The sequence below is a fragment of the Acipenser ruthenus genome, chromosome 5, assembly GCF_902713425.1.
Source record: "Acipenser ruthenus chromosome 5, fAciRut3.2 maternal haplotype, whole genome shotgun sequence".
Lineage (NCBI taxonomy): Eukaryota > Metazoa > Chordata > Actinopteri > Acipenseriformes > Acipenseridae > Acipenser > Acipenser ruthenus.
This window is the reverse complement of record NC_081193.1, coordinates 86,514,874-86,634,280: the sequence shown is the minus strand read 5'-3', so window position 1 is coordinate 86,634,280 and position 119,407 is coordinate 86,514,874. Positions and strand designations below refer to the sequence as shown.

Sequence of the window (119,407 nt, the reverse complement as noted above, 5' to 3'; positions counted from 1 at the left end):
GGGGCCTTCATGAGAGCCTCCAGTACAATATCAAGGCTCCATTCAGGGAGAACAGTCCTCCTAGGTGGGCGTAATCGGCGAGCGCCTTTAAGAAATCTGGTAGCCAAAAAATGCGCACCTGGAGATACCGAATCTACGGGGTCATGGCATGCAGAAATAGCCGCTAAATACACCTTCAAAGTGGAAGGTGACCTACCAGCATCAAGCAGTTTTTGCAGAAACTGTAAGATAACTGGCATAGGTCAAGAGATTGGGTCATGGCTTCTAGCCAGACACCAAGCTTGAAAATACTTCCACTTGTAGGTGTACAACAACCTAGTGGTGTCTGCCCTGCATTCTGCAAGGTACCCACAACCTCATCTGAACCAGCAGTCCCTTTCAGGGGCCAGACCCATAGCTGGAACCTGCCCGGTTCCGGGTGCCAAAGAGTGCCTCTCCCCTGACTGAGGAGATCCATGCAAAGTGGGATCTCCCAGGGCTGGCCGTGTAACAGCTGGCACAGGGTCGAGAACCAGATTCTCCTGGGCCACGTGGGGGCAACTAGATGAACTGATGCCTCCTCTAACCGGAACTTTTCGAGAAAGGCCGGGAGCAGTGGTATAGACGGGAAAGCATACAAAAACGCTTTGGGCCATTCGTGCGCTAGGGCGTTGACGCCAAATGGACTGCCTAAGCGGTGGAGGGAGTATCACAGGGGGCAGTGTGTCGTCTCCACCGAGGCGAAGAGATTGACCTGCGCCCTCCCAAATCGTTCCCAAATGCACTCCACTACCTGAGGTTGGAGTCGCCACTCTGACAGAAGGGGACCCTCCCTTGAGAGGAGGTCCACTGCCCAGTTCATCGCTCCGGGAATGTGCGTCGCCCACAGGGACAGCAAGTTCCTCTGAGCCCACATCAAAAGCCTGAAAGCAATGTGATGCAACCCTGGGGACCGTAGGCCAACCTGGTGGTTGACATATGCCACCACTGTTGTGTTGTCCATCCGGACCAACACATGTGTACCTCTTAGCACTGGGAGGAAATGGCAGAGAGCAAGGGAGAGATACTTCCTGTGCTCTGGACGAATGGGAACGTGAAAGTATGCGTCCTGTAAGTCTACGGTGGTGAATCAGTCGCCCGGCCGGACTGACTGGAGAATGTGACGATGAGTCAGCATCTGGGACCTCCTTTCTTTTAAGAACCCATTGACAAGCCTCAGGTCTAGGATGGGGCGAAAGCTGGCAACAATTTTTGGGCACCAGAAAATACCTCGAGTAGTACCCCTCTCCTTGGGAGGTGGGGTCTACGAGATGAATGTCTCACTTGCACAGCAAGGCGGCCACTTCCTTCTGAAGTACCGAGGCCTGGAGATGGTCTGTCATGAAAGTATTCGTGATTCCTCGAAAGGGAGGAGGTCCCAAGTGGAACTGGAGCGTATAACTGTTGTGCACAGTGGTGAGCACCCAGGTGTCAGGGGTGCAAGCACGCCAGTAATGCAGCTGGTGTGCCGAAAAGGGGGTCTGAAGTACACTCGTCATGTCTGCCAGGCAAGTTACCTGTGCCTCCGCTGTATACGCCCGCTTGAGATGCGTTTCCGTCACCCTGCACTGTGGGTTCGGGCATGCTGGGTCTCTGGCCAATCCACCCTTAACCAGGGCTTCGATGGTGGAGTCTACCGGGGGGAACCCCGCTAGGCCCAGCTTTCCCATGTTAACCAGTAACAGCACATTCACTGGAGTGCAGGGTAAGTGATGTGTCTGTGGTTTCACTCCTGACACATAAGGGTGTCATTTGCTATAGGGCAGGGGAGGCAGTAACCCCCCCCCCACCCCGTTATAACTTTTTTCATGATTTCTGTACTATTTACACTAAATAACTGTCTGTTAAAGGATATATTTTCTAACACTTCAGTACCAGTAGCTTACTTGCTATCAGCAACGTATTGTACGTTTCTTTGCTAAGCTCAGATCGCTCATTTCATACACCTGCATATAGAATTTTGATAAACAAACCAGTGTTTTTATTTAGTAGATTATATGGGAGGCTAAAGAAAAGGGCTTCTAACCAGGTCCCCGGTTCAAATCCCACCTCAGCCACTGACTCACTGTGTGACCCTGAGCAAGTCACTTAACCTCCTTGTGCTCCGTCTTTCGGGTGAGACGTAATTGTAAGTGACTCTGCAGCTGATGCATAGTTCACATACCCTAATCTCTGTAAATCGCTTGGATAAAGGCGTCTGCTAAATAAACAAATAATAATAATAATAATAATAATAATAATAATAATAATAATAATAATAATAATAATAACGGCTAAACGTTTTGCATCACACCCTATAGAATTCATAATGTTACGTAAACATATTGAATTAGATATCGCTTTTTAATTTTCCAAAAATTGAAAAATGTGACATGTCGAAATCTAACTGTGACATTTCAAAATAGACTTTTGCGATATCATTTTTTTGTGGCTATGTCTGCATCCTAATATTCTAGTAGGTGATGCAAAACGTTTGGCCGTATATGTAAATTATTTTTGAGTACATAGCGGTGTGGTACTGACAACTACTGTACTGTACCATTCAGTTTTTCTACAATATTGTAAGAAGTCAGTCGCTTAGTGCATACCGCTCCAGTGTGCCCGGGTGCGTATTAGAGGTATCCGATGGAAATGCCCAGCGGTGCCGCGCCGAGCGTGGCTGTTCCGAACTTACCCGACAAGTAAAAACTAAATACAGACTGGTGTTGACAAATTTGCCAGATGAAAGCGAGGCACTACCCCCTTTTATTTTAGTTTATTCGTTATTATCTGTGTAAACATGTTATTTAAAACTTTGCTACATATTTCTACTTTGGACATTCACAGAATTGTGGTGCTTATTTATGTTCATTGGTTTATATTTGATACAAAGTGTCATTCTTTGTGGAAAGCAGGTGAAATGTATCAAACTTAACTCGAGGTTGTAAGTATGTATCACACCTGGTGAGATGTATTCAGATGGATGCTCTAAAATAAAGAGTTAAACTGCATTGTTACCCGGCTCTTTTCGTAAAGCCCATGGAATACATGACTTTATTTTCAATGATCTGAAATCAGAGTAGTCTCTAATGTTCCATAGCTGCTACTGTAAAACGATTTAAAAATGATGTTGTACCTCCAGTTGTTTAATGTAGTAGTAGTTACAGTATGGAACTGACATTTTTACTTAACTGCGATATCGGAAGCTGGCCGCAGAGCAATTCTGTTAGCGTTAAAGCCTTTACCCACTAAAAGTTTCAGAGAAAAACGACGACCGTAATGTTACACACTTTATTACTATAAAATGAGACTTAGTGGAACGACATTTCTGAGTTTGTTGTAAACCAATGCCGTGTTTTAAAAATACTTGCATTGCACAGTTTGTATAATTTATTTGATAGAATAAGGGGAAAAGGGGCAGTTATATGAGTAGCTCTAATTGAGGGATCAGTCCCTTTCAGAAGGGTTATATTGATCTACAAAGATTTAACTGCGTGCATCCCTGAGTTTGCTACACCTACATTTTAAACAATGCTGATCAGCTAGGTCGGGGACAGCTTTTGATTTACATTGTAATTGGGGTCTAGGCCGCTGATACAGTAACCACACACTCTTCAACAGCTGCGTCAGGAACTGAGAAACCAAGCCTGGTCACAGAACTGGAAGTAAAGGTGTGTTTGTCTATTGCACTGGACAGACGGATATGCACATCTCAATGATAGGTGTTACTTCCACTGAGTATCTGTAAAGCGCTAATGTGGTTAAACACTTCAAGGGTTTTCTGATAGCTTATGGTGTACAGGTGTTAGGTAACTGCTATGTCACACTCATCATAGTGCACATCATTTGAATTAAATATAGTTAATGTATTATATGGATTTTTGTTTTTAGCATTGTAAATCAATTTTGCAGCCCTATAACTACAGTGTAAATGTTATTTAGGATCATTATAATTATATGCAGGGTTATTGAGCTGGGTAAACTGTGTTTTCTCAATGCAGTGTATGGGAAGGGTAAAGATCCTAGCTATTTCTCTGCTCAAGGTCCAGCCCTGATGCTGTGAGACTCTTCCCTGGCATGCTGCACAGATTTATTTAACTCTGAACTTGTTTAGCTGTGACCCCAGCAAGCTCCAGCTACCGCCCCCTGGAGGCAAGACTTTTTTTTTTTTTTTTTTTACGTCGCCTCTAAAAGAAACCTGACTGACGAGCTTCCATCCGCAGAACAGCTCGGTATAAATATCATTTCAGAAAGGTGCGCTGTATCACAGATCTCACGCTTTTAGTTACAGAGTATACGGAGAGGTGAGGATATGGTCGTCTGGTCCCTAATATAAAGACTTAGATTGGGTCCCCAGCTCATGTGATAGGGATTGGGATATAATACTAGCAGTGCTCAGTTATTTTCAGGAATCGTCTAGTGTTTTTTTTTTTTTTTTACCACAATAGCAGATTAGCAGCTGGGCTTCAGCGAATTACAATACAATAATTGCACCTGGGGGTTCTGGAATTTCATTACCCACTGGAATTAATTGAATGTAATTATGCAGCCCATTGTTTCTTTTTATAATACATGGCATTTACACGATCAGGAAGACTCTTGCATTGAAAAGATATCAAATGGCAGAAGAGGGTTTGAGAAAGCTGAACTTTGTATCTCAGTATGTAATGGATCTCCTTGCGGCTGGTGATACCTGATACTCAGACTTTAGTTGAATGGTAAGATGTCCATCTCGGAACTGTCAGGTTACTGAATAACGCCCTGCCCTTGCATCTCCATATTTATAATGTTCAGGTTTTGAGTGTTGTGCAATTTGTGTTTTTTGTGCATGCAGGACAGTCTGTGTTGTTAGTTCAGTTGTGCAATGCCTCTCTTCTTTCAATGGCTTTTCTTTCCAGCCAAGGATTTTAAATCTCAGCGCTGTCCTCAGCAGGTACCGAAAACTATGAGGTCATTGTTAAATCACATGACCGCTGCAGCATCTGTCAAAAGTGATACCATTACTAAAACATAAGAGTGCCGACCTGCCTAGGATAGACCTGCCCAACCTCAGCTGATTGGTTTGTTATGAGACACTAAGGGCTCATCAACAAAGTTTGCATGAAATGAAAAAAAAATACAAAAAGGAGACTTCTATTTGTAGAAGAATAAGAAGACAAAGAAGGCGGCTTGCTGTGTCGTGTTGTGTGTTCAGAAACTTGGTAAGAGAAAGGTTAAATAGTACAATTATTTGTTAGTTTGTTTGTTTAATGACTGGCAAATGGCTTCACTCATAAAGCCAAGGCCCATTGTGGCTTAAACTGAGAGAAGTTAGATGTGGCATCTGCCATTTCACTCACGCTAGTGCCAGCTCACAGCTCAGCATGGGGCCGTTCTGTTGTGGGATTTCTCACGATGGAAAACCTCTGCCGATTCTATACACAGAGTCAACCCCAACGTGAAATCAAGCACTGAAACCTGTTTTGTGTCTATACATTCAAGTCTTTACAACTAGTATAAGGAATGTTTGCAACATAGTTTCAGTTAGTATCGGTATATCTATTTTTTTTTGTTTGTTTCAGACGGAAAATTTTGACTTGAAAAAAAGGAAATGATCTGCGTCTGTCTTTGCATATCTGACCAGTAGAACTCAGTCACCATGACTTGCAAGTTTCCCAGAGTCACTTGCTATTTTCAGGTGTTGGGTTCACTCTCCTCTCTCCCATCTGTCTCCTCATCACTGACTCCCTCCCTGTGGTCAGTCTGGCCAGCTCTTCACCAGCCATCTCCATGGCAACCTGCCAGCCCTGATGTTCTGAGGGCTTCCACTAGCAATGAGTCTACCTGGCAACGTCTCACTGCGGATCACTGTCAGCCCGCACACATCTCTCCAGAGGCAATCCCTGTAGCAAATGAATCCAGAGGACATACATGGGCAGCAGTGTGGAGTAGTGGTTAGAGCTCTGGACTCTTGACTAGAGGGTCGTGGGTTCAATCCCAGGTGGGGTACACTGCTGCTGTACCCTGGAGCAAGGTACTTTATCTAGATTGCTCCAGTAAAAACCCCACTATATAAATGGGTAATTGAATGTAAAAATAATGTGTATAAAAATAATGTAATTGTATGTAAAAATAATGTGATATCTTGTAACAATTGTAAGTTGCCCTGGATAAGGGCATCTGCTAAGAAATAAATAATAATAATAATAATAATAATAATAATTCTACAGGCAAAACCAGTAGAATTCACCCAAAACAGTCATTTCACCTCAGCTGGTGTCTTCAGGGTGAAAGCACTGGCTGCAAAGTACATCAGCCATTAGGGGAAGCAATTGGTTTGCTTTATAACAGTAAGGTGTTTAAGGAGTGAGGAGAACTGCACTTCCCAGGTAAAATTACTTAGGTAGAGAGGAGACCACCGAAGAGCAAGGCATGGGAGCAAAGGGCATTTTGTAACCATTTGTTTTTTAAATTGTGTTTTTTATAACAAGTGCTAGATACACAAGATAACTACTGTACACAGCAAATAGAAGATACCATTGAAGGAGATACTGTATTCGATAACTCTCAAAACTTTTTTTTTTTTTGGAAAGGAGACACTGGAACTACCGTACTGACTTACTAATCCCAGGGTAGTGTTTCTTTAAAGTGCTGAAAGAATAGGGGAATTGGTCCAAACGCAAAACTGAACCGAAATCGTATACGTTTAATTAATTTTCCCGTACATTTGAGCGAGTGCCTTAGCTTGGAATCGACGCTCCTCCTCCGTCACAAGCTCGTTTGAGTTGGCACTGGGGCTTGTGGAACTGAGACTGATGTTCGGAGGGGGAGGGGGTGCGGGGAGGGAGAGTGAGTAAGTTAACTGTAACAATTGCGTAGCACTGGAATAATACCGTTACCTGAGGCGGGGGGGCTTTTATTTGCGTCGGTGCTGTTGAACGACAGGTGATGGACTGCCGATTGGAACTTTTTTTACAGTCAGTCTTTGTTTAACACACACACACACACATCGGTGCACACGCTGCATTTAGTTTCTCGTCTGTGTGCACTGTCTGTACTGTATTTATGCTCGGGAAAAGGAAGCAAAGCGGCTTCACTGCCAAATTTGGTAACTAGACAGCAGACCTGCCAGTTGCAGTTATTTTGGAAGGGAGCGCAGGCAGAGCGGTCTGGTGGTGTTGATGAGCCGCGGGGGGGAGGATATCGTCTACTTGGTGAAAGTGAGCGGTTAAAATGTTGATTTTGTGCAAATTATGGCAAATGGAACAGGCACAATAATGCTGAAGTGTGTGGTTGTCGGAGACGGCGCTGTGGGCAAAACTTGCCTGCTAATGAGCTATGCGAACGACGCCTTTCCCGAGGAGTACGTACCCACCGTGTTCGATCATTATGCAGGTAAGTAACAAACAGTGCGTTTTATTTAAGAAGCAAAACAAAAACAGTGCACTGCTTCATACATATAGTAACGTTGAAACGTATCCAATTATACAAATTGGATATAAATGTCATCCAATTAGTGTGGAATGTACAAGTATGGGTTGTGAGTCTTGAAATATTATTGATGAAGAAAATTAATATCTGCTTTAATATTTATACCCATTATTACAAAAACACGTTAATTGCGTTAATTATTAAGATAAATCCATATAAAATAGGCGTATTTATATGAAAACATTGTTTGTTTCATCATGTCAAAATAAAAAAAAAAGTTTGTGAGTAAAAAGTTTTCACCAGTTTAGTTTCCAGACCTCTGGGATTTCGTAGCCGTCTTTGTTTGAAATTAACTTGACTCTGGTGATGGCTGTTTAAGTAATCCTTACTGTTCCTGTTTTGCAGTCAGTGTCACAGTTGGAGGAAAGCAGTATCTTTTAGGACTTTATGACACAGCGGGACAGGTACGTCATCGAGTTCTAATTGTCAAGATAATTCCATTCTGTTTTTCTGTACCATGCGAAAGAATAATGAATCCATTTGTAACACTAAAATGTGACAGCAAAATCATATTGGATACCAGTGGAATGTATACACAATGGCTGTTGTAGTGGAATTCAGGTTCATTTTTTGGCCGTTGTTGTGAAGTTTTACCAAGGCTTCTATTATCAGCCTTCAATGTGTTCTGTTTTCATTCATGGATGATTTAGTCCTGAGAGTTTCAGAAGTCTTTGTACAGTGTAATGTAAAGCTGCTTGGAACTCGAGTATATGTTGTTCTACAATGTAACCTTTTAAATGAAATGAATGGATTGCAACCGCAACTGCACTTCTGTCCATCTGAAACTGCTCTCTTTACAATCACCTGACTGTGATGAGTGGAATACCAGGTTCTGAGGTCGCCTGTCACTTTTCAATTTGAGTAGTCCACCGTTTTGTGCTACAGTACCCCAATCCCAGAGCAATGTTGGTATCATAGTCACACTTGCAATGCATACATGCATCTCCTGTTCTGGTACTTACAGTAAGTGCAGGAGTGTGTTTCTGAATGTGTTGCTATTCTCATACTGAAAACTCAAAAAGCAATCTCAGTTTTATTTTAGCTCCAAGAGTGCAGTGCAAACTGCAAACCCTCCCCATAACCAGCCCCAGCCCCAGCCCCAACCACACCCCCAGAACCAGCCCCAGCCTCAACCACACCCCCACCCCCAGCCACAACCACACCCCCAGAACCAGCCTCAACCACACCCCCACCCCCAGCCACAACCACACCCCCACCCCCAGCCACAACCACACCCCCAGAACCAGCCCCAGCCTCAACCACACCCCCAGCCACAACCACACCCCCACCCCCAGCCACAACCACACCCCCAGAACCAGCCCCAGCCTCAACCACACCCCCAGCCACAACCACACCCCCTCCCCCAGCCACACCTCAGTGCAATGTTCCCACTGTTTGCGTCTCTTGCTGTAAAAACTGAGATGTATGCTTCATAACAAATATTTGCCATTTTCCTGTTTATATCTGATTTATGTGAGTTTACATTTTGTTACTGCTGAGTTGAGATTTCCTAAAGACCAGAACATGCTATACAGTATTGTACCACAGCTAAATAATGTCCAGCTTGTTTTCGTTGTCAAAATATGGTCGAACCATGACCGACCGTGAATTTATAAAGGTCAACAGAAGTGGGTTTAAAGTCTGATGTGAAATCTGATGAGCTCATACTAAAGCCTGGAATGGCTTAACCAGCTATGCAATGAAGGGTGGAGATAAGACAAGCCAAAAAACAGCAGCAACATTATACCATTCTTAAAATGTTAAATATACCCTGTCGATTGATAAAGAAGAGGAAGAGAGCAGGGGTTTTGCTTTCATTTGTGTTGGCATTGAGAAGCAGTAAGAGAGACATGAATAAAGAGCGACGCTGAATCTGTCTCGGTAATACAAAGCTTGCATGGTCAGCACTGTATACGCAGTTACACTGATTTAAACCCATCAAACAGTAAAGCCTCAAGCTCTTGAACTGTCCAGAACTGTGGTAGAGAATGTGGGTGGCGTTGCAGCACATTCTGAAAGTGCATTTTTGCAAGGTTCGATGCATACCCTCAGTCTGAAATTCAGAACACGCATCCTCACTTTGTACATTCAGCGCAAGGCCACTGAGATAGACTGGTAGCGATCAATTTACACATTACTAACAGATGATTGGCCAATGCAATTTCTGTCTGTCAAAAGGAAACAAGCCTAACCTGCATAAAGCTCAGTTCACAGTGATGGAATTGTTCACTGCAGCCAAGTAGAAGGCTGCAATATTATTTGTTTTATGATGTATAATAAACTTTAATACTGATGGCAGGAGAAATACAGGACTTTTTAAGCAGTTACTACATGGATCTGAATATGCAAATTCATACACGTAACTAGAAGGGTGTATGACTAACATGACGAGTCACCCCAATCTGCGCTCCCAAACGATATGCTCTAAGATCTATGAATAGCCAAGCTGTGGGTTTTTTGGGGAACACTTTTATTAAAACAAACTGCAGTTGTGTGTGTGTGTGTTCATCTCCCCGCCATTATGAGGGGGTACATTTTCGAATCAATCCAACAATCTGTTTGAAAGTTAGAAGAGCTTTATCAGAAACTAACATCCAGTCGTCCGTGCAAGAAAACATTAAAGCAGTCTGTGAGTGGCAAGCCTGCACACATTCATCTGCAACAGCAGTGAGTCAGCAGCAATCTGCAGATTTCTCATGAACTGGAGTTCAAGGAAATATTGTTGGTTCTGCTTTGTTTTAATGGCTGCTTTTCACAAATGTTAACAAATTATTTTTTTATTTGTATTTATAAACTGACAAAGTTCTGTTGTCTTGAAAATGTGTTGGCAGAAAGTGTGTGTGTGTGAGTGAAGAAGTAACTCACATTAACTACAGTACAGAAACTGTTAAATACAGTCATTACATCACATACATGAGCATTCGGTGTGATGGGAATTCCTTTAGGTATTTAATGGAGGTTTGCATTTAGTTCCGCCAGGCTCTTTTGATGTTACTCCTATCAAATTATCTTGGAAGTCATTTTACATTTTTAGCTGTTATTTCTAGCCTTGTTTATGCTCCGTCATTATTGAGGGTGTCATGCATGGGGGATGGGATGCTGCAGATGTTTTAAACAGCTTTACTTTTTCAAATATTGGAACGCGTGATATTAACAAACAATGGCACTGTCGCAGACATCTTGAACTTTCTTGGCTTCTCTGTGTCTGCTGAGGGAGAGGAGTAGGGGGAGGTTCAGCCTTCTAAGGGATGTGCTGGTTACATGTTTTTAAGTGCATTTGCCAGTGGCAAGGAAGTGCTGTATTCGTTCATATATTTACCCATTCCCCCCCCTCAGATTGCACTGCAGTGTTCATACAGTAAGTGGGGCTGTGCAGACTGAGGAAGGGATCAGGGGGCTGTTGTGCTGTGCAGTAATGCCTTATGACACATTTAATTTAGTTCGCTCAAATAAGCCTGTAATCACACTCCCTGGAATTGCACCAGTTTTAGTTCTTTCATTTGCATGTTGCGTGTCTCTTAGGCTCGGATATTGAACTGCAATGAAAGGGTATTTTCAACCCATTAATAAAGGGGTAGTCCAGCCAGGGAGCATGGGGTTTGTATTTGCAGCAAGCTGTCTATGCTTGAGAGAGAGGGCTCACAATGGAATGTGGAGCTGTTTTGCTACAGGCATTTCAAGCCATCTCGGAGTCTATTTTAAGTTTATTTCAAATGCTTTTAAAATGGTTTTTGGGAACCACTGTCTTAGATTCCAGTTAAGTCATTTCACATCCTTGTTTGAGTTAACCCTTTATGTCATGCATGTCAGCATTTCCTCACTGACTCTCTGTATGATAATAGAGATTTCATTTTCTTAATTTTTACTGTCCACCTTTTCGTTGTGTTTGCAGTGATTCGGTGGTTTTTATGCAATTAAATACATGGTATAGTACTCCAATACAATTCTTTGTATCTGTGTCTGTGTTAAGGGGATTCCACTTGAGTTCTGGAGCTACTCTTCAGTTCTAGTTGCCTTTCATAGATATATGTACTAGAGTTTCCCAATCCTGGTCGTGGGGACACCTGTGTCTGCTGGTTTTCATTCCAACTGAACTCTCAATTACTTAACTAGACTAAACAATAATTTGCTTACTTAGGCCTTTGTAATTGTTTTCAGCTCGTAAACAGTTGCAGAGTTCAAGTTACCTATAAAATGTTATAGCTAACTTGAAATCTGTAACTGTTTAAGAGCTGAAAACAAGTACAAATTAAGCAAATTATCTGTTCAATTAAGCGTTACATTAAGTAATTAAGAGCTCAGTTGAAATGAAATCCAGGAGACACAAGGGGTCCTCAGGACCAGGACTGGGAAACCCTGTACCAGATCAGCCAAAGTGTCTTTGCAGAAGTAAAAGACAGCGCCATCTAGTGATCTGACACTTTGGATCAAATTTGCTTTCTTGAAAATCCACTGTTGTGCACTAGATAGCGCTGCCTCTTATTAATAGAAAGACACTTTGGCTAATCTGGTCGAAGCTTTGGCAAGCAATTAGAATTGAAGAGTAACTCGAGAATGTAAAAAACACCTTACTGAAAGCCCTGTTTGAGTCACTGCAGTCATAAGATCCCCTCCGAATGAGTGCTAACATCATAAACAGAAAAAAATAAGAAAAGAACATTTTATTTGAAGTGACTTACTCTTTAAGGCTGAAGCAAACTGTTTGCAGTAGACCATGAAGCTGTTCTAATCAGTACATCCTCCAGTGCTGATTAGAACAATGATGTCCGTGTCTTTTACTCCTCTTAACTCTGCTTCCAGAGTCTGGCTCCTTGTAATCTGCTGTAAATCCTATTCAAATTATACAAACACAAAGCAACATGTTTTATTGTACAGCTAAACCTAGGGAAGCAGGGAAGTATGTACTCTGCAGTAAACAGGACCTGGGGGTTTGGCTGCACACTGAAACGGGCTGAGTAATGGGGACGATGGTGAGAGGCAGCTGACCTGTAACTTCAAACACGATCATAACACTAAAACTTTCTCAAAGACAAGCTTCTTAAAATGTTGTTTACTATTCCTGAAGATTGAGGTCTGTATATGGGCCAGAAAAGACTTTAGCTTGTGGCAAGTGGCATAAAAGTAAAACAAGCTATTCCACTGTATTTAATGTACTATTTCATGTATTATGCTACTCTCCTGTATTATGCACTTTCCACTGTATTTAATGTATTATGCATTTTTCTTTTCTGTATATCATGCCCACTCGGGCATGTGAAATATACTTTGACCAACCGAAATTTTAACATGCCCACGGACATGTCGGGAAATATAATATTCGAACACTGGAGAGGTATGACAGAGCGTATTAAAAACGCACAGCAAACTATGGTAAATAAAGGAAAAGTGTTGGAATACTGCAGAAATGCTGTGGTACATTTTTCCAAGGGCTTTAGGACAGCACAGTCATGCAGGGCAGTTGAAAGTGAAAGCCCTTGTGATGCCCTCTCTCTGTGGTGGCCCCGTGCCTCTCCTCTGCAGAGCGCTCGTCCCTCTTACGGCTCGTCTGATGCTGCTGCTGTGCTCGATTCCTCCAGGAACACGGTTTAGTGGAAATCTATTTTAGGTTTGCCGGGTAGAAAGCAGATGGTTCTGATTGAGCCCCGGCTAGCAGGATTATAGCTACAAGCATGAAGGCAACATGTGCTCAGTTATTCTGCGCTCACAAACCTTACATTTTACTCCAGTCTAGTGTTGTTTGTGCCTCCATTGTAAGTTTGTGTTGCAGTTCTCTGGCTGCTCCCTCAGTTTATATCGCAGTGCCTGGGCTATTAACTGAAAGAAGACGGATAAAGTGTGACTCACAAGGTCATGTTTTAAACTAGTACAAAGTTTAACCCTATTCAGTCTTAAGGGGGGAAAAAATGTACATCTGCAAGAACTAACTTAGTCGGAGGTGGGTGTGTCTGTGCTAACATTACAAAATTGGGTTTTATAACTTGCAAAAAAGTTATGTAATTAAAATATAATTATCTATGAACAATTTACTATTAAATTCAAATGAAGTGAACATCAGTTCACACTTAACCCTAACACTGTCTTGATCAGGACACTTTAAAATGCCTACCAGTATGTGTAAGTGTTGACTGTACCCCAAATCCATGCCTTATTCACATGAAAACAATATTGTTAGAAAATATGTGAAATCATACATAGCTATATGTTAATATAGCTTATTTTAAAGTGCTACACAGTTTTTTGGGGGGGATTAAAAAAACAAAAACAGAGTCCTTAATAAAACATTCTTCAAAACAGGGCTGAAGTTATGTGAAAAGGGACCATTGTTTTTAAAGTTACCATGGAGATGTGGGGTATACAGTATAACACCCTGTTTAGATCTGGTTAAAATCTCCTTGAACAGCAAAAGCCAGGGTTTAGGCTGGCAGAGTAAAGTTGGCAGAGAAATGTGAAGCATGTGCTAAAGTGCGTTGATGGATTGCTCTGAAATGCATGATTAGTGTTTCATTAATGAGGCTGCATTAATCTGCCAAGCTTTTCTTATCTGTCCGGGTCTCTGGGCACAAAGAGCTCTCATTCAGAAAGGAAAAGGTGACTTTTAAACTCATTAAGACCTCAAGTCTTTTTGGATTTAAAAAGTAAATTAATTATCTATGTATTCCATGCACATTTGGTCTATTTTTTCTTAACCTACAGCATCAGAATTCTGTCTCATGAGACAAAAATAAAATGGTAATATGCTTTTAATATTGCAAGGGCAATGGCAGTGCAAGGTGTGAGAGATAAATCTAGCTATAGTGTTTCTGTCAGCATGCTTTCATGTGTACCGTAAGAAGGTAATCAAAAATGTATCAAATCTTTACTTGGTACAGCAGCTCATGCATGCGTGAAGTAAAATCATACCAGAGGCCACATACAAATCCAGTAACCTAACTGGCTAAACATATCCTTCTATTTGTAGAAAATGTGGTGATCATGTACACCAAATGGACCAGCAAGTGGAGAATAATTAGGAATAAGTGGAAGTTTCAATTTCATACTCCATGAACTATGTATAGAAAGTAAGTGTATGGAGGATAAGTTCAAAGACATGGCTTCGACAGATGTATTATATCAAGCTTTGGCAAGAGAATACTGACAAATTTAAGTGCATTTATGAGACTATTCAAACCCCTCCACATCTCCTCTTCACCCGTGAAGGAGTCCTATACTGAGACGATTCAAACCCCTCCATATCTCCTCTCCACCCCTGAAGGAGTCCTATACTGAGACGATTCAAACCCTTCCATATCTCCTCTCCACCCCTGAAGGAGTCCTATACTGAGACGATTCAAACCCCTCCACATCTCCTCTCCACCCCTGAAGGAGTCCTATACTGAGACGATTCAAACCCCTCCACATCTCCTCTCCACCCCTGAAGGAGTCCTATACTGAGACGATTCAAACCCCTCCACATCTCCTCTCCACCCCTGAAGGAGTCCTATACTGAGACGATTCAAACCCCTCCACATCTCCTCTCCACCCCTGAAGGAGTCCTATACTGAGACGATTCAAACCCCTCCACATCTCCTCTCCACCCCTGAAGGAGTCCTATACTGAGACGATTCAAACCCCTCCATATCTCCTCTCCACCCCTGAAGGAGTCCTATACTGAGACGATTCAAACCCCTCCATATCTCCTCTCCACCCCTGAAGGAGTCCTATACTGAGACGATTCAAACCCCTCCATATCTCCTCTCCACCCCTGAAGGAGTCCTATACTGAGACGATTCAAACCCCTCCATATCTCCTCTCCACCCCTGAAGGAGTCCTATACTGAGACGATTCAAACCCCTCCACATCTCCTCTCCACCCCTGAAGGAGTCCTATACTGAGACGATTCAAACCCCTCCACATCTCCTCTCCACCCCTGAAGGAGTCCTATACTGAGACGATTCAAACCCCTCCACATCTCCTCTCCACCCCTGAAGGAGTCCTATACTGAGACGATTCGAACCCCTCCACATCTCCTCTCCACCCCTGAAGGAGTCCTATACTGAGACGATTCAAACCCCTCCACATCTCCTCTCCACCCCTGAAAGTCCTATACTGAGACGATTCAAACCCCTCCACATCTCCTCTCCACCCCTGAAGGAGTCCTATACTGTGACGATTCAAACCCCTCCATATCTCCTCTCCACCCCTGAAGGAGTCCTATACTGAGACGATTCAAACCCCTCCACATCTCCTCTCCACCCCTGAAGGAGTCCTATACTGAGACGATTCAAACCCCTCCACATCTCCTCTCCACCCCTGAAGGAGTCCTATACTGAGACGATTCAAACCCCTCCACATCTCCTCTCCACCCCTGAAGGAGTCCTATACTGAGACGATTCAAACCCCTCCACATCTCCTCTCCACCCCTGAAGGAGTCCTATACTGAGACGATTCAAACCCCTCCATATCTCCTCTCCACCCCTGAAGGAGTCCTATACTGAGACGATTCAAACCCCTCCATATCTCCTCTCCACCCCTGAAGGAGTCCTATACTGAGACGATTCAAACCCCTCCATATCTCCTCTCCACCCCTGAAGGAGTCCTATACTGAGACGATTCAAACCCCTCCATATCTCCTCTCCACCCCTGAAGGAGTCCTATACTGAGACGATTCAAACCCCTCCACATCTCCTCTCCACCCCTGAAGGAGTCCTATACTGAGACGATTCAAACCCCTCCACATCTCCTCTCCACCCCTGAAGGAGTCCTATACTGAGACGATTCAAACCCCTCCACATCTCCTCTCCACCCCTGAAGGAGTCCTATACTGAGACGATTCGAACCCCTCCACATCTCCTCTCCACCCCTGAAGGAGTCCTATACTGAGACGATTCAAACCCCTCCACATCTCCTCTCCACCCCTGAAAGTCCTATACTGAGACGATTCAAACCCCTCCACATCTCCTCTCCACCCCTGAAGGAGTCCTATACTGTGACGATTCAAACCCCTCCATATCTCCTCTCCACCCCTGAAGGAGTCCTATACTGAGACGATTCAAACCCCTCCACATCTCCTCTCCACCCCTGAAGGAGTCCTATACTGAGACGATTCAAACCCCTCCATATCTCCTCTCCACCCCTGAAGGAGTCCTATACTGAGACGATTCAAACCCCTCCACATCTCCTCTCCACCCCTGAAGGAGTCCTATACTGACGCCTCCCAGCAGAAACGGGTCACTTGGCCGTTACCTTTAAATCTGCTGTTTGATGCTAGTTGACCGCCTTACATAACTCAGTGGAATGGAAGTTTAATATATGTGAGTTTGTGCTTAGAATTCAAATCACTGTAATCTGGTTACGTTTCAATTATGAGTCATTTGAGCCTCAATTATAGATTTTTGATAACCATTGATAATGACAGTGACAGAATTAACTACAACCCAAAGGGACACGTACAGTAAGTGGTCTTAATAGAGTGCTAACCACAGTGTTTCTTTAGCACTGTTGAAGATATATAGACTTGTTGCTTTGATTTGCACATCAGTTTGGAATATGCAGATATCTCAAAGACAACGCTATTGGTGTAAAGTTGCAGCTGCTTCCTGGTTTCTTCATGCGTTCTCGTTGAAACGTCCTCCAATGGTCTAGTGGCAATCAGACCATGTGACCTACAGCAAAGGTACCATGATGCAGCAGTTTATCTTGAGCTCTGTGGTAGAAATATTTGCATGCACTACACAACTGAAAGATTAAATAGGGGGGCAATAATCATATTCAAAAAGCTGCTGTTCCCGGTAATGGAGGAAGACAACATGTTCTTGTATTAAACCATTCATTTGTTCCAGTCCATTTGCTTGGCATTTTCAAATTTCTCGGAGCAAACATGACATGCTTGTTTTCCTGGTTGAAACTAATGGGAATGTCACGGTTCGTTTGTTACCTTTTTGTTTTGCTTTGTGCACGCTGATCTCATCTCTCTAGTTTTACAGAGTGGACCCCACTGCAACACTTGCGTCCGCAGTTAGAATGCATTTTGATTTGTACAGTACTGTATGGCCCTGAACCAGGGTCTCCTGGTAGCAGTAAAGTACAGGTTTCTTTTATTACAAAGAAACAGTTTCAGACACTTTCTCCCAGAACACAATTCATTACAGAGCACGAGACAGAAAGCATTCTCTCCTTACCAGTCCAATTGCACGAAATGTTTAACATGTACTTTGTTAGGCAGACGAGGAATGCATCCCCAAGGTTGCCAGTATGTTTCTGTGGCAACAGCAGTCATTGTTGATGGGGGAAGATGTTTTTATGTATGTGTTAATTAGGGCTGTCAAGCAATTAAAATATATATCTTAGTTAATCTCGGTTTTAATTGCATATTCAATTATTACATCCCATCTAATTTAAATGTGTTGTATTACTGATGCTATTATTATTATTATTATTATTATTATTATTATTATTATTATTATTATTATTATTAACTGTAAATAAAATAGTTTAAAATGCATTTGTTATTTATTTATTTATTTATGTATTTATTTAACCACGAAATGTACCCAGTGAGACCGTCACCAAAATTTACTAGGTGCAATAATTTAGAAATTACAAACACAACCAACACAATAACATGTGCGGTTCAAGCTTGATCAGCAGCACAGAGATCAGAAAACACAATAAATAGGAGATCTATTTTTAGATGTGACTGTGGACTGAAATAAATTAGTTTTTTTTAATACAATTATAAACATGTAGCTACAGTAAGCAGTTCTAGGAAATTAACTGTTAATTGTGAAGAGAACATTAAAAAACGTTGTCATCGTATCCAAAAACTGCAAACTAACAAGAAAAATTGGTAGTCTTTACATACTACGTGCATAACAAACAAAATAAAAGCAGCAACGAGCCCACTCGTTTAATATATATATTGAAACTGGTGGGTTTAATTTGTTGTTGTATTTTGATAAGTGAAGGGGTGTTCAGCACGCAGCAGATTAGATGTACTCATGTTTGATACTGGAACTTTGACAGTAGATAAGTAAGCGTCTTTCTGTCCAGTGGGCCATCAGAACGTTTTTAAAAGAATGAAATAAAATAAACCTCCCATTCATTTTTAGTGCTTTGCTCCATTAAGCAGTTCAGTGACTAACTGTCTATTTAAACAATAACTGCACTCAGACACTCAATCCAATGTTGCCGTGGCCGGGATTGAAGTACGAAAGGCTCAAGACACAGCAATGAGATTAACATGCGTTAAAATAATTAATCTCCCAAAAAATTAACCTGTTAATCACCGAAGTTAACTGTGATTAATTGACAGCCCTAGTATTAATTTATTTATAGTAACATTTGGATACCAGGTAATAAATGTGTTACAATGGAGAAACACCCTGTGCAGTCTGGTTCATTTTAGCCTGCTGATTCATTCATGCATTATGTATTCGCTGCACTGTATCAATAGCTATAAAGCTAAGAGGAAATGTACACAAGTATAAATTATAGATCACAGTCTTGTCCGCATATTCCCAGCATCTTGTGCTGAACCGCAAGTGAACCCCTGTAAGATTGTATATATGCTATAAAAGCATATGACCTTCAAATTAGGGTAACATATCTTGTGAATTGTTATATACAATTTCATGCACGTATATTGGAAGATGTGCTTTCACTGTATGTTCACCACTTTTGTGTGTAAGAACATGAGAACATAAGAACATAAGAAAATTTACAAACGAGGGGAGGCCATTCAGCCCATCTTGCTCGTTTGGTTGTTAGTAGCTTATTGATCCCAGAATCTCATCAAGCAGCTTCTTGAAGGATCCCAGGGCGTCAGCTTCAACAACATTACTGGGGAGTTGGTTCTAGACCCTCACAATTCTCTGTGTAAAAAAGTGCCTCCTATTTTCTGTTCTGAATGCCCCTTTATCTAATCTCCATTTGTGACCCCTGGTCCTTGTTTCTTTCTTCAGGTCAAAAAAGTCCCCTGGGTTGACATTGTCTATACCTTTTAGGATTTTGAATGCTTGAATCAGATCACTGCATAGTTTTCTTTGTTCAAGACTGAATAGATTCAATTATTTTAGCCTGTCTGCATACGACATGCCTTTTAAACCCGGGATAATACTGGTTGCTCTTCTTTGCACTCTTTCTAGAGCAGCAATATCCTTTTTATAACGAGGTGAACAGAACTGAACACAATATTCTAGGTGAGGTCATACTAATGCATTGTAAAGTTTTAACATTGATTTAAATTCAGCACTTCTCACAATATATCCGAGCATCTTGTTGGCCTTTTTTATAGCTTCCCCACATTGTCTAGATGAAGACATTTCTGAGTCAACATAAACTCCTAGGTCTTTTTCATAGATTCCTTCTTCAATTTCAGTATCTCCCATATGATATCTATAATGCACATTTTTATTGCCTGCGTGCAACACTTTTCTCTATTAAATGTAATTTGTCATGTGTCTGCCCAGTTCTGAATGCTGTCTAGATCATTTTGAATGACCTTTGCTGCTGCAACAGTGTTTGCCACTTCTCCTATTTTTGTGTCGTCTGCAAATTTAACAAGTTTGCTTACTATACCAGAATCTAAATCATTAATGTAGATTAGGAATAACAGAGGACCTAATACTGATCCCTGTGGTACACCACTGGTTACCTCGCTCCATTTTGAGGTTTCTCCTCTAATCAGTACACCCTGTTTTCTAAATGTTAACCACTCCCTAATCCATGTGAATGCTTTTCCTTAATATATATATATATATATATATATATATATATATATATATATATATATATATTAAGAAAGCATAAATACCTCCACAAACATTTCACAATCACCTCAGACCACTCGTGAACTCAAGAAGTTCAAGAGCTACAGGAGTTACGATGCTGTTCAGGAAACACTGCAGTTTCAAAACTTTCATCTTGCGATGTTGGTTTGGTTCAAGTAGCTTTTGGGAAACGGCCCCCTGCTTGAAGACAGAGAATACACACGAGAGAGCCTTCCCGGTTTTATACATACTTTAGCATTAACTGTTGGAGAGGTGTGTGGCAGCGTGTTGATTAATCCCACCACTCTGTCTCTCAGGAGGACTATGACCGCCTGAGGCCTCTCTCCTACCCCATGACGGATGTGTTCCTTATCTGCTTCTCGGTGGTGAACCCGGCCTCGTTCCAGAACGTCCGGGAGGAGTGGGTGCCAGAGCTGAAGGAGTACGCGCCCAACGTCCCCTTCCTCTTGATTGGAACTCAGGTAAGGCAGGGAACCATTCTCTGTCATGCAGTAATGCAATAGGATTGAGCTGTCTGGGGAACTGCAAGGGTCCCACATATCTAATGCCAGATAATTGCCTCCCAAGCTTCTTCAAGGCAAAACGTATTACCGAATAACATTAAGCTGTCCAGGTTAGAATTTGTAACCATCTCGGCCCTTTTTGTTAAGTATACTGAACATTTTTTAATTTTTAAATTGCCTGCGCTACCGTCAGCTATAGAGCCCTCGGGTACAGACGTTGAGAATACTGAACGTTCAAAATTTCGGGGGTCCCAAATATTGGTCTCATTATATTTTGTAGGTTTTTGTGGTCTCATGTAAATCAAATAACGCACAAGGTTAAAGAAACGTATCAAGTTCTCTGACGGACGTTGAGAAGGACTTCTTGTGTGTAGTTTAGTGTTCAAAGTGTTAATTTCAAACAGGTGATGACCGGAAAGTCACTGATAATAAAAGACAAGGTTATGGACACTGGGTCTCGGCTCCCAGCTGGCTGCAGTTGCATTAGGCTGAATGTCACTCTGTCAGTGACATGAGATGAGGTTAAAAGCTCTACAACCACAAATGCAGAAGACGCCCAGCCTGAAGATATGTACTGTAGGTCTGCATTTGCTCATTTATAAATGTATGTATTTTTGTTCTACTATTTATAGAGGGTAGCTCGACAGCAATGCAACTTCTCTTTTTATCCCTCAATGTAATTTCAGAGGAATGAAGCAGTAAAGACTAGTTTTGTCACAGCCAGGCCTGTATTATTGACTTGTATTGTAATTCAAACAGAGTTTCGCAGCACCTGCAAAAGACATGAGTAAATAGCTGTGTCTGCATTCTACCCTTCCATGTTTGATCTTTTTTCTTTGCTTTAGATTGACCTCCGTGATGACCCAAAAACAATAGCAAAACTGAACGATATGAAAGAGAAGCCCATAGGTATGGAGCAAGGGCAGAAACTGGCCAAGGAGGTACGTCCAGAATTTTAACTTGACTTGTGTGGAACCCGGCCAGATATCGCTAATTACCAGGTATTCACAGACTCGCCACGACTTTCCATATAATATATATATATAATTAGGACTGCTCCGATTAACAGATTAATTGGACTGATTAATCAACCAAAGAGTTGATCACAGATTAATTTTATTTTACAATTTAAATCGTGCAGAATTTTATTTTTTTATATTAAATAGAAGAGCTGTATTTTTTTCCGCGGCAGTCCAATCCTAAGTGAGCAGAGGCAGGACATAAACAGTTTAACCAATGGGAAAGTCAAAGATCTGCCATGGTTTTGCAGCTATCCATTCATTAGTGAGTAGAGGTGGGACATAAATACGCAAGGGTAAGCGGTGTAAGAATAGCTCAATTTTGCACGATATTACACAATATTCAGAAAAAAATCGTGAGGTTCTTAAACACTTCATTGATTCTGTTGTTTACCTTGGCAAGCAATAACTGGCATTCAGAGGGCACGATGAAGGCACCAGTTCCTCAAATAGAGGTAATTATGTGAAATTACTTGAATTTCTCTGATTTCTGACTACGACAGCATGTTATGCAATCGCTTGTCAATAGCCACAGTATTCTCGGGTACCTCTAACAAGATTCAGAATGAGTAAAAGCAGAAGTATAGGAAGCCAAGTACGTAGCTGTAATGGGAGATTAAACACCTGACAATGGAAACGCAGCTCAGCTGTCTTGTGTTTTCAGATATGTGACTGACAGTGGCCAGAAAGAACTCTTGTTCTATGAAAATGTGTTAAATTTAGTAAAATAAAGGTAATAAAATGCTTTTAAAAAGACCACACACTCATAGGGCTTTTTTTTAAGATTCTATTGATTTTTTTTTTTTTAGACTTACTATGCAGGACAGCTGCTATAAGATTGTTACCTTTATTAAAAATGTGCACGGATTAATCGACTGATTTAATCTACCGATTTAATCAACTAATGCCCATAAATTAACCGATCCAAAAATGTAATCGAGTGCCAGCCCTACAGCTGGCTCTTTGAGCTAATTATATATAATTAGCTCAAAGAGCCAGTATATATATATATATATAATTAGCTCAAAGAGCCAGCTGTAGGGCTGGCACTCGATTACATACAAGATATATAGATAGATATAGATATATATATAAAATTAATGTGTGTGTATATATACACACACTCTCACACATTAAAATGGCCCAAATTTCAATGAAACACCTCTGTCGGGGTCGCACACTCAGGAGGGCTCAATTGTATCCTTAATTCATTTCAGACTTGATGTTCAAGAGAGTAAAAAGCAAGCAGCAATGTTTTACAACATCAGGTGAAAAAACAACATCAGGTGAATCCAATATATAAATCAGTAGATAGAACCAATTAAATAGAATAATAAGTAATTAACTCATTAGTAAAGTATCTCAATTCAACGTAATTGGTCCTGACATGTACTTAAATAGATATGATAGTGTACATATCATTATTCAATCATTAAAACTATGGAAGCATGAAAGAGCCCATGAATTCATAACAGGTCATCAATACATTCTCAAAAGGGACTCAGAGTAAAAAGATCACTGATATTACATATAGTCTATGTTTCAAATTCAGTAAGTGAGAAGTAACAGTTCAAGAGCATTAACAACACAGATTATTACAATAATGTTGCATTTATTATTTATACTTAAAATACTAAAAATAACATTTTATCAGGTCATGTGTAAGGATGTTCATTTTTTCTGTAAATTGGAATTAAGGATACAATTGAACCATCCTGAGTGTGCGAACCACCCAGTCTCTGCAAACAACAAACAAGTGGACTTCGGTTTGTCTTTTACTCAACGTGGTTGATGACTAAACAGAGACTACTTTTTTTTTATATTCTATGCTGTTTTGGGGCAGCATCTATATGAAAGATTTATGAACTTGGGCTGTGCACAAATGACTTTCTCTCTCTCTTTCTGTCTCTCTGTCATCTCATATCATTTCAGCATTTTTATAATCCGGTATGTAAATATATATGAATGGAAGATATTGATATTTATCCCTCTGCATACGCATACAGTACTTTTTCCCTGCCTTTGGGTATGGAAAGTTACCTGCCGTGTAGCCTCTCAACCCCTTCTTTGTGGCAGAGATACTAATAGTTTTAAGAAGTAGAAGAATCTCATGCACAATTTACATGTGTTGGATATTCCTTTACAGTACCTTCCAACATGGAGACTGTAACCTAGAAACATTAACTACACATAAACTAAAGTTTACAGTGTTTTTACGGTTACCTTAAGCTTGGTCTCCATACTTGTTTACTGCAAAGCAGATTGTCTCATCTCCTCTGTTCCACAGCAGGTGTGGTATCCCAGGCAGTAAGGGTTAGTACTGGGCGACTCCCCACTGCATTGCTTCCAAACCCAGCCCTATAGGCTACAAGCAAGCACTTTGGTCGCGGCTCTGCTGCAATTCTAGTTAGTAATATCTAAGTAATATTCTCCTGTGGGGGACCAGCAGCAAATAAAAAAGTCACTGGCAGTATCCTCATCAGTCAGTTTTGATCATGCGAAAGTCAACGGCCCTTGACACGGAGGATCGGATTCTCTGGGTGTTTAATGAGTGCAGGGAGATGTCAAGCTTATTTTTAACCACATGCAGGGTGCTGCTTTGCTATTTGTCCAAACTGTGCCTATTGACCAGGAAGGGAAGTGTTGAATTAATAATCTGACAATCTGTTTTATATTAATTTACAAGGATCTTCCCTTATGTGTGTGTGCACTGCTATTTTTATTTTTTTTCACTAGCATGAAAAATTTGCCAGAAGCATGCAGTCAGAATTTTTAACATTTTTCTTTTTTTTGTTTTAGTTCCACATTTTTAACAGTTGTGTAAGTTCAGGGAGTGATACAAGAAGTTCTCAAAATATCAGTTATGTGCTGACTCAGTCATTAAAAACAACACTTCCACTAAAGTATTTATTAACACAAATAATGTGTGAAGCCGTGTATACTGTATAACTAGCAGTTCTAATCACCAGGCTGTAAGGGCAGGGAGACGACCCCCTCCTCTCCCTATCAAGAACCAGAGGGTGTGGTTAGAGAGCAGCGTGATTGTGGATCGCTGGGAGGTGCTTCTTAACCATAACCCTATTCTGCTCCCTCGCAGGTTGGAGCCTGCTGCTACATGGAGTGCTCAGCTTTAACACAGAAAGGCCTGAAGACTGTTTTCGATGAAGCCATCATCGCTATCCTGACCCCAAAGAAAAACGCTCTGAAAAAGAGACTGGGCTCCACCTGCATAAACTGCTGCTTGATTACGTGAGGAATGAAAAGAAAAAAAACATGAGGAGACTGGATGTGCCAAACAGGGTCTTTGTGGAAGGTCTCCTGTGGTATCAGTGAATGGAGTTGCAGGAATACCAATGCGTTCAGTACAACTTTTACACAAGAATCTGCACAAATATCATTAAAAGCCCAGGAACCCAACACAGACAAAACAACCGAGTAACACGCTAGGTTAATACATACAAAGACATTTATTTCCTCTCCGAGTACACCACAGGCTCTGTTTTTATTCCAGTAAAGCAGACACAAGCACATTATGTATGTGGGCAAGCCATCCGCGTTACTGGAAGTGAAACAGATCCTGTTGACCCGTAGGGACTTGCTTTCAATAATAAAACGGTTTTATCGTCACCAAGACACTGCTACAAATGATATGCTCCAGAATGCTGCGCTGCTTGTAAAACTAAAACAGTAGGTTGTGTTTGGTCCATTGTTGCTACAGTGGAGAGGATGGACTGACGAACACGATTACTCTGCTTCACACTCTTGAAAATCGGACAGCAACATGGCCCAGGCTGCAGGTATCTGGACCCCCAGCATCTCTTAGCAGCCGCCTCCTTGCCTCGTTTACTTGCTTTTATACGTCAGCTGCTTCCTGTGCCAATGTATCCAAATCGGTGCGATGAAGAGTCCGGCCACAAAGCCAAGAGTTGCTCCAAGCGTACAAGAAATAGGCCAGACCTGTGTGAATAGAAGAATAGATATAGATATATTGTGAGATGAGCACAACTTTTTATTTTAGCCTTTAACAAGCTTTCTTGTCTATTATAACCCTCTGTTGCTTTTTTTACCTTAAAGTAATTTTTGATGCTGCCGTCTAGCAACTCCTAATGACACTTTGAATGACTTATGAGTCAACCTGTGATTTTCTACAGCTCTATGAAGCCGTTTCTCCCCCCTCACCTTCCATTTAGAGGCTTGAAAGAGCCACTTGTACATGACGAGACTGTTTATTGCAGCAGTTTCCAAGGGGTAAAAGAGTTGAAATGCTACCTGCCTTCTGAATAAAATGCAACCTGCTTATAAAATGACGACACAGAGTAACCATGGCAACACTAATTGCTATACAGTTTGGTTTTTTATGCACATTTAAATGTAATTATGTTTTTTGGAGTGGTTACACGATTTGAGCTGCACAGATAAATAATCTGACCTTTTGTCTTTTTTCCTAGGAAGTGTACAATTCCTAATAAAAGGCGTATCCTATTTTATTACGTGTTGTGTTTTTTTTCTTTTACTGGAGCTCTACAATGACTAGATAATTCAGAAGGCGTCTGAAACGCTGTTTGTTGCAGCCCCTGGGATCTCTCTTCTTTTAATGCTGCAGTTCAGACACAGGCAAAGGTCACACTACAATAAAGGTCATTCATGTTGTTACTGTCCTTGTTACACAAAAGAGGTCATCAGCCAGTATTTCATTTGCTTTAGCCGTGCTGTAATTGAGTGTAAAAAAAGAAAAGCTCTCACATGCGACTCTCGCACTCTTGTCCTCCAGCTGTACAAAAAAAAAATTAATCAACAAACACAAAAAAACTCCAGCCTTGGAACAACATCATTATCCGATTCAGAAACCTACAAAACAGTCCTGCAAAAAATTAGAGAACCAGAAATGGTTTGTTTATTGCTATTTAATAGATCTCCATCTGTTCATAAGCAAAAACTTGTTTGTCTGGCTTTTGCACTGAAACACAATTGACACAAGCTTCTATTTGCCCCAGGTTACAGAGTGGACTTTAAAGCCCCAGCTATCCGAATAAAGACACATAAAGGCTTTACTCTATAGCCCTGATATTTGCCCAGCTAAGATGCTGTTTAACATTGTAGGAATAGATATAAATTTACTGTAATGTTAAATATTATGCTTATTAGACCTAATTGTATTGATCCTGGCAGTCCTCCTACAACATTATGCTGCCCCGAGGGCTACCCAATTAACCCCAAACAAGACTGAAACCCCCTGCAGCAATACCCAGGTCCTGTTTTGCTTCCCACCCCGAGGTGATTTGTCAAACCTGAAGGCAGAGCATTCAGCAGAAACTCAGATGTCATTTTCCTCTGCCCACTAGAGCCATAAAATGACAGCTCTGTTTGCAGTGCTATAAATGAGTGAAGTGAACAGTGCTCCTTTAAAGCTATGCTCCTGTTGGCACTTTACATGCCTTCATTGTAACATTATTAAAGTGGAAAGTGAAAGACATCATCAAGTGATGCAATTTATCTCTCGCTACAAGCAGGTGTCTTTGTTATCTTATTTCCTCCAAACCCCCCCCCCCCCCCCCCCCAATAAGAAATGAAAACGTCATGCCAAGACTGCACACTGGCTCCCTGCTGAGGCTTGTCTTTGACCCTTCTGTTCAGACGCTGTGTTTTATTGCTCGTTAAGCGCTCATTAAAGTGCAAGGCAACGGAGGAGGGGAGCACAGAGCAGTCTAAACCTCCATAGATCACAATCTGCGCGGTCAGAACCGATCGTACCCTTGTCTTACTGAGTTCAAAGACAGGAACGAGTCATGTGCTAATCAAGGGGCTGTTTTAATTAGTCAGCTTAGGGTATTGTTTTTAAAACCCAAAACGACAGTACTGCACAGTTGCACTGAACAGAAATCCACTTTCTGACAACCTACAGAGAGCTTGGCACAGTTAATCTTTAAAAAAAAAAAAAGTCATTATTTCCTAAAAGCTGACATTAGCGATAGGAGCCAACAGTGTCGCTCTCATTCCCGTTGCACACATAGAAGCTATTGCTTCTTTTACATGTTTGGCTAGTTTAGACAGAAACAGAGCAACACTCAAAACAACACTACAGACTGTATGAACGTTGATTCATATCCATATGTTCTACAACAAACGCATCAGCTTTGCAACTGTCATATACTGCAATTACCTAGAGGTCAGACGTGATGTAATTCAGTTTAAATGGCTGAGTAGAGACCAGTGACAATTCTAAATACATGTCCTGTTATTAGGTGTCCATAAACAAGGCAAGGCACAGGCATTTACGCATTAGTACAACCACTGCTGTATATAAAGTTTTGGAACAAAGGAAAGCAACAATTTGGTCTTACTTGGTCTATTCTTTGTAACTCAGAATGTGTGCTTCAATGTTTTTTTCTTCTTTCTCTCTTCCTCATCTTGAAGTTTTATTAAACTGTAATTGGATCAAATATGAATGCACCAGCAAACTGCATACACAAACCTCTATTGCTATGACTACCCTTCATGTTACTAACTTAATTTGAAACCAATGTCTTCCAATGTACTGAATCTGAATAGAGAAATGATCTCAAACAGCTGCTTGAACAATCAGACAGTGTAGTAATCCCTGATATTGTAACGGGAGGGAGTGGATTTCTTTGATATACTGAGTGCTTTAAGGCAGTCATTTTCTTCCACGGCGTCTGTGCTCATGGACTGATTACTATGTGGCCACGGGGAAGATTGGAAGATTTGGTCACTGACAGTTCCCTAATCTTGTTTTATTTACCCAACATCTACCCGAGGACTTTAAAGCAAACAACATCCAGTGAGATCAGCCCTGTGGTTATGCTATGAAGTGATTTTCTCCGTTGTGGGAGAGAAAAGCCAACTGGTAAATCTGATCATTTCACATGTGCAGCTTGGCAACGGATTGTCTCTTCAATCCCCTGTCCTGCCCGTACAGAGCTGGCTGGCATAGCAGTACATTCAGAGCCAGGCTTGGTATGTGACCCCTGAACACTGCCCAGCCCCTGCCAAGTCCGATCAGTTTACCCCTCACAGCACACAGCGCGTGGCCATGGATACTGAGCGCTGGCCACAGCAGGAGAGTGGTCAGCATACCTGGGATCAATTACAATTCATTACAGCAGAACTGTTTGCTGTTATTACAATTGAAATTACAATTACAATGCTGTTGTGTCCAATTACATTGCTGTTGTGTTCAATTACAATGCTGTTGTGTCCAATTACAATGCTGTTGTGTCCAATTACATTCGCAGTAAGCTGTACAGAGCCCCTGGTAGAAACACAACCCTACGTACCTGCCAGTCAAGATTATTATTTTTATTATTATTTATTTCTTAGCAGACGCCGTTATCCAGGGCGACTTACAATTGTTACAAGATATCACATTATTTTTTACATACAATTACCCATTTATACAGTTGGGTTTTTACTGGAGCAATCTAGGTAAAGTACCTTGCTCAAGGGTACAGCAGCAGTGTCCCCCACCTGGGATTGAACCCACGACCCTCCGGTCAGGACTCCAGAGCCCTAACCACTACTCCACACTGCTGCCTTCCTGTTCAGTTCCTTGATTTCAGCTGTGTGTGTGTGTGTGCGTGTGTGCATGTGCGTGTGCGTTACCTGCCAGGGTCGCTCCCAGTCCAGGGGGATAGGAAATGCTCCCAGCCAGGCTCCAATGACACTGCTGGCTGTGGTGATCTGCAGACTGGTATCCCAGATTGACATTGCCCTGCAATCACAAAGCAATGCAGTTTATTCATAATGAGCACAGGCTTAGGTGTGTTCATAATGAACGCAGGGTTAGAGGTGTGTTCATAATGAACGCAGGGTTAGAGGTGTGCTCACAGTGAGCGCAGGGTAGAGGTGTGTTCATAATGAGCACAGGGTTAGAGGTGTGTTCATAATGAACGCAGGGTTAGAGGTGTGTTTATAATGAGCACAGGGTTAGAGGTGTGCTCACAGTGAGCGCAGGGTTAGAGGTGTGTTCATAATGAGCACAGGGTTAGAGGTGGATTCATAATGAGCACAGGGTTAGAGGTGTGTTCATAATAAACACAGTGCTCTGTTTGTGCCATCTGTGCTATAAGAAAACAAAACAAATAAAAACAAATCTAGTGAGAAACAGCGAAGTTTAGTAAGAAGAAACTGAAGTTCACCTTGCTTGTTGCCTACATTGCACCCTGGAGTAAACCGCTTTGATGGAACAAGGCCATTGTTATTTTTCATCTTACTTTTTGGGACATTTTGTTTTTTAAGGTAAGTGAGAGTGAAACTCAAGATTAAACTCTAAACACTCCAATGAAACATTTGAAAAGGCTTAAGAAATACTAAATCTTATTTAACAAATTAAGACAGCCTTAATAGAAACTTTTATTAAAAAAAAACATTAAGGCATTGCTTTATCAACATAGAAACATACATCCACTGCCATGATTTCAAATAGACAATTAACCCTTTCATGCATATGGAGGCTGATAAAAATAAAAGTCTTCTATAGAAAACAACTGAATCACTCTCAAGACAAAGTGTGCATGCACATGTAGCTTACGCAACATGTACATAAAGATGAATGGACTGGAATCTCCATATTGTGATCCCGGGAATTATACAGCTCTGAGAAACGTAGCCAGAAACGTGACCAGTGTACAGTACAGTGTATGTATATACAAGTGTCAACGGTTTGTGATCAGGTCACACTCATCTCACACTGCAACTTGAAGCTCAGCAAGGAGACTGAGATTGTCATGCTTATTATCCCAGAACCTCAGAGAGGTTCTGCTTCCAGGAGATACTTGGGAATCTGACCTACTTAGGATTGCTCTGGTACAGTACGTTACTATTTTCAGTTTCCTGGGATGTCTCAAAGGTGCTTGAGAAACTCATACTGTACTGTACAGTGCTGCCAAGGGATTTAACTTAAACTAAAACTCAGTCCCAATCAGTGCAATCTTGTGCAGTATTTTTCTGTGCCGTTTCTAAATATTTGAAAGTATCAGGTTTGAGTGATGCCCTTGTTTGTTTTCAGTCTGCAGTGGCACTGTTCTGCAACACTGCAGTCTCCCTGCAGCTGAGAGAGAGGACTCCTGTGCTCATCAGCGTACAGCAACTGCACATAATACAGTGGAGCCAAAGAAGACTGTGAAAGCCAAAGCAAAGCAATACCAAATACGACTTTGCAGTGTTCATAGGTGGTTATGTGGTCACTACTTACTCTAGGGTTAAATCTGAATTAGGACACTTGAAAAACAGCATTGTATGCTGTCATAGGCATAATTAACTACAGCGTATTTAAAATGCATTCCAAAGGGGTACAACTATAAAACATGTTGGTTATGGATAAAACGGTTGTTTGTTTTAACAAAACAGGGATTAAAAATGTCAAACTCGATTATATTCATTGTTTTTAGACAGAAATTACTACATTTAGTATATATATTAGGGCTGTCACTCGATTCAACATTTTCAGAAAATAATTTATGAGCATTAGGTCGGCAGATTAATCCGTGCAGATTTTTAAATAAATGTAACAATCGTATAGTGGCTGTTTGGCAATCATTTAAATCAACTAGGGGTGCATCGATAAAGGTTTTCTTGGCCGATACAGATAGCCGATGATTAGCTACCCATATAGGCCGATACCGATAGGATACTGATATAATAGATGCAGGTAAGCTATTGTAAACTGCTAGAACAAGACATAGGTCCTATATTTAAACTTTTATAATTATAAATGTTAAAAAATGAACAGATATCGTTTACTTGTGTTTTTTTCCCTTATATCGGTGCCATGCCGATAGTCTACTGATTATCGGTGCACCCCTAAAATCAACGCAGATAAACATTCCAGTTCCAAATATGTATGTACATCCATAGCACACTATCAGCAAACCTTGAACAAAACAACAATTACAATTTTTACACAACCTGAACCCCTTTTTATACAAGCTTAAAACCAGTATCCTACCACTTCCGAGGAGAGAGAGAGCGCATTTCAAATCAGCACTTCCCTAAATAGCAGCATGCATTTCACTCTCTATCCAGAATGAACTTTTAATGCATGACTAAATTGTAAAAAAAATTAACCTGTGATCAACTCTTTAGTTGATTGATTGGAACAGCCCTAATATATATATATATATATATATATATATATATATATATATATATATATATATATATATTAATAGAAAAAATCGATTTTTTTTTTTTTTTTATCAATTCCATTCCTCATTACATACAAGGATATAAATACTGGATCATCGATTCAATAATTATATTTTTGTAACGTATACTTCCTAACATTATTTAAGTTTATAAACGAAACTGTACTGAACACCCTACCTTGCGAAAATTTCTGTGGGCGGCACAGAGTACAATTATTACAATATTTGATTGAACAATTATATTTTGTGTGCCCAATTAATCACTTGCTATTTGGAGGCTTAACTAACAGCTGTCAATTAATTGCAGTTAACTTCTGCGATTAACACGTACATTTTTTTCTTACATACATTTTTTTACTGCACGATAAATCGCACTCCTCTGTCTTCCCTCTTAGCATACCGTAATTCATTTCCTGCGGCATCAATACTCTCGAGTGCATGCCAGCATTGAATGAGTGTTGTCATCATTTGAATATAAAATTAGTCACTGAACCGCATTATGTAGCAAAGCACTCAAACTGAAGGATTTGTGAATGTGACATTTAATTTAAAAAAAACTGTGACGGTTCATTGGATAGAAAGAGGGTTACTTGTATCTCCTGTCAAAGTGAGTTCCAATATCACAGAAGTGCATCTAGTCTGCTGTACCACCTGCATGATGAACATGCTTTTACTTCTCAAAATACACTTTCTAGTAGTTCTTATGCTACAGACAACAACAACAAATTAAACCCGTCAGTTTCGACATAGTACTCTTAGAAGGGACAAGGGCCTCACATTGATCAATACTTTTTACAAAGTCAGTCAAGTCAGTTGAATGAAATCCAGCAACAGGAAGCAAACCACAGTTCGCAGGATATCAGTGCCCCTGTCATAGGTGAGAGGAGGACTTTCATAAACACAACTAGTGATGACCCTGATGATCCTTGTGAACCCGGTCAGATGAGCCAGCGTAAGAGAGAAAAGAACCTCAACGGGCACAAGATTGGAGTTAAATGGATAAGAACTTCTGTGAAAACTGCGTGGGACACAGTAAACACGGATCTCTGTTTTGCGTTGGAAAGGTTAGGTGGGACAGTTAAAAAGAAGATGGATAAATTTGGGGATACCATCTACGCATATGGAAGCGAGAGGTTTGGTGTTGAAAAAAGAAAGGAGAAAGTACAAACTATTCCTATAAAGCCTAGACGGCAGTTAGGAGATTGAGCGCTTAGTTAGGGAAAGGAGGCAGCAATGGAGGACAGCAGAACAAAGTTAGAAAGAGGCACTCAATCTATTATAAAGGGTCACAAAAGTTAAGCTTTGCAACATTGCGCAGAGCTGAGCACCTACGGAAACACTGCAAAAAGAAGGAGCGTGCGAGAACTAACTTTTATAAAGACCCATTCAAATTTGCAAATAAGTTATTCACCGGGGAGAAAAATGGCACACTAAAAGCAACTAAGACTGAGCTGGAGAGATATGTTGAGGAAACACACACAGATTCAAAAAGGCAGGTGCCTACGTCGATTCCTTCAGACATCACACATCACAACTATCAATCCACCAGAACACCAAATGGAGGACTGCGCATTGGAAAGAAGTAGAGCAAGCTGTGAAAAAGGCAAGGGCGTGATCTCCTGGGCCTAACAGAGTTCCGTACAGAGTGTACAAGAGTGCCCCTGGTGTTCTATGAATCCTGTGGTAATCGATGAAGGTAGCATGGGAAAAACAGGTTGTACCAAGAGCATGGTGCCGAGCAGGTGGTGTCATATACTCAAAGAAAAAGAGTCTATGAGTATCGGTCAGTTTCACCCTATTTCCCTGTTAAACCTGGAAGGCAAAATTTTCTTCAGCATTGTTGCTCAGAGATTGTCAGCTTACCTATTGAAGAACTACTTCATTGACACTTCAGTACAGGAAGCTGGTATTCCAAGTTTCTCAGGGTGCTTAGAGAACATCAGTGTGATGTGGTAGCAAATTCAAACAGCTAAAAAGGAGAGGAAGGACCTCCATGTGACATTCTTGGATTTAGCTAATGCATATGGTTCAGTGCCACATGAACTTCTTTGGGCAGCATTTGATTTTTTAGTGTACCGATGACAATAACAAACTTTGTGAAAGCCTACTTCGGAAATTTGCAATTTTGTTTTTCAACTTCTGAATTCACCACTACATAGCAAGGTATAGTAATTGGAATAATGGCAGGATGCACCACTTCTCCACTGGCTTTTACTATGGCAATGGAAAATAGAGCATACATGGATTACATAACAATCACGACTACAACAGTAGCCTGCACTAATCGGTTATTGGGCAAACTAATCAAGAACATGGAATGGGCACAAATGCAATTAAAGCCCACTAAGTCAAGGAGCATCTCTATAGTGAAATGTAAAGTACTAGATAAGAGGTTCTAAATTAAATGGTGAGGCAATACCAACAGTGTCTGAGAAGCCTGTGAAAAGTCTTGGGAGATGGTATGATGGGGACCTAAAGGACACAGTTTGTGTCCGAGAAGTGAGACAACAAGCAGTGCAAGGGTTGAAGAGCATAGACAGTAGCGCTTTATCAGGCAAACTAAAACTCTGGTGCTTTCAGTTTGGTCTACTGCCAAGACTTCTGTGGCCACTCACTGTGTATGAGGTTTGCTCGACAACAGTAGAAAAGCTGGAAGCATTAATCAGTTCATATGTCAAGAAATGGTTAGGAGTTCCACACTGCCTCAGCAGAGTGGGGCTGTATGGTAAAGGGATACTGCAGCTGCCAGTCTCAGCTCTAACCGAGGAGTTTAAGTGCACCAAGGTTTGCACAGTAGAAGAAAAAAAAATGTCGATGTAAAGGAGCTGGTAAGTAAGCTGGGCTTAGGTGAGTGGGGGACAGAGGGGGGGTGATGCTGGGACGCCAGAATCACTAATCGAGCCCTCTTAAGGTGTCGTGGACTAGTCGACGAAACACCAAGGACGGAAGGTGCCCACTTGAAGACCCCAGAGAAGTACCCTACTCAGCTCAATCCAGACAGTTGTCATGCTGATGCGCTAGTGAGGCCGAACAGTGGTTGATCCCTGGAGCCAGCATTGCCGCTGTTGTGTGTGCTGATGCGCCAGGGAGGCAAAATAGGCTGATTCCTGGAGCCAGCATTACACTTCAGCTATCAACACCAGGCAGAAGGATATCTACATCATCAGATGGAAGGAAACTCAGATGGATCACATTAGTTTACAGTAAAAAAAAAAAGCTAAGTCTTAGTTGGTGCTTAACTTGGCAAAAGCTGAGTCCAACATCAGCATGAAGTTTTAACACCTATTCTCATGTAATGGAAATCATTTTTTGGAAATTCAGGAATACTGCAAACCCATGAATCAAGCCAAGTATGATACTATAACCTGCGCTGTTGCAAAGTAGATTCCTCAGCATAAATACATACATACATAAATAAATAAATAAATAAAATAAAAACAATACGACTCAAATGTAGCATGGAACAAGAACACTTACTTTGTAATGAAAATAAAAGCACTCGAAACAAATGTAATGATTTTTGCGTTTCAGCAGACTGTTTCGCTTGTACAGATACAGATACAAAGATCAGATCAATTTACTGAAACACTTCTATAGGAATTCCAGCTGCTATGCAAATAAATTAAGAGCTGTCAACATGCACTGTTAGAAAGCAGCTTGCTCTGAGCTCTGCCACGCAGTGCTGCTGAGGAAGGACGAAGTGAAACATTCAGAGCTCATTTCTTTTCATTTTTTTTGGCTCCTGTTTAATAAACAAGTGAAGTGTTTTGCCCCCAGTTGAAGAGAAAAAAAAAATAAATCACTTGGTTCATCTTTGCTTTGGTAACCATGGTAACCAAAATACTTGACAAGGATCCTATAATTCACATCCTATAATTCACAAAGCACAATTTTTTTTGTTTTGTGTGTGTGTATTTTATGAATAAATTGGGTTATTTTATATTCAGGAAACTGTTATAGACAGCCGTTCCAAAAAAAAAAAAAAAAAAAGAATTGACCAACAGCATATAAAAGTTATGAAAGTCAAACACTTTTATTAATAGAAAAATAACTGTGTGACGTACAGATGAACAGACGGACGCTTTCACTATATCCCCATGCATCTCAACTGGGGATAGTTACTCATGTTAAAAATCGGTGAATATCTGTTTAATTTTTTACACAGGTTTGCCTGGATGAATGAAAGATGTGCCCAAACACCCAGAGGAAATGGGCTCCAACACTGTATCAAACCAATTAATTTGCCTTATTACTGCACTTTAGTTTTTGTGCACCAGGGAGAGTTGGTTTGCAAGTGGCAGAAATTGTGTAGACTGACTATTCTGGTATAGTGTTATATGTAGTAGTGATACTGAAATCTGGTGGCGTGCGATTCTTGTAAAGCATAGTTTCTTTTCTAAGTGCAGCTGTTTTTTACCCACCACAGCCTCAGGAATAAAGGGAAGTGATCTTAAAAGTAAAGCCCTGCTGCAAACTACAGCAAGAGTGCCCTTCATTTGAGTCAATATTACGATATCCATAAAAATCACTAACCTCAATGGCAACACATATACACTACCTTTTTAAGACCTTATCACAGTCAACATAACATTTTCCATTACTGGTTTTGTAGTTTGCCCAAAATATATATTCCCTTTGAACCATGGCCCCTTAAAGAATACCTACCATCACAAATGTTTAATCATTTCAGGTGTATGTCTACAAGGCTGACCTGAAAAGCACCCATAAAATCGAACACAACAATATATTTAAAATAAAAGTGACACTTTACTGGTATTTATTCTATGGGTTTACATTTAATATTCAGGAAATACCAATTAGAAATGGAAATGTAGGCAATGCACAAGCATGCCCCACCCTTGACTGACGATTTTGAAAGCAAAATATTTGTTCCCTATGTTTTGGACAGTAGGGGTTTTACTGAGCTGCATGGGAGCGTTTTCAGTCTGTGCTGTACAGAAGCTTCTTGGTCGAACACTCCTGTTGAAAGCTGTACAAGAAGAACATACCCATTTCTACTGAACACCCGAATCCAGGCCTGAACATTGGGACCCAGTATACAGAGGCAGCGCAGAGTTGTGAAGGTGGACAGCAAGACAGCAAAGGAAAACGTCTCCGAAGCCAACCTGAAAAAACAAGGCACATGTCCGCACGAGGGATCCTTCTGCATGCAATTACCCCAAGAACAAGCGCATTTAAAGGGATGCTGGGGGTTTGTAGTATTTCATTTATGACCCATTTACATGATCTACATTTCCTACAGATGCCATGTCTGTCTCTTTATATTTCACATTCCCCTTGCGTTTTATGATGTTAAAATAATTCTGAGGGGTTCTGGGCTATGTTGTTCCCATACTGACGAATTATCGTTCTTCTCTCACTCTGCCGTTACTTTGCCTTATGCTTGTCTGGAGAATCTTAAGTGCTGGGAATGAGCAGCCTTCCCCATTCTACTCAAACCATGTGACAATGAGACAGTATTGATTTATTTAAACACTGCTAGCCCCACCTACTCTCCAATATCCGAGCAACAGAACCAATCAGAATGATACCATCATAAAACAGCAATCTAATAAATTCAAATGGCATTTAAAGCTGCTCGCTCTTTAATTTTGTCCACTTTTCAACATGAATCCAGACAGACCTCTTTCAACGTTTTGTAAAAACTGTTTATTCTACACTAAAGGGCAGGACAATCCAAAGTGGACGAGCTCTTTGTTTAACAAAAGGCTCCCAGACCCGAGTCGTACTTACTCAAGCAACGGGGCTCCATACAAGACAACAATCCCATGGAAAAGCAGGCAGGAAAACATAAAATACAGACATGATTTGGAGACTTTAGTCACCTGAAACAAATGAGAAAAAGAAATCTATATATAGTAAAAAATAAAATATTGGAAAAGTAGTTCAACAAAACTTTTTTTCTCCTAAAGCTAAAGCCATTCGCCATAAATGTTCCACACACATATGCGCTCAGTGTATTTACATACTGTATTGCAGGTGATCCATAAACTGTACCACCCCAAGGGTCGGAGTAAAGATAAAACACTGAAATGACCTTCCTTCAAAAAAACTGAATGCAAGTCCAGACACCACCGTTGGATCATTTTACAGGAACTATTGCTTGTTATGTGTCAAAGTAAAGGAGTGGCCAGGTTATGCTTTTAAACTGCCTCTTGCATAGCACTGTTAATTTGAACATGTAGTTAACAATGGAGCTGTTTATTGTATGTATCTTCAATAAAGATTTCAATATAAAGCTGTGCAGTTGGGTCAGTTAAGAGTGGAAGCAGGTGCAGTCCCAGGTGCTCACCTTGTGACTCAGTGTATTCTTCTTGGCTGGAGGGCTGACCCCCAGCAGTGTGTAGATAGCTATGTTGATAGCAGCCACGCTCGCAGTGCAGATATACAGCCACACCAGGTGAGTGCCGTACACAGAGTAGTCATCCAGCAGCACAGCAGGGACAATCGTTGCCATGACGATGGACACAGCGATGATGCAGTGGGCAGAGACCATGCCCTTTATCTCGATGTCCTTCATGGCGACCTTTTCTTTTACCTGCTGGGAAATAATGAATCAATTCCTCTGACCAACCTAACAGCGCCCCCTGGTATTAGTGGGGGGAATAAAGTGAGGATAGAACATTTAAAAACCGGCACAAGAATGTGTAAAGGACACTATGTTGGGTCAATTGAAGTCATCTGTGCTATTGAGAAGTGACACTTCTTTAAAATCTAGGATGGAAATATGCCAGCAATTACACAGCAAAACAAATCCATTACTGTTTTTAATTTAGCCACTGTGTGTAGTTAAGAAATGTGTACAATTCGGTTCTCTGTAAATCTCTCTGTTAAATGCTACATGTGGTACATTATAACCATATATAAAAAATATCAGCATAAACCAGTAAAATACTGGGCTTGACATCAATGATTTTACGGGAATGTTCAAAACTTCAAAACACAGAATTCTAAGGTAAAACGTATACGAGGTCACGTAGACAAACGTTTCAGCTATAAGACCCTTTTCGGTGTACTGATGTGGTGGTACTTAACTCAGGTAGGTTGTTAATGATCGCTGTACCGGATCACAACATTTGCGATATTAAACTGTTCTTTGGGTTGAGTCCAGGCTCTTTCCTCTTATGGGAACTAACCGTGTTCTTTATAGACCGTAGAACACTGTACTGGTCAAAACCAAAAGGTTGTTTCCAGTACAGTTTATACTGTCTCTAGTCACCAATTTAACGCAGAGTGGACAGAAATCGCAACTTCCCATTCTTTGACCACCACTCGTAGGGGTTTAGAAAGAAACAATAATTCAAAATATTTAACCATATTAGAGTTTTCAAAAAACCACTGTACTAGAAAAGTCAACATTTAGGCTTACTAGACTGTTATAAAACAGAAAACTCCCGTGGCAGCAGTCAGGCATTTCTGCACATTTAGATTATAATCCCCAAACCTGTCTGTAGTATAAATACCGTTTACAAGAACTGCATTGAAGCGTATTACACTGTAAAAAATAATCAATGCAGAAAACATACAGCATGCTGACTTTATAGATCGCAATACCTACATATGCATAATACGTTACAGAAATAAAACAATTCACGAGCATACCTCAATAGCGATGTCGTACGACTAGTTTGGTTGGGGTACTGCACAATAAACAAACAAACACGAATCCCACCGTTCTAGAAAAAGTCTAACTACGCAGTTATTTTTCCCTTTGTAATTTCTTCTCTTTTATTGCTTATTAAATGATGCTACTGTATTCTACTAACGCGACTCCATAACCCATTCGATGCTTTCCATTAGTTTGCTACCGCCGTTCCTGTTCCACAGTTTAATGAAAGGTCAATTGTTAGTAGGCAGTCAGGGTCGTATTGATTGAGGTCAACTACGACCAACCAGATTGTAAAACTGTTCCAACGACCCAATCGGCAGTGTGGAAGGCACGTCGCCTAAGACAATCGAGGAAGATTGTGAAACTGACGCCATTTCGGCTTCCTCAAGTATTCGCCAGCTTGTAAAAATAAGGCATAGATGGAGCCAAGATGGCGAACGCAGACGCGCAGTTTCTCAAACGCGCTCTCCGGAAACAACATTTGCGATGCTGCTTAGAACGGAAGCTGTTTTGTGAGTCACAGGAAGTTAGTTCAGATAAAAACATTGCAGCACTACGAACCTTTTTTCACTATTATTTAAAGACTCTTCATTTGCTTTTGTCGTTTAATTTTATTTTTGCCAAACTTTTAACAGAAGCAAGATGGTCTGCGACAAATGTAAGTCATTTTTGAACCGCTTTTTATATCGCAATAGTATGTCAGCACTGTACAGCGTACGAAAATAAATACATGTTTGATTCGGGTTAGTCAAAATAAATGACATTGATTTTACTATCAGTCGGCCTCCACCAAACAGCATAATTTATCCAGTCGTGTTTCTATTTATCCATCTATTAAAATATAAATGCGTATTTCGCGTGCTACAATTAAACAATATCTGAAAATGCATTTGAGTTTAGTCGCTCTCTTGATTAGTGCGGTCTGTGAACATCAATGCAGTTGCAATCTTAAAAATGTTTGGGCAATGTTGTGATTTTGGTCATTCATCGCGACACACAAGTGTGTCATAAATAGACACATTACAGGACTAATAGTCTGACGCTGTACCTATAGAGACACTGAATTTAAATAGGAACTGCCGTTGACCTTGCAGAAACGTCAAACTTTAATATGAATGATGCGTTGCAACATCACAGTAAGGAATAATAAAACAATGTAACAAGATTAATGTACTAATATATTGCATCGTATTATCAGGCGAAAAGAAACTGGGCAGAGTCATCACTCCGGACACGTGGAAAGATGGAGCCAGAAACACAACAGGTAAAGTTGAGTCTAGTTCCCATAAAGGGGGTAGGGTGTGCTTTCAACTGAGGGACTGCTATGATACAAGCGATGTATGTTCCTTTAAACAGAACCACACAAGCTGTGTATGTAATTTGATACGTTACATTTAGACTTTTGTTGTTAATAAAATTGGAGTATCATAACAATATAGTAAAAATAAAAGGTAGATAGATGCCAGTTAAAAATGCGCCACAATGGCTCCCGAGTGGCGCATCCAGTAAAAGCACTCGCTAGAGTGCAGGATGCGCTCTATAGCCTGGACGTCGCCGGTTCGAGTCCAGGCTATTCCACAGCCGACCGTGGACGGGAGCTCCGAGGGGGCGGTGCTCAATTGTCACAAAATAGGACACTGGCACTTCATGAGTTAAACTCGGTTGTTAATGAATTTTATGGCCACACTTCATAAACCAATCACTTTGTTTTCACTGTGTCTGTCACAGAAAGCGGAGGCCGCAAGCTAAATGAAAACAAGATGCTGACATCAAAGAAAGCAAGGTGAGTAATTTGCATTTGTTAGTATCTGAACCAATCTAAAATGCAATCAAGTCAGACTGTACAGTGGCTCTGTCTTAGGAAACTTCATTAATCCTATGCCTTCCATTATGGGAGAACTGTCTGCTTCTTTAAAGTGAATCACATGTTTAAAAAAAGAAACAAATACAAAAAAGTGTTTGCTTTGCAGTGCCTCTGTGTGAGAACTGTTCTTCACCCCTTTGCAATGCAATCCTATTTCTGTGTTTATGTAGGTTTGACCCGTATGGAAAAGCCAGATTTGCGACGTGTAGAATCTGTAAAAGTTCAGTGCACCAAGCTGGTTCCCACTACTGCCAAGGCTGCGCTTACAAAAAAGGTGAGCAATAACAACGTTGAGCTGAGTGAACGAAGGAATCGTTTCAGGGGCCTGACTCGAGAGTACCCATACCTTTGTTTAATTCTTTGTTTTTTATTTTCTTTTTCTAGGCATATGTGCCATGTGTGGCAAAAAAGTTTTGGAAACCAAAAACTACAAGCAGACATCAGTGTAACCAGTCCCCCAGAACAGAGAGGGATGCGATATGGGTTTCTGAACTTCAGTCCTGCTTTTCTAGAGGAGGAAGACAAGCTCAATTATAGACCCTTTGTTTATGTGCTTTTGGATTACTTCTGTACATGCATCATGCCACACGAACGCGTATATCACAGCTACATCCCCAGCTGTATTTAGTGTAATTGAAATCTCTCATGCAGTTATTTCTGTTTCCAGTATTCATTTTTATTTAATTTTACTTTAATATAACCATGGGTGAAAGTCTGTATTTGGAATTCCGTCAAAGTGGAATTCTGTTTAACTGTAACTTGATAGGTACCTAACCCATAGTGCACAGGCGGGGCAAACTATATATTTTGCCTCTGCACTGTTTACAACAGGTGACGTTAGCAGCGGTGTGACTGAAACAGTAGCTGCTGGGCAGTTTGTGGAGACTACAAAAAAGGACCAGCCCGCCCTCCAAGTCCACATGGAGAAAGATGGACATGAGGGGGGGGGGGGAGGTGGCTGTTTGCGGCCAGGTGTGCTGTGCAGGTCTTTGAAATTTGTCAAAATGGTCCTTGAAAAGTCCTTGAAATTTGTATAAGAAATACTGTATGAACCCTGTATTTACAACATCGTATTGAGTTAAGCAGAGATTGTATATTATTTTTGCAGCTGAGGTTTTATAATGAATATTCTGTAAAATGGGCCTATATGTAAAAGGTTTGATGAGTAACATTTTAATGTTTGTTAACTAACCTCATGTGTGATTTATCAGGTTGATTCATCTGGTAAAATGACAAGTAATCTCTGAATTTCTTTTTCTACGAAGTCAAGATCAAATTTGCGTCTGAAAGTAGTCCAAAATGGCACAGAATGCAACTGAGAGCATGTACAACCCCAGAGCGTTGGGGGGCAGGCGGGCCCCCTCAAATTTACATGCTACCGATTTTCTAATATGTCTTCTGGTTGATTACAACATATACTGTATGTGTGTGTGTGTGTATATATATATATATATATATAATATATATATATATATATATATAAATTAATCATTTAAACCTTTCATGTACATTGAAAAACAACTTTCTTTTTTTTTTCTATTTTTGTACACTGCAGTTACACCTCCTTTCAAATATATAATCATTTAAAGAGACGCACATGTTGTGTTTACCAGGGGTTCCTTGTTAGATGGCAGAAGGAAGTTCATACATCTAAAATACACCAAAATAGTTAGTAACGTTTATATGAGATAGGATAGATGCTGTAGTACTCGTTGCCCCTGCAAATTCCAATCCACACTCCTAAGGTCCTTGCATATACATTACAATGAGTTGAGTTTCAACTGATTTATTTTCAAAATATGGTTTAAGTGTTACCAAGTACCATAGTGATGTAGTGTCTGTCATCAGATTTTAAGGATACGTTTTGAACTTGTTCAGTAGTGTACAGATGTATTAGAACACCTTAAGATCTGTGATTTATATCCATTATATACCGACCTGCATGAAAACCTCAGGGTGTGAGAATTTCAATTTCCGGTCAGTACTCAAGGATATAGAAACCATAGGCACTCATGTGAAAATGTTAGACCACTTTGTGCTTTAATTAGGCATCTTAAACAACTTCTAAAAAGTCTCATGCATTTTACCATTTGTGGCTCTGTCTTCTGTTTCTTGTACTATTTTAAATGAATTGCACAACACATCAAAACAGAAGAAGCAGTGCAGTGTTCTGATAAATTTGCACACCAGTGTGTTCCCAAATATGTAAGTTCTGAACAACAATTTAACATAAAAAAGCTTCTGATATGTGTTTTAAGGCCACTAGGTGGCATGTTGTACCCCTGTGAACATTCACATTACTTGCATTACTACACTTTTTAATGTTAGAAAAAAATGTGTGTAGACAAGGTCAACATAACTTGGTGAATCATGCCATCATTGACTTTTAAATACCATGTTTGCCCCAAAGCAAAACTTAAACCTGAATATTAAAGACTTTTTTTGATAAACCATGAACTTGATCATTACTGTTAGATCTGTTATCAATTACATGTACAGAAGATCAGGTACGTGAAAATCCTTGAGAAACAATGTTATTAATGCAGAACATACTGGGGTGTGTGTGTGTGTGTGTGTGTGAGAATCATAGAGAAGAGCATTTTATTTTAATGCAATGTAGAGCCACAAAATAATTATAGTAAATCTTGCCTAATATTTATTACCATCTTTATGTCATTTTCACATCCTTGTTTTTTTTAATGGTATTTACAGTACTAAGGAAACAGTGTCAATTTACAGATTGCTGCTTCTACTGTGTTCCTGCATTCTACTTCACAAATAAAGTTATGGCAGTATTATGCTAAATGTATTATGACTTTCATTGAGCACATATGCACTGGCATTATCTGGGCCTGTATTATTCTAGTTGAATACCATTTAATTTCATGTTTACAGCCTATTACTTCAAATATGTCCTTCCCCTTATATTTTGTCCACGGGGATGCTTTGTTTTTGTTCCCAGAACCCCCATTTCGAGCACATTTTGTGACGGCGAAAGATGTGCTACAGATTGACATAGTACTGTGTATGGAGAGGGAGTACACTGTGGTGATCGGTCTGTCTATGTCTGAAAACATACAATTAACTTATTTACTATAAAGAATAGTTAAAGGTAATAAAGTGTAGCGAAGGCACAGAAATCGTAGCCAAGCATGGTGAAAGCGTAGTGTGAAGCAAAGGAACACACGGTAACATTTCATTGACAGTTTTATCGTGTTATCTCTAGTAATGTGGTGCACATGAGACTGTCCTCAGACAACGATCAAGGCCTTGTTGTTTGACGAGAAATATTTTCTAAGTGAAAACCATTTTAAAAGTTCACTTTGGCATCTTTCAAAAATGTTTTGATTCTGTTTCGCCTCGGATTCTGTTCTATTCAAGTACCTTTGTTTCACTAGTGGTGACAGACTGTGACATCACACAGTACAATTCAGATGAACAAACGTCCCAAAGGTCCAATGACAGCAGCCTGTCGCCAAGCTGAATCACGGATTAAATCAGAATCTGAAATGAAGTAGCACGCAACTAACTTTAAAACAAACAAAAAAATCCAGTGTCTTGAATGATGGCTTTCAAATGGTGCTTGTGTTCCGTGTATAAAATGTTTGGAAATATGTACTGGATTCACAAATATATGGAAATACAGTGTGAATGTTGCTGTATTCCTAAACAAGGAATATCTGAAAATGTTAGCATGTGCTTGTGACGTGGTACACCCCGCCCCTGTGTTTATTTTGTATTATTATTATTTAAATCTAGTGTTTTGTGTTTGTTTAAAACAAGGTTTTGTTATTACTGTTTTACAGCACGGATGGGGTTAAAATTCCCCATCCTGCTAAACTCGTACGTAATGTGGCCACCTCCAAATTAATCAAGTGATGATTACCAATTGGGAGATGGCCACATATATAAAAGCGAAGCAGCCACTCCTGTTGGGTTGATGAGAGTTGCAGAGAGTTTTGGAGAAAGGAGACGCAGAGACAGTAAGATTTATAAACTGAAAATAATTGCTATTCGTGCTGGCTTTACACCAGCATGATCCTTGTTTAATTATTGGCTGTTTATTTTGGCCACTGTGCCATTTTGTTTCTGTTTGTTTAAATATTTTATTTATTTTGATTAATAAAAGAAAGAGCGCATTTGTGACTCAGCCCTGTAGCACCTTGTGTGTGTCAACTTCCTGGTCTGTGGCGTCACCACTCGACCATCCTGTCACAGTCCTGTATTACTGGTACTATATTGTGATTGCTACTTAGCTGTGTCTGTGCTGACTACAATACAACAACACCCCTTGCTTTCTGTTTTCTAGACTGTCTGTGCTAACTGCATGTTATCGCTCTTCAGTGACACAGCTTTAGTGGATGGCATAGGAGGTGATTCTGGTAACGAGGTTACCAAGGGTGGGCCTGGAGTCATGACCAGTGCAGCTAAGGACAGCACGGCACTGCTCTGCTGAGGAGCGAATCACAGTAATAACTCAGTGCGTCCACAGAGAGAATTAGGATCACTGTGTTTGTTTAAAGCAGGGGTAGCCTAAGTTGGCCCCTGGTCTTTGTTGTTTAAGGCTACGTACACACACAGGCTAAATGCGGTTGTGAATTCACCTTTTTGCTCTTAATACTGTATGTATACTCACACAGTTCGGTTACAAAGGGCAGTGACAGTATCGAGGGTGGTTATTAATTCAGTTTGATTAGTTAATGAGCACTAACTGTGTGTGTGTATTACAACCGCACTAACACAACCGCAGGTGTTGCTCAGTGGATTTCTGTGTAACTAATGGTGTCATTGTTTATCAGACATGTCCGTGTGATAAACATGGCTAAATGTGCTGCCATCTTCCGTAGTGTAAAATAATTTGTTTTGAAAGTCTGTAATCAGAGAACTGAACATGTTCAGCTTTATTAAATGTAGTGTAATGTAGGTATCAGCAAGGTTTTAAGAACCATTATCTCACATAATCTTAGCATATCGACAGTGCTATAGATGAAAAGATGCATCTTCTTCCTGGTACCTGATCACTTCATGTGTTATGGTAGAGGTTTGTTTATGATGCATCTTACTGCTTGCAAAACTCACACTGTGATTGGCTGAAAGCTTCTCAGCAGTATAATTATCGCATGAACCAATAGATAATTGAGCATTGCAATAGGTACTCGAAACTCTCCAACATGACGAAACCCTGTTTTATAGAGCATGGCATGACATTTGAAAACCCAAGGCAATGAATTATGAGGTCGAATAAGGTAAAAGGTTTTATTTTTTTATAGCCGATTGTTTTTAAATAGTTTATTGATTGCATTTGTTTTCATTCAGAGGAAAGCACTGCTAGTCACAGTAATTGCAGTTCAATTGCGGGCAGTAAGTGGAGTGCTGTGTGTTTAACTGTACAGCACACAGTGGCGGATGCTGTTTTTTGCCAGAGTAATGGTTCTCTTTTGCTACCCCCTCTTATACAGACAGGCAGTGAAGTCTCATGTAGAGGATGCATTAGTCATGAACAGATAACAGCATAAGCAATGATTACATTGTCATTACAAACGGGAAAAGACAGGACTCGCTTTTTAATAAGGTCACAGCCAACGTCTGAATGACGGGGGTATCTGTAAAGAGAAGGGTTGTGCAACAGAACTGCACGCAGGCTGCTGTTTCGTTTACCAAGCCTTGTGAGGTGCAGACAACCCGTATCACCACTGAAACCAGATATGACATGTCCTACTGTATGTATTGTCCCTGTCTTGTGCATTTCGTTTGATTGCTCATCATTGTTTAAACAGATTTTATTTTCTGTGTTGAGGAGTCAACCATATTGATCATATACCAAGAAACTTTGATTAACTCCTGTTGGGATGTATTGACAGTTATGGGAGGCATTTTATCCAAAGTACTGATCTATACAGCAGTAATCATGTAAGCCATTTACAGTGGATATGTAAACCAAGGGTTGCAGGTGGCAATGGACTGTAAACTAACATGCAAAATGCAATCTCAATATGAAGGGCAGCTGAAAGAGTGCCACACTGTAATAGAAGATCAACCACATGGGTTGGGAATGGGATGGGGTCCTTCATTACCTTCTTGATTGAGAGGAGGATATACAGTAACTGTATCCGTGCTACAAGGGCCCGTGCTTGCATCGCTCCTATTCCTGATTTCTAAAAGCCTTGATCAATATGGAAACAACAAGAATTGCAAACAAGGCATTCCATTCCTCTGGATCTTCTTAACAAAATGTTTAGTTTGGGATCCTGCATATCAAAAGCAAACACGTAGGGTACTGTGTACAGGCAAAATAAATGGGTAGACAACAGTTAAGTTTAACCTGTGACTACTTTACAAAAGGCTGTTGTACTTTTTGTCCTGCTCACCAGCGCCCCCTTTGGGAAACCAGCTGATTGCATCGCAAGGGACTATCCTGGTAGAGGGATGTATTTCTAGGAAAACACTAACAAATGATTTCCTGAGATCGATTCTGTAGTGATGGCTTTCTGCATGAGGTATTAAGTTTTACATTGTGTGTGTGTGTGTGTGTGTGTGTGTATTTTATAGTTAACTTGTTTTTAATCATTCTGTTTAAAATGTGTGTGGATGTGCTTTTATAGTTGTTTCAATGCAGTATTGTCCAAGTTTAAAATCCTCTCATTACACGTGGCTGACCCTGAGATGGGGGGGAGGTATTTTAAAACACAAGATTAAAAAAAAATCCTACAGAGGAAGTATGTCGTAGGCACGCTGTGTGTAATAAGAGAACGACTACCTCGATTATTGGACAGAAACCAGTCGGGTTGAAGGGGAGTCGACAATTGACTTGCATTTCCATCTGCTTAGTGCTTCCCCAGAGTACCTGAGAGATTAGAGGTAGCACACAGGGTCTGGCACTCCCCTTCCTTTCATTTTGTGCTCCCTATCCAAACCCTTTTAGACTGACACATGTGTTGGTAAGCTCTCACACATGCTGTGAAATTGATTGCTTCAGTGACCAGGCACTACGCAGATAAAAACGAATGTTTAAAAATCAAACATTGGCATATTGGAAGCCTGGACAGAGCTGAAGTTCAGGAACTACGCTTCCTAATTACCGTTACAACAGTATGAGCAAATCCTTCAAACAATTTCAATACATCACTTGGTTCTGGGTAGAAAAACACCACATTAGACCACAGTACAACGTTATGGCACAAAACTGAATATTTATTAGGGAAAGACAGCATAATACAGTATTTAAAAACAGTTGCTGTAAACGTGAAGACAAGGGTTACATAAAAGGCAGTGTTTACTGTTAAAAGAGTTACATCAAGCATTTCAAACAGGAGATCAGACATTCAGAGAGCCGACTAAACGCAACGTTACAAAGTGAAAGGTGTACCTCAATAACACCAAGGATCTGCAAGGCCACAGGAATACTCAGACAGACAATTCTGGTCTTTGATAACAGGTGCAATTCACTGAGTGTTGAAAATACCCTTACAGCTACTACCGAACACTCAGGGTAAAACCTTCTTTTAAAATGTGGGTTACATGTATTGACAAATTACAACCTTCATAACAGGCCACGTTTCTTACCTGTCTAAACTGAACCTAGATCTTTAATTCACACTTGATTTAAACTTGATGTAGAAAACAGCTCCATTCTGGTGTGACGTAACATCACAAAGTAGCAGATTGTACTCTTGATATTCACTTAAATATGTAAAATGATACTCATATGTGCCAATGTTATCAATATTGCACACACATTTTCAAGGCACAGGTCACTGAGAAAACCAATCTGTTTCTGTACTAGTGACTGCAGAGTTTCTCCAGAAATACAATCCACTGAAAGAACATTCCTTGTGTAAGAAAGCAGAAACACACCTGCACCAATAAGTAGTAACACTATTAAAGAGTTTTGCTAAACAGCACTAAGTAATCCGATTGGAATTGGAATGTTGAATAAGGCTTCTTAAAATGAGTTCTTGTGACGTGAAAAAAACACGTTCCCCATTTTCGGCTTTTGGAATGAAGCCATGTAAATGTGGGGGTATTTTCAATATGATTCATAATGTTATTGCTGTTTAGTTTTTGTTTAGTTTTTTTATGACAGTTTTTATTTTAATAAAAAATAGTTACTAATATTTTCTGCCACTCATACAGTAGAAACATGTCCTCCCTACTGCCAGTGCTTGTCAGAGGTTAAAAATGTTACCCAGTAACTATGTTAAAAACAGCACTATAAAAAGAGATGGCGAGAGAGGGGAAGATGGGTCTCCCTGCGACGCCTGTGCAGAAAGGGCTCCTGTTTCCTGAGTGCTCTGGGAGTCCCGGTTCGAGGTAGGGTAGGGGCGGCTCAGCTCCTCACCAGCGAGAGGAACTCTTCCCGGGTCTTGGGGTCCTCTCTGAACACCCCCAGCATGGTGCTGGTGATGGTCCGGCTGTTCATCTTCTGCACGCCCCTCATCACCATGCACATGTGACTGAGGCACAAGGGATAGAGACAGGAGTGTGAGTCACCCTTCTTACAGCCTCCTTCAGGACCTCTTCCTGCTGTTATAGAATTACACTGCCAGTGCATTTTGAGAATGCGTCATTAAGGGCATTTATTCTTCTAAATTCTGGATCCCCGCAAAAGCAGCTATAAAATGCATGTTTCTACAGCTATGGCCAACAGTTTTGCTCACCTATAATTTTAGGAGATAATTAAAAAAATATATATAAATATATATATTATATATATATATATATATATATATATATATATATATATATATATATATATATATATATATATATATATATATATGAACATAAATTAGATCTTTTATTTAACATCATGTAAATCAAAGAAACTGCAAAAATATATTGCAAAAGTCTACTGGAAGTCATAACAGTAGTAAAGTATTTCACATTAGTTTTCAAAATGTTAACATTTCGATTTTTGTCAGTGTTTTGCTAAGTATATGGAAAGCTACAAAGCGGTATGTAATTCAGTATGTGAATGTAACATTATTCAGCATGTTTCATTCGACTTTCATTCGACATTCAAATTAGTTAAATCTATAGGGTGATGCAAAACTTTTGGCCATAGCAATGCAACATGCAGTTCTAAAATGGATTCTTTTTTTTACCTGGTAAAATATTTTAAACTAATAGTAAAAATAAAAAAAGCTTTAGCGTTATACAGTTCATCTTTTTGTTTACTTGGTGACTTTTTTTAATTTATTTTTTTATTAACAGTCAACAACTAAAATGTTAACCAATTATGAATTGTTTCTAAATGATGAGTCCAAATATTTATACGCTTTTAAAAAGCACTGTTCTCTTTCAAATAGCTTGAAAACCTTTTCACTGACAGGATCAACTTAGAGTTGACTTACTTTAATCGAAGTGGGGCTGCACTTGCCTGGAAAATCATTTACAGGTCAACAGTAAAACAAACATGTTATTAGCATGTTATTAATGGTAAATTACTTACGCAGCCTCAATAACTACTGCTACTCCTGCTGGATTCAGAGCCTCTGTGATCGCCAGTGCTATCTGCTTTGTTAGTCGTTCTTGAACTGCAACAAACACAGACATGTCGATATTATATGCTGTTAATGCAGGGGTGTTGCATAACGGTGATCCATTCCTGGTCAGACACACCTGAGCCTGTTACCTAGAGGCTGGGGCTGATCAAGCGTGTATGAAAACCTGGAAGGGCTGAAATTGCTATGCATCAGGAGTCCATCCTTGAAATACAATGTAAAATGAACTCAACACTTGTAAAGCTTTAGCAAGATTAAGCAAGATCTATAACTAGGGCTTCGGTTTTTATCAATGTCATTTTTCTGCACCTAATTTTAGCTATTTTCGTGTTTTATGTAATTTTTTTATTTTATTTTTTTCGGGCTTTCACTTTTTATATACTGTATGAAATTATTGTTTTCGATTACTTTCCAAAATGCTTGGGCAGTTTTTTTCTGTCACAATATGTATAGTAACTGGACAGTACTTGCACACTTAAGTTGTCCCTTCTTTCCTTTGCTGTCTTCCACAACGAAATCCCTCTGGTCACGGGTACATTCTTCTGGGGTTTTTCCATTTTGTCACAATTTGCAATTTTGTTTTAAATTCTCCCTAGAACTGTAATATAGCTTTAAATTCTAATTGTAATCTCGTTTTAAAGTATTCAGAACAAATCAATGATAGATATAAGTCAGGGAGGCGGGACATTGCCCAGCTGCATTGGGAAAGGTCGATTTTTTTGTAGTAGTTTTTTTTTTTTTAATGGGAAATTAAATTGAATGAATTGAGTAACTATTTCTAGTGTTTTTCCGGTGTTTATTCGCTATACACAGATTTCATTGTTTTATATTGGAGGTGTTTTATCGTTTATCGGTTAAAACCGAAAACCAGAAGCCCTATCTACAACCTATACTAATAGCCACAAAACCGAGTGCACAACAGGCACCTGCACACAATAGTACGTTGATAATACAATTAACAGTGTCTGCCAAAATACATGTTTGGCTTGTAATGTCTGTGTACTGGCCTTTGTTTTGAAATCTATGACATTTCCATCATCACAATGAAAGCAGTCAGTTAAACTTGGTCTAATTCATTCACAGTGCTTTCCTTCCAGCATGTTTTCCTGTCTTTGGCATTCGAGGCTCACATAGCCACTTCCACCATCATTGTGAGTTGGAGAAACCCATTCCTGCCAGGGAGCTGCAATCCTAACTGGGCTGACAGAGTCCCAATTCATCTTGATATCTGCTGCTGTGATGGAAGCAAACAGGACTGGTTCCAAAGCACTTTCAGATAAAAATGTGACAGTTCCCGATTCTATTCCAGTGTAAGTATACGTCTTATTAGTTTCTAGTCACTACCAGTACACCGATATTTCAACATTTTACCTTGAAGTCTGCGGCTGAAGATTTCAACAATCCTAGAAGATAAAAGAAAGGAAAGAGAAAACACTTTTAATAAACAGCGTTGGGGATTAATATTGGACAGAGCATCTGACACTCAATCTGCTTGCAAACTGAGGTCCCTGAGTGTACAATGCCCTAGTGAACTTTGAAAAGCACTGTCCGTGTAAATCATTTATTTCTTTTAGAGAATCTATTATGCAAGAATAATGTTCTTTGCCCTGTTTCATATCAGCCTCAGTACTGCTACATCACACTCGGCCTGTATTGGTAGCATTCTTTCAGATAGGCAGAACATTACAGAACTCTTATCAGCAAAGAGTTACATCACTGCTAGACTCAAGCTAGTACCAGAGACACAAACTGATTTCAAAGAATCCTCATTAAGGAGGGTGGGTAAGAGAAGCCTCAACCTGGGCGTTACATTGTGAGTACACAATGACGTAATGTTTCAGCGCTACGTGTCGGGTGCCTCATTATTATAACAGTTACCTTGTGCAGTTTGGGCGACTTCTGTCTGCTCAAACTGTGCAAAATGTTTTCTATTATAATAAGATACACCCTACACCTGACATAATAACTTATTATAAATTACAAGAATGAAGATTGTACTCATAAACTACAATAAAACTTGGAAAAACAACTTTATTTTTCTTAACTTTAGAATTGGGACACATGTTCACAAGATGTTTTAGTGGAAGTTTGACAGTGATGGGTCGATTTCTAGAATGTGATTATTAATATTTAAATGTTATGGCTTATGATTTAGTGCACGCCACAATCACGGTATTAAAATCTTTTTTTTTCTATAATATATACAGCTTACAAATGAATAGGGTACAATGAGGCAGCACATACAGTAACAGCTACAAGAACCTGGCTGCAGGGATCAGCTCTAGTGTTTCTGCTGCAAGTGGTATGAGATGCAAAAAGTTCACATGGAAACGGAACTCCGGGAATTAAAAAGCCACTTTTATCCTTATGGAGTCAAGGAGAAGCTAAATGCATGCCTGTGTTCGCATGGGTATCACATGTTATTCTAAACAATGTCTACTGCTGCACTGTCAGCAACATTCTAGGCACCCTTCCAGGGGGCGACACAACTAAATACAGTTATCATAAACACCATTTACTCTCATTTGTATGACAAACACACTCAGGGCTGAAGGGAATGCCGTCGACACTATCAAAACCAGTTGAAAGGGCTGGCCAGAGAGGTTTTGTTACTGCGAACTGGAAGTGACAATCCTTATTGTCCCGGGCTGTGTCTTGTGTGCATCAGTAAAGAAACAAGCGGTGACCCGATTGCTCAGCTGCTAAGCTCACAGTCTATGATAACAGAAGAACGCAGCCACTCGTGAATAACGATAACTGCAGTCTTGAATTCTCATGAATCAAGTCAACTGTTCAAGCCCCAGCCGCGCTGTTTATTTGAGGCGATCAAAGTTTAAAAAGCAGCCCAGTCTAGTTTACCATGGGAAGAACATTTGCTCTGCTTCTGCTATATATATATACAGTACTGTGCAAAAGTTTTAGGCAGGTGTGAAAAAATACTGTAAAGTAAGAATGCTTTCAAAAATAGACATGTTAATAGATTATATTTATCAATTAACTAAATGCAAAGTGAGTGAACAGAAGAAAAATCTAAATCAAATCCATATTTGGTGTGACCACACTTTGCCTTCAAAACAGCATCAATTCTTCTAGGTACACTTGCACAAAGTCAGGGATTTTGTAGGCATATAGTCAGGTGTATGATTAAACAATTATACCAAACAGGTGCTAATGATCATCAATTCAATATTTAGGTTGAAACACAATCATTAACTGAAACAGAAACAGCTGTGTAGGAGGAATAAAACTGGGTGAGGAACAGCCAAACTCAGCTAACAAGCTGAGGTTGCTGAAGACAGTTTACTGTCAAAAGTCATACACCATGGCAAGACTGAGCACAGCAACAAGACACAAGGTAGTTATACTGCATCAGCAAGGTCTCTCCCAGGCAGAAATTTCAAGGCAGACAGGGGTTTCCAGATGTGCTGTCCAAGCTCTTTTGAAGAAGCACAAAGAAACGGGCAACGTTGAGGACCGTAGACGCAGTGGTCGGCCAAGGAAACTTACTGCAGCAGATGAAAGACACATCATGCTTCCCTTCGCAATCGGAAGATGTCCACCAGTGCCATCAGCTCAGAACTGGCAGAAAACAGTGGGACCCTGGTACACCCATCTACTGTCCGGTGAAGTCTGGTCAGAAGTGGCCTTCATGGAAGACTTGCGGCCAAAAAGCCAAACCTCTGACGTGGAAACAAGGCCAAGCGACTCAACTATGCACGAAAACACAGGAACTGGGGTGCAGAAAAATGTCAGCAGCTGCTCTGGACTGATGAGTCAAAATTTGAAATATTTGGCTGTAGCAGAAGGCAGTTTGTTCGCCGAAGGGCTGGAGATCGGTACACGAATGAGTGTCTGCAGGCAACAGTGAAGCATGGTGGAGGTTCCTTGCAAGTTTGGGGCTGCATTTCTGCAAATGGAGTTGGGGATTTGGTCAGAATTAATGGTCTCCTCAATGCTGAGAAGTACAGGCAGATACTTATCCATCATGCAATACCATCAGGGAGGCATCTGATTGGCCCCAAATTTATTCTGCAGCATGACAACGACCCCAAACATACAGCGAAAGTCATTAAGAACTATCTTCAGCGTAAAGAAGAACAAGGAGTCCTGGAAGTGATGGTATGGCCCCCACAGAGCCCTGATCTCAACATCATCGAGTCTGTCTGGGATTACATGAAGAGAGAGAAGCAACTGAGGCTGCCTAAATCCACAGAAGAACTGTGGTTAGTTCTCCAAGATGTTTGGGCCAACCTACCTGCCGAGTTCCTTCAAAAACTGTGTGCAAGTGTACCTAGAAGAATTGATGCTGTTTTGAAGGCAAAGGGTGGTCACACCAAATATTGATTTGATGTAGATTTCTTCTGTTCACTCACTTTGTATTTAGTTAACTGATAAATATAAACTATTAACATGTCTATTTTTGAAAGCATTCTTACTTTACAGCATTTTTTCACACCTGCCTAAAACTTTTGCACAGTACTGTATATGTTTAGTGTACAGTGCATGCAAGTTTCACTTTGTCTGTGCAAATGCAATTATGACTTGCATCCTTCACCTATTACTATTAGCTAATATTATACATCATGTGTAGGAAATCACCCCATATGAAAATTCCACCTTGTCTACAGAAGATATTGTTCAGATGTTCATGTGTTGTGTGGAGGGTGTCTTATCATAAGAGACCTCATTTCACACAGTGAGCTGTCCGAACTGTGTCATCCTCTCTGGCCCATACAGCTTGAAAAGACATCTATTATACAAGAGACTCTACACAACATTAACAGAGAATGGTTCTGCATCACACCTGAATAGGTTGCGCACTGTTTACACCTTACCTTGCCAGTTTGCTCAGTCCAACAACCCTTTTGTTTGGGAGATATCCTATGTGAACCTGCAGATTTAACAAGAGATCACATTAGGAGATCAGACAGCCTTCGTTGGTCTGTAATATCATGTTAATTACTGCCAATCGATTACATTATGACACTAAATGAAAGTTTTACCCCAAGAAGAATTAATGATCCTAATTAAAAAACAACAATGATGCTTTATTTTTCATGATGGGGTCAAACATTTGCTTTGGCTCTCATTAGTATAAATAATCTTTATTGCAAGACCAGACAATGGACTGGGTTCCTGTGCACCGGGTGAGAAAAAACAAATAGGACTTGTGAGAAAGTGGTTGTGTGAACGAGACGGAGACGTTGTAAAGGCTTGGTTACAGCAATGTCGACTCGGTTAAACAGTGTTTCTTGGGAGTCTTCATTTCTTGGTTTATGAAGCAGCATATTTGGAAAGCTTGGAAGTTTGTTTTTTACTAGTATCACTGTAGTTGATTTGTTCATTGCAAACCACTCAGATCTGCAGAGGTGGATGTACAACAGAAGCATTGAAGTTTACAAGCATGGTTAAACTTGGACCTCCAGTTCTAATGCAAGGGTTACCCTGGAGAGGCAGAGGACTGGAGCTCAAGGCAGGATGCAAAGTAAACTCGTGCAGTACCTTGCCGAAGAACGGCACCAGGTGATGCTCGCACAAGGAGAACATATCAATGTCCTTCACCATCACCATCTCATCATGGTCTTCATCAAAGATGGCATCATTGAGGATATCTGCAACAAAACACAACCCAAGCACCAGTTCCCAGTTATTAACTAATGCAAAACTTCTTAACCCCTAATCTCTCCCCACCTGCCACCCCACAAAAAAAAAGGCCAAACTAGGATTTGAATGCTAATCTCCTTGTCCCCGGTCCTAACGACAACATTTGGGTTACACAACCTATTTTCTAATTAAGCAAAACAATTGCAACAGGCATTACAACATTCAGTTAAAAGGCAGATCTGAAGCAGGGAGTCTGCTGTTGTCATGGCCTTGTATTGGCATGGCAACTACATCAGGACTGGAAGTGAATCACACCCTTTTAAAATCTGCACTCCTTCATACTTATGACAGACTTAGAGCTAGGCTTCTTAAAATAGAAAAGCAAAGAGACTTGTGATTCATAGAGGCTTATTGTGTTTTTGTTTAGTTTTGTATACAGTATGTACTACCAGTGTGGACCGTAATGCATTTTGAAGTGGATATGCAGTTCAGAGCCAAAAAATGTAATTCTACTGATTTATATAAAACAAAGACTGCATTAATGCCTGAACTGCATCACTTAACTTAGAGGTGAATGCTTAAGTTATACTTAGTGTTCCGCGTTTCCGGTTAATTCGGAATTTTACCGAAAAATTACAGGATTTTTTTTTTTTTAACTGGACGTCGGTTTTTATTCATTTATACCCGATTTTTGTTTATTATTCAATATTATCCCCGTACTATTTTCTAGTAAATACACAATAATGTGATTAAAATGCTGTTTTATTTTGACTCAGACTTCGTAATAAGCAGCACTACACTGTGGGTGCGTTCACGCAGATCATTCTGCACAGATTCTATGCACAATCTGACCAGTTTAGCCAATGGGTGCGTTCACGGAGACCATTCTTAGAAGATCATTGGCTAAACTGGTCAGATTCTGCACAGAATCTGTGCAGAATGACCTCCGTGAACGGACCCTTATCCTCGGATACAGCAGACGTTTAGAGGTCAGAGGATCAAACGTTCAACTGTGGTTCTCTGTCACTTCACAAACACACTATCACCTGATTACCTTGACCAATCAAAGTCTGATCATTGTGGCAATTGCTGGGCGTAGTACTACTAGTTTGATCAAAAACTAAATTGAAATACTTACACGAAAATATAATATTTTGGAATGGGAGAAAACGTAAATCAGTTTATGAATATTCAAAAGAAAACGAATGTTTCGAAGAATACAAAAATAAAAAAAATAGCAGGAGTGGGTCAGATGAGGCAGAGGATGCATAGCGCTGCAAATACTGCTGCATTGAGGTACATGTTCGCACTGACAATAAAAGAACATACTGAAAAATAAGAGACACATTAAACCAAAACAAGAAAGTGAACTGAGGAGACAAGCAATCCATTTATCCTGCTTTTACACGCGCTTTAATAAAAAGAGAGCGCAGAATGACTGTGTTAATGAGGAGTTAGTCAGAGTGCTGTGCTTTGCTGGACGGCCACTGTTTGTTGCAGAGCGGTATGCATCGGTGACTTCGTGCAACAGTACTGTCTGTCCATCAGCTAAAACACTACCTAACGCCGACAATATTAATCGTAAATATTTGACAGAAAATGGTGATGCGTTAATTGGTAAACTTACCATGTCCTGTGTGATTTTTGACACGTCTTCCGATGACTTGCACCACCCAGTTCTGTCAATTTTATTTTATTTTTTATGATTTGAAGGCGAATAAACCTGGCTTGTTTTGTGCTGATGTCATGTTCTTACCTATTAGATACTGTTTCCTTCAGCACAGCGATTGCTCAAAAGTTAGCGAAGTACCAGCTAACATGGGAAAATGTGACCTCGCACAGATTCTGCTTCATCATAGACCTACATGCCAGGGGCATTAAACCTAATGAGGAACCAGAACTGCTACCCATCATATTCAACGTGTGAAGTGTGTAGACTGAGATTCCCCCCCCCCCCCCCCCCGATTTTATCCCTATTTTAATATATATCAAATAAACTCCGAAAAAATCCCGGAAAACAGAAAACGCAGAACACTAGTTATAATGTACAGGTGCCTTTTCCTAATGTTTAAATTACAGGCCCCTTTCACACTGGGTGCCACAATATCAGCATGGTGCTACGTGACATAACATAGGGTTAAAAACAATACAGGTGTGTGTGTAGCACAATCCAGCCACACAGCTCAGGTCTGTGCACTGCGGGGTGCAGAACCCTCCAAGACAGCAGCCCTTTCAAATAGTATGTCTGCTTGTCTGGTCGCTCAGGGCTTTCCCTGGAACCCTTGATTTGTTTAGGACAGAAATAATGTATATAACTTGCAATTAAAGATATATAACTTGCAACTGCCCAAGAAAGCAGCAGTGTGGAGTAGCGGTTAGGGCTCTGGACTCTGGACCGGAGGGTCGTGGGTTCAATCCCTGGTGGGGGACACTGCCGCTGTACCCTTGCGCAAAGTCCTTTAACTCGATTGCTCCAATAAAACCCAACTGTATAAATGGGTAATTGTATCTAAAAAATATATGATATCTTGTAAAAATTGTAAGTCGCCCTGGATAAGGGCGTCAGCTAAGAAAGAAATAATAAAGCATGTTGCAGTGTACACTAGAGCGCGTGGCAGCTCACAAGGACAAAGGGGAAGAACATTTTACAGACATACTATTGCTCTGCGGGGTTAACTGCCTATGCACTGTCATCGCTGCTGATACTGTATAACCGTACCCTCATAACCCGACCTTGTCAGGGTGGCAGACTAGCTGTGGGCAAACAGGATTAAACAGAGCAATGCCAGTACGCACAAGTTAGCGAACGGTAAAGCAGTAGCACCAGCCCCTGCCAGAAACGGTTTCGTTGTTTTATTAAATACTGGCACGGTTTAATAATGTCTATTAACTTACCGTAGATGGTTTCGTGGTAGCCTTTGGTTAGAAACTGCATGGCGTTGGCCGCTCTCCGGGGGGTCAGAAGCAGCCCCTGACGGTCTGTGTTCTCCCCGAGCCCCTTCAGGATGGTGCTGTACGCCGCCTCCAGGGCTGGTAGTTTGGACTCGTCTTCGCTCTCCTTGCGGGACTTCTCGTGTTTATTCTGCACGGCCGCCTTCTTTGACTCTATCATGGCTTGCTCACTGAACCCGTTGTGGCAATTGTATTCCGCTACAATGTTCCCATTGCAAACTCTGTTCATTTCTGCAGCTGCCTTCTGATATTCCATTTTTTAATGATCTTTTTTATTTATTTATGTATCCCTGTTATATCTGGAGCAGGAGTAGTTGTAGCAGTCGCAGTAGTCGTAGTAGCTAACTAGCTACAACAGCTGCCGTGGTTTTGTTTTATCACCTAGCTCAGTCTGCAGGTACAGTTCTGTCCCCATCCCGTTAGCTCTATTTATACAGCAGAGTATTAACCATGGCGAATCTCCTTTCAGGATATCGCACGTTGTCGGTGACGTCAGAGATGTGTCTGTCAGTGCAGTTCCACGCTGATCCTTTGAAATTACCGCACCTTTGTTCTACCAACAGATTCCCCGCACATAGAAGCGGTCTGCATTTCAGCTGACAGATTGATTAAATATTAATAATAATTATAATTTAAAAAAAAATATCAATTGTTGATTTATGCCAGCGGAAGTACACGGCTGTAATGCGAACAGATTTGCCTTTATTATTATTATTATTTATTTCTTAGCAGACTTACAAACGCAAGCAAATACAAATACATTCAAGTGTTACAATACAAGTAATACAATAAGGGCAAGAAATACAATAATTTTTTTTCAAGTGTGACAAACCACAATTCAATAATACAGCAGATAATAGTGATAGTTACATCAGGATATGATTAAATAGTGATAGTTACATCAGGATATGATTAAGTACAAAATACTACAGGTTAAACACTTGGCAGATTACAATATTCTGAAGTACAGGATTAAATGCAGTAAAACAGGGGGCAGATAAGAGCAAAATAAAGCACATTTAAATGAAGGGCGATAGTGTCCCAGGATACAACAGAGGAGTTCTACAGGTGCTGTTTGAAGAGGTGAGTCTTAAGGAGGCGCCGGAATGTGGTCAGGGACTGGGCAGTGCTGACATCTGTAGGAAGGTCGTTCCACCACTGCGGAGCAAGGGTGGAGAAGGAGTGGGCTCTGGAGGCAGGGGAGCGTAGCGGAGGTAGAGCCAGTCTTCTAGTGGAGGCGGAGCGGAGAGGTCGAGTGGGGGTGTAGGGAGAGATGAGGGTCTGGAGGTAGCTGGGTGTAGTCTGGTCAAGGCATCTGTAGGCTAGTACAAGAGTCTTGAACTGGATGCGAGCGGTGATCGGGAGCCAGTGGAGTGAGCGGAGTGGTGGAGTAGCGTGGGCGAAGCAAGCTAGAGAGAACACCAGGCGGGCAGCAGAGTTCTGGATGAGCTGGAGCGGACGGGTGGCAGACGCAGGGAGGCCAGCCAGGAGGGAGTTGCAGTAGTCTAGGCGGGAGAGTACCAGGGCCTGGACCAGGAGCTGTGTAGCATAGTTGGTGAGGAAAGGTCGGAATCTTCGGATGTTATTATTATTATTATTATTATTTATTTCTTAGCAGACGCCCTTATCCAGGACGACTTACAATCGTAAGCAAAAACATTTCAAGCGTTACAATACAAGTAATACAATAAGGGGATGAAGATGAAGGGGAGTAGAGCAGGAGCAGCAGCTTGAAAGAGATGAGTGGGGAGGGGGTCCAAGGCACACGTGGTGGGTTTGTGACCCTGGAGCAGGGAGGAGAGGTCAGAGTCTTGATGCTTGCTACACAGTCAGCACATGATTACACGGTTTGGGTTTTGGGTTCGGCAATTCTCTGCTAGATTTGGAGGTTATGATCACAAGCAGACATGCCTGGTGCAGGCTGTTTAACGCATTTCTAGAAATATTTATGTCAACTTTAGAATTTTCTTGGAAAAGTATCAATAAAAGTGCAAGAAAGGGCTTATAATTTTCAGCATTGTGTCTCCAGTGGCCCGAGGATATGCAGGTTAGCTTCGATAGAGTTTTATTTAGCAGCTGACTGATTCGAATCCCAATTTTGTGTTTTTATATTTAAATGTATGGTTATAAATTAACATACGCAATGCAGGCTTTTGAATCCTGTTTGATCTCATACTGTATATGTTCACGTTTTTAAAATATGCATTTAAGTACACACACTAAGCAAAGAAGGTAAGACATACCGAAGAAACGGTTAAATGAAGTTAAATATAATCTTTGCAAATTGCCTCATTGACTTTATTTATATAGGATTCTGCTTTGATGATGCGCATTTTAATTGATGCACTGTTAACATTCATGTTTTGAATCCTGTTTCTTTTAAGCTATTATTTAACCAAAGCAATGCATGCTTTTGAATCAAATACATATTTCTTGCAACTGGCCTGTTTGCTTTCTTCTGTTATCCTGGTGATCGTGCTAAAAGTATTTACTGACCCTGATAGAAGTGGGTTTCTCTCTCTCTCTCTAGCATATAACCACACAGTGCTGTGTGAAGAATATTAGCTGCATTTTGATCCAATCAAAGCCAGAAAATCTTTGATTATGAAACAAAAATATTTTTGTTACAGATATTTTTTTCTCATGAATACTCTTGTAAAAGGTTTCCGTAGTAAAAGCACAGCAATGTGTAATAAAGCACCGTGAAAGCATGATAAAGCATAGGTAAGCATTGTAAAACCCAGAGGTATGGTAAAGCATATTACAAACAAAGGCAAACCATTGTAAACTATGGGAACTGCATAAGATAACAATGGAAAAAGCACGGGAAACTACAAAATTACCCTGCGTACTGCAAGCAAGTGTCTTAACCACAATGCAAAAGAGCCTGTTACATAGTGGATAATGCCTTCACCATTACACTGACAAACAAACACAAGGAACAGAGCCAGGTGGGAGGCTAATAGTTTGTTGGAACCCAAGTAACACTTTTTTGATATTAAATCAAATTCCAATTTGGAGTGATTGAACTTCGTTCAGTAACCCTGAACCTTGTTGCTGTTGGACTGTGATATACGATTGATGATGACGGCGTTTGTTTAAATGGAACGATTGTACTGCTCGCGAGTTTGTAACCTGTCACTAATTACCCAGCGGCCTCCAGGACAACTTCATGAAGGAGATAGAAGGAAGTAAAAAGGCTGTGTTTCTGGAATGTGTGTGTGTGTCTGTAGGGAATCATCCGCATTGTACGGTACATGGAGTGCAGGATGCGCTCTATAGCCTGGACGTCACCGGTTCGAGTCCAGGCTATTCCTTTGCCGACCGAGGACAGGAGCTCCCAGGGGGAAGCGCACAATTGGCCAAGCGCCGCCCGGGGGGGGGGAGGGTTAGGTCGACCAGTGTTCTCGGCTCACCGCGCACCAGTGACCCCTGAGTCTGCAGTGTGAAAAAAAGTCGGCTGACGGCACACGCTTCGGAGGACAGCGAGTGCTCGTCTTCGCTGCTCCCGAGTCAGCGCAGGGGTGGTAGGGTGAGCTGAGCTAAACAAAAATAATTGGACATTATTAAAGTGGGGAGAAAAAAAAAAACTAAATTGGCGACTACTAAATTTAAAACAATTAAAATAAAAAATATTACACGCCTAAACTGCAGCTTTTCCTGACTCAGTCTTATTCCTGCTGGTAACAGCTTAGGTCGTGACACTATCCTGTCACAGTTACACCTGTGATTGTTGGCAGGGACAGATTTAACCCCTTCCCTGCCAACCTTACACTTATTTACATAAGCAGGGCTTTTGCCCTGCCACACACCTTCCCCTATGTGTGCAGCACACATGGCTCCCACCGGCCATCTCCCCCCTTGAAACCCCAACCCCCTCCTACCTTGTCCGTTTTTCTCCCTCCGGATTCTTGTATGTGGGTTAGCAGGCGTGTGTGGTCGGGGTTGTGGTGGAGGTGTTCCCCTCGCCTTCTCCTTCGTCCGAGGTTGTTCTGGGTCTTCAGAAAGGGTCCCCCATTTAATCCCACTCTGACACCACCTGTGGCAAGATAGTGCTGTGGCCCAAGATGTTAGTTAAAGCACTATTTAATAAAGTTATTAAACTGCAGACGTCTTTTATTTATTTTACCAGAAGATTTACCCTTTAGACCGAGGCCTCGATTACAAGGGGCCCTGGAAAACAATAAAAAGACAATTACAACGTACAAACAACTAGGGCTGTGTTTGAAGGTTTGAAAGTTCATTCACTAGCCAGGAATTCGAAGGTAGTTTTAAACCTTTGAAGGTTCGTCAAGTTGCATTCATGCACTGTATGTTTTTTTTTCTGTTAACAGAAACCGTTTACAATGTGTGAATACTATAAATCACACATTAAATGTCAAAATTCGATCTTTTGATTTGTATAATGCATATTACGTAAACAAAAGTTGTATTAAAATCCACTACCAAATCATTATATATACGTAGCAACTCTATATGGCGCCGCTGCTATATATGGGGGGTACCTATAGTGGTTGTAGTGCTTCAATAAAATATGTACTGAATACCTAGTGTACAAGACAGTGTAAGAAGTGCTATGGTAGAATATGTTTGAAACATACTAAATATAGGGAAACACTAATCATTTTAACACCTTTTCTCAAGACTCAACAACATCGCTGTCATTCCAACTTCACGAAAACTAAAACAGCTACTGAAAACAACTTCTTGAAGAAAAGATCTTAATTCAAAAGAACAATAAAAAGACTTTGTTCCTACTAAATCTAAAAGTATGCTAAAGTTACTTAATATTAAGTGCTTTTTAAATCTACTTAAATTAGCGCTTCTTTGCTACAAGCATCACCTTAAGCACACAGGAAGTGTGGCTTTGTTGCATTGTGGGATATGGAGTCCTGAGAAAAAGCCATCTTGTTTTTCTTCAGAAATCCTTTAACTGAAAAGGACTACAAACCGAAGACAGGTTTATAAACTGAAACACTTTTTAACCACGAGGAGAAAGCTATATACAGTAATTCTTCATTGCAAGACTGTTTCAACTTTCTTCACATATAAGGACTGGTAACTAAACAACTTATGAATTTCCATGGTGCACAAATCAATTGTATGATTAATTCTGTTTAAACTGAGTATGGAGTAATATTAATCTATGCTGAATTACATGAATGCATATGAATGCATTGTTGAATATTGAATATATTTAGAATCTTAATTACAACTGAATATTTGGTTAATTTGTCTTGAACATACTTATATAATACGTGATTATACATTGAAAACTAATTACTACAATTTAATGCAATTTACTTTTAATCTTATTTTTGTAACTTTAATAAAAGAAGGTATTTTCTTTCAACAAGATTCGTCGTTTTTGTTTTTGTATGTTCAAACCAGCACTGATATATGAAAGCATTGAACTGAATCAAAGTTGAATATTGTCTAAGCCTTAAATCATATGCTGAATGAATCAATCACATTTAAAGCCAGAATTCGATGATTACTGTAGAATATATATTCATATGTTTAAGTTTTGATTGCACTTGGATATGAATATAGTTTTGATGGTGATATAGAAGGATATTGTGGTAACACCCTAAATCAGTGCTGCCCAAACCCAGTCCTGGAGAGCCCGTATCCAGCAGATTTTATAGGTAACCTTTAATCATTAATTGCTTAACACCTGGAACAATTTCATTGTGATCAATTAAGCAGGTGATTTGCTAAATTAAGTAATTGAGAGATCATTTAGAGATAATTTGGTACAAAAAATGAACCACCCTTTTCAGCCCTCAATGGCCTGGATTACATACTGGGAAAATGTCATGATTTATCTGTTTACTGTCATGACTTATTTAAGGTGGTACAGCTGAATTATACTTTTAGATAGTTTTGGTTTGTTTAACAATTCCTGCTTTGAAACTTCCTGTTGTATTTGATTTTTGTATAATGTATTACATTTGTATTCAAACATAAACTGAACATAAAGCAAAACTAACTAAAATTGTAATCCAGACTGTACCACCTTAAATATGTCATGACAGTAAACAAGTAAGTCATGACATTTTCCCAGCATGTAAACTGGCCTAATGACCAGAGTTCCCTTAATTGAACAAGTTATTTGCTTAATTGATCAATAACTTCCATGTGTTCCAAGTCTTTAGAAATAAGCGATTTAGGGTGACCTACAAAACTTACTGGATAGGGGCTCTCCAGGACCGTGTTTGGGCAGCACTGCCCTAGATCATTATAGTAAGGTATTGTTTCTACATAGCTAAAGAGTGTCTTGAGATAGTATCCACATACATCTTTACTTGTCTCAAGATAGATTAAGGATTTATTTTACATTTACTTTATGAATCAATCCCTCCACATAATTGGGGGCTCATTAAATTATCACCGCATCTGGAACGTCAAGAAACACAAATCTGGACGTCAACAACGGAAGGAAAAAACTCCAAAAAAAAGAACATCTAAAAAAACTGCAGTAAGGACACTGTCAAATTTTCTATGTACATTTAAACATTATTATTTCTGTGTGCGTTCTGTTTTCTGTTAATTGCGTGCTAAGTAGGCTACAGTAAAAAAGAAAATGCGCAAAAATCATTTAGTTTTAATTTAAAATAATCTTACTATTTTCACACTGTCACTGTACAGCAATGTGTGAAATACAGCAGCATAGTTTATTTTGTGTTACTGGTAGGCTAAAGTAAAAAGAAAGTGAGCTACCGGTATTCATTTGATTTTACTACTGTATAGGTCTGCTGTACAGATTTATTACAAAATGTTTTTTTTTTTTTGTTTTTTTTTTAATCGTACAACTCATGTCTCCAGACATGTCCGGTTTAACGAGGGACTACTGATTATGAAAACCTTTTTGATTTGGGGGTGAAGGTGGGGGAGCCCCCTGGAGGTCCATTGCCCAGGGCCCATAAAAACCTGGTGCCAGCCGTGCTTAATGTTAGTACATATGACGATGATGATGTGTCAAAGGGGAACACTCTGGAATACATCTGCATCATACAATACATACGTCTTTCTGTTGATTACATCGACACTCGCTGTGCATTAACAGACCTGGGATTGCAGCCTCGGTCTGTTCACTTCTACTCACATCCATCCATCCTATAAACCTACAAAAACCCACATAAACACTGCAGTCTAACTGTGTAGCTTTGAGTCACGTCATTGTCTTTAAAGACCTGAAAAAAAGCTACCTCCCAAAGAGTCTTGTCAGAGGCACCATCACTGCTAATCAAATGAACCTGCTCTCTGGTTCTGAGCTCCCATTAGAAATGGCCTTTAATTCAATACTCTGCCTGGGGCGGTCACGAGAGGCAGATAAAAAAATAAATATTAAAAAAGGTCACTGACACTTTTAGTCCCACCTGTCTTAGTTAACCTGGATGCGTTCCCATCGGAGACCTGCGTCGTCATTTGAAGGTTTGGAGTCTGCACACAAGCTCGTCTGCTTTCACTCCTGACCCCAGTGACAGAACCATTATCGTCTTCCTTCAGCGCTGTGGCAAGCCACTGGCCAAACAGCATGAATCAGAACAATAATTACATACCGAGAAGAGTACCCTGTCATTTCATTTTCAGCAAGGCTGGCAGCTGCCTCCTCTGTTAACTATCACCCAGCTGTGGAAACAATAGTTCGAGATTTATTTAGAAAAGATGAATTGTGAATTAAAGACACAGAATTTACAATACAGTCTTTTTTTTTGGTAGAGTTTTGGAAGAGTTTTGTTTCTTCATTGTTTTCTGAAGTGCTTCATGTTATTTTTCTGAAGAGCTACATGTTATTATCCTACACAAGGAAACTACTAAAGTATAAATCCATAAGAACAACACACCTTTTTAGATCACTAACCGTGGCATATTAAAGAACTCTGTGGCATTATCTGAACCTGTGGAATCTTAATCGTCAGCTTCTTTTGAGCGCTTCAAGATTCTAAAGAAATCACATGATGTGCTGACCTGCTGGTCCCACTGGTGCACAGTATAGTTGAATACCATGGTAGAAGCATAGCAAAGGGTATTATAAAGCACTGTGGAAACCATGGTAAAGCACAGGACATGCATAGCGTATGGAAAACTACCAAATTACTCTACAAATGGTTTAATTTCGCATATATTTGTGTATCTGTTCAGTAATGGTGCAGACGCCTGTAGAGTTAGCCAAGCGGTCTAAAAGGAAAGCATGCTGACAATAAAAGTTAGGTTTGCAACCCTTAAATCTTTGATCTTTTTTTAAGCAAATAGAATAGAACAGAACAGCTCCTTCTCCCCCTTTTATACCAACTCATGTAACTCCTCCCCTTGGAACCAACGAAGAATAGGCGAATAAACATTTTAAATGACTACTAAACTACTGCAATTGAAATACAGTTAAAACAACAATAAATCGAAAATCTAAAACTCATAAAACTCCCTACCTTAGTTAGGTAGCCCTGTCTGTGTTCTATAACAAGACATACGGCAATCTAATTTCACCTGCATCCTCTATACAGGACTTACGGTAAATTTGTTCCTTTCTCTTACATATTTCAACCTGCTTCAGCACCCCACCACATTTACAGGTAAGCACACAGTTTTATATGGTTTGCATTTTTTTTCTTTTGTCTATACCAGAGGTTAAAATTACAATTGACATCCAAAACAGGTATGCAATAACTGTTTAAAACAAAAGTCCAGTTTTAATGTTCACATAGTTCTCAAGCAAGGCTGTAGTTTTTATTTTGTTTACATGGGATGGAACTTGCACCATCACAACGCCTTTTTAAAAAAATGGTACAAATATGTGGAGATACTTAATGTTTCAACAGGAAGACTTTATGTAAAACACTTAGCACCATGTGCTGGTTACACACTAGTTAGTTTTTTTAATAATGATGAGTATGAAATTTCCTAAATAAGATTGAGGGTTTTTTTTTGCAATCAGTATTTAAGATACTACAAAATTATCTTCTACTCTTTAATTAGAAAGACAGATAGGGAAATGACAATGATGACAACGATGGCATCTACATTTTAAAATAAATAACGACATACTAAAGTTGTAGAAAACACTGTATCCTTGGCTGACCTTCTTTCTTAAAGACAGCACTTAGATTACTCAAGTATCAATACATGCTGCTGCTGCTCAGATTAATAGGTAATCTTACAGTCTGGCTCCTGTATGAAGGTGTGGAGCGTCATTGAATTGATCCTGGCGTGGAGCAGGATAATCTGCACGTGACATAACTAAACATTACCCTTAGAGAAACAAGGAGCATAGCGTTACACACACACACACACACACACACACACACACACACACACACACACACACACACACTCACATATATATACACACACAGTGCTGTGCAAAAGTCTTAGACATGTTGCATTTTTCTACTCTGAAGCATTATGAGCATCAACAATTTACTTAAAGCCTCCACTAGTGTTTTCTACTATTATAACAACCTTGACTTGCATAAAGAAGGAAAAACATTGAGTGCATATCTGAAGCATAATCAACAAGTAGAGAGAAACATCATCTGTAATTGACAAACCCAGGACTGGAAGACTCAAAAGCTGTCTAACAAGGATGAGCAATACTTGAAGATTATATACTTAAGGAATAGAAAGAAGACAAATGTCAAACTGACAACATTATTAGGACTTAGATTAAGATCTAATAACATTTTAGGTTTGAAATATGTGAAATATATGAAAATCCTAAGGGGTTCACAAACTTATAATTTCTAGAAAATTTTAAAACAACGAAATTTAGGAAGAATCAATTGTAGCAAAAGTTTTGCTTTTGTGGATGACAAAAAAAGTTATAAGAAACAGATGTCTGCAATTATTTATTTCAGCATTTTTTTTTTTGTTGCAAAACTCTAATGCTAATTCAAAAGTATTCATACCATTTGATGCTATGATAGTATTGTCTACAAGGTGCTTGAAATTTCAATATGATAATGCAAAACCTAATTCTAGAAAAGTCTACATCTCCTAACTTTACGGTACCTGGACAAGTTTCAGCAACACAAGAAACGGAGCCATGCACTGTGCAGTTAGACACAGACGTAAGGAGGCTATGGGTAATTGCTCCCTCTAGTGGAGGATAATTGTATAAGCATATCATTAATTTTTTCTTCATAACGGTTAAAAAGGTCTGAAAAACCATGAAAAGCTAGTCACTGTTTTATTATTAAAAACCATCAAACTGGGCACGTGTTTCAGTTTTAAATGCTTAATATGTACTTACTGAGTATTTATTTATATATATAAACAAATACACGCAAATAGCACCAAGTGACAGAGCCAGTGCAGGTGTCATATCTGCACAACGCTACAGCTTGAATTGCAGCATGCAGCTTGTTAAAGGGAAAAGCGCTCATCAAAAACGAAGAAGGTGCTGCTCTTAAAGGTGCGTATCTTGTAAAGGTAATCAAAGGTAAAGAGCAGTCCTTGCCATGTCTGAAGCATTGATATTACTTTAAGAAAACAGTTTTGAACCTAGTGAACATCGAGTAGTGTAAACTTAGCTACAGGAATGAACAGGGCAGAGTTGTTTCTTGTTTTATTCCGCGCAGAAAATGTGTCTTTGCCTTTGTGCTTGCTTCAAAATAGGATCCTCCTTCGGTTAATATATATATTTTTTACTCAAAACAATAATTTACCTGCCCCTGCATGTAAACAAGTTATTTATTGTTTGTTTTATAATGTTATATATATATATATATATATATATATATATATATATATATATATATATATATATATATTAGCTCAAAGATATATATATAGTTTTTACTTTAACTACTGGGGCAAGCTTAGCACTTGTTTCAAAATCGGTCTCGCTGTTATTGACAAGGGGATGAATGTGTTAACTTACAGGAACAGCTTTTAATTACCCTGCGATTTCACATAGGTGCCTTTATAATGACACGGCAGAAGGATGATGCTTTCTCTTCACTTTATGTTCACACACAGAAGCTTACTTGTCTTGAACCGTCTTAAATAACTGAACAATGTAATTAAATTCCTACATAGTACTAGCTCTGATTGAATGTTATATACACAAGCTTCAATATGAAAGCTGCAGCTACACGTGTTCAAGAACAGCTACAAGTGTTTAATGAAAAATGTATTGTAGCCTATACTTCACTAAAGCAAAAATCTATGCCACTGAAATACCTCTGCTTGACAGTATTACTACTGCTTAATTACAGTTCAAAGTAAGTTTCTTTAGTAGTACCAGTATCATTAATTAAGACTGAACAGATGTAAATTATTTATGTTTGTATTGCATTGGTATTATTTTATTATTCAGATTATATCTTTAAGAATTACTGAGCTGTCTGACAAACCTCTACACAGTTTGGCACATTCTCTGAGAGAGGCCCAGGGCCAACGGGAGAGTTCTGGGGGGCAAGTCGATCAAACTAACTTCCCTGCAGTGTAGTACTGAAACTTCAATCTCTTAACTTCCCAGTACTGACTTCCCCGAGGTCGATCAACCTTCAGACTAGCCGGGAGATACAGGGAAGTTGTGCAAATTTGAGTCGATCGACTTGGAGGAAAGTTCCATTTCCAACCCTCACCCTAGAAATGTGGGAAGAGCTTGATCGACTCCATGGTCTGAGCTTCTGTATGCTGACCTTCCCTTATTTGTTTTCACAAGCAGGCAAATTGGATCATGATAGCTTAAGATGAGCAGGTCACTGTCTGAGTCACACATTCAGTGTGTAAAATTGTAATATGCTTCCAAACATCTTTCGTCCGATTCCCTTGCCTTAAACTCATTATGTCTTTCTATATGCCGAGACTCCACGAGGAATCAAATCTGTACTTAAATGTTGTGTAAAGATAAAGATAAGGGTCACGATGCAGAAATCTGGGAGGTTTATCATGACGATTCCTATTGTAGCAGTTCTGAAGCTGTTCTCCCTTTTCATGTTTAAGAAGCAAACTTGTACAGAATGTATGACGGAGGAGAACTGGGTGACTGAAGATGTTGACTGTGCAGTATAGAAACCAACAGCAGTTAGCTGTGAGCCATGCAATGTGTCAAAGCAAAGATAGAGTTTAATTACAGTGGCCTTGTTACCTTTTTGTTTTGTGGTCTCCAGATGGCAGTATTATAGTATTTGCTGAACTTTTAGTTTATGCATAAGCACGTAGAAAAAAGAGGCACACAGAAAGGCACGTAGAAAAGGAAAACAAAATTGGTTTGGAGTGGCAAATTTTTGACTCCCGGGTATCAGATGTAGTTATACTTTTAAACCAGTGTCTAGTTAATTATCCAGTCTAATATTGTATCGATGTTACATTTTCACCAGGATTGATGGATCTGAACTCAATGGATATTACTCTATAGAGTGCATTGTGTGAATTCCTATTGCGATTATTTCCATTTGGGGGCAATAATTGGAATACAAGTTAAAACAAAATTAGTAGTTGGGATTATCATGACAATCTGATAAGTGGCTCTGAATAGCTAAGTAAACAGTATGCATGCTCTGTTTTGGGTACCACCAGTAATTCAAACTAATAAAGAATAACTGAATGATATTAAACTAATCTAAACAAAAATGTGTTAAACGTATGTACGTTACTTAGTTAATAATATTTATATTGAAATAACAAAAGGCCAATAAGGGCTGCTGTAGTGCGGTGAGGTGATTTTGGCTCCCTGTGGAATCCCCAGTGAAAACTGTCACACTTGGGTCTCGAACCCATGCTCCTCTGACTCTGACTAACCCTGCACACCATGAGGCTGTGCCTTTACCAGGGGAGACTCTCGGGCGGGACCCCTGATGTCCACCAATGATAGCTTTTGTGTGTAATTAAAATAGACTTCAAAATGTGGGTTTCATTACATCTGCAGACCTACACCTCACTGTAGTTTAGCTGCATTAACACTACCAGTCAGAGTAGTTGCTTTTCTGTAATATTTTAGTCATGGTTTGAGCCCATTTGAAGCAGTTAATCAGCAGCATTGGGGAGCTAGCTGACAGGAGAATGCTGTCAGTGTCTGCATCTATTCTGCACAGTTGTATATACTGGAGCAAAAAGCTGTTTTTCCACTTTATTGAGGACAAACTAAAATTCCGCTCTGTTAAAAAAAAAAAAAAGAAAAACAACAAAAAGAAAAACAGTCATAAGCCATGAGAATCAGAAATGTGGCTAATCCGTGTGTCCGCTGCAGTGAGTAATTTGCAAGTGAAGTTTGCCTCAAGGCCTTTGCTTTGCTGAGAAACAAAGTGCAGTCTCTGCCTAATGAAGCAAGCCGCTACTGCAGAGGCGGTGTGCTGAAGCTCGCGCTGGACTGAAAAAGGACATTTTTATATGGCTGAGGCTAAAAATAGAATAGAAATGAGTGCTCGAGACATGAATATGGTTATTGTAGAGACACAGGCAATGCATTCTGTGGAAAGACTAAGAGCATCAGGGACTGCATGTTCTGGGTTTGTTTTGAAACATTTATCACATCCTTAATTGAACTGGCAGAGTTATTTTCGGCACCTAATATTCAGATTGTTGTGTCCTCCTGGTGTCCTACTGCAATGAGCTATCCAAAGAGTTCTTCAGATGTTCCACACATGCAAACACATACTGACAACTACCACTAGAATCGAAAACATTTTCAATCCATTGTCCATTTATGTGTAGCACCCACAAGGCACAGTGGACACTGACTGCACAACAGCCTGCTTAAACAACCTGAATGTAACGCTAACCTACTACTTCACCCCAGGAAATCTAGATGGGAGAACCTATAGACCAAATGATGCCTGTTATTTGCCTTTAATTACTTTTTCTTTGTTAATTACCATTTCATATCTATTTCCTCAAACAAGAGGGCATGTTTCCAAAGAAAAAGCAAAAAACATGCAATTAAAAACAATCTTGGGGGAATACGCAGACTAAATAAAACTCACTTACTTAACTCACAAAGAGTCTGCAGCGCCAGATTGTCCTCGGATTATTTTTTCATGTCTTTTAATGTTAGTATTGTCTTCCAGGAATTTCACAAGGATGTTTTTACATCCACTCATCGGAAAATGTTCTACTGTGGGAAAGAGTTCAGCAAGGGCTCAGAGAAAGAATGCCAAGCCCTTGCTCTGTACAGTAGGTACAGCGGGTTCAAGGTCCCGACTCCACTGCCCGGCTACACCTTGCTGCTGTGCCGTGGATTGTCCTGTGGTAATGCTGATTCTATGACCATCCATCCCTTAGTATTTGGTCCTTATTGTACCCATAGAGGATGGGTGCACCATGAACATTCATGGAGTACTATAGTTTTCCACTCAAACAACCTAATTCGGTGAGTGAAATAGCCACAGCACTCCATTGATGTTAATGCAGTATTCTGTTTATGCAACAGATACAACATATTGAAATGAAAATATTTTTAAAAAGCACAGTTCAGAGAATGACTTTTCTTAGATCTGCGCTCCCCTGACTGTACCACTCACCCTGCACGATGCATAACAACATTGTAATTATGTGCAAGTACTTACTATGCAACTATTCTTTATTATTACTTATTTCTTAGCAGACACCCTTATCCAGAGCGACTTACAATTGTTACAAAATATCACAGTGCAAAGTATCACATTATAAAATATCACATTACAAATAAGAGCAGTTGTAAAGTACAATAAAATCAGTAGCAAAAAAGGATCAAATTCAAATAAGAGAAAAATAAAGAATACAGTAAATAATTACATTTAAGCGCGAGTTCGACTGAGACCTGTTAACTTATAGTAAAATATTTGCTTATACGAGTAAAGTCCAGTATGAGCACATAGTAAGTACGATAAATGGATGAAAATTATTTCAAATAAGAGCAATTACAAAAAATGTGAATATGGATACCTGTAAGAGTAAAATCAAGTACAAGATACAGGAGATAATTATAATTAAGAGCAGTAGTAGAATACGGCGAGGTATGGAGCAGTTCAGTGCAAGTACAAGCTGATGCAAGTACTGGTACAACTGGGTGCCATATAGTCCAGTATAGTCGAGAGTTGTGAGTTTTACAGGTGCTGTCTGAACAGGTGTGTCTTGAGGAGACGTCGCAAGGTGGTCAGGGACTGAGCAGTCCCGATATCCGTGGGTAGATCGTTCTACCACTGAGGGGCAAGGGTGGAGAAGGAGTGGGCTCTGGGAGCAGAGGTGGGGTACAGCTAATCTGCCGGTGGTGGAGGAGCGGAGGGGACGAGAGCGGGTGTAGGGAGAAACGATAGTCTGGAGATAGGAGGGAGTTTTGAATTGGATGCGAGCAGCAATAGGGAGCCAGTGCAGAGAGCAGACCAGCGGTGTAGCGTGTGAGAAACGAGGAAGGGAAAAGTCAAGGCGAGCAGCACAGTAACTACGCTGTAAATACACAGTAATTAGAGTCACTTAATGTAAAGTGTTACCAGAATAACATTCCCAAAACCATCTCTTTAAGTGAGTCAATTTCTGCATTTTGAAATTCACAGAAAGGTTACTGAGGAATGAATCATGATTTAATTATAAACATGGGTTTGGGTTGCAATGCTTTGGAGTGCAATAAAAGCGGGTAATTTTGCTTTTGTGGCATTCGATATTTCTTTGTACAAAAAATGTGGACGCCAACAGTTAAACTATTATTTAAGAGGGAGGCATCAAAGCCTCTATGAGTGCAATTTAAATGAAACACATTGCTTTCGTAATTAAAGAAATATTTTAAACTGGCTTTGTAAATCACATAGACAGTTCGTGATAAACTCAACAAAAAAAACACACTGTACAATACTGGAACCAATTTAAAAAAACTTCCTTGTAGTCCTTTGTAGTGTATTGCAGATGTTTGCCGGCCAGTATTAATGAAACTAAAACCCTAAATGGTTTGAGCCTTTGAAAACTGGTGCAAAGTTTGCCATTTTACTCAAGAATGTTTCAAACATTAGAATGCCCGGCTACAATTTCAGAAGCCACTTTGAACGTTGCACAACTTTGTGAAGTTTAATGGAAGAAGATGAGCTGTGGTGCTGCACTTTCATTAATTGTACATGTGGTATGAATTTGAATGTCTGGCCACCACTGCACACTTTCCAGAGCTGAATGATTGATACTAAAACGTTGAGCTATAATTGATTTCTAACATGTAAGCGCTAAGCAGTATTCTCAGGAATGTGTCTCACAACACAGCAAGTGACTGGAGTGGCCACTAAAAGGGGGTTAGTATCATTAGTGCTTCACAGTACTCATAGAGGTCTCATCTCAGTGCACTTTGCCATGACAACTGTCTGTTAAATCAGGTAAGGCACGAAACGAGATCAAAACACATCATTCTCCGCCCCCCCCACCCCCACCCCCACCCCCACCCCCCCAATCCATTTTTATCAAATGCTTGCACGTTGTTTTTGAGCTTCCATCTCAAAGCAGGTGCTTAATAGTTGTGTTCGACAGAATTAAAACACACAAAGGCAACTTTCTTCCAAACAATGTTGCATTGACTTAAACAGCGTTGTGTATGCTATCTGCCTGTCTCTCTGTCTGTGCCTGCATGTCTTTCCTCTTTCTGCCTGTGTTTATATCAATTTAGTCATTATATCCGTTTGGAAGTACTCCTTTAAAACACTGACACTGACCAGGGGGGTAATGAGTGGTCACCAAAGTCATAACATTAATCCGAGTTTATTTGGGTTGGGATCGGGAGAGTCCACTGGAGCCTGTCGACTTTGCCTCATATATAAAGTGGATGTGACACCATGGATTTGTTTTTGTAAGTAATGGAACCAATTGGATTAGAGCAGTTTTATGAGCTTGCTGTTCTGCTGCATTGCTGCATTAGAAGCTATGAAATGCAGCCACTGTGAAATTTCAACACTGTGGTTAGGAGTCTCCTTTCAGATGCCAACCCACTAATTTAACACTATAACTCCCAGAATGCACTGAGGGAATTTAGTATTGTATTATCGCACAGGTAGGATGCATGGGATCATACAAGAGTATATGCTGACATACAATCTGACAGACATACAATTTGGCCTTCACCACTTTCTTACAAGTTTTACATCGCTGCACAACAGCATGGTAAGCTGGGCAGTTGGATTTGAAATAGATTTGACACTGTTTTTGTCAAATATTCCAGCTGCATTGAAATGCATGTGCTTGTCTCATGTACTATCGCCCCTCACAGACTGCATACGCTCGTGTTCCTACAGGTATTCACTCAGTATGACTCACAGACTGCATACGCTCGTGTTCCTACAGGTATTCACTCAGTATGACTCACAGACTGCATACGCTCGTGTTCCTACAGGTATTCACTCAGTATGACTCACAGACTGCATACGCTCGTGTTCCTACAGGTATTCACTCAGTATGACTCACAGACTGCATACGCTCGTGTTCCTACAGGTATTCACTCAGTATGACTCACAGACTGCATACGCTCGTGTTCCTACAGGTATTCACTCAGTATGACTCACAGACTGCATACTCTCGTGTTCCTACAGGTATTCACTCAGTATGACTCACAGACTGCATACGCTCGTGTTCCTACAGGTATTCACTCAGTATGACTCACAGACTGCATACGCTCGTGTTCCTACAGGTATTCACTCAGTATGACTCACAGACTGCATATGCTCGTGTTCCTACAGGTATTCACTCAGTATGACTCACAGACTGCATACGCTCGTGTTCCTACAGGTATTCACTCAGTATGACTCACAGACTGCATACGCTCGTGTTCCTACAGGTATTCACTCAGTATGACTCACAGACTGCATACGCTCGTGTTCCTACAGGTATTCACTCAGTATGACTCACAGACTGCATACTCTCGTGTTCCTACAGGTATTCACTCAGTATGACTCAGAGACTGCATACGCTCGTGTTCCTACAGGTATTCACTCAGTATGACTCACAGACTGCATACGCTCGTGTTCCTACAGGTATTCACTCAGTATGACTCACAGACTGCATACTCTCGTGTTCCTACAGGTATTCACTCAGTATGACTCACAGACTGCATACGCTCGTGTTCCTACAGGTATTCACTCAGTATGACTCACAGACTGCATACTCTCGTGTTCCTACAGGTATTCACTCAGTATGACTCAGAGACTGCATACGCTTGTGTTCCTACAGGTATTCACTCAGTATGACTCACGGGCAAGGTTGTCATGTCCAGGTTTTTTTTTTTGCAGTCACAGGTTTCTATTTTTTTGGCTACTGCATGCTTCTGCAGATGTTGGCGCTTTTAAATATTTTTTTATATGGATGGTCCAATCAATCAAAATAAAATTAAAAATTAAGAAAAAAGGGCATATAACACTGTATTCTCATAATTCATATATATTGCAAAGCAGGTCCCCTTTCTATTCATACAGCTCCTGTGAGCCAGATTCTTGCATCAGCTCAAATCTCACCCTGAATTTAAGGTCAGCATTAAAGTCTTGTTTAAAATATTATTTATATATCTATTGAACTTTATTCTTTATTGCTATTCATTTAAAATAAATGTCGGTGTCCAGGTTTTTAAAATGCAGGAAGTTACATAATTGTGTTATTGTTTCACTTCATAGAGTTTTGCTTCAAGTTATGTCATTGTAGGTTTGTTCTACATGGTTGTCTTTGTGGACCATTTTATTATATGTGGAAAACACTGCAGACCCTCTAAAAAGAAGACCAAAAAATACTCCATAATTAAGTTGTGCCACTCTTGGTGCCCCCCTGTGCTAATTTCCAAAATCGCCACTGGTTGTTTGTTTGTTCCATGGCGTGCAGATTTAATTATGAGAATTTATTGGATTATACTTTTGTATAAATTTAAGTGACACGTTTTTGGCTACTTTTGGGCTGTTTTTGATTGAGCTTTTGGCTAGACGTCATACAGATCTGGCAACCTTGCTCACAGGTTGTGTTTGAAAACCAGAGCTCAGCGTTGGTATGCTTTTTTTTGTTTATTGTTTTTTCTTTGGGCACTAAATATGAAGACTATGAAATTGCTTTCTCGAAGTCGGGGAAACAGCAGGCGGGAGCTGCATTGTGACAAAAACTGTAAGAAACAGAATTTGGAGGAATTTCAGATTTCCCCCATTGATCTACTTTCATACAAAACTAATATACCATTTTTCCATATTAAGCAGCATGCCAGGGTGGAACAAGCAACGTGTAAAGCCTTAGTGCAAAACAGTAATTACTGTACAAGGCAGAGTAATCAATTATATTGACAACAGAAGAATCACAAGCAAGGGTTTTAGTCCAGGAGCATATTTGCAATCTGTAATCCAAGCCTCCACTAACAACCCACGTAAACTATTCTCTACCTTCTCCTCCCTCCTAAACCCTCCCCCCCTCCTCCTCCCTCCTCTATCTCCCCTGATGACTTTGCCTCCTTCTTCTCTTCTAAAATTTCAGATATCCGCAAACTCTTTAACACCTCTCCCTCCCCCGCACCCCCTCCCGCTCCAACTCCTACACCCACTGCAACCCCTACTAACTCACCCTCCTTCTCCACCTTCTTGCCCCTCTCAGACTCTGACCTCTCCTCCCTGCTCCAGGGTCACAAACCCACCACGTGTGCCTTGGACCCCCTCCCCACTCACCTCTTTCAAGCTGCTGCTCCTGCTCTACTCCCCTTCATCTCCTCCCTCCTCAACACCTCTCTACTTTCTGGTATCTTCCCCTCTGCCTTCAAAAAAGCCTCGATCACTCCCCTCCTCAAAAAACCTACCCTCGACCCCACCTCCCTCCAGAGCTACCGTCCTGTCTCCCTCCTACCCTTCCTCTCCAAAACCCTCGAGCGGACTGTACACCGCCAGCTCTCTGCTTTCCTGTCCAACCACTCTCTGCTTGACCCTCTCCAATCTGGCTTCCGCTCTGCTCACTCCACAGAAACCGCCCTCCTGTCTGTCACCAACTCACTTAAATGTGCCCGAGCTGCCTCTCTCTCCTCTGTCCTAATTCTCCTCGACCTCTCTGCTGCCTTTGACACTGTTGATCACTCTATTCTACTATCATCTCTCGCTGACCTGGGGATCTCTGGCACTGCTCTGGCCTGGTTCTCCTCCTACCTCTCCAACCGCACTTACCAGGTAACCTGGCGTGGAGCAACCTCCACACCTCACCCTCTCTTAACTGGAGTCCCCCAAGGGTCAGTCTTGGGTCCTCTCCTGTTCTCTCTCTACACCCGCTCCCTGGGCCCCCTCATCGCATCCTATGGTTTCTCATACCATTTCTATGCTGATGATGCTCAGATTTTCCTCTCCTTCCCCACCTCTGACTCCACCATCTCCTCCCGTATCTCTACCTGTCTGTCTGCTATTTCCTCCTGGATGCACTCGCATCACCTCAAACTCAACCTCTCTAAATCTGACCTCCTTTTCTTTCCCTCCTCCTCCCCCTCCTCTGATCTCTCCATCTCTGTTCCTCTGGAATCTACCACACTCTCTCCCTCTTCCTCAGCTAAGAACCTTGGAGTCACCCTGGACCCCTGCCTCTCTTATTCCCAGCACATCTCCACTCTGGCACGCACTTGCCGATTCTTCCTGAGCAACATCCGAAGAATCCGACCCTTCCTCACCAACTATGCTACCCAGCTCCTGGTCCAGGCCCTGGTACTCTCCCGCCTAGACTACTGCAACTCCCTCCTGGCTGGCCTCCCTGCGTCCGCCACCCGTCCGCTCCAGCTCATCCAGAACTCTGCTGCCCGCCTGGTGTTCTCTCTGCCTCGCTTCGCCCACGCTACTCCACTACTCCGCTCGCTCCACTGGCTCCCGATCACCGCTCGCATCCAGTTCAAGACTCTTGTACTAGCCTACAGATGCCTTGACCAGTCTGCACCCAGCTACCTCCAGACCCTCATCTCTCCCTACACCCCCACTCGACCTCTCCGCTCCGCCTGCACTAGAAGACTAGCTCTACCACCGCTACGCTCCCCTGCCTCCAAAGCCCGCTCCTTCTCCACCCTTGCTCCGCAGTGGTGGAATGACCTTCCTACAGATGTCAGGACTGCCCAGTCCCTGACCACATTCCGGCGCCTCCTTAAGACTCACCTCTTCAAAGAGCACCTGTAGAACTCCTCTGTTTGTATCCTGGGACACTATCACCCTTCATGTAAATGTGCTTTATTTTGCTCTTATCAGCCCCTATTTTACTGCATTTAATCCTGTACTTCAGAATACTGTAAACTGCCAAGTTTTTAACCTGTAGTACTTTGTATTTAATCACATCCTGATGTAACTATCACTTTTTAATCATATCCTGATGTAACTATCACTATTACCTGCTGTATTATTGAATTGTGGTTTGTCAAACTTGTACTTTGCTTGAACAAAAGTTATTGTATTTCTTGCTCTTATTGTATTACTTGTATTGTAACGCTTGAAATGTTTTTGCTTACGATTGTAAGTCGCCCTGGATAAGGGCGTCTGCTAAGAAATAAATAATAATAATAATAATAATAAAAACAAAAGGGAGACCACATCAAAACAAAGGCAACAATTCAGGTAAGACAGCTATTAAATGTATTTATCTTAATGCTAGAAGTCTCAGAAACAAAATGTTAGAACGTGAAGCTACTGCGCTAACAAGTAAATACGATGTGATAGGTGTTACAGAAACTTGGTTGTCTGAGAGTGATGGAGACAAATATAATATTAGTGGGTACACACTGTATAGGAAAGACAGGCAGGACAGAAGAAATGGTCTTGAAGCCCAGGTGTTAAATCAGGACAAAGAAAACAATGCAGAATCAATATGGGTCAGAAAAATGGACAAAAATTCAAAGGGCATAATAATAGGAGCGTGTTATAGACCGCCAAATTCAGACCCCGATCAAAATAATCTGTTATACAATGACATTAGAAATGCGTGTAGAAAAGGAGAAGCCATACTAATGGGGGATTTCAACTTCCCCCATATAAAATGGGAAAACCCGGTGGGGAGCACGACGGACAAAATTGAAATGGTGGAAATGACAAATGACTGCTTCCTAACGCAATTTGTCAAGGCACCGACTAGAGGGGAGGCATGCCTTGATTTAGTCTTTTCAAATAACGAAGACAGAATAACTAAAACAGAGGTCAGAGAGCCATTGGCAAACTCAGACCACAACATGGTCTCATTTGAAGTGATTTTTAAAACCCAAAAAGTAATGACTAAAGCTAAGGTTTACAATTTTAGAAAAGCAAACTATGAAAGTATGAAACAGAGACTAACAGAAGTAGATTGGAGTAAAATAGAGAAAACATCCACAGAAAAAGGATGGCAGTTTTTTTAAAAATGTAGTACTAGAGGCGCAAAACAATTACATCCCAAATGTAGACAAATCTAAATCTAAAACAAAATGGCCAAAATGGTTTAATAGATCAAGTAAAGAAAATATTCAGTGAAAAAAGGCACTTTACAGAGCATTTACAGGGACCAAAAACAAAGCACACAGAAAGAGTACTTGGAACTGCAAACACAAGTCAAAAAGGAAGTTAGAAAGGCCAAGAGAGAGATAGAAATGAAGATTGCTAAGGGGACTAAAACCAATTCCAAAATGTTTTTCCAATATTAACAGCAAGAGAACATTCAAAGAGGAGGTTAAATGTCTAAGAGACACAAATGGCAAAATCATAGACAAAGAAAAAAAAATAGCAAATATATTCAATGATTACTTTTCATAGGTTTTTACAAAGGAGGACACGGACAACATGCCCCACATGTTGACCTGTTCCTATCCAGTTTTAAATAACATTAGCATAACAGAGGCAGAAGTGTTAAAGGGACGAGGAGCTCTTAAAATAAACAAATCCCCTGGGCCAGATGAGATCCTCCCAATAGTACTCAAAAGAAATGAAAGAAGTTATTTACAAATCGCGAACGAAGATCATGCAACAGTCTCTTGACACAGGGGTTGTACCGACATACTGGAAAATTGCAAACATAATACCGATCCGACCAATAAACCTGACTTCTATTATATGTAAACTTATGGAAACTATAATAAGATCCAAAATGGAAAATTACCTATATGGTAACAATATCCTGGGAGACAGTCAGCATGGTTTTAGGAAAGGGAGTTCGTGTCTAACTAACCTGCTTGATTTTTTTGAGGATGCAACATCGACAATGGATAATTGCAAAGCATACGACATGGTTTATTTAGATTTCCAGAAAGCTTTTGACAAAGTCCTGCATAAACGATTAATTCTCAAACTGAATGCAGTAGGGATTCAAGGAAATGCATGCACATGGATTAGGGAGTGGTTAACATGTAGAAATGGAGCGAGGTAAACAGTGGTGTACCACAGGGATCAGTATTAGGTCCTCTACTATTCCTAATCTACATTAATGATTTAGATTCTGATATAGTAAGCAAACTTTTTAAATTTGCAGATGACACAAAAATAGGAGGAGTGGCAAACACTGTTGCAGCAGCAAAGGTCATTCAAAATGATCAAGACAGCATTCAGAACTGGGCAGACACATGGCAAATGACATTTAATAGAGAAAAGTGTAAAGTATTGAACGCAGGCAATAAAAATTTGCATTATAAATATCATATGGGAGATACTGAAATTGAAGAAGGAATCTATGAAAAAGACCTAGGAGTTTATGTTGACTCGGAAATGTCTTCATCTAGACAATGTGGGGAAGCTATAAAAAAGGCCAACAAGATGCTCGGATATATTGTGAGAAGTGTTGAATTGAAATCAAGGGAAGTAATGTTAAAACTTTACAATGCATTAGTAAGACCTCACCTAGAATATTGAGCTCAGTTCTGGTCACCTCGTTACAAAAAGGATGTTGCTGCTCTAGAAAGAGTGCAAAGAAGAGCAACCAGAATTATCCCGGGTTTAAAAGGCATGTCGTATGCAGACAGGCTAAAAGAACTGAATCTATTCAGTCTTGAACAAAGAAGACTAAGCGATGATCTGATTCAAGCATTCAAAATCCTAAAAGGTATAGACAATGTCGACCCAGGGGACTTTTTTGACCTGAAAAAAGAAACAAGGACCAGTGGTCACAAATTGAGATTAGATAAAGGGGCATTCAGAACAGAAAATAGGAGGCACTTTTTTACACAGAGAATTGTTTTTTTTTTTTTTTTAATTTAGTCGTCGCCAATTATTTTTTTTTTTTTACCCCGGTTTTCTCCCCAATTTAGTATGCCCAATTATTATCTGTATCCTCGGCTCTACGCTCGCAACCCCCCCCGCCGACTCGGGAAACGGAGGCTGGAACACGCGTCCTCCGAAACGTACTCCTGCCAAGCCATCATTTTTCGCACTGCAGATCCACAGCAATGCCACCAGACCTATAGTGCCGGAGGACAACACAGATCTGGCGGCTCCGCTGCAAAACCACATAAATGATCATTTATTTTTGGAGATTTTTTTATGGCTGATGAGGATTTCCAGGATATGTCTCCATCAGCTTTACCGTCACTACCAATAACACAACATGAACTCTGGCAGCTATCGTCTTGCAGGCATTCACATGCTTCTGTGCAAGCTAGCTAGTGACTGACTGTACAGTACCAGCATATCAGGGGCGGCTTGCTTTGTCATTATTGTGATCGTCATGACAACAGTGGGTTTATCCCACTGCCAGCCATGACCAATGAATGGGTAAAGATACTTCAGGTTTTGCAACTAAGCATTATGCCAGATATTTATGCGATAGTATTGTCATTGCATGTTGTCATACTATCATTGTGTAACCAGGGGGAACCTGCAAAAATACAGTGTATAAATAGCGTGGTAAACCTTTATAAGGGAAGTAGGCATGCTGAAACAGTAGTACATGATGATTAAGCACACAGAACATGGGATAATAAACAGACACAGCATGTGATATCATGGGCATTCAAGGTGTAACATATTCATTTACAATATAGTTAAAGGATGGTGCTATTTAAATCCAATGGGGTTTAGGTTTATAAATTATCTATAATTGTGGTTTAAAAAATAAATAAAACGTACAGATTCTTACCTATGTAAGCAGGGCTGGATGTATAGCTGTTTTCACAATTAGCACTAATCTTGGACTTATGTAACACTAGGCAGTGCAGACAGTTCAGTGCTTATCGGGGTATGTGAAACCAGACAGACAAAAGTGTTTTTGCACAGACGTGCGAGAGAGAGAGAGAGTGAGAGAGAGAGATTCTTGGCACTGTAATATGCCTATTCCTAATCATTTCTTTAAAAAAAAAAGAGCGCTTACTCATCAGAATGGGGCTGAGGCGATACTCACAGCAGCTGGTTGCGCAATGTTAGTGTCACCACATACCACGCTGCCTAATTATAGGCGCACCTGAGGTTTAACACGCCGCAATGTGGGAGGTTTGAGCTCTTTAAATAACTTCAGTGTCGTAATGATTTTTATTGTATTTTGTTCTGTGCTCATACAGAATGCCTCTGGTGCATTCATGCATTAACTGATTTTATTGTAAGTGGTTAGATACTGTAATAAAATAAAACGTTTTAAAAAGTTTGAGATTAAACTTACTGGTTATTCTGGATCAAGTCGCCCAACATCTGGGGAGATGTGTCCTCCATTTGTGGTTGATGATAACCCCCCAGTGGATCATATTAATAAACAATAATTGTTTAGGATGAAAGGCGCTATATACGCGGTTTAAGTTGTATTAATAAATGTATATAGATTGATGCACCTGTCCCTGAGCTCAGTCCTAGACTGTGGCTGTAATGGAGGTAAACGCCTCTTCTAGAAGTACAAACACAGGGGTCAACAGTACTAACAATACCTGCTCGCTGTATGCAGTTTTGTTTCTCCTGTTCCGTTTTATATTTTCAGCTTGGGAAGCTTTCCCAGTTTGCAAACTTGCCATAGTAACCCAGGGCCTAAAAATAATAAATGGAGCTAAAAACGGATCTGAATTGGTGCTTAAATAAAGGGAGCTGGGATATCTCCATCTCCTTTCCACACACTAGCCCCCAAGCCGTGCTCCCTCCCTTGCAGTATCCTCCTGACACTAGGCAGGTGTGCCATCTATACTTAGATATACACCATTATAACACTAAAAAACGCTAAATAATTACTATATGATCTCGAATTGTCAGCCACCTTCAACCAATGTTTTTTTTTTTTCTTTTGCATTCACTTAACTTTTTCTCACGCAACAATATTTTAACCTTCCCACGTTTCCAACTGGCTGCCCGTGTTGCCACTCCCCGATACAGCTTGTTTCCATTCGCCTCTCTCCCCTCCTATCTCTGTTCACAAGTGTATCCGCGGCCTCCAGTTGCAATTGGAGCGGCGTGTTGCCGACCATTCCCCGCCTGCAAGTTAGCACAACGCCTCCGTCACTTCTTTCTCGACTTGTCGACCATAACTGCGAGAGGAAGAGGAAGCCTCGGAAACACAGTAGCCGCGGCTGCAAAGGGGAAACGGGAGAGTAGGACTTTTTCTGCTTTTTTTTTTTTACTTATTGTTTTTTTTATTAAATAAAAATAAAATCTAGAAAAACGGGATTGCGAAATGCTACTTCATTATCCCGTCTCATTTTTATAAACCCTCCTGGTCGGCTGGAGAGGGAGATGCGCCCAGTTTGAGTGCTATTTTCTTCAGACAAAAGATAGGGGTTAAAAAAAAGGTAGGTGCAATGCAAAGCAAGAACATTGGGCCATTTTCAGCGCTGTTAAAAAAAAAAAAAAAAAAAAGTCCGGCCGGTCTGCAGCAGCTGGCGTGACGAATGCATATCGTGATTAGTTATGCAAGAACTTTGTGTGCATTATTATTGCGAGAATGACAACTTTGTACAATATTGCCAGAAGTATTTTATTTATGTATTTATTTATTTTACAAAGCGTGCAAGTAACCGAGTCTTCGTTCTGCCTGTGTAGCGGCGATTGGCACACACACGGGCAGCATTGCTAGGATTTCATACGAGTGCTAATTTACTCGTACTACACAGTCTGGTCGTCCTGGGCAAAAAGGCCGCTACAAATAATTTATTCAGTGTTAATGCAGATGAGAAACAAGGCTACGCAATACGAATTGTTTACCGATCGTTTTCCATTATTGCAGCCGTTTGACGTTTTATTGTACTGTGTTATTATTATTTAACCCGGTGATCTGATCATCTGTCAGACTGGAGTCTGAATCAGAGAAGGCCTGCTTAGTAGTTAATGACTGTACAGCATTTTAAGAATGCTAGTGCTAGTGCCATAAATATAGATAGTATATATAGTGTGTGTGTGTATATATATATATATATATATATATATATATATATATATATATATATATATATATATAGTGTGTGTGTCCCTAAAGAGAGAAATGCATTTAATACTATCTATCTATACATTATTCAATTTTACTGCCCATTTCAGTCATTCACATAACTGTGTGGATTCTATTGTATACCTGTCCAGTATGCACTAATACAGTATATAGTTGTAATTCATATTGCTGGTTTATATTTAGTGCCTACCCTTGCAAAAGTTTACCACGGTTTTTTGTGCGGTTTTACAATGCTTTTCCCGTACTTGTACTATGCACTTACTGTAGTTTACCGTGGTTTTGCCAATATGTTTAGAAATATGTTTGGCTGTACCTCGCAATTCTTTGCAATGCTTAGCAATACTGTACCTTGCTTTCTCTAGACTTTGCTATGCTTTTACTATTGTAAACTTTTTTTTTATAAGGGTACTATTGTACAGTAGACAGTGTGCAGCGTCAGCATACCCACATTTTATTTTTGTATCAGTTGCCCTGATGAATGAATGTATTTGTAAGAAGCAGTGAGCTGCTATTGTGTACTGCATAGTCTGACGATGGGATGTATTGATATCAAGGGGAGCGGGTCAGCGCTCTGGATATGTGCCTAACTAACAAATGAAGAGTCAGTTTGCTGCATTTGTGTATTCCTGTACAAAGTCAATACCTACCTGTGGCAAACTGATACAGTTGGTAGCAGGTGAAGCACTGCACTGCTAAACGTACTGTAGGCATGTGCAGTGGAGATATAAAGTAGTGGTATCGCGAACTTCTCTTTCAATATTACTGCGGTGGGTAACAAAAAGCATGAAAGAAAGAAGCTGGGATGATTTGTGCATGCTGCTGTATTCTAAAGGTAAAAGTGATCCATTATTTTTCATATCCCCTTAAGTCACAATTTTTTTACATTTCAGTTTGAGAAATGTTTAACCGGTTTGTGTGAACTCTAGGGTACGAGATGTTGCCCTCAGACACCACATCCATGCTTTAAAGTAGATCCATACATAGCAAACATAGATTGGTGCAATTGTGCACACGGTGACTGAAGGGGACACAACGTGGAAAGAAGGTGTCGTGAGGTGTCCATATTCAGAATAATAAAGATTTCATACAGCAGAGGGTTTGAGGCCTTATATTCTGCATTATTCCAGTAAAAAAAAAAAGGAAATGCCCCCTTTTTAACTTCTGTTCATCCCTCCAGTGACTTTCCACTGGGACCTGGTCCTGAAAGAAGCTGTGAGCTGGTGAAGTTGGTGCATGGGGCTGCGATGTAGGACAGGGGCTGCGGGTTATCAAGCTACTGGTTCTGCTGTACTGGTGGGGATTTACTTATCTCGTGTGATCTGACAGGAGAGGTGTTAGGTTGTGATTTTGTTTCCTGTTCATATGTTAAATAAGTGTTCTTAACTTTAATGCATTTGGAATTGGAAAGCTCACAAGCAGGAATTCTCCAGCGTTGTAGGGCTGTGTGTGTGTGTGAGTGTGGAAAAGAAAAAAAAAAATTAAATGGGAAACAAATTAGTCTTCCACATTCGTGACCCAATGAATGTTATTAAATTTCAGCAGTTGATTCACTAAGATGATGTAACAGGAGGTTGTTACTAAATGGAGGCATCGAGGGGAGGGGTTGACACTGCAGAGTGTTCAGAAAAAAAATCTTAGTACAGTACAATATGTAACTTTGTTTGCAGTATTCCACCATTTTCTGAATTCCCCCCCCCCCCCGATGATGTGAATATTTGCCAGAACAGTATGAAGACATTGAAAAAGACTTCTATCTATTTAGTATTGCAAAATGAGTGCTACTGTGTTGAGTGTTTCATAGTTACGGATGCTAAAGCCTTTGCCACTGCATCCAATCTGCAAACGTATTGAGCTTCTCTATATCCCCTTCAGTCGCTGTGTGTATAATTGTACCATGTTAAGTTTCCTGTATATATTTATTTTATAACGCATACAGTGATTTTTCAAAGTTATGGCAGGGCAGCTTCTCGAACTGTATAGTGTTCACGCAAACTGTTTTTTACCTTTTTTTTTTTTTTTTTTTTTTTTTTTAAATTAAAAAAAAAAAAAATTGTGACCGAAGGGAATATAAAATGGTGGATTCAAACAGTCTAAAATCTTGAATCTGTTTTCCATAAGCGTTGTAGTAGTCAAATGAAACAATTTTTTTTTCTCTCGCAACTTTTTTCAAACACCCTTTATTTGAACGTAATAAAATATACAAGGTATGAACTCATACCATGCTTCCTGTTAAAAATATTTCATTGTTTTTTTCTTGGTAGATGATCAGAAAAAATAAAGGAGAGAAAAAAACTTTTTTGGAAATCAATTTGAGTAGGACTGTATGCCAGTTGCTGCAGTTGAAATCATACGTTCAGACAGAATTAAAACCTGATATATATTTAACATCAATACTGGCGTGCATTAGCTGTGCTAAACAATCATGTAAACTTATTGCTGTACAGAATGTACTGTAGATACCACATACAGGATTGTTCATTTGTTTTGTATCACATTTATTATCGGTTATCGGTCTATTAATAACTACTTTATTTTATGTTGTAGCGTTATGTGCATTTTATTTGACAGTCCAGTTAGTTTACATTTCCTAAACAGTAGATTTAACTGCATGCCAACTTGTTTGTCACCCCTTTGCTCACTTGCACCAGTTTATATATAAAATATTAAAAATATGAAACAGGAATTCATTTTTGCACTGCTGGGGCTGGAATCCTTTTAATGCAAACAAGCGAATCCTGTTTAATATGTTGCTGTGTGTGCCTGTATGGAAACTGTGTTATGGTGCCTGGTGTTTTGATTACAGGAACCCAACTTAACAATTAGTAGTTGAAATATTTTCTATGATTTTTTTTTATTATTTTCCTAACCTCTTTTCTGCATGTGTATGTTAAAAAGTATATTGGTGTATTACACAGTCGCCCCCCCCCCCCCACCCCACCCCTCCCCCTTGTTGTTAGTCCTTTGCCCCCATTTTAGATCAAAGCACATGTGTCAGGACTTGCTATAGCAAGTTGAAATGTGACATACCGTGTCATTTCTCTGAAATGCCTGGTACAGTAGTTCTGTACAACAGGTTCACTGCAGACAGTGTTTGCATTGTTACAAATGGATACTCTTTTTAAACCTGCATCTCGTGTGAAGGATTCCACGAGTCGAAGCAGTGAGAAGTTCTGTCTGCCTCTCTATGCATGTGTTACATAGCAGACGCCACCTGTTGTAAAGTTTGAGGATTCTGGAATAACAAGGGTCCGCCCACCATAACCAGCCTACAAATATGAAATCAGGGTGCCATTACTTTTGAGTAGAGTATGTTTGAGGAGTAAAGATGGTTACGGTATTCCTTTATTGCCATGTTTTTAATGAGATGGCGTAAATACCAAGCGCTAAAACTAAGGGGTATTTTTAATCAACAACATTTGGGGTGGGGTGGGGTGGGGTGGGGTGGGTGGGTGGGGTGGGGTGGGGTGGGGTGGGGTGGGGTGGGGTGGGGTGGGGTGGGGTGGGTGGGGTGGGGTGGGGTGGGTGGGTGGGTGGGTGGGTGGGGTGGGGTGGGGTGGGGTGGGTGGGTGGGTGTGGGGGGCAGGCTTACATTAGTAACTTGCCTAAGGACAGGTGAAATGCGTTTCGGTATGATGCTAACAAGATGCTCAGGGATTTCAATTAGGGGACATTTTTACTTGGATAATAACTTCTGTATAATATTAGAAAAAGTGGTCAGAAGACAGACCAAGGATTTGTGCCCCTGGCCTCACCAAAACAATCCAACTCCAAATGTGGGTGCCTAGTTTTTTTTGTTTTAGTTTTTTTTAATTAATAGATAGACAGTACACTGACTGGCCACCAGATTGGTTACAATAGCACACAAACCACAGTCTGTGTGGGAAGGAGCCGTGTGTCTTGTCCAGTGACTGTGAATACTGTCGATCCCGGGACCTCCCGCTTTGAAGCATAGCGCTGATACTGCTATACAAAAGAGCCACCTACTAGCCCTGACCCCTACCCCCATGCATGCAACTATATATATATATATATATATATATATATACAACCAAGCAAAATACTGAGAGTTTTCATTGATGGCAGGTCCATTGCTTTTAAACCAGCGGCAGGCAACAGAGCTAATGGACTCAACAGATCTAAGAGCACTGAGCACTGCAAATCCAGGGTATTTAAATCGCATTCAGTATGCGGGAGAAAAGGGACAAATAAAATGTAATGTTAATACATGTAAAATGGTTTCATAGCGGTCAGATTGAAATGCCCAATGTGTGGACTCTGGAGTTGAACAGGCTCGCTACTGCACTTCACACCATGCTTGGTGTTCCCGGCAGGGGAGTCGACACCTTTTTTTAAAAAATAAATAAATGAATGTAAACAATTTTAATCTTGAGGTTAACTTGTAAAGCCACGTTATCCAAGGATTTCGCTGTTTTTTATTTATGAACCAAAGTCAATGTGTGGGGCATGTGTGTCTGTGGTCTAGGATGGTGTTCGATAAAAAAAATACTCTCCTGTCTCTCTCAAGTCTGCTTATGGAGACCGTATTGTAAAAAAAGAAATAGGCCTACATTTAATTTTAACCCCCCAATAATTGACATTCTTATAACTTTGCAAGTTAGACACAAATTAGCCTACATCAGTTAACCCCTTGAGGTACACAAGGAATTGAGTGGTTGTTCAGACAGTTTCTTCTTAAAATACATTTGAGATTGACTCGAGTATCATGTGGAAACTGACAATTTGGATACTCGGATTCAACCCGTCAGTACATTTTAAACCCTTTTTCGTACACCTTGTTGCAAAAATAAGAAAGTTCACATACATATTTGTGAGACACATATGTCCCTTGTACTTTAAAGGGTTAAATTCTTATGGTATTACTGTTGAAAGTCTTGAGTACAGTAGGACCTGGCTGGAGAAATAGAATCTGAACTTGACTTGACCCCCCCCCCCCCCCCCCCCCATGGCTTTTGTCTTTTATTCCATTACCCGCTGTCTGCTCTCACACTGTTTGAGGGGCCATGTGCTTTTGAAACATGCATCTGGACTATGCTGCAGGCTTCTTTCTATGCGCTGAGCTTTCCAAACCTCTGCTATTCTGAGACACTGCTTTTCTTTATGTTTGGGCAACTACATCGTCATCCTCATTTCCTGTGGTTTCTAAAGGTCAGCCCATTCGGCGTCCAGTCTGAAAACGATGCTTTCTGGTTAAAGTTGCTTCATTGCTTCCTGAGATGTCGAAACAGAGATGACTTATTCCCCATATAACTGGTGTGATTAAATCTTAATTGCAGTCCAAGCCGGGACTCTGTTTCCAGAGGTACGGCATGGTCAAGCTTAACCTTTTACTTCCTGTAGTCTGTCTTTTGCATGAGTTGCTCCCAAGTTAGTATGTTTTCTTTTTCCTCCTCTAAAATACTCCAGCCGTGTCATCCGTACGGCTGCTACTGTACATTTTCATTTTATTTTATGTGAATCTCTTGCAATAAACTGAATGGCTGTATGATGGGAAAGATCATCCAAAAAAACCAAACAAATGATTATCTAACATTAAGGAAGTGCACCCATTTGTCACTTAACGTTTACTAGACAGCAGTAAATAATATTCTAGTAAAAAACTTTGACTCTGGTAGAGCACAATGGGGGAGCGTGCAGTATTTTGGCAGAGGCAATCCCCTTCTGCTTTTTGGCAATAAAACTTCTTAAGACATACAAAACAAGAAATATTAGGCATTTTATTTTCTCCTTTGAGCAGCCCTTATTTGGTATTGTATCTTGGGCGAGCAGGAATACACACAGTTTGTAGCGTTTGCACAGCGCTGGTGGCGTGGCCATTATGTGTGGCCTTTTTCTGTCGAAGTACGATATACAGTGTCCAACCCAGACTTGATCACGTACTTCTTTCCTCTTGAGAAGTAGCTTCACTAATGGGTCATTCCGTGACACATCACCCAACAGGCGACAGCCTTACACACCGTCACTAATGGGTCATTCCGTGACAAATGACACTGTCTCCCATTTACACCAAACTTGGTTCTTGGGGTTGTTTCAGGCAAACAAGCTCACATTTACATTTTTAGACTGATCAGGTATAGAGGTCAGTTTATAGAGGTCAAAATGTGGTTGATAGGTACCCCACCCCCTTAACCAACCTTTTACTCAAAAACAGTTCGTGCTACAGACTTGTAGGAGGTGTCATTTTATTGGAAATCCCAAAGCATATCCAAAAAAGGTACAAAATACATTTGAAAGAAAACAAAAGAACATTGCAGCTTAACAAAGTTTTTCACCTTTGACCTTGGGGTGAAACCCCAAAAATAAAAATCTCAAAAAATTACCAATAAAAGGTCAAGGTCTTGGCCTCATCTGTGCAAAATTCCAGGAAGGTAATATTTTTGGCTTGCTTTGAAAAAAATTAAAACCTAACCTGCCCCCCCCCCACCCCCACCCCCATTCCTAAGAAACCTGAATAATCTTCAGGTAACAAACATTTGATTATGAATCAGATGACATGAGTAAATAAATAACACATCATCAGTGTGGAATAAGCCAGGACCTTTTATTCCAGATGAAAATGTACTTTTTTGCAACAAAGATCACACCAGTTCAGTGGAACTCTCTCTCACAGAAACAAAACTTCCTCTCGGATATAAAACTGCATCTTCTTCCTCGGCTTCAGAATCATCACAGCCATCCCTGGATATACTTTTATTTATTTATGGAGAGGGAAGAGACTTGGAGCTGAGTGGGAAATGGGGATGAATCTATGCAGGTGTGTAGTACCCTTTATGGTTAATGCGGACTTGAACCTATGTTTTAAGTGTTCAGCATTGGCCATGATGTCTTTTTCCAGATACAAAGAGGAAGGTTATGCTGTCGAAGGCAGTCTTGCAGAATGAATACATGTCTTCAGGGGTTGCAATCAGTGGGATGCTGCAAGCTCATTTTTGCAGTTCTTTGCTTGACTGTTCCCCCAATACCATCACAAGGTTAAAAGGTTATTTTTTTCATTAAACTTGTCGTTCTTAATCGAAATTTAAGTTTCATATTGAAGCTTGTTGTGTACTAATTCAATCAAACCAAGTAGGAATTTGCACGAGACATTTTTCAAGTAAGCTTATTTGTGTATTAAAAACGACAATTGTCACAGTACTTCTTTTGCAGCCAGTACCATCTTATTTTAAGCACGTACTGTACCTGAAATCGTAAGGTAATTAAAACATTTTGCTTATACTCTCCCCGTTGTTCTGCACACTGGCGGCCCTTGTTAAAGATATAAAATAGTGTACCCGATCCGAAGCAAGTGCAAAACTAGCCCCAATGTTAACGTAGTAAGAAATGGCTTGGTTACAGTAGCAACAACTTTGCCCTCTAACTCAGTTAACCATATTTAGAAGCAAGAACAAAGGCAAAGACACAATTTCTTAGAGCAATAAGACCATTTCAATGGTATAAAACAAGAAACAACTCTTGACTGGTCCTTCCTGCAACTAAGTTCATACTGTTAAATATATAGTGTTGAAACTGTTTTATTCATCAGAAAATGTATTTGCATTTGCTTCAGAACTATTATAATTATTTTATAAAGTAAACCAGTGCTTTTGACATGGCAAGTATTCTGAACTGCCTTACTTAGGGAATACTTACCTTCAAAAGAACAGGACTTTTCTTTAACACTTTCCTTTAATAAGTTGCATGTGGGAATTCTAGGTGCAGCACAGTGCAGAGATGCCATTCGTACTGGTTGTGCCATTTGGTGCTACTTGCATGCATTTGCAATTAATGTGTGCTCAGTAAGTACATAGTGGACATTTTATGCTGAAACACCTCCCCAATTTAGTTGGCTTGCAATTACTAAAACTGTAACTTCACAACAGCAAGGTTTGCTTGGTTTCTTAGAGCTTAATAATAAATGTGCTTATCTGTGGTCCGCAGTTAGTCCTTCAGTTTGCCCCCCACTTTTTAATAAAGTTAGGCGCCTACGATTGAGACAAAATTCTTGGACTATTGCTTTTGACATTTGATTAAAGCACCTAATTGTTGGACTGCTTTTAGAATGAAACACTCACCTATAGGTAGAAAGACTCTGTGTTATTAAATAAGAAAGTTTACTGGTCCAGAGCTTACCTGTTCAAGTGAGTATAATTTAGATTTGTTATTATACAGTTAAATAAACTGTAATGCAAAAGCTTTATTTTTACAGTAGGTTATTAGTTATCAACATTGAAAATGGTCACTCCATAAATCAGGTAACTCCTTAAATTTGTCAATGGTCCTTTTGAAAAGTCCTAGAAATTTGTATCTGAAAACGGTATTTACGACATCAGACATTGTATATTATTTTTGCAGCTGAGGTTTTATAAAAATTAATATGTGAAGTGGGTATAGATATAAAAGGTTTGACTAACATTAAAAAAATGTTTAACAAGCCTCATGTGTGATTTATCAGGTTGATCCATCTGATAAAATGTTTTCTACCAAGTCAAGTTCAAATTTGCTTCTGATAGTGGTCTAAAATGGCTCAGAATGCATCTGAGAGCATGTACAACCTCGGAGCTTCAGGGGGCCTAGGTGGCTTTTTGCCCAGGAGTTTGAGTCAAAATGATCATTGACCGCTTTCACCCATGCCCAAGGCTATAGCACAAACAGTTTCTGAGTAAAAGGTTGGTTAAGTGGGGTGTAACAGGGCGATGTTATCTGAGTCACTGAATAATACTGAATACCAACAATGGTAATCCTAGCGCCAGACTTATTCAAGAAAACAAAACAAAGCTAAAAATAAAAGTTTGCCACACAAGGCGAGCGCTAGCCTAATTAAAAGAGACGTACCCGCTCCAGGAACCTACCACACTATGCAAATCCTCTCTGCACTTAGTTTAGGATAAAATTCCCTAAACTAACCTACTCTGGGTCTTTCCAACAGTCCTGGCTGGGCAGACCCTTCACAGGCACTGTCTTGCAGTTGAAGGGTTCCGTAGTAGTTATCCTGCGGAGCGAACGCTCTCCTCCTCGATGTAAACACAGGCAATCAGGACCTCCCGATCAGCTCAGCTTCGCGGCAAGCCTTTCTGTTTACTAAGCAGCAGCACAGCTGAACCAGACAGGGTACTCCCTGTCACAGGGGGGTACCCATCAACCACATTTTGACCTCTAACTTTTGACCCCTTGACCTGATCATAACTTGTTTGACTGAAACAGCCCTAAGAACAAAGTTTGGTGTAAATTGGAGATGGTAGGGTTTAAAATCCAACTTTTTGGTGGTGATTTGTCATGGAATGACCATAATTATTGTTTAACAACTGTGCATAACACATTAAAATGTACAACATAAAGCTTGTTTGTGTTTCTTGTCCTTGCATAAGAGATTCGAAAGTTTGAAAGTGGTGGGGGAGTGTTTACTATAACAGGTGTTTGAATAATGAATGTAAAAGATAGACAAAGGGGCATTTTACAGAAGCACAGGAGCGGGCTCTGCAGTGGACCAGTACGTACTGTTTTCCGTTGAGCTGGATCTCTTTAAGTAGGACACACCTGTGCGTTACATGTCCACGTGGTCCTTTTGCCATCTTTGCACATGCTGGATATAATTTTAAATAAAAAATCTTCAATAAAATCTATTGTGTTTAATCTACTGCTTAAGGTGCTTTTTAAAAGCACAAATAACAATATTTAACCCTTTTCATGCATTCATTATTGAAAAGAGCTGAAAATAAAAAAAATTGATGTAGTTTTGGACCCAATAAAATATATATTAATTGTATTTCCCCCATTGCTTTTATATGGGATTGAGGGGTGGGTTGGCATCCCCCTGTGAGGTCCATGTTCATTTATATTTCTGTTCACCTGGAACATATTATTTCTAATAGTTATTCACCCGGTGGTGAGTTCACAATTACTCTTGAAATTCAAATGGTTCTGAACAAGTAGCAGTACTTTTTTAAAATGTTCAAAACATCCCATTGTGTGTAGCACAAGGAGAGGGTAGAGTATTTGCAGTTATCACGTTCACCTGAGATCACGTCTTTTCTATTGGGAAACAAAACTCCTGCTTTGCCACAGAGTTTGGGATTAAATATGCCGTGCTTATAGGTGTGCATGCGTGTCTCTCTCTCGTGTTGTGTAAGTCACCACTGTAGGTGTGCGTGCGTGTCTCTCTCTCGTGTTGTGTAAGTCACCACTGTAGGTGGTGCTTGTTGGTAAACTACATTCCTCAAAGGTGTGCGTGTGTCTGTGTTTGAGTCTCTTATGTAAGTCACCACTGTTGACAGCTACAAATTCCTCAATGTTTAAAAATAAATAAATAAAAAAAAAGCCATGCTTGTTTGAAGTTCATATGCTTTAAGCAGCCTTTAGACTTTAAAACACGTCAAAGTCTAGATATTTTTCAGCTTAGAAATGATGTGTGCATTTTATCATTGTGGAAAATCTAGTGGATAATGCATACAAAATATTGCCAGCTCAGTAATTCTGTTTGTTTTTCAGACTCTTTTAGTTTAGCATGTGATTAGTTGTGTGCACCAAGGACAGTGAACTTGTGTTTCAGTTATTGAGAGGAACCGCGGCCCCAATCGATATACTATTGCTGACACCCGTAGCTGTAAGAAATCGATAGCGCTACATTTAAAAAAAGACTACAGTAAGTAAATTAGATTATAAATGTTGAATTTGAAGACATTGAAAAGGACTTTCATCATTGAAATGATTGTTTATTTTAGTATTTCTAAAGTAAGTGCAATTGCATGTTTATACTGCAGTTAGGAATGAAATATCTACATTACAACAGCCACTCAATTTACAATATTGTTGACATGCTGTGGTTCCAGAGATTCAGAAGTTAAACAAAAACAAACCCAGCAATTTTGGTTGCAAATACCTGGTGAGCCAAATGCAGTCGGATCGGTTCAGCTGTTTTTGTGTTTGTTTAGGTCACGTTGTTTTTCTGTTTGTCTGCAATGACTCAGCTTTGGTACAGAAGCAAGCTGTATTTAGAGTGGACCCCTTGGCCTTAAACTTTAAACTCATGTCACTTTAGCTCCTAAGGACTAGTACCTTTTATGAAACGTGCTAGTCCTTACGTACTTACAAGTCTATGTGAAGTTCCTGAGTTGGAATCAGCGACAGCTGTTGGGGTCTGTAAATTATTAGGCTTAAATTCTATTTTCCTAAAAAAATGAACACTTATAAAATTTAGATTTTTTTAATTGTGTGTGTGTGTGTGTATATATATATATATATATATATATATATATATATATATATATATATATAAAATATATTTTAAACCAGATACAATAAACATTAATGCTCATTCCCAGATATATTGATTAGGTTTCTGCATCTGCCTTCCCTGCATGCCGAACCCCAGTAAAGCCTGTGTGGACAACACCGTTGACAGCACACTTCACATAGCATATCGCTGCCTCAGTAATGGAACTGTAATGGAATCTGTAGAACCGTCATTACATTGTAATTGCAATTAATTACAATGGGAACTGAGCCCAGGTCTGACAGTGGTGATATTTAACTACTGTATCAAGAAGAGACAGAACAGAGTGTTCACATATTACTTCCACCTTTTTACATCTCTTTATTTGAACCGGGCTTTTTGAACATGGAGTACAGTGCTGCATTCATCTTGAGGACGCTGCCAATCTGGGTCACGTGTTCCAGGTGCAGGGCTAGTTGGGATTGTTTGGACAGTATGTAACGGACCGGTATGTGACACAGCCAGGCTCCAGGTGTTTACTACAGTAAGACCAGTGTTACCTGGCAGACTAGCTTGCAGGCAAAAGCCAGGGCTAAAAATGAACTGATGGATCCCGTCCCAGCTGATGAACTGGAATGTGGATGTGCTGTATTAAGGAGGCAGTCCAAGCCTGGTGGTACTGTTTCAGCTCTGCATTGAAGAGCATGTGGAGGCAGGGAAGGGGAAGTCCCTGACAGGCAGGGAGGGTACAGTACTGCTTTTGCATTTAATATGTGCTTGAGTAGCCCCAGTGTATAGGTAAGAAGTCTCTTATTAAACTCCTAGTAAAATCAAGAATTAATCAGACTGCTATGAAGTGGGAGTCTCATTTCCATCAAAGGACTTCATATTTTTGCTTTTGAAAAACTGTAAAATCGATGGAATCCTCCTAAAATTATATATTTATTTCTTTTTTTTCCCGGTTGTGCTGCAGGTTTTGGTGTCCCAATCAATGGATAAAGTGGGAAAGATGTGGAACAACCTGAAGAACAGATGCCAAAACCTGTTCCATCCCAGAGGTGGGAGCAGAAGCGAAAACATGGACATGAACTTCAACCGGTGCTCTTTGGAGGATGATGGAGACACCTGTCTTTCCGATACCCCTTCCCAAAGACTGCGCAGCCCGCAGCGGGGAATCTGCCCTGTGCCCCTGCATAACGCAGCCCGGAGGAATCCAAACTGCGTCTCGGAGGTCCCTCAGATTGTGGAGATCACGATAGACCAGGACAGCGAGGACCTGCGCACCCGGACAGGACCGCGCCTGGCCCGCCGAGACTCGTACACGCGACATGCCCCTTGGGGGAGCAAGAAGAAACACTCATGCTCCACAAAGACCCAGAGCTCTCTGGAGACAGACAAGCGTTTTAGCAGGACCCGCGGGGGGCTGCAGCGACGGGAGCGGAGGTACGGAGTCAGCTCCATTCACGACATGGACGCTGCCTCCAGTAGGTCTCTGAGCAGCCTCTCCCTCCGGCAGAGGTTACAGGACACCGTGGGACTCTGCTTTCCCATCCGATCTCACTCTCGCTCTACCAAGGCTCAGTTTTCGACTAAACGGAAGATCCACCTGTCAGAGCTCATGCTCGAGAAATGCCCCTTCCCCTCTGGCTCGGACCTGGCCCAGAAGTGGCACCTCATCAAGCAGCACACGACTCCGGCCAGCCCCCAGGTGACCACCCTGCTGGACGCTTTCGAACCCGCCATCGCCTCCACCGAGGACGAGGAGGACCGGCTGCGGGAGAGGAGGAGGCTCAGCATCGAGGAAGGAGTTGACCCGCCTCCCAACGCTCAGATCCACTCCTTCGAGGCCACGGCGCAGGTGAACTCATTGTACAAGCTGGGACCAAAGCTAGCTCCGGGGATGAGCGACCTGACAGTGGACAATAGAGGAGCCGCGGCAGGGGCTGCAGCAGCTATAGGGGGAGCGCCAGTGGCGGTAGTGGTGGTTGCAGCAGCAGCAACAACTCCGCTACAAATAGATTGTGACTCGGAAGAGGACACCACGACTCTCTGTCTGCAGTCGCGCAGGCCGAAGCAGCGCCACATGTCCGGGGATGGCCATTTCAGCCACCAGGGCCCGTGGAAAGTCCACACGCAGATCGACTACATTCACTGCCTCGTGCCGGACCTCCTGCGGATCACCAGCAACCCCTGCTACTGGGGTGTGATGGACCGCTATGAGGCCGAGGCGCTGCTCGAAGGCAAACCTGAAGGCACTTTCCTGCTCAGGGACTCTGCGCAGGAGGACTACCTCTTCTCTGTCAGCTTCCGCCGCTACAACCGCTCCCTGCACGCCCGCATTGAGCAGTGGAACCACAACTTCAGCTTCGATGCGCACGACCCCTGTGTGTTCCACTCCTCCACAGTGAGCGGTCTGCTCGAGCACTACAAGGACCCCAGCTCCTGCATGTTTTTCGAACCTCTGCTCACCGTGCCCCTCAACAGAAACTTCCCCTTCAGCCTGCAGTACATCTGCCGGGCGGCCATCTCGAGGTGCACCTCCTACGATGGTATAGGCATGCTCCCTTTGCCCTCTGTGCTCCAAGACTTCCTGAAGGAATACCACTACAAACAGAAAGTCAGGGTGCGGTGGCTGGAGCGAGAACCAGTCAAGGTTAAATAAAAAAATGTATAATAATTATAACAGTAACCATATCCAAAACCCCATGCGTACTAGCTTTTTTTGGTGCAAGCACATGTTCTAGTTATTGTAAAAACAACAACCCTGTTGTTTGTTAAAAATGTAGCTGATTTAAGTAGTTCTCACCTGCATCTCTGCTGCTGTCTGCTAGATATCCGAAGTATATTGCAAAACCTGTTTCAAACTACAAGCAGTAAACTAACTGTGCAAGCACCTTGAGTTCAATATGTTTGTTTTTTCAACTCTGTTGTACAGTTTTTTCTGCTTTTTTTTTTTTGTTTATCAGTGAGTTTTAAAGCAACTACAGTCCTCTTGTTTAAAACAGAAGTTATATTGGAAGCATGATACCTGTCCTAAAAAAGGATAACCAAGAATTGTCCAGTCAACCCTTAAGAACACGCATGCTTAAAATAGACAGGATAGTGTAAAGTACACAGGTTCATAAGCCTATGGCTTTAAAACATTCTTGCAGCATTCCCCCATCTTGCTTATGTTGCCTCCGGTGTATTGCTGCTGTATTACTGCAGGCTTCTTTTGAAATCCACAACTGTCTACTTGATTTTGCCTTCTGAGTTGCATCATGTTTCTCTTTGCTTCTGAGTTGCATCATGTTTCTGTGTGCTGAGTTAAAACTAAAGGAAAAAAAACTCAAAAGCACTGCAGTTTTAACTAGCACAAAGCAATACGACTCAGCAGGCAAAACACAGGTGATCTTGACTGAAGACCGTGGTTGACAATGAAACCCTTTGGAGGCAACCCTCCAGTTGGCATTGAGTCTGAACTACGTGCTTAAAAGTAAGATGTTTTGCATGCAATTTATTATTTTTTTAAAGCCATACATGTTTATTACATTAACACATTGCAGTACAGTCACACTTTGAGAATTGCACTAGAACTGTACTGTAGGATGTGTGATGCCTTAGTGGATCCAATGGCTGTTGGATTTATAAGAGCCAGCCAACACAGTAGTCCTGTAAGCCAAACTGCCGTAAAGCTAACTGGCGCTGGCGTGTTTGCCCTGGTGCTAATGCTAGTAAGAAGTACCAGGAGGATGTTGACCAAAGGAATACCACCAGTTGCAGGCGTGTGAGTCCTGAGGCAAGGCAGAGGGGCCATGCAGCCTGGAGAGTGTTATTTCTTTTATAAAATCACTGTGAGATGAGTGCAATAGGGTGGGATTTTTACATGGGTAACAATTGGTTTGTCTAAAACTTTAAATGTGGACCAAACCAGGAAAAAATATCCTAATGAAGAATTTAATATGACATAGGACAGCTAGCTAGAACAGCCATAAATGTTTTATAGTTATATACCTATACTTAGTATTGGAGCAAAAATAAACTTTAGTCAGTATGTTATGTGTGTATATGTATGTGTATGTGTTTGTATACTGTTTATATACAGAGTTGAAATACACATTTTGCTAATATTTCTCTCCACCGGGAATAAAAATACTAAGTAGATTTAATATAATTTCACCTTTTTTATTCTTTTGATGCATTTGTTTTATTTTTAAACACAAGCACATGTCATTAACACTTAAAAAAAAAAAAAAAAAAGTATTGCATGCACAAGAATTTTTCTTCACTATGTATTTCAAGGGCAGTATGTGCTGCGTATGTACATTGTGTATGTGTGTAAAAGATAGAGAGATGTATACGGCATGTCCCTGCTTATTTAGGTTTAACACAAGTAGAGGGTTCTCCTTAAAGGGACACCAATTTACTTTCAGAATGGTGTAACCCAGGGTACAGTCATTTAGGAAGACCGGTGCAGTCATCTGAGACAACTCCTAGTCCGTAAAACAACCACAGAGTCCAGAATTTTTCCTGGTTTGGCCATTTCAAAGTTCAGAATATCTCCAATGTGGAAAGGGTTAAAATGTACTGCAAATGCAAGCTAAACTGGGACAAAGTGGTTATTGGGAGCAAGCCCTCCACAGGCGAAGGTTCTTATTTACTATTCCAAGTGAAACGACTGAAGAAACAGCTGCTTGGGTTTGTGATGATTGCTGCTTTTCGTAAGACTACACAAACCCAAGCAGCTGTTTCTCCACTTGTTTCACTTGGACTGGTGAATTAGCCCGATCAGCACCAATGACCCTCACCTGTGGACAACTTGATCAGAATAATCAACCTAGTGAAAGGTATGGCTTTCATCCGGTTTCCCTAATTTGAGTACCACTACTGAAACCAAATGCAAGTTCTTGACAGTTTTCATAGAAAGCGTGACTACATGTATAACCTATTAATGTGTCTCTGCTGGAACACTATGTTTTTATTCTATACATAGTAGTAGGATAACTGACTGTTTGAACAAGGTAATATATCTTCACTTGCCCATGTGTATAGATATATTTAGATTTTTTGTTTTATTGTAAAAAGGCACTTGTCATGCTGGACGTGATATTTTTGTTTCTAATACAGAGAATTCTTCATAAAATAAAATTACCAGATGCAAAAAAAAAAAAAAAGCCTACAAGTCAACACGCACACACAAGTCATTTAAGATGCACGTTAAAAAGCTAAGTTAACTGGTAAGACACTCCCTCTTTAGTCATATTTTTGGTTTAGCCAATTTTGCAAGGAGAAAGCTGTCGTTGTTTTTTACAATCGATACTTTAAATTCAGGTTACACAGACGGAAATGCATCTAATGCAATCAAATCTGAGCACCTGAGTTGCTTTTAAACTGCTGCGCTGTTTTTTTGCTTAAACGCGTATGCTAATGAGCACTAAATACACTTTCTGTCTTGCCAAAAAGTATTGCAAATTTGTAATCAACATTAGTCCTTTTCGATAGCCAGCATATGTCAGAGCTTTCATGAAAGAAAAAAAATATGTGCCTTGATATTGCTGCTTTTCTTGTGCAGAAATAGGGATCTTGCTTTACTAGGTATATATGCTTTACGTTTTGAAAACAAAGCAGAACTTGATATGTTTAACCTCTTGTACTGTACTGTGTGCATCCTGATGCTTTTTGTTTATCTGAAGGAGGGGATGGATCACAGCAATGATGTTGCAGACTTGCATAGAGGTTCAATCAGGATGATGTTCTTGTGCTTGCGCCTATGTTTTCGTGCAGGTTTTTCAAATGAGGATGTTTGAGTGGGGCCAGTATTGAGTTTTTCTGAAGAAGCAGTCATCCCCTGCACAGAAAACTGAGTTGACATGTTTACTGTTACTTGTATGCACAACTTTTACCAAACACAACTTACCATATGACAACCAAAATAACCATTTGCTTTTATGATTGATTGAATTAAGTAAAACAAATAAAACACTATAGGTGGTGCAAGTTACCAATGATCTGGACATTTTAAACTGGAAAGAATTAGTGTTGCACAAACCGATTTATTCAATTATTCAGATAAGCTCTCCAGAGTAGAATGTCGTTGGTGTGGATTGGGCTAATTCACCATTACAAGTGAATCAAGTGATGAAATACTTGATTCAGATCTTCAATATTAATTGCGTATCTTCTGAAAAATCCTGGCTTCCCACCCCAGCAACCTCATGAGGCTTGTCTAGTGATTTCCACACAGGTTGTGCAGCAAGAGCTTCTAGTAGTTTCTATGGACACTAATGGTTTAAATGCACTTGTAAAATGTATTATAAAAGCTTTACAAAAACAGGTTTATGTTAAAAGTAGCATAGGGGCATCTGTGTTATAGAATGCCAGTTACATGTAAACTCATTTTAATTAAGAACTGTTGGAGTATGTACAGTATAAACATGTTGCGTTTTTAGCTGTAGCAACAGTACATATATATTTGTATATTAATCTCACCAGCATGGATAACCTATTTGTTACACCCAAGTATATGTTCACTGTATCCTATTTCTCTTCTGTATTTCTTAAAAAAATAAATTTAAAAAAAAAAGCTAGAGTTTAGCTTCTCAGTGGGCTTGCAGCACAGCAGTGTGTTTTGTGAACACTGGTGCATTGCCACACCCTGGCTATTTTGGAATAATGTTTCAGTCTTTGTGCAAAGACGCTGCAGTCTTACCTTCAGAGTACAACAGTTACACCTGTGTCTGGTGCGAACAGTGAGAGCAAAACACTGATGTAAGCTGGCTGCGATTACGGCTGAGCTGTAGTAATTGGAAGTCTAAATATACATTTTGCTTAAATTTAGCCTTTGCTAAAATTAAAGTCCCTTCCTGAGTTTATTTGCTGTATTGGTCTGGGAGTACTGTGGAATTATTCTGTTCCTGTTTGTGCTCTCTCTCTCTCTCTCTCTCTCTCTCTCTCTCTCTCTCTCTCTCTCTCTCTCTCATCCTGTTTTCTTCTAATTAACTTGCCTTTTTTGTTGCAGTATGAAAGCCACATCAGTTATGGGAACAGTTCTCTAAGCTGTATTTAGGGCTAATGCAATTATCAGAAATAATTAGGCTACCAGCTTGAATTTTATTAATTTGAAGAACTAATTTCTGAACACATCTGGGGGGTAAGTTGTTCAACAGTGTCTGATGCACAAATCTGGTCTGGGGTCCTCCAGATTGTATGGGTATCATTAAATAATTAACTCATTTATAACTGGGAAGGAGGTTAAAGTGGTTACGTTAAATATTTTTTTGGGGTACAACAGGAAGAAAGACCAGGAGCATTCCGAACCTAAAAGGTCAGAATAGTGAACCCCAGCCCCTATATGTTGAACTGAAAGTTAATGTTTATGTACTGTATTGTGTCCCAGGTGTCCAAGATACTGCACTACAAAATAACGTTTCATGAAAATGTACATAATTCTAATTTTGTTTAAAACCACAAATACATTTAATGAATTAAAAAAAGCCTAATTTTTAATACCTCCTATCTTGGATGCAAATCAATATGGGTCAGTTTGTATTCTTTTCCAGAACAGGGGTGTGTTACAGAATACATGTATGCTGACAGATTAATTAAGTATCCTTAGCAATTTCTCTGAAATGAATCTACACCGTAAATTAAAAGCTCAGCTTGTCAGGTTCGTAAGCTATGTGTTTGATTTATTCGTGGTCATTTTAAAGGGACTGGGAATCAATGGTATGTAGGCTATCCAGCCCGCAAGCATTTGAGAAATGATTCTTGGAGGGCATCTGAAAGGTTTGTGGTTTTAAACTGCTGAGTGCTAATGGAACGAAGTAGCACAAGCTATTCTCCTAACCCAGCTTTGTCTTGGGGTCAATAGAGACGTGATCATTTCCATTATGGTGCTTCTAGCTTTAAATTGGCTTTAAGAAGTACCAAATAACAACAAATTTGCTGAAGAATAATTGTAGGTTATGCTAAAATTGCAGAACAAACATGTTTTCTTTGATTTTTTCCAGCTTGGGTGGACCCGAGGGGTACTGATTGACCCCTTGCAGCAATGGTTTATGTAAATTGAATTATTTGGGGGTTTTTAAATGATGCTGACGTTATTTTTCAAGCTGCAGACATGTTGCCACCATGTGTTTCTCAGCCCTTTCTTTGCACGTGCACTTACCCTCCGTGTCCTTTTCTCAATCACATGTGCTTTATGTTTGATCATCAACTATGACAAGAGGAAAGATCTGGTCCATTTTAGCTGGAACGACACCTTTGCTGCAATTTGGTGCTTATTTTATACTGCTCTGTGGATAGCAGTGGTCTCGTTCAAATTCATAAGCGCCTTGCTTCTCTCATACAGTGTATCCAGCAACATGACTCGCCACAGCAACAATTACCAGGGAGAAGTTACTGATTTGATGTGAAGTCCTTACTCAATCAATCAGTCATGTTAAATCTAGTATTAGTCCACACCCGCACATGCATGTAAAGTAGCGTACTCCTACTATATTCAAAGGTGTGTATTAGTGTTACCACACTCCAGTTCATTTAGCAGGTGCTTTCAGCTCCCTGTCACAGTGTGTGAGTGCAGAATCCAGTTATTTTGCCCATCTACAATCATAAACCTGTATGATTTGCAATGTGGCTGCTTCAGTTACTTGAATTAATGGGACATTACAGAACCTAATGTCCTTTCTTGACATGTTTTTCTGAACCATGTCCTGGGGTCTTGCATTCATAAACTCTCCCCGTTGGGAATTGTATTAAGGCAAGCAGAATCGGAAATATAGGGAGATGCAATTGTACAAACTTGATGCAATAGTTACATTTCCGTTTGTTGGCTCCTGGGTTGTAATTTTTGCCACGAATCGCGTGCAGTAGGTCAGCTATTCTGTGTCACGCAGAACTGTCAGTGTTATGTAACTATGGGTGTGATAGTCTTTTAATACTTAGCCTGCACATTGTATTCGCCAAGTTAATTCCATGTGCCGATTTTGACGGGGTAAGTGCCTGCTGTTCTGAAAGCTTGGCCAGGAATGCCTTATTCCCTTTAACTGCAGCAAAGAGGCTGGCGAAGCTGTAACAACCAGCTTTATAAATGACATATTTACTATGGAAGCTGTTTCTCATTTAATGGAACTACCGTAAGGTACATTTGCAGAACGCGTCTATTGCCACGTTCATTCTTTTTCAGTGTTTATTGAATGTAGGCCCACCTGTGCAATTTTGCTCATTTTAAATTCATTTTTCCTACTTTGCATCCATTTATTTAAAGTGAGCGCCAGCTAGTTTTAAACAACTTCCGTCTTGTGTATGCGGTTTATCTTTATCAGATATAACTAATGCTGCAATCGGCTCTCTCATTTCCACTGTACCACACAGCCATTTATATATATATATAATCTACAAAGAACTGAAAAGAATATGCGTGCGTCCACACATAATGTCCCTTTAACATTGTAATAATAATAGAAATTACTATATTTTAACAGAAATCTATCTGAACTATGGTTGTTCATTACTGTTAACATTTTATGTCCAAAAGCAAAGCATTCGAATTAATCTCACAAATCCTGACTAATTTAACTAGCGTACTAAATTCATCTTCGTAAATAATTGCCATATTATCCAAACACAACATGCTTTCAAACAAAAGAAGGTAATCGGTAGATTTAATAGATTTAAAACATAACAAAAAAACGTATCGCTTTAATTTTTTAATCCGCTTGTCCAACGCAAATGTAGAGGCCCAAAGTGCGTATCCTAGCAACGCGCTAATCTACCGTACTAGCTCTAAAAGAAGCGCAAGATCACACACTCAAGGTTTTAATGCAAACCGGCGACAGGAGACTTCAAACTTCTAATGTGATGCATCGATTCACCAATATGTAATTGAAGTTCGGGAAATTTAAGGACAGTTGATCAATAATTGATGCATCAGTGTAATTGTTGCACCTCTAGATATAACTATTTAATTGAACCCATTACATCTGTATTCAAGTATTGATCTGTTCATTATTTAATTAACAACCTGTAAAATCTGATGTGGAACAGCCATCCAGCATCAAAGAGCAGAACATGTTTTGTCCTCAAGCTTATAGCGGTGTGGTAGATGAACGAACTACATCCCAGTCACAGTGAAAACAGAAATTAGGAAAAAGAATGCATCCTCTCTTCTGCTGCTATTTTTTTTAGTATTTAGATGACTTGCTAAAGTAAGCTGTTGTTTTTAAGGGCGATGTGCTCAAGGGGTGGGGAGGATACAGTACTTCAAGTATTTTAGGGTGTGGAGCCATGGAGACATTCTGTGATCTAAACAAGAGACTTCACATTCCACAGGGACATAACTGTAGAATGCAGCACACCCTGGCTCTTCCACGACTGTGCTCATTGAAATGGTACGTGTTCTATATATTGCTGTGTAAGAGCTCTTCACTTATTCATGATTTCGGTATTTCACGATTTCACTTTGAAGGCAGATATAGTACAACAAGGGAGCACTATACAGCCTTCAAGAAACTTGCATGCAAGTTCAAACGCTACAGTAGTTAGTTTACAAAGTGGGGGTCAGCAGGGTTTCTGATGGGTCGCCAAACAATCTAAAAAATATGACGTTCAGTGCACAAGATTTTGTTTTGCTATACAACATCTTATGCTTATATTCCAAATAAATATAATTCACATACAAATCATGTGCAGTAATTATGTGAACAATGTATTGTTTTATCACCAGTCTTCTGCTTTAAATAAAGCATAAGGTGACATTTTATGTTATTATTTGTTTATTTAGCAGACGCCTTTATCCAAGGCGACTTACAGAGACTATGGTGTGTGAACTATGCATCAGCTGCAGAGTCACTTACAATTACATCTCACCCGAAAGACGGAGCACAAGGAGGTTAAGTGACTTGCTCAGGGTTACACAATGAGTCAGTAGCTAAGGTGGGATTTGAACCAGGGACCTCCTGGTTACCAGCCCTTTTCTTTAACCACTGGACCACACAGCCTTCTGCGGTTACTTGTGATGTTGAAAAGAGTTGTTAAAATGGATACAGAATGAAAACATATCTAATCCTACTTTCAGCTCAAAGAAACAAAAACAAAACAAAAACCTCGCTATTACCATCGTAATAACTTCGATTTTTCTTACATTGGTGACAAGGATGATGCGTCATTTGGTGTGAGGCACTGGCTCACGCAAGCCTTAAGCCATCAGCATCTTGAGACACGGCATCCAGATCGCGATGGTAAATGACACAAGTTTTTCCAGAAGAAAGCTGATTAATTAGCTAAACAGCAAGACGTTCTTAAAAAAAAAAAAAACAGTCACTGCCTCAGAGAAGGAGATGAATGTATCCTATCTGGTTACAATGCATATTGGGAAAAAACAAAAAATGGCACAAGTGACTGTTGTCGGTATGTTTGCAATGCTTGCTGTTGAATTGAAAATTAAAACTGGTATTCATTACGTTGCAACACAATTTTAAATTCATATTGTAATGCGGAGGTAAAGGAAGCAATCCAGGCAAGTATTCTGGTCTCAAATGCACGGTTTATTTTACAAGAACGAGCAGTTCAATAAAAATAAATGGAATAAACAATAACAAACACAGGATAAATAGAAGGGTTTAATAAACAGGCAGGTAACACACACTAAGCTAACAGTCTCTGCTTGTCTGTCTCGGTAATTAAAAAAAAAAAAAAAAAAAAAAAAAAAAAACAGGTTCCCTCCCACAGCTCCAAAACTCACTCTTCACTGAGCCCCTCCCTCCTCCAGGATTATATTTCACTCCATCGTGCAAGCTCCCCTAATCACGAACATGCATTCCTGTCCCACCATTCATTATTTCAATTCACCCATATAGTCCACCAATCCCCACGAAGGCTCTCCTGCAAATGCATGTTTGCGGTCGGCTGCAGTCCCGTTGTCAGTGCGAAGGGAACCCTAAACTCAAAAACCTGAGCTGGCTGTCGCGTGAAAGAAGATGATTTATTTTATCGTTCTTACGGAATTTTAGTAAACAAAACTAATGAAAAGGCACAAGGGCCAAAATAAACAGTTTGACAAAAACCAAAAAACTGTTAATGCTGGGCAGAGCCTTCACTGAACTTTACAGACAAAATAAAATAGCACAAACACTCACTCCTCCGCTAACGAGGAGTAGCTGGCAGCCCTCTTCTCGGGTTCCGGCAACTCCGATTCTGACTTATGAAGAAATTAAACGGAACGCCTGAAACGGAACACTGCTGTGGCAGAAGAACTCACAATGGTAAACAATAGCCAGGCCCTCAAGTGCCAATCAAACAATGTTAAAATGGAGGAGGGATGCCCATGTTTTTCTAAAGGCTACTTTGAAATGCTGGTTAGACAGCCAAATAATCAATAATCTCTAACATCAACCATGCTCAAAACAAGCAGTCATGATCGTGACATTGATCTGGACCGAGTAGATTCGGCTGGCCATTAATCTTTATGCTGTTGGTTTGTATCTCTAGTCTCTAAACGTTGTGATGTAGAGGAACCACGTTTTGTACTTCACTAGACCTCACATGACATTCACAGTAGTCAGTGGCACAGGTGAGGACTACACTGGGCAGCGAGACCACACTGCAAATGAGAAGTGGCATCTTGGTTGAGTATCCTCTTGGATAAATATCACTATTTATCCTTCTAACAATGAAATAATTTCTGGATATATTTCATTGTTATAAACTGGAAACCATTCAAATTTTGTTTCCTTTTTTCTTGCTATTTAGAAATGTGTTGCCCTATTTGGAGAACGTGGGAGAAAGGTGGCACAGTGGGCAATTCACCAGCGTCTCTTTGGACCCGGGTTCTAATCTTGTCTCCAGTGTAATGACCTTGGTGGACTCAGCCTAGCTGACAGTGGGCATTAGTGCACATTGCTGAACCACCACACGGTTCAGCACAATAATCAGCCTTGTGCCGGGTGAGTAAGCAGGCTGGAGCTTGTAGGTTCAAATCACGGTTCAGTTCAACTCTCTCCTCCAGGGTTCAGTGGCTTGGCAACATCTGCTGCTTAGCTCCCCTGGAGTGAAATTGTCTAGACAGTGAGATCAGAGGAGCCTGATCTCCAGCCCTCCTCAGATGGTACATGGGTAGCAGCAGCGTGGTCCAAGAAGAAAACAGAATTGTCTATTGAGACCCTGGACTGAATGACAGGAGATGGGTAGGTCTGGATTAACCCCAGCCAATACTTTAGGTGCAGCACAGCGTTGAAAGACTTGGAAGAGACTAGGGTGGAGTGTCGCTTTACACACTCGTGAGGGCTACCGAGTTACGTTTCTGATGCTGAATCAGTGGGTTCTTAAGATCTGACTTCAGGATCAATTAGCTACTAAGAACTGCAGCAGCGGGCAGCAGTGTGGAGTAGTGGTTAGGGCTCTGGACTCTTGACCGGGGGGTCGTGGGTTCAATCCCAGGTGGGGGACACTGCTGCTGTACCCTTGAGCAAGGTACTTTACCTAGATTGCTCCAGTAAAAACCCAACTGTATAAATGGGTAATTATATGTAAAAATAATGTGTAAAAAATAATGGAATTGTATGTAAAAATAATGTGATATCTTGTAACAATTGTAAGTCGCCCTATAAGGGCGTCTGCTAATAAATAAATAATAACTGGATGATCACTGATGGGCCAAATGGCCTCCTTCCATTCATAAATGTTTTTGTTCAGACAGACTGACAGACAGAAACCAGTAGACAGACATGGATAGATACAGACATAGATAGATAGATTTCACTATTCAGCAGATCTCGATACAAGCCTATATGATGTCTGTGTGAAAGTGGGTAAGTAGAATGGCGTTGTCTGAATTCCACCGAGGCAGCATTGAAACACAGCACACTCTGCAGCACTGGCCAGCTTCCAGGTTTGACATGGCTCAGCACGCTCTGACCTCTCCCTCACCCCTTCACAGTCAGGAATATCTCAGGGTACGCACACATACTCACACAGTATTGCACACTCATAGAAACATAAAATTATAGAAAATATGACTGCTATTAAACACATATGAGCCATTAAATCAGCATCTCAGAGCTCTTTGAAAGGCAACAGGGAATAATGATAGAGGTCTTATATACCAAAGCTGCCCTGCAGCATAAAATAAAAGAAGTAGTATGCCTTGCTTTTACACTGCATGTAACACAGTGCTGTCTCTGGTTCTAGCAGCAGTACCTATCGTCTTAAATTACAGCAGCAGTACAGTATGTGGCAGTTTGAGGTATGTTTCCGTAGGTTGTTCATTGTCACAGGGTAGAATGAGGTCAAGTGCATGTGCTCTGCATCAGTGATAGAGTCTTGTGTAAGGTTTAAAGAGTTTAAAGAGTCCTTGGCTCAGCACACACCAGCGACCCCTGTGGCTGGCTGGGTGCCTGCAGGCCGTCTGTATGTAATTCAGAATAGCGTCGTTCTCCGACGCTGTAAGTCCTGAGATGGTTGGACGGCAGGCTTGCAGAGCGAAACAAAACGGATGGCTGACTGCACTCATTTCGGAGGACGCATGTTCTCGTCTTCGTCTCTCCCGAGTTAGTGCGAGGGTTGCAGCGGTGACTCAGGTTGAATAATAATTGGACATTGCAGAATTTTGAGAAAATCAGGAATTAATAAAAATAAAGGTGCAGCATTTTTACTTCCTTGGTTTTGGTGCTCGGTCTCGTCTTTCAGGGCAATTGGTGTCAGTTTAGATTTTGTGGTAATACTCAATGGCATGGAGTGCAAAGGTCAACTATACCTATCTTTAATACCATTGGTAGTAACCAAGTGATTGACAGAAATGAAAGTGCCCCAATTTGGTGACTTGGATTCAGGGTTTTATTTATGTTTACACGTGCTGCTTCTTCCTGGGATACTAGTACATTTTCAGAGTAAATTCCTTTAAGACAGTATTAAATGTAACCAAACAATCCTATGTGTTCATTTCACAACAGGAAAAGCTACCCTTCCCTCACCTTCACAACTGGCAATTAACTTCAGTATTGATTTAAAAGTATGCGTGTGTATAGTTAGTTTGATCACTTCAGGTTCTACATTAAATCACACTGTAGTGTAATTGATTGGTACTCAATAGTTAAATCATCTAAAAGGGAATTACTCTGAAAATACAAGTATCTGCACAGCCCTACCTGAGAGGAGCTGGTGCAGCCCTTGCAGTTTCCATACAGTGGGAGTGTGGTAAAGCACTGTAAAAACATGGTTTACCACGGACAAGCAAAAGCATAGTAAACTATTATACATTGTAGTTTTTAACATGCTAAACACAAGTCTCTTTAGAGCATACTGTACACCCGTTTGTGGATGATGATGAATTGGAGAAAGTAGTGGAGTACTTTTTAATCATTAAACATTCATCATCTTTGCAAGGTATCTGCACAGTGTATTCTTTTCTGTTAGCTGAACGATTCCATGCCTTTAGCAGTAGCGGTGACCAGTGGTGTGTTTGAGCTGAAACGCTGTTCCGCTACTATTTTCTATAGGCTGCAGTGGTGTAGTCGAGTCGGAATAATGTTAATTTGAAATCCGCCTCTACCGCGCATTGGTTCAGTGGTACTCCCTTGTGCCTCTTTCAGCCCCTTCCAATCCAGGCCCTTGTTCCAAAAAACAGGTTCAATTATGGACCTGGCTGGAACGAGACTCGATTTCAGTACTAAATTGAAGGCAAGGTTCTTGACTGAAATGCATTGGAAGTGAATGAGTTCGTTGAAATCTGTTCCTCCATCTCAGATGGAGAATGACAATGAATGGTAAAGCTGGACTCCTCGTACAGTTAAGCCATCCTGCTGCTGGTACACTAGCTGCTTTAAACGTCAATACTGTCTGATTCTCTCTGATCTGGCAAAGGGTAGGAGGACAGATTTGCTAGTATGCTGGGTTGCTATGTCCTTTTCTTTTTACAGTGGGGTTACCTTGAAGAAACAGACCAGTTCTTTCTATATATACCTCAGGCATGTTTAAAATAGCTTCAGCAGTCTGAATTTTAGCTCAAAGAGCCAGCTGCCCAACGTTTCGATATGTTGTACATATCTTTCTCAAGGGAGCCTGTGTTTGAATCAAAACATTGGAGGTATTTATAGGTTTTTGACGGCGTGACAACTACTTGTTATTGTTTACATTCAAATCCATGATTTATTCTTACATGATGTAATGGTGTTCTATATATTGTGACATCATTTTTACTTCTATCTTTGAATCTGTATTAATTCTAATTAACACCACTTTACATAAACTTATATTTTTATTATATCATGCAATGCTGGCTCTGAGGATCAGTCTAGATTTGGCCTCCCCAGCACATCAGCATGCACAACTTTTGAATGAATTTTGTTTATTTATTTAAATGTTATATATTTATTGAAGTTAATTAGTTCATTCTTTTCTGTTGAGTCCCGCTGGCATAATCGTGTTCAGTCTAATTATCCTTTTACTTTCTTTTATTCTTCTATATGTCGCATTGTCTAATTTGAGCTGTTCTAATACTATAAACTTTACATCATTTATGTCATGTCCCCGACTGGTGAAGTGCTGCACTATTGGTTCATTCATTTTTTTTATTTCTAATTAATGAAAGGTGGTTCTGAATTATTTTATATAAAGTAGTTCCAGTCTCTCCAACATATTTGATTTCATCACATTTTTCACAGGCTATTCCATAAACAACATTGCTATTTTTACAGTAGGTATTAGTTTTTAGTGGATATGTGGTGTTCTTATGTTTAATTATATTTTTACTTTTGTCCATGTATTTACACACTTTACATCTACTAGTGCACATGTTCGTAGAACCTATTTTGTCAATTATTCTTTTATGTTTACTGTGAACGAAAATATCACCTAAATTAGCTTCTCTTTTGAATGCTACAACTGGGGCCTTAAGAAATACTTTTTTTAATTTTTCAGAATTATGTAGAATCCGCAAGTGTTTCCAAACTATTTTAGAAATATTGGGCAAAAGTTTAGAGTAAGTCATTATTAATGGGACTCTTTTGACCTTTTTATCTCTATTTATAATCTAGTAGATCACCTTGAATCACCAGCACTACAGGAATCCCCCCTTCTTTTATTTCATGAAACAAAGTTAGTAGAAAAAAGAGAAAAAGATAGAACAGTAGTGAAGGTACAAAATAAGTTCATCTGTATGTTCATGCCTGCAAACTGTACCGTATTACTGTATTACTGAGGGTTAAATATTAATTTAGCTGATTGGAGTGTTTCATATGCAGTATTAAGCAGTGTACATTTTAAAACAAACTATTAAGTTCGTTTTAAAATGGATGTCACCAAAGATGAGAGTCCCTGTCTTAAGCAATGACCTGACACACCACCTGGACAGTCTCTCTTTGGCCTTGAGTCTCATTCTTTGGGGCTGTGAATCTCTCTCTCTTTGGGGCTGTGAATCTCTCTCTTTGGCCTTGAATCTCACTCTTTGGAGCTGTGAATCTCTCTCTTTGGGGCTGTGAATCTCACTCTTTGGGGCTGTGAATCTCACTCTTTAGGACAGCCAACCCTTGGCGTCTCTGTCTTGCATATAAAAGCGTGTTAATATTACCTTGGATATTACTTCTGAAATGTCTGCAATAATAACATATTAGGCTACTGAAATAAATAAGCAAACCCATTGTACAGTGTCTATAAATTTCTTGTGGTTTATGTATATTTACCGCAAACAGTAAAACAGTCCCGTCACAGTCCCGTGTTTTTAGTTCAGTAATTGAAATTTGCTAAACGTCTTATGTCTTATGTAATTCCGCATTTTATTCTTACTAAGTATCGTCACAGCCTCAACGTGGGCTGGTGCACTTTAAAATGCCAGGGCCAATTTTTAGTCCCAGTCCGTCACTGTTCATAGTTTGCCTTTCTAAAATTGTAAACCTTAGCTTTAGTCATTACTTTTGGGGTTTAAAAAAATCACTTCAAATTAGACCATGTTGTGGTCTGAGTTTGCCAGTGGTTCTCTGACCTCTGTTTTAGTTATTCTGTCTTCGTTATTTGAAAAGACTAAATCAAGGCATTCCTCCCCTCTAGTTGGTGCCTTGACAAATTGCGTTAGGAAGCAGTCATTTGTCATTTCCACCATTTCAATTTCGTCTGTCATGCTCCCCACCGGGTTTTCCCCATTTTATATGGGGGAAGTTGAAATCCCCCATTAATATGGCTTCTCCTTTGCTGCACGCATTTCTAATGTCATTGTATAACAGATTATTTTGCTCCTATTATTACGCCCTTTTAATTTTTGTCCATTATTCTGACCCATATTGATTCTGCGTTGTTATTTTCTTCCAGATTTAACACCTGGGCTTCAAGACTATTTTTGATGTGTAGCGCTACCACTCTGCCTCTTTTGTCCTGCCTGTCTTTCCTATAGAGCAGGGGTGGGCAATCCTGTCCTGGAGGGCCGGTGTCCCTCCTGGCTTTTGTTCCAACTGTGCTCTAAATTACTTAATTGTACTGATTATTACCAATTATTGGTCTAATTAAGTAATTTAGAGCACAGCTTGCCCACCCCTGCTATAGAGTGTATACCCACTAATATTATATTTGTCTCCATCACTCTCGGATAACCAAGTTTCTGTAACACCGATCACATTGTAATTACTTGTTAGTGCAGTAGCTTCAAGTTCTAACATTTTGTTTCTGAGACTTCTAGCATTTAGATAAAAAAAACATTTGATGGCTGTCTTACTTGAGTTGTTGCCCTTGTTTTGATGTAGTCTCCCTTCTGTTTTTTTGTTGATTTCTCCCCCTTCCTTTCTAGTTTAAATAAATGGAGTTGGTTCATATTCCATCTAAATGTTTGCAGTGGTTTACCATGTGTAATGAAGCCTCTCTGTCGTTGGCTCGTTTGCCCCTTTAAAAACATAGACCCAGACACAGAACTTTGATTTTTGAGCGCTTCTGCACGCTTTTAATTCACAACATAAAACTAACAAACCAAACAACAGCCTAGCTCAAACGTAGAGCCTGCCTTCACTTTAACAAGTCCCTGACTAACACACAGGACAGCTAAGTCGTTTACCTGTCAACAAACACTTAAACAAACTGTTTACCTTTCTTTCTTTCTTTCTTTCTTTCTTTCTTTTTTTCACAGTCTCTTCTTATACCAGCTCCCTGGTGATCTCTCCCTAATAGAGCTGCATGCTCTCTTTTTATAGTTTGTGGCTGTTCCCAATTAACACCAATTACCTCGTTGGGAACAGCCACATTCTCACATGTTTCTGGCAGGGACAGGAATTAACCCCGTCCCTGCCAACCACCACCAAAACACACAACACCCAGACTTTATTTACATGCAGAGCCCTTGCTCTGTTACACATGATTAAAGCATAGTAATGTGTAGTAAAGCCCAGTAAAAGTATAGGCTAGGATGCTAAACCATGGTAAAGAAAAATGGCATAACATTATTGAGAAGGTAGCTAAATATAATGCAGTGCCCTCGAGGCAAAGCCTGGACCATGAGCCAAAGGGTCCAGAGGCCCATCGCTGTGATGTCTAAACCTGTGCCTGCATGTCAGACGCCACAAACATACAAGAGCAACCACACTAATCCCAGGGCTGAAATGTGTGTGCTTTTCAAAAACTGGCAAGGCAAAGTTCTGAGATATACTAGGAACCGGACGAGCACTGATGGGCTAAATCTAAGCATATTTTAGATTGAATTCGTTAATCGTCCTATTAACGCAGCCGGTTGTTCTATTTGTTTTTAGGTCACTGCAGGTTGGCATAATGTATTCATTCTTTCATGATTCTGGCCTAGATTGTTGAACAGTTCTAATATTGCTGCAACCTTGAAAGATAGGTTATATAAAAATGACAGCATAATCAGAAGCTGAAATGAAGGCTCTGGAGGAGTTGGACTGGAAAGAAGTGAAAACTGCAAAGAGCAGAAATGCTGGAAAAGAAATGTGAACCTTTCAAAAAGAATCGCACATGCCAAACTTTCTTAGCCGTTAGTCACTCACGTATTCTGTTACTCCTTGGCTACAAAAACAAAAGTTTATCCGCCCTAATTTTTAAACTGTTTGAATTTAAAAGGGGATGACTGCTACTGGCACTACATTCGAAGAAACAAAACCCCCTGAAAAGTGAAGTGTTAACATATTTTACCATTACCTCGTTTATAATACTAAGATATAATACGAAGACACCATTTTTTGTTTTACTGTTTTAAAATTTTACACACACCAGGAAGACCTCATTAAGTTGGCAGAGCCAGTTTGTTTTTCAAGAGGGACCTGGGAAACAATAAGCAGACAAATATAATTATGAATCAAACATTACAATTTACACAGTCAAGCTGCATTTCGAATGTCAAATGGTAACCAATTCCAGAATTAAGGAGCTTGGTATATAAAAGATGTCTGGCCTATCTTTGCTGTCATAGGAGGAATATTCAGTTTACATCCAGTGTTACTTAAAATATAATGCTCATTAACATCACTTGCTAACGTGGTGTGCAAGCATCTTGTCTACATTTGTAAAGCAGAGATGCAAAATGCAGAAGCAGACATAAACAAGCATAAGCACAGTATAATCAAGTCAGACAAATACTCCATAAAAGACATACAAGCTCAGTTGTATTGCTATGCTGATGATACCCAGCTATATGTGTCCCTAGAATTTCTTCTGCCTAGGTGGTATTAGCTGCTTGCCTTACAGACATCAAGCATTGGATGTCACAGAATTTTCTAATGTTGAATTCAGATATAACAGAGGTTTGCTAGTGGGATCACAGAACCAACTAAAAGAAAATGTGAGATTACATGAGCTCGACCCTTGCAGTCTCTCATCAGAACTTAAACTAGAAACTAAGAGTTTGGGTCATCTTTGATCCTGATCTCTCATTTGAGACTCATAGTAGGGAAGTTACTAAAGTATCTTTTTACCATTTGAGAAATATAGTCAAACTTAGACCAAATATTTCCATATCTGATTATTTCCAGAGACTAATGCATGCCTTGCTTCATCTAGAATTGATTATTGTAATGCACCTTTTTCTGGTGTCCCAAAACGTGTGGTATCCCGCTAGCAGATTGTTCAGAATACAACCGCTAGAATTCTGACTAAAACCAGGAAAAGTGAACATATTACCCCTGTTTTGGCCTCTTTACACTGGCTCCCTGTGCAGTGTAGAATTGATCTTAAGATTTTGTTATTAACTTCCAAGGCCCTGAATGGATTAGCACCTAGTTATTTGCAGGAGTTACTGACCCCGTATCTTCCAAACCGCACTCTGAGATCACAGGATACAGGGCTGCTGGTTATTCCTAGGGTCAACAAAAGCAACACGGGAGGTAGGGCTTTTTCTTGTAGAGCTCCTAAATTATGGAATGCTCTGCCTTCGTTTGTCAGGGAAGCTGGGACCGCTACACTTTTCAAGTCAAGACTAAAAACGCACTTTTATAAAATGGGTTTCTTATCTTAGTGGCTTTTAATGTAACTTTAAAATTGCTGTTTTCATATTATTATGTGTATACTGTTATTTAAATCTGTTATTTAAATGGTCTG

General features: G+C 40.2%; 5 protein-coding genes across 8 annotated transcripts; 3 read left to right on the top strand and 2 right to left on the bottom strand.

Moving 5' to 3' along the window:
* The first annotated feature begins 6,812 nt into the window (after positions 1-6,812).
* On the top strand, positions 6,813-26,243 carry LOC117402912 (rho-related GTP-binding protein RhoQ). Of its 2 annotated transcripts, XM_059024707.1 has the most exons (6): positions 6,813-7,371; positions 7,813-7,871; positions 20,531-20,695; positions 21,583-21,678; positions 22,160-22,211; positions 24,854-24,988. In XM_059024707.1, the coding sequence occupies exons 1-5, from the start codon at positions 7,230-7,232 to the stop codon at positions 22,163-22,165; spliced, it is 468 nt and encodes a 155-aa protein (XP_058880690.1). In that variant the 5' UTR covers positions 6,813-7,229; the 3' UTR covers positions 22,166-22,211; positions 24,854-24,988. The 2 variants fall into 2 exon arrangements, with proteins under 2 accessions (XP_058880690.1, XP_033860437.3); XM_034004546.3 differs by lacking the exon at positions 22,160-22,211 and having other exon boundaries at positions 6,814-7,371; positions 24,854-26,243.
* LOC117402911 (phosphatidylinositol-glycan biosynthesis class F protein) lies at positions 25,205-39,874 on the bottom strand. Of its 2 annotated transcripts, none has more exons than XM_034004545.3 (6): positions 39,543-39,874; positions 38,233-38,481; positions 37,674-37,765; positions 36,929-37,045; positions 29,377-29,485; positions 25,205-25,713 (listed from the first exon to the last, which is right to left on the bottom strand). In XM_034004545.3, the coding sequence occupies exons 2-6, from the start codon at positions 38,458-38,460 to the stop codon at positions 25,600-25,602; spliced, it is 660 nt and encodes a 219-aa protein (XP_033860436.2). In that variant the 5' UTR covers positions 38,461-38,481; positions 39,543-39,874; the 3' UTR covers positions 25,205-25,599. The 2 variants fall into 2 exon arrangements, with proteins under 2 accessions (XP_033860436.2, XP_033860435.2); XM_034004544.3 differs by having other exon boundaries at positions 38,233-38,478; positions 39,543-39,873.
* A 172-nt stretch (positions 39,875-40,046) lies between these two features.
* On the top strand, positions 40,047-43,903 carry LOC117402567 (cysteine-rich PDZ-binding protein). The gene is made up of 5 exons (XM_034003858.3): positions 40,047-40,207; positions 40,748-40,813; positions 41,278-41,332; positions 41,584-41,687; positions 41,798-43,903. The coding sequence occupies exons 1-5, from the start codon at positions 40,192-40,194 to the stop codon at positions 41,860-41,862; spliced, it is 306 nt and encodes a 101-aa protein (XP_033859749.1). The 5' UTR covers positions 40,047-40,191; the 3' UTR covers positions 41,863-43,903.
* A 4,680-nt stretch (positions 43,904-48,583) lies between these two features.
* On the bottom strand, positions 48,584-85,622 carry LOC117402738 (GTP cyclohydrolase 1). Of its 2 annotated transcripts, XM_059024706.1 has the most exons (9): positions 84,946-85,622; positions 71,064-71,125; positions 66,855-67,107; positions 63,357-63,527; positions 56,419-56,528; positions 55,752-55,807; positions 52,288-52,319; positions 50,865-50,949; positions 48,584-49,866 (listed from the first exon to the last, which is right to left on the bottom strand). In XM_059024706.1, exons 3-9 carry the CDS (start codon positions 67,012-67,014, stop codon positions 49,740-49,742), a joined length of 741 nt encoding a protein of 246 aa, XP_058880689.1. In that variant the 5' UTR covers positions 67,015-67,107; positions 71,064-71,125; positions 84,946-85,622; the 3' UTR covers positions 48,584-49,739. The 2 variants fall into 2 exon arrangements, with proteins under 2 accessions (XP_058880689.1, XP_033860057.1); XM_034004166.3 differs by lacking the exons at positions 63,357-63,527; positions 66,855-67,107; positions 71,064-71,125; positions 84,946-85,622 and adding an exon at positions 59,416-60,059.
* A 12-nt stretch (positions 85,623-85,634) lies between these two features.
* Positions 85,635-104,462, top strand: socs5b (suppressor of cytokine signaling 5b). The gene is made up of 2 exons (XM_034005277.3): positions 85,635-86,053; positions 98,886-104,462. The coding sequence occupies exon 2, from the start codon at positions 98,904-98,906 to the stop codon at positions 100,572-100,574; it is 1,671 nt and encodes a 556-aa protein (XP_033861168.1). The 5' UTR covers positions 85,635-86,053; positions 98,886-98,903; the 3' UTR covers positions 100,575-104,462.
* The last annotated feature ends 14,945 nt before the right edge of the window (positions 104,463-119,407 follow it).

What these genes read in the sequence shown, in the direction of transcription:
- LOC117402912 (XM_034004546.3), top strand. Translation starts at nt 7,230, where the DNA reads ATGGCAAATGGAACAGGCACAATAATGCTGAAGTGTGTGGTTGTCGGA. An exon ending in CGTGTTCGATCATTATGCAG is followed by an intron (nt 7,372 to 7,812) that starts GTAAGTAACAAA and finishes CCTGTTTTGCAG; the next exon opens with TCAGTGTCACAGTTGGAGGA. An exon ending in TTTATGACACAGCGGGACAG is followed by an intron (nt 7,872 to 20,530) that starts GTACGTCATCGA and finishes TCTGTCTCTCAG; the next exon opens with GAGGACTATGACCGCCTGAG.
- LOC117402911 (XM_034004545.3), bottom strand. Translation starts at nt 38,460, where the DNA reads ATGAAGGACATCGAGATAAAGGGCATGGTCTCTGCCCACTGCATCATC. An exon ending in AGAATACACTGAGTCACAAG is followed by an intron (nt 37,766 to 38,232) that starts GTGAGCACCTGG and finishes CATTTGTTTCAG; the next exon opens with GTGACTAAAGTCTCCAAATC. An exon ending in CGGGTGTTCAGTAGAAATGG is followed by an intron (nt 29,486 to 36,928) that starts GTATGTTCTTCT and finishes TTGTGATTGCAG; the next exon opens with GGCAATGTCAATCTGGGATA.
- LOC117402567 (XM_034003858.3), top strand. An exon ending in TGGAGCCAGAAACACAACAG is followed by an intron (nt 40,814 to 41,277) that starts GTAAAGTTGAGT and finishes TGTCTGTCACAG; the next exon opens with AAAGCGGAGGCCGCAAGCTA. An exon ending in AGGCTGCGCTTACAAAAAAG is followed by an intron (nt 41,688 to 41,797) that starts GTGAGCAATAAC and finishes TTCTTTTTCTAG; the next exon opens with GCATATGTGCCATGTGTGGC.
- LOC117402738 (XM_059024706.1), bottom strand. Translation starts at nt 67,014, where the DNA reads ATGCTGTTTGGCCAGTGGCTTGCCACAGCGCTGAAGGAAGACGATAAT. An exon ending in ATCCAGGTTAACTAAGACAG is followed by an intron (nt 63,528 to 66,854) that starts GTGGGACTAAAA and finishes CTTGGGCCACAG; the next exon opens with CACTATCTTGCCACAGGTGG. An exon ending in GCAGTAGTTATTGAGGCTGC is followed by an intron (nt 49,867 to 50,864) that starts GTAAGTAATTTA and finishes CTTGTGCCTCAG; the next exon opens with TCACATGTGCATGGTGATGA.
- socs5b (XM_034005277.3), top strand. Translation starts at nt 98,904, where the DNA reads ATGGATAAAGTGGGAAAGATGTGGAACAACCTGAAGAACAGATGCCAA.